General features: G+C 44.9%; 6 protein-coding genes across 15 annotated transcripts; all 6 read left to right on the top strand.

The window, feature by feature from the left end:
* Positions 1-18,354: 18,354 nt before the first annotated feature.
* LOC105945416 (NXPE family member 3) lies at positions 18,355-20,262 on the top strand. Its single transcript, XM_031898256.1, has 4 exons — positions 18,355-18,437; positions 18,588-18,658; positions 18,864-19,079; positions 19,724-20,262. The coding sequence occupies exons 1-4, from the start codon at positions 18,355-18,357 to the stop codon at positions 20,254-20,256; spliced, it is 903 nt and encodes a 300-aa protein (XP_031754116.1). The 3' UTR covers positions 20,257-20,262.
* Positions 20,263-39,768: 19,506 nt separating this feature from the next.
* gal3st4.6 (galactose-3-O-sulfotransferase 4, gene 6) lies at positions 39,769-56,049 on the top strand. Of its 2 annotated transcripts, none has more exon segments than NM_001126666.1 (4): positions 39,769-39,966; positions 53,100-53,210; positions 53,910-54,198; positions 54,752-56,049. In NM_001126666.1, coding segments are annotated over 3 exon segments (1,218 nt in total). In that variant the 5' UTR covers positions 39,769-39,966; positions 53,100-53,103; the 3' UTR covers positions 55,574-56,049.
* Positions 56,050-68,647: 12,598 nt separating this feature from the next.
* Positions 68,648-74,868, top strand: gal3st4.5 (galactose-3-O-sulfotransferase 4, gene 5). Its single transcript, XM_031899527.1, is given in 3 exon segments — positions 68,648-68,757; positions 71,712-71,997; positions 73,537-74,868. Coding segments are annotated over 3 exon segments (1,245 nt in total). The 3' UTR covers positions 74,386-74,868.
* Positions 74,869-84,022: 9,154 nt separating this feature from the next.
* Positions 84,023-93,446, top strand: gal3st4.4 (galactose-3-O-sulfotransferase 4, gene 4). The gene is made up of 6 exons (XM_012953401.2): positions 84,023-84,544; positions 84,634-84,849; positions 86,291-86,355; positions 89,580-89,684; positions 91,342-91,630; positions 92,591-93,446. Exons 1-6 carry the CDS (start codon positions 84,023-84,025, stop codon positions 93,368-93,370), a joined length of 1,977 nt encoding a protein of 658 aa, XP_012808855.2. The 3' UTR covers positions 93,371-93,446.
* On the top strand, positions 88,475-114,653 carry gal3st4.3 (galactose-3-O-sulfotransferase 4, gene 3). Of its 8 annotated transcripts, none has more exons than XM_031899523.1 (5): positions 99,959-100,124; positions 107,420-107,484; positions 108,833-108,943; positions 111,265-111,547; positions 112,770-114,653. In XM_031899523.1, exons 3-5 carry the CDS (start codon positions 108,837-108,839, stop codon positions 113,583-113,585), a joined length of 1,206 nt encoding a protein of 401 aa, XP_031755383.1. In that variant the 5' UTR covers positions 99,959-100,124; positions 107,420-107,484; positions 108,833-108,836; the 3' UTR covers positions 113,586-114,653. The 8 variants fall into 8 exon arrangements, with proteins under 8 accessions (XP_031755386.1, XP_031755383.1, XP_031755382.1 ...); XM_031899522.1 differs by having other exon boundaries at positions 107,394-107,484; XM_031899520.1 differs by lacking the exon at positions 107,420-107,484 and adding an exon at positions 104,322-104,374.
* A 560-nt stretch (positions 114,654-115,213) lies between these two features.
* gal3st4.2 (galactose-3-O-sulfotransferase 4, gene 2) lies at positions 115,214-122,492 on the top strand. Of its 2 annotated transcripts, XM_031899519.1 has the most exons (4): positions 115,214-116,849; positions 118,191-118,265; positions 119,584-119,902; positions 121,196-122,492. In XM_031899519.1, exons 1-4 carry the CDS (start codon positions 116,749-116,751, stop codon positions 121,973-121,975), a joined length of 1,275 nt encoding a protein of 424 aa, XP_031755379.1. In that variant the 5' UTR covers positions 115,214-116,748; the 3' UTR covers positions 121,976-122,492. The 2 variants fall into 2 exon arrangements, with proteins under 2 accessions (XP_031755379.1, XP_012808852.3); XM_012953398.3 differs by lacking the exon at positions 118,191-118,265.
* The last annotated feature ends 21,687 nt before the right edge of the window (positions 122,493-144,179 follow it).

Below are 144,179 nucleotides of genomic sequence, written 5' to 3'. Positions count from 1 at the left end.
TTTGATGCCCAATATGTATAGGTTTACCTAAGTATGTGGCATGTAGGGGCCCCAATGGGAACATACCCTCATATGATCAATCATTTCTGTCATTTCAGCTTCAGCAAAATCAACACATTTACATCATTATATGTGGGATAAAGCTAGTAAAAAGTATGCTCACCCCAAAAAGCCATATATTTTTGGAAAGTACACATTCCCCCAAATCTATAATGGGTACCCGTGTCTTTCTACTCCAAAGTACCAAGCCGCAAAGCTTTTCTAAAGTTAGCAATTTTGATGACATTTGCAAAAATCCCCTCAAAGCTTCCACTTTGCAGCATCTTATCTCCCACATAGCATTAGGTACCAAGATAAAACACCCTAAATATGAACCCCAGGGGTCCACTGAACAGTTTGATGCCCAATATGTATAGGTTTCCCTAAGTATGTGGCATGTAGGGGCCCCAATGGGAACATACCCCCATATGATCTGTCATTTCAGCTCCTGCAAAATCAACACATTTACATCATTATATGTGGGATAAAGCTAGTAAAAAGTACATTCACCCCAGAAAGCCATATATTTTTGGAAAGTACACATCCCCCCGAATCTATAATGGGTAAACATTTCTTTATACTCAAAAGTACAAAGCCGTAAAGTTTTCAGATTTTTATGACATTTCAGAAAATCGCATAAAAATGTTGCAATTTGCCGCATTTATCTCACACAATTTCTTGCATACAAAGGCAAGTAACCCCAAATAGGAACACCTAAGGCCTACTGAACAGTTTGATGCCCAATATGCATAGATATACTAAAGTCTGTGGTATGTACTGACCCCAAAATGTAAATAGTGCATAAGGATATCTCGCCTTATGCGCTGCTGCCTTATGCATCTGCTGCTTGTAGATCAGTCCTGCGACGATCGCGTTGCAGGACCGACATGACAGCCCCCCTGGTTCATTGCCCAAGGGGCTGTCATGTCGCCAAGGGGCACATGCCGCCTCTGCAGAGAGAATCCTTTATCTGCCAACGACGTACGAAACACGTCATTGGCAGATAAAGCCTTTTTCTGCCATAACGCATCCCATACGACGTTGGCAGTAAAAAGTTTAAACCTCTGGGGCAAGTTTCACTCTAAAGCACATGCTGTGTCTTGAAGCACCTGAGGACTAGATCTACCTAGATTAACATCAGTATACCCAGCTAGAAGCTGGCCGACAAGTTGCTGACACTTATCTGACAATAAGTGCTCCCCCTGTGATCCAGCTCTGTGACCCAATGCTCTACCACCACTACTACTAGGAAAAGCTCAATGCTAGTTTTTGTGCTAACACACCACTGACCATTAAAATGGGCCCGAAACCCATTTGTTCCAGCTGCGTTTGTGAACAGGTGTGATTTCTGGTTAGAGAGTGAGCTCTCTTGCCAAGTTCTAACCCCATCAATTGAGCTCAGAAAAAGGCTCCCATACTGAGATCCTCCTACACTGGGTAATTAAGGCTAATTCTATGGTGTAAAGCAATCCCCCCAGTTTCTCAAACCTGCGATAAAAAATCCCCTCTATCACATTGTAGGTTAAGATTAGCCTTTTTTTATTGCCTCCCATTAGCTTTACAGTTTTTCCCTCTGTTAACCTACACAGACCTAGTTTGAAACTCTATTCCTACATGTTAACACGGAAGTGGGTTGTACCGACACATCCATTGGCGAATTCTTTAGCGAAAGTTCTGTGAAAATATGGCACAGGAAAAAAAAGCTGTGGTTGCGCCAAAAAAAGACATGGGCAACAAAAAAGTCACGTGACAAATGCGTTTTGCTCGTCACTATTCTTTATCCTTAGGATATTACCCTTATTTGACTGGATCCCGAATGGCCGATGATGGTTCAGGGATTTACACTGACCTGCAACCTGTATCTAAACTGTGGTCCCTACAATAAGGCAACGGTGTCTGTAAAGGAAAACTAATGCTTTATCCTCCTGGATGGAGCCAGAAACTGCTCTTACTAAAAATGTTGTCTATTTTAGGTGTTTACACGTGCTATGGCACAACATAGTCTGTCCTTACTATTCCCTGCTTCCCAACTTCTCCAAGGGTGCTGGTCTTCCTGAGCAAGGCAGATGGTATAGATCAGGGCTGTCCAACTTCTGCGGTGCCAAGGGCCGGAATTTCTCGCGCATACATGGTGGAGGGCCGCTAATGAAAGCCACTCCCCCCTTTTAAACCACACCCACTTCAAACCACACCCATTTTATCAGTACATAATTACACACCTTAGGGACCATTTACTGGCTATTTCCAACTGCTAACAAACTCCCAGAACAAACCCCTGCCAGGTTCACCTCCCACAGGCAGCATAGGGTAGCACTCTGCCTGCCCTACGCTCCCTGTGTGTGCCATACTCTGACTGCCCCATGATGTCTGTGTCTGCCATATGCTGCCTGTGTGTGCCATACTCTGCCCTACCCTGCCTGTGTGTGCCATACTCTGCCTGCCCTACGCTCCCAGTGTGTGCCATACTCTGACTGCCCCATGATGTCTGTGTCTGCCATATGCTGCCTGTGTGTGCCATACTCTGCCCTACCCTGCCTGTGTGTGCCATACTCTGCCTGCCATATGCTGCCTGTGTGTGCCATACAATCCCTGCCCCATGCAGCCTGTGTGTGCCATACCCTCCCTGCCCCATGCTGCCTGTTTGTGCCATACCCTCCCTGCCCCATGCTGCCTATGTGCCATACTCTGCCTACCCTATGCTGCCTACACACAGGCCTGAGGTGTGAACAGGGGAACAATGTGGATGATTACAGTCTGAGCCTGAGGTGTGAACACTGCAGGGGGTGAACAATGCAGAGATTAAAAGGTGTGAACAGTACAGGGGATTATATGTTTAAACAATACAGAGGGATTACAGCCTGAATCTGAGGTGAGAACCATGCAGGGGGGCAGTTAATCTCAGTACTGATACCATTTAAAGCTTATACAAGGGTAAATACAAACCATCAAAGCAGCCAGACAGGTGGGGGGCCACACAGAGGGGGGTCAGTTGGACAGCACTGGTATAGATAATATAGTAGACCCACCAGAAATAGACTTGGAATGGAGCTATGACTGGGCAGGGAACTTTGGGGAGAAACCAGTGACCGGAGGTCTAAAAGCTATAGTCCCCCCCCCTGGTAGACCCCAGGGATTATTTTTCTCCATCCTCCCTGGGCACTAGCATGGACCTTAAAGATGAGGTACCCATCGTCCCAGACACTAATGTTCAGCCTGCTCAAATTTCTGCCCCAGTGAATAGATTGCCTTCAATGAGGAGTTTACCTGCCTCAGCACCCTCCGTAGCTGCAGAACTAAAGGAATGGCCCTGGGGCATTAGCTCCAGTGGGGATGAGCCAGCGCTTACCCTCGAGGACTGAAAGGCTATTGACAGAGGAGGGGCAGGTTGCACGCAATTGCCAAAAAGCCTTCCGCTCTTGTTAAGGTCAGCTCCTCTGAGTGGGCTACAGATGGGACCACCTCCACCTGGGCTGACCCAAAAGAGCCACCCTCGGTGCCAGAGTCACCACCAGCCGAAAATTCTTCTCTGCCAAATATACCACTCCATGGGGCAGTACCAGGGCTGGATCCCTCCTTCTGGGTTCTGCCAGGAATGGCTGACTCTTCAAAGAAAACAAATAATAAAGCCTCTACTCTACTAGACGCCTGACATGTTTCGTGCGCGAACGCACTTACTCATATGCCTATGAGTAAGTGCGTTCGCGCACGAAACATGTCAGGCGTCTAGTTTTTAGATGGAACAATAAAGACCTGGTTTTAGCAGCATGTCGTGTCCGGAGATGTTTGGAGCTCAACTGTATATGACTCTTCAAAGATGCAAACTGTATCCCGGGTACAACACCTAATTAATACCCGGGTGAGGGACCTCTGGGGTTTTTACATGCCATATGCCCCAGAGTGGATTTATCTTGAAGTGGAGAAGAGACTGGAGGAGTGGCTGTATGATGAATTGATCCATAGGACGGATGTGGCAGTGAAAGGCGTTTTCCACAGCAACCCAGAGAAGCATAAAATGGATGTGGAGTTTATGAGCAACACCATGGGAGGTATGCTATATGGAGAACCACCCTGAAGCTCTATGTAAAGAGTTGTGGCAAGTTTCAGGACAATAAGTTCTTCAGCTTGAATGCTAAGCTGCCCCACGGGGGGGAAGTAGGATCGACAAACCACATCCTTCTTATTATCTCTCATATGATGGATACTCTAAAAAAGTTTGGAGTTAACAAGTAATTTGTCCACAGTGGCTCCGGTAGGGCCCCGGGAGACCGCATCAATGAGCCGATGTGGTCCGCGATCCGACTAGATTTTCTAACCTGCCCGATCGAGATCTGGCTGACTTCAGGCCAGATATCGGTGGGGCAGGGCCGTTGGTAGTGCCCATACACGGGCCGATTAGCTGCCAAATCTGTCTAAGGGACACATATCGGCAGCTAGAATTGGCCTGTGTATGGGCACCTTAAGCAAACTAACTTGACCTCAAAGCTGGCCAGAGGACAGTTAGTAATATTTTAAAAACGGTATAAAATGCGTAATGCATTATAGTAAGGAACTTTAATACCTTGATTATTTATTAATTTTAAGAATTATTAATTTTGTGATAGTTCCCCTTTAAGGCAGTGCAGGGAGTGCAGTTCCGTAGAGGCAAATACAATCAGACAGACAGGGCTCAGAGGGCAGGGACAGAGCTGCTGGGAGTAGAGGAACTGAATATCCCACAGAGAGGCAGGCAGGGCTTCATTCCCATTGCACAGGTACCTGCCTTCTCTCAGTGCTGCTGTAAGTGCTCTCTGGCAATACACACGCGTGTAACATACAGCCAGGGACACGCTTGCACCATGAGATTTGCTGGGAAGAACTTCTTCCTTCTCCTGTGCTGCCTGGCATTCATGGCTGGGGTAAGTATAATGGGGATGGGGCATATAGTTATAAGGGATACTGAACACTGGGAGACTTTGTGGCTATAGAGCATCTTGTCCAAACCAATGAGTTATTATGTGACCCAGGGGGAGCGGGACGGCCATGGGCACATCATTTGCCCCCTTTCTTCTAAAACTTGTTCTAATACTCAGTAATTCCTTCTCCTGTGCTGCCTGGCATTCATGGCTGGGGTAAGTATAATGGGGATGGGGGGCATATAGTTATAAGGGATACTGAACACTGAGAGACTTCGTGGCTATAGAGATTCTTGTCCAAACCAATTATTATGTGACCCCGGGGGAGCGGGACGGCCATGGGCACATCATTTGCCCCCTTTCTTCTAAAACTTTTTCTAATACAGCACTGCTGTGATGCCCCACTGTTTATTGGGAGGCTCTGTTATGTTTTGTCTTCAACAATCCTATAGATGGAGATCAGATCTTAGGTTGGTGGGGTTTCTATTCAGCAAACCCTCTATTGGCTGCCATTGCCTTCAAGCCATTAGGCTGATATCTCCCGTTACCCCCTTTGTGCCTAAAGGATGGAAGCCATCCGTCACCTTTCAAAAATAAAAAAAACATAACATACAGTGGCTTGCAAAAGTATTCGGCCCCCTTGAACTTTTCCACATTTTGTCACATTACAGCCACAAACATGAATCCATTTTATTGGAATTCCACGTGAAAGACCAATACAAAGTGGGGTACACGTGAGAAGTGGAAGGAAAATCATACATGATTCCAAACATTTTTTACAAATAAATAACTGCAAAGTGGGGTGTGCGTAATTATTCAGCCCCCTGAGTCAATACTTTGTAGAACCCCCTTTTGCTGCAATTCCAGCTGCCAGGCTTTAGGGTATGTCTCTACCAGCTTTGCCCATCTACAGACTGAAATCCTTGCCCATTCTGCTTTGCAAAACAGCTCCAGCTCAGTCAGATTAGATGGACAGCGTTTGGGAACAGCAGTTTTCAGATCTTGCCACATATTCTCCATTGGATTTAGATCTGGGCTGTGACTGGGCCATTCTAACACATGGATATGTTTGGGTTTAAACCATTCCATTGTTGCCCTGGCTTTATGTTTAGGGTCGTTGTCCTGCTGGAAGGTGAACCTCCGCCCCAGTCTCAAGTCTTTTGCAGACTCCAAGAGGTTTCTTCCAAGATTTCCCTGTATTTGGCTCCATCCATCTTCCCATCAACTCTGAGCAGCTTCCCTGTCCCTGCTGAAGAGAACCCCCCCAGAGCATGATGCTGCCCCCCCATATGTGACAGTGGGGACGGTGTGTTCAGAGTGATGTGCAGTGTTAGTTTTCCACCACACATAATGTTTTGCATTTTGGCCAAAATGTTCCATTTTGTTCTCATCTGACCAGAGCACCTTCTTCCACATGTTTGCTGTGTCCCCCACATGGCTTGTGGCAAACTGCAAACTGGACTTCTTATGGTTTTCTGTTAACAATGGCTTTCTTCTTGCCACTCTTCCATAAAGGCCAACTTTGTGCAGTGCATGACTAATAGTTGTCGGACAGATTCCCCCACCTGAGCTGTAGATCTCTGCAGCTCCCCCAGAGTCACCATGGGCCTCTTGGCTGCATTTCTGATCAGCGCTCTCCTTGTTGGGCCTGTGAGTTTAGGGGGACGGCCTTGTCTTGGTAGGGTTACAGTTGTGCCATACTCCTTCCATTTCTGAATGATCGGTGGAACAGTGCTCCGTGGGATGTTCAAGGCTTTGGAAATCTTTTTGTAGCCTAAGCCTGCTTTAAATTTCTCAATAACTTTATCCCTGACCTGTCTGGTGTGTTCTTTGGACTTCATGGTGTTGTTGCTCCCAATATTCTCTTAGACAACCTCTGAGGCCATCACAGAGCAGCTGTATTTGTACTGACATTAGATTACACACAGGTGCACTCTATTTAGTCATTAGCACTCATCAGGCAATGTCTATGGGCAACTGACTGCACTCAGACCAAAGGGGGCTGAATAATTACGCACACCCCACTTTGCATTTATTTATTTGTAAAAAATGTTTGGAATCATGTCTGATTTTCCTTCCACTTCTCACGTGTACCCCACTTTGTATTGGGCTTTCACGTGGAATTCCAATAAAATTGATTCATGTTTGTGGCTGTAATGTGACAAAATGTGGAAAAGTTCAAGGGGCCGAATACTTTTGCAAGCCACTGTATGACAGAAGCATTAGGCCTATGGCAGTGGGCACCGTAGGAACTATTTGACTGGTTTGGCTTTGGGGCAGATAATGGATTTCTGAGTAAAGGATATGAGATATGAGCCGGGAGACCCTAATTCAGCAGAAGGTAAAGACCATGATAGTAAGAGTCTCAGATTCTATTTGGGATTTTAATCAGATTAAAAACTATTCTGAGGAGACATCCGCCTAGTTTATAGTGTGACTTTGAGCTCTGTATAAAGCACTGACATGATATGAGGAGAGTTTATTAGTTTCTGTACTATTCACACCCTAAGAATACAGAACACAACCAGGAAGGACATGTAGAAAATACCCTGCTTGGAACTGGACTCCGAGCCAACAATACATATATATACCAGTATATACCAGTTCTGGACAGAGCGGAGGTTCGGAATTCCCAACCACGGGGGATAAGAGATAAATCCTCCAGGATAACTTTTGTGACCCAGTATGGTACATGTAGCAAACAGATTGCGACGAGTTTACGTAAACATTGGCGTATTTTGCGGGGTGCATATCCGCAGGTTAAAGATTTGCGTTGCCCCCCATTGGTTTCATATAGAAGGGGTAGGACTGTTGGCTCTAAATTAGTTACCGCCTCTGTCTCCAAAGGGGGTCGTGAAGACAAATTTCTGACCATGCCCACTTTTGTGGTCATGCCCCAATTACCACACCCCATTTTTAAAAAAAAAAAAATACTCTTTTTATATAGTTGAAATGGTGGGATCAGACGCAAAATACCCTCATACTGTACTACCTAAGAAAAACAATATAGCAACTCCTACATATAAAATACAAATATAGAGAGAAGGCAGTCAGTTATAAGTGAGTTAGAACTATGTACCAGTTTTGCCCCCCCATACACAGTGCCCCCAATGGCCCAATAGACAGTACCCCCATACACAGTGCCCCCATAGACAGTAACCCCCATATAAAGTGCCCCCATACACTGTGCCCCCAATGGCCCAATAGACAGTACCCCCATACACAGTGCCCCCATAGACAGTAACCCCAATATAAAGACGAATGCCCTCCGGCGTGACTTTGTCCGATTCGGATGTGGCTGAAACCAAGCCAGCCGCCAGGGGGAGAGGTCGCAGCCATGGCTCTTCTAGGTCATCACTGGCCCCTGGTACATCATCCACAGGGAGCATGCCTCCTCCACTGAGCAGTCCACTCCAGAGTCTGTTCCAGGATGGTAGGAGCAGGATGACAACCCTATCACTGCTGATGAGTTACCCTCCAAGGTGGACCCTCCTGTTGAGATGCCCCTTGCAATAAGGTGGCTTCCTGATGTGGATGAGGAAACCTTTTGGGTTGAGCCAACCCAGAGATCTTCCGCACCGTATCCAGGGTGCAACGGATCATAAATTTCCGGGTGAGTGATCTATATGGGTTCTTCATGCCCTATGCCCCGGAATGGGTCTTTGACAAGGTGGATAAACATCTGGAGGAGTGGCTGCACGGAGAGTTGTGTCGCAGAGAGGACATCTGGCCGGCTGGCCTGTTCCATCCCAATGGCAATAAGAGGGAGAAGGATTTGACCTACTTCTGTGACACTATTGGCGAATGGTGGTTCGGCCGGACCATCTTAAAGCATTATGTCCGGAGTTGTGATGAATACCACGAGGAGAAGCATTTCAGCATAAGTGCTTTATCCCCCTGTGGTGGTCGCATAGACAAGCCGCGCCCAAGATACTATATCGTCTACGAGGATACTGTTTCAAGGTTTGGGGGACTGGTTTGAATCCCCACAGTGGCTCTAGGAGGGAATTGCTGTATTTTCTGTATTGGGAACTTATTCCCTTAAACTTGGTGATATGGACTCGCTCTCTAGTCTCTAGAGAGACTTGCCCCAATTTCTCATTTGTGCCCCAAAGTTGATGGGCTTATTCTTCATTCTTTAATGTCTCAACTTTGAGAGACTGAAAACTGACTTGTACATAGTTGGCTCTAAAAGACTATTGAGCCCCGGTGGGCCCTTCACCCCCAGTCCGACCTTGGGATTGAGAGTTACGAGTAAAGCAAAGGGAGGTATGGTGGATTAAGAGATTCAATTCCTTACATCCTAATGGGCTTAATAAGGATTATAATTTATATTTGTTTGTATAATGTTCAGTTGAGATTTTACGTAGACGATAGGGTCAATGAGCTGGTGTGCAATGAAATACCACTGTTTTGTAATGAATTATTGCTGTAGTGTATGTAATTATTGGGGACAGGGATGGAACCCTGCATCAAGCTTATATGATAAATGATGTTGTCATTTCCCCTCTATGGATTATAAATACCGTATATACTGGAGTATAAGACGATCCGAATTTAAGCCGAGGTACCTAATGTTACCTAAGAAAACTGGAAAAACTTATTGACTCGAGTATAAGCCTAGGGTGAGAAATGCAACCGCTACTGCTAAGTTTCATCAAAATAAATATCAATAAAATTACATTAAATGAGGCATCAGTGGGGTATATGTTTTTAAATATTTACTTCAAATAAAAACTGTAAGCTAGCTCTGTAAGTGGAGGGTCAACAAAAACAATTGTTTTATCAACAATGATACCTTAAGAGTACTCAGCAACCAAGCTTAAACACAAAGAGTTAAAATCCTTCAAAACTATATATAGTTTATATAGAATATAAAGTGAAATGTCTAGTGCAGAATGGGACAGGTGAGGATGATAAATGAAGATGAATTTGGGAGCGAGCCAGGGTACTGGAGGGTCTGGTTGCGGGGGGCCTAATTTGCACACAATGGCAGAGGGTGCTAGTCTGGAGGGACCCATGGCACCTGACTCGAGTATAAGCCGAGGACTTTTTGAGCACATTTTGGGTGTTGAAAAACTAGGCTTATACTCGAGCATAAACAGTAGTTTGGCCTGAACGATGCATATGGAGTCACGTGCCTTGAGGAAGAGCCCGGCCAGGCTCCAAACGTTGCTTTTTATGTTTACAGTAAGACTATGATGTGATTTTTTCATACAATACATGTTTGGCAGTTTAAATGTGTGTGTGCTGTCCATTTTTGAAAAATATTTTTATATGGGTGTCGGAACCTGCTGGGGACGTGCACCGCGTGTTGTTCTATAGCAGGGTGCTGTACTGCTGTATAACATTTATATATATACAGGTATAGAATCCTTTATCCGGACACCAGTTATCCAGAAAGCTCTGAATTACGGAAAGCCTGTCTCCCATAGACTCCATTTTAATCAAATAATTCAGAATTTTAAAACTGATTCCCTTTTTCTCTGTAATAATAAAACAGTACCTGTACTTGATCCCAACTAAGATATAATTACCCCTTATTGGGGCAGAACAGCCCTATTGGGTTTATTTAATGGTTAAATGATTCCCTTTTCTCTGTAATAATAAAACAGTACCTGTACTTGATCCCAACTAAGATATAATTACCCCTTATTGGGGCAGAACAGCCCTATTGGGTTTATTTAATGGTTAAATGATTCCCTTTTCTCTGTAATAATAAAACAGTACCTGTACTTGATCCCAACTAAGATATAATTACCCCTTATTGGGGCAGAACAGCCCTATTGGGTTTATTTCATGGTTAAATGATTCTCTTTTCTCTGTAATAATAAAACAGTACCTGTACTTGATCCCAACTAAGATATAATTACCCCTTATTGGGGCAGAACAGCCCTATTGGGTTTATTTAATGGTTAAATGATTCCCTTTTCTCTGTAATAATAAAACAGTACCTGTACTTGATCCCAACTAAGATATAATTACCCCTTATTGGGGGCAGAACAGTCCTATTGGGTTTATTTAATGGTTAAATGATTCCCTTTTCTCTGTAATAATAAAACAGTACCTGTACTTGATCCCAACTAAGATATAATGACCCCTTATTGGGGCAGAACAGTCCTATTGGGTTTATTTAATGGTTAAATGATTCCCTTTTCTCTGTAATAATAAAACAGTACCTGTACTTGATCCCAACTAAGATATAATTACCCCTTATTGGGGGCAGAACAGTCCTATTGGGTTTATTTCATGGTTAAATGATTCCCTTTTCTCTGTAATAATAAAACAGTACCTGTACTTGATCCCAACTAAGATATAATTACCCCTTATTGGGGGCAGAACAGCCCTATTGGGTTTATTTAATGGTTAAATGATTCCCTTTTCTCTGTAATAATAAAACAGTACCTGTACTTGATCCCAACTAAGATATAATTACCCCTTATTGGGGGCAGAACAGCCCTATTGGGTTTATTTCATGGTTAAATGATTCCCTTTTCTCTGTAATAATAAAACAGTACCTGTACTTGATCCCAACTAAGATATAATTACCCCTTATTGGGGGCAGAACAGCCCTATTGGGTTTATTTAATGGTTAAATGATTCCCTTTTCTCTGTAATAATAAAACAGTACCTGTACTTGATCCCAACTAAGATATAATTACCCCTTATTGGGGCAGAACAGTCCTATTGGGTTTATTTAATGGTTAAATGATTCCCTTTTCTCTGTAATAATAAAACAGTACCTGTACTTGATCCCAACTAAGATATAATTACCCCTTATTGGGGCAGAACAGCCCTATTGGGTTTATTTCATGGTTAAATGATTCCCTTTTCTCTGTAATAATAAAACAGTACCTGTACTTGATCCCAACTAAGATATAATTACCCCTTATTGGGGGCAGAACAGCCCTATTGGGTTTAATTAATGTTTTATTGATTCTTTAGTAGACTTAGGGGCTGATTTACTTACCCACGAACGGGTCGAATGGAGTCCGATTGCGTTTTTTTCGTAATGATCGGTACTTTGCGATTTTTTCGTATGTTTTGCGATTTTTCGGATTCTTTACGAATTTTTCGGATCCAATACGATTTTTGCGTAAAAACGCGAGTTTTCCTATCCATTACAAAAGTTGCGTAAAAAGTTGCGCATTTTGCGTAGCGTTAAAACTTACGCGAAAAGTTGCGCATTTTTCGCGTAAGTTTTAACGCTACGCAAAATGCGCAACTTTTTACGCAACTTTCGTAATGGATACGAAAAACTCGCGTTTTTACGCAAAAATCGTATTGGATCCGAAAAATTCGTACAGAATCCGAAAAAATCGCAAAACATACGAAAAAGTCGCAAAATATTCGTTTTCAAGTCGGAACTTTTCCAATTCGGGTCGGATTCGTGGGTTAGTAAATCAGCCCCTATAGGTATGGAGATCCAAATTACAGAAAGACCCCTTATCCGGAATACCCTTGGTCCCCAGCATTCTGGATAAAGGTCCTATACCTGTTTTTATATACCAAAATGATTTCATGACTGTTGAGGACGTGCACCACGTGTTGTTCTATAGCAGGCTGCTGTATAACATTTATATACATATATACATACCATATTGATTTCACGACTGACACACCCTATGTAAAAAATCACAACTTTATTGTCTGAGATTACTTCTGTGCAATGTGTTCACAATAAAGTTGTGATGTTTTACAAAGGGTGTGCCAGTCGTGAAATCATTTTGGTATGTATTTTATTTGGCTGTGCTCCCCACCATATAATTATTTTTGGCATCAGAGCAGACACTTCAAGGACTGATATATATATATATACATCCCCTTTTATCCTCCTGCGAGTTTTCCATTGAATCTCCGCAGAGCGAATGGATATTGTGGAATTTTGCAGTAACCCATAGCAACCAATCAGTAGGTAGAATTTACAAGTCACCTGTTTAAAAGTAAACACCCTGTTGGTCGCTCTGGGTAATTGCAGTTGGTCAAAATTAGTGCCTTTTATTACATATGTGGAATTATGCACTAATTAAGGATTAATTATTATCAGCTTGCAGGGAAAAGCTTCTGTGATCATTTAGGGATCATTTTGCAGCAGTATGATACAACAATTAAATAATTAAGCTGTATTCATTATTTTTCTGTTTGATATAGAAAAGACGTCTACCCCTTAAATACCCCTCCTCCCCTTAGACTACAACAGAAGAACTCACTAAGTTATAACTATGTAACAAAAGGGCAAATTATGAAATTTCATGGCTGGAAGAATGAATTTGTGTAAAAGGAGACATATTGGATAAATGGGAAAAACCCCTAACCCTGTAGGCAGTTATGAATAATATACGGTGCTGGTTTCCCTTTGGGCTAAACATTAATCCTATCTGTAACAATGGCCCCTTTATTGGAGCTCCCTATAGGCCAGGGGTCGGGAACCTTTTTGGCCGAGAGAGCCATAAACACCACATATATTAAAATGTAATTCCGTGAGAGCCATACAATATGTTTGGCCGCGGATGCTGCGGGGCAAGGTAGGGTGGGTCCCAAGGGTGCCGGATGCGGATGCAGAGGAGGGTGTGGCCTGCGCTCGGTGGATAGAAGATGTGTTATAAGGCTTAGAACATGACTTCTATCCACTGAGCGCAGGGGCAGGTAGGGTGGGTGCCAAGGATGCCGGATGCAGAGGAGGGTGTGGCCTGCTCTCGGCGGATAGAAGAAGTGTTATAAGGCTTAGAACACGTCTTCTATCTGCCGAGCGCAGGCCACGCCCCCGTTATTTTTTTATAGAAGCGAGCCAGATGCAGCCATCAAAAGAGCCACATCTGGATCCCGAGCCATAGGTTCCCTACCCCTGCTATAGGCCCTATCAGTTCTCTGTCTGTGTTTCGAATGAAGGGTGGGCATGTCCTAACAGTCCCTGCCAGAAGCACAGTAGGAGGGGGACAGCCAATCACAGCCCTGCACTCACACAAGCAAAAACAGGCTTCAGTTCCCTATCAGGTCAGCCTAGCTGCTGATTGGTTCCTATCCTACAGTGCCTGTACTGAGAGCCCCCGCCCCCCTGCACATGCAGAGAATTCAGCCAGCAGGAAGTGGAACAAATAGGCGGGACTACTGGGGTTTTGGGGGAATTTCTCAATAAATCAGTCCGTAACACAACTTTTTTTTAAGCGCAATCCTTCTATATTAAAAGGAGTATAATTCACTGGTACAGTCTTAATTTTTATATGATATGTCTCAATGGAACCAGTGCAATAAGGGGGACCACTATTGGATCGTATTTTCAATGTATACCCCCCCCATTGATTGTATAAATGAATAATACACACAGGATCAGAACAAGCATCATTTACCCTTTACCTGCAAAGCTCCATTTACAGCACTGCTGTACTGGAGAGACCTGTAGCTATGTATGTTTGAAGGAAAAATGAAAGTGCATAACGTGCAAACTCGTCCATAAAAATAGTTACTTAGGTACAAAACTGAATTCTGAACCTATAATTTGGCACAAAACAATAGAAATGTGTGTTTAATGACCCTAGTGCTTGCAACGACCAATAGTAAATGAGTCCTGGGCATCACGTTAATGATTGGGGATGTAGTCGTGATACAACTTTTCATAGTGCTATATTCCATCATTATGGACATTTCATATAGTTATGGGCAGGTGTTTTCAAAAGAAGGTAACAAAGGCAAAAACCACCATTTTATTACCCACAGTGCAGCATTTTTATAGAATTCTCACTAAATATGAACCAAGGCGGTGGCTACTTCCTTATTCATTGCACTTTCAGTGGGTTAGTAACTGATAAATATCTTTTACAGTTTCTCTACAGGACTCTGCCAACAGAATCTTTGGATCAGTTCCATCCTCCTCCTCCCAAAAAAGACTCCAACCTTAAATATGAAGACACAGAGTTTGTAGAACTTCTCCAACTGATAGACTGGCCTTCACCTCCATCTTCCATCACCAACTTCAATCTTTCCACCAACCCCAAGGAGTGCTGGTACGAGCTGCTCAGTCCACGTTCCATATACCGCGTGGGGGAAACATTAGTGGTTCTTATAACGGCCAAAGATCACTATGGATATGTCAAGTCCTATGGTGGGGACTTCTTCCAAGCCAAGCTGCATTCCCGAAAGATTAAAGCTGGGGTCACAGGACATGTAACGGATCTTAACAATGGCACCTATTTGGCAACGTTTCTTCTTCCATGGGAAGGGGAGGCCCAGGTGAACATCAGGCTCATTCACTCAAGTGAGGCTGTGTCTGTCCTTAAGGACAAAAGAGAGAGTCGTCCAGATAAGGTGAATGAGTGGTTGCATTTGCCAAAATTGTCATATGGTTTCCAGTATTGGTCTGGTTCGCTACCAAACCCAAAGACTGATAGGGGATCCCAAGCTTTTGTGGACCCTCAAGTCTACCTAGCCTGTTAAATTCCCCACCATGGGAAGGTCTTCTCCCTTAACCAAGGAATTTCAAAATGATCTTACTGTCATCTGGCCCCATGACTTAGTGGAGAATTCTGAATGTTGTTTTTAGAGCCTATGGAAAGATGGGACATGATGGAGCTATGCAGGCTGGAGAGATCACATGAGAGAAGTAGAGTAAAGGGTAGAGAATGGAATAAATTGAATAAGTGAAAGTCGAGAAGCATAAAGTCCAATAGAGAAGTTCAGTATACAGAGAAGGGGTTCTTACGCCCAAGGCAAAGTAAACTATGGTGCCCCCTTACCCATACACACACTGTACCTTCTCTTGTATATTGGTTTTTACCAGTGTCGGACTGGCCCACAGGGATACCAGGAAAACTCCCAGTGGGCCCATGTGTCAGAGGACCCTCTTGCTTCTAACCATTTAGCCTATTTCATGGTCATTCCCTATTTCTGTAAGGGAACAAGGAAGCTTGATGGATGGAACAATAGAGTATAGAATGTAGCCCAGTGATCCCCAACCAGTGACTCGGGGGCAACATGTTGCTCCCCAACCCCTTGGATGTTGCTCTCAGTGCCCCCAAACCAGGGAGTTATTTTTGAATTCCTGACTTGGGGGCAAATTTTGGTTGAATAAAAACAAGATTTCCTACCAAATAAAGCCCCTGTAAGCTGATAGGGTGCATAGAGGCTGCCTAATAGCCAATCACAGCCCTTATTTGGCTCCTCCATGAACTTTTATGGTGCTTGTGTTGCTCACGAGTAAGAAAGGTTGGGGACCCCTGATGTAGAGGAAAGAGACTAGGATAATAAAGAGTTTCTCAGTCCGACACTGGTTTCTACTACTTTTTTTGTATTCTTTCTTCTGCAATTCCATTTTTCTTCTATTTTTTAGTTTCTCTTTTAGACTTTCCAATTTTCTGTTCTTATCTCATTATTTTTCTGCTCTGCTTGGAAGTAACCACTCTCTTTCTTTCTTTTCCCTTCTTCCATTTTGTTTCTCTTTTCCACCCTGCTGCTCTTTTCTACCTTTCTCCATAACCACCATTATCTTTGACTTTCTGTGATTTTCTTTCCCCTTTCCCCACCTTAACTTCTGTACCCATCATGTGAAATTTACTTCTCCCCCTTGTTCCCTTCTTTCCCTTCCTCCTTCTTTTTCTCTCCAACATGGTAACCCTTTAACCCTCTTGACTCTATGGATGCTCCTTACTATCCCCCCCACCACATATGCCTATTCTTGGTTCTTGGGTCCCCTTCTCTCTCTGGTGGGCTGCTCTTGGGAAAAAGTGTGTTCCCTCTACTCCAGTGCTGTCCAACTGGTGGCCCACGGGCCGCATGCAGCCTGCGACCCCCCTCTGTGTGGCCCCCCACCTGTCTGGCTGCTTTGATGGCTTACCTTTGTGTAAGCTTTAAATGGTATCAGTACTGAGATTACCTGGCCCCCTGCATGGTTCTCACCTCAGATTCAGGCTGTATGGCACACACAGGCAGGGTAGGGCAGGCAGAGTATGGCACACACAGGCAGCATAGGGCAGACAGAGTATGGCACACACAGGCAGCATAGGGCAGGCAGAGTATGGCAGGGTAGGGCAGGCAGAGTATGGCACACAGACAGCATAGGGCAGGCAGAGTATGTCACACACAGACAGGGTAGGGCAGGCAGAGTATGGCACACACAGGCAGCATAGGGCAGGCAGAGTATGGCACACACAGGCAACATAGGGCAGGCAGAGTATGGCACACACAGGCAGTATAGGGCAGGCAGAGTATGGCACACACAGGCAGTATAGGGCAGGCAGAGTATGGCACACACAGACAGCATAGGACAGGCAGAGTGCTGCCTGTGTGTGCCATACTCTGCTTGCCACAGGCAGGGAAGGCAGGCAGAGTATGGCACACACAGACAGCATAGGGCAGGCAGAGTATGGCACACACAGGCAGCATAGGGCAGGCAGAGTATGGCACACACAGGCAGGGTAGGGCAGGCAGAGTATGGCACACACAGGCAGCATAGGGCAGGCAGAGTATGGCACACACAGGCAGGGTAGGGCAGGCAGAGTATGGCACACACAGAGAGCATAGGACAGGCAGAGTGCTGCCTCTGTGTGCCATACTCTGCCTGCCCTATGCTGCTTGTGGGAGTTGAACCTGCCAGGGGTTTGTTCTGGGAGTTTGTTAGCAGTTGGAAATAGCCATTAAATGGTCCCTAAGGTGTGTAATTATGTACTAGGGGTTGCTGTGCTACCTATAGGGGAGGAGGAGGCATATGGAATTTAAGGGTATATCTTAATATGACATCATATAATTCTTTAACATATGAATGACGGTTGATATCCCCACAGTAAGGACCAAGCATTTGGGATTTTGCTGTGCTACCACCATTGTGATAAAATAGGTGTTTGAAGTGAATAGTGAAGTGAATAGGTTTGAAGTGGGTGTGGTTTAAAAAAGGGGAGTGGTCAAAACTGGCTTCCATTAGTGGCCCTCCACCATGTATGCTACAGAAATTCCGGCCCTCAGCACCGCAGAAGTTGGACAGCACTGCTCTACTCAATAAAGGGGTGAGTTGAGACATGCCTCCTCAGGAAGGAGCAAGGGGGCAAATCCTGTTCTGCTATGTCCTTGTTTGTTCTGTGATGCTTTGCTTCCAATGTGGAGATCCCCAGTGCAGTATCCACAGGAGAACATATAAAACGCAGTGTCCAAGGGATAAAAGAACAATGGAAGTTTAGGAAAGACTGAAACTGCAGCTCTATCTCTAATGAAGCTAAAGGGGACAAGGGTGGGGGAAATTATACATTCTGCTATAGTGCTATAGTGTTCAGTGTATAAAGGTTGTTGTTTTGCCCCACAGGTGTATTTTAATGGGTATTTCCATTTCAATGGGAGCAGTGAGGTAACAGAATGTAACATTGTAGTCCAAGGAGGAGACGTGTGTAACTACAGTGATCCTGTGACTGGGGACACCTGGCAGTGCTTGACACCCCAGAAGATGCCTTGCCACTCATTGGTCTATCACTCCATGGGCAGGTACCGCAGAGTGACCAACTCATTGGAGGATGCTTTACTCAGAAAGTGAGTGGAACCCATTCCTACCTGATTATTTTATCCTCTCTAATGGCTGCCAAGGAACCAGGCTGTCCCAGAGTAGGCAAAACTGTTGAGACTGACTCCATGCTAAGCATGACAACCAGCCCTCACTAAACCATTAAATCTCTCACTCAGTTCTGTCACTGCTCAGAATATTAATGGAGCCTTTACTTCGATCAAGATAGACCCAGCCATCAACTCTACAGGTAAGAGACCAACCATACACAGAGCAACTATAAGCAGTAGAGCCTCTTGTATGTTCTTATGTCTTGGATCCTAAATCTTGTCATTGGGTTTCCTTCTCCTCTTCCCCCCACCTCCCTTACACTAACAGCACTTCCTGGCTTTCTCTGTCTCTCTGTCCTCCCCTACTTATATTATCCTCCCCCCAGTACCACCTATCTTTTGTAGGCCTCACATCCAGGCTTCAGGTCTGTTCTCCTGGTCAGGAACCCAGCCAGCCATCTGGCTTTTATTACAATGACATTTGGACATCGTTGGTCTGTCTGGGAAGACATTTTCCCAGCCCATCGGATGCTCGTGCCTGCCTTAATGGGAAGGACATACACATGTTTGGGGATTCTACTCTACGCCAGTGGTTTGAGTATCTGGAGAGATTCATACCAAGTAAGAAGACTAATGAGATAATAGAATAAAACTCTCTATATTAAATGTTAATGTATTATTTGCTCAGAAAATGGTAGGGCTCGTAAGGCAACATAGGTGCCAATCTGATCCAGTATAGCAACCAGACTTTTGCCCTTAACTTTCCCCCCGCCCGATCTCACATACCTTCCAGGTGACCTTGGTGGTGTCAATAATATACATTCTTGATATGGTCAATAAAATTTGTGCCCTGCAAAATAGGAAAACTGTGAGAAATATTCAATAGCAGAGTAATAGTTACCAGGTCAGATGAAAATTGACAATATATAGAAGGTCAGTGGAAAGTTGGCCATACATGGAATGACCTGCTTCTTTTAACTAAATCTGGTTCATCTGATTGTTCTGACCTTGGGTAGATATTGGCATTAGATAGAAAAGCCATAAAGAGCTGAATGTGGACCCCATCCATGGCCCATATGGTTCTCTGCTGATAAGAGACATAGGAGGTGGATGCTGATCATAGAAATGATGCTGTAGGGTTAGACTCCTGGAATGAACATAATGTGCCCAAAGTAGACTCACTGGCTAAGATTAATTGTCCTGGAGCAGAACATGAAAAGAAGAAGCAAAAAACTAAACAGAATTCTGTATGATCCTCTCTTTAGCCCTGAAAAGAATTGATCTGCATGTAACTTACAAGTCTGGCCCGTTGCTGGCGGTGGATCCAGATGCCGGCCTGGTAATGAGATGGCGGGCCCATGGACTTCCATTGCGCACCTCCAAGACTATGCTCTCTAACCTGCACTATGAGGCAGCCCACCTGTATGGGATTGGGGGGGGACCCCAAACCGTAGTGGTCTTTACCCTCTGGGCCCACTTCAGCACCCACTCAGTTAGCGTCTACATACAGAGGTTGTCAAGGTTACGGAGGGCGATTTCCTCTCTGCTCTTCCGGAGCCCTGAGACCACTGTGCTGATTAAGTCGGCTAACACCGGCTACAAATCCATTTATGGCAGTGACTGGCTCTCCGTTCAGCTGGACTTGTTACTCAGAGCGATGTTCAAGGGGATGGCAGTCACTATCCTGGATGTTTGGGACATGACCTCCTGCCATTACCTGCCTGATAATATCCACCCAGGAGCTCCAGTTATCCGGAATGAAGTGGACCTCATGTTGTCCTATATCTGCCCCAGATGAGCTCATGAAGAGATTAACATCTAGAGTCAAGACATTTAGTGGCCTCCCTATCTTTATAGTGAAATACAGCGAGGCCATCTTGCTCCTCTAACATAATCTCACTCACCCTACCATACCTGCTAACCAACCAGAGCCAGGAAAAGTAGGCAATACTACTTCATATGGCCCCTTACCAGCCTGTGCTAGCCCCCCAGCCGGACTTGTTTTCCTTGCAGTTTGCTCATCCCACCGCCATCCCACTTGGGGTGCAGTATCCTCTAATTAAATCTCTATATAAAGTGACATTTTTACAGCCTGCCTGTCTACCCCCACAGCTAAAACAAACTCATATGTAAAACCCTGCTTCATGTAAATAAACCATTTTCATAAAAATATACTTTTTTAGCAGTATGTGCCGTGGGTAATCCTAAATAGAAAACTGCCATTTTAAGTACTAAGGGCCGCCCCCTGGGATCATAGGATTCACAGTGCACACAAACAAGCCAAGGCACACATACATGCTAGGCCCCATCAGCCAATGAATGGGCAGAATTCTGCCTTTTGCTCACTACTTCCTGTTACAGTTAGAGCTGCATCACTTCCTGTCAGCTGATCTCTGAGGGAGCACACAGCCCATCACAAAATGGCGGCTCAAGGGAAAGGATGTAAAAGGGGAATCATTTAACCATTAAATAAACCCAATAGGGCTGTTCTGCCCCCAATAAGGGGTAATTATATCTTAGTTGGGATCAAGTACAGGTACTGTTTTATTATTACAGAGAAAAGGGAATCATTTAACCATGAAATAAACCCAATAGGGCTGTTCTGCCCCCAATAAGGGGTAATTATATCTTAGTTGGGATCAAGTACAGGTACTGTTTTATTATTACAGAGAAAAGGGAATCATTTAACCATTAAATAAACCCAATAGGGCTGTTCTGCCCCAATAAGGGGTAATTATATCTTAGTTGGGATCAAGTACAGGTACTGTTTTATTATTACAGAGAAAAGGGAATCATTTAACCATTAAATAAACCCAATAGGGCTGTTCTGCCCCCAATAAGGGGTAATTATATCTTAGTTGGGATCAAGTACAGGTACTGTTTTATTATTACAGAGAAAGGGGAATCATTTAACCATTAAATAAACCCAATAGGGCTGTTCTGCCCCCAATAAGGGGTAATTATATCTTAGTTGGGATCAAGTACAGGTACTGTTTTATTATTACAGAGAAAAGGGAATCATTTAACCATGAAATAAACCCAATAGGGCTGTTCTGCCCCCAATAAGGGGTAATTATATCTTAGTTGGGATCAAGTACAGGTACTGTTTTATTATTACAGAGAAAGGGGAATCATTTAACCATGAAATAAACCCAATAGGGCTGTTCTGCCCCCAATAAGGGGTAATTATATCTTAGTTGGGATCAAGTACAGGTACTGTTTTATTATTACAGAGAAAAGGGAATCAGTTTTAAAATTCTGAATTATTTGATTACAATAGAGTCTATGGGAGACAGGCTTTCCGTAATTCGGAGCTTTCTGGATAACGGGTTTCCGGATAAGGGATCCCATACCTGTACTATTTCTCATATTACTGGAGGATTCATCTCCTGATCTATCAGTGAGTGATATATCACTATGTGAATTATCTACATTGGTTTGAAATTTCCTTCCCCATTTGAAAACATTCCCCAATCTATAATCTGCCTCTAACTTATAGACACACGTTTTATCATTTTATAACACTGCAGGCAGAATGATGTATTGGACCTTTGCATGAGATTTGTGATCCACGTGTTTTCACTTTAGTTTTCAATCCTTCGCTCACCAGGGGGCGCTGTTTGAGTAGAAAGGATAAATCACGAGAATGTGCTGCACTTTACAGATAATAGGTAAAAATCTATTTGAAAAGTCATTCACCAGGATCAGTTACTTGTTTGGCTCTCCAAGCTGGGACTAATACATGGCAAAAAGCCTACTATAAGGGTTATATGAGAGGGGGTACATAGAAGGTTGGCCAGCTACTATTATATTTATAAATGTCTATACTGACAGTTGTATTGGGACAGTTTAGAAGCAGGACAGTGCTGCAAACAATCAGACTGCAGACATGCAAGTTAATACAGAAAATGGATAATGAGCATGTTAACCCCAGACAGGCCAGAATAATTACTATAGCAAATGGATAACAAGGTCATTAAACCCAGACATGCCAGTACAATTACTATAGAAAATGGATGATAAACATGGTAACCCCAGGCGTACCAGTATAATTACTACTGAAAATGGATAACTAGGGAATTAACCACAGACATGTCAGCATAATTACTACAGAAAATGGATAATGAACATGTTAACTCCAGGCGTGCCAGTATAATTACTACTGAAAATGGATAACAAGGGAATTAACCCCACACATGCCAGTATAATTACTACTGAAAATGGATGACAAGGGAATTAACCCCAGACATGCCAGTATAATTACTATACAAAATTTTTAACAAGCATGTTAACCCCAGGTGTGCCAGTATAATTACTACTGAAAATGGATAACAAAGGTATAAACCACAGATATGCCAGCATAATTATTGCAGAAAATGGATAACAAGGGCATTGATCCCAGACTTGCCAGTACAATTACTATAGAAAATGGATGATAAACATGGTAACCCCAGGCGTGCCAGTATAATTACTACTGAAAATGGATAACAAGTGCATTAACCCCAGACAGGCCAGTATAATTACTATAGAAAATGTATAACAAGCATGTTTACTGCAGGCATGCCAGTATAATTAGTACTGAAAATGGATAACAAGGGTATTAACATTACCACAGACATGTCAGCATACTTACTACAGAAAATGGATAATGAGCATGTTAACCCCAGGTGTGCCAGTATAATTACTACTGAAAATGGATAACAAGGGTATTAACCCACAGACATGTCAGCATACTTACTACAGAAAATGGATAATGAGCATGTTAACCCCAGGTATGCCAGTATAATTATTACAGAAAATGGAGAGTTTTCAAATGCTGATATTTTTCTACATTTTTCCCAACTTTAAAGAAGCAAATTATGGTAAGGATTAGTGTCAGTCTTGGATTCCTGGGGCCCACAAGAAAACCTTGCCTCACCATAGACATGACCGCCAATACAACCATCACAGGTTTCATTGCCCCCCAGGAATTCAAAAATACCTGAAACTAACATATCTACAAGGGGCCGCTACATTCACATGAATGGATATGTAGCCCTATAATATTAGGCGATGATATACCAGTGAACTAGGCATGCCCAGCGCCATTTTGTTTATCTTTGTCTCTCCATTTTTCTATTCCTTTTTTTACTTCTTTTTCTCTTCTGGATTCGAAAATCATTCAAAAAAAAAGTCAGGAATTCAAAAATAACTGAGAGCAACATCACCGATGTAGAGAGTAATATTCTGAGACAATTTCATTTTTTTGTTCAACAGCTCTCCAGGAGTTTCAGCAGCTATTTGGTTGCTAGGATCCAAATTACCTTAGCAACCAGGGTGTGGTTTGAATGAAAGACTGATAATATGAATAGGAGAGGGACTGAATAGAAAAAATAAGTAATATAAAGTAACAATAACAATAAAATTGGAGTTTTTTTTGGCTGCCGGGGTCAGTGACCCCCATTTGAAAGCTGCAAAGAGTTAGAAGAAAAAAGAAAATAATACAAAAACTATGAAAAACAAATGACTAATTGAAACGTTACATGTTTTTTCCGGAATACAAAATGGGAAACAGATCAAGATAACAAATCCCCACCCAACTGTTTGCACCATGGAGGCTCTGTACATAAATGATCTATATCCAAATAACAAGAAATACCACTAGGTGTCGCTGTGCTAATATTTTCCTCCAAAGGTTACAGCTTTAAATAGTAAAATGGTAATGATATAAATGATGCCCCTCTACACCCTATAACCAGGGACTCCAGTTTGGTGTTTCAGCAGCAAATTGGTTGCTAGGGTTAAAGTTATCTTAGCAACCAGGGAGTTGTTTGGATGAGAGACTGGTAAATGAATAGGGGAGGGGCTGAATAGAAAAGAAAGTTACAAAAAGGAACCATTATTCCACTCTGTGGTTCCTGCCACTAGGGGGAAGTCTTTCACTAATTGCTACCAGTTCATTAACATTGTCGGCTCAGCTAATCAAAGGTTAAATAAAGTTTCAGGATTTACAGCCCGTATTAAATCTCCTTGCTCCCTCTTGCAACCATTTATTCCAGCTCAGTAGCCAAACATCCCACAGGGAATATGCACTTATTGGATGTGTGCCCGGTGATCTGGTGAGCACGTGCCAGTCTGACTGGTTAATATCACAGCAGCAGCAGCAGCAGATGGGAACTGGCGTATGGAATGCAGCACGTCATATAAAGCACAGGTGCCAGGCACATTCTAACTTTTATATTATATTCCCAGTCTGCACTACAGCCTCACCCAGAAAGATTTATTAGGGTGCTGCTATGGATTACTATGGGTGGGAGCTGCAACTAGTATGGAATCTGTGGTATAGGCACCATCTCTCCCTACTATACCTGCTATCCCACAGCCCCAGTCCCTTCCCAGAGGCTATTATCCCCCCACTGCTACTATAGGCACCATCTCTCCCTACTATACCTGCTATCCCACAGCCCCCAGTCCCTTCCCAGAGGCTATTATCCCCCCACTGCTACTATAGGCACCATCTCCCCCTACTATACCTGCTATCCCACAGCCCCAGTCCTTCCAGAGGCTATTATCCACCCCACTGCTACTATAGGCACCATCTCTCCCTACTATACCTGCTATCCCACAGCCCCAGTCCCTTCCCAGAGGCTATTATCCCCCACTGCTACTATAGGCACCATCTCTCCCTACTATACCTGCTATCCCACAGCCCCAGTCCCTTCCCAGAGGCTATTATCCCCCACTGCTACTATAGGCACCATCTCTCCCTACTATACCTGCTATCCCACAGCCCCAGTCCCTTCCCAGAGGCTATTATCCCCCACTGCTACTATAGGCACCATCTCTCCCTACTATACCTGCTATCCCACAGCCCCAGTCCCTTCCCAGAGGCTATTATCCCACTGCTACTATAGGCACCATCTCTCCCTACTATACCTGCTATCCCACAGCCCCAGTCCCTTCCCAGAGGCTATTATCCCCCCACTGCTACTATAGGCACCATCTCTCCCTACTATACCTGCTATCCCACAGCCCCAGTCCCTTCCCAGAGGCTATTATCCCACTGCTACTATAGGCACCATCTCTCCCTACTATACCTGCTATCCCACAGCCCAGTCCCTTCCCAGAGGCTATTATCCCCCCACTGCTACTATAGGCACCATCTCTCCCTACTATACCTGCTATCCCACAGCCCCAGTCCCTTCCCAGAGGCTATTATCCCCCACTGCTACTATAGGCACATCTCTCCCTACTATACCTGCTATCCACAAGCTCCCAGTCCCTTCCCAGAGGCTATTATCCCCCCACTGCTACTATAGGCACCATCTCTCCCTACTATACCTGCTATCCCACAGCCCCAGTCCCTTCCAGAGGCTATTATCCCCCCACTGCTACTATAGGCACCATCTCTCCCTACTATACCTGCTATCCCACAGCCCCAGTCCTTCCCAGAGGCTATTATCCCCCCACTGCTACTATAGGCACCATCTCTCCCTACTATACCTGCTATCCACAGCCACCAGTCCCTTCCAGAGGCATTATCCCCCACTGGCTACTATAGGCACCATCTCTCCCTACTATACCTGCTATCCACAGCCCCAGTCCCTTCCCAGAGGGCTATTATCCCCCCACTGCTACTATAGGCCACCATCTCTCCTACTATACCTGCTATCCCACAGCCACAGTCCCTTCCCAGAGGCTATTATTCCCCCCACTGCTACTATAGGCACCATCTCTCCCTACTATACCTGCTATCCCACAGCCCAGTCCCTTCCCAGAGGCTATTATCTCCCCCACTGCTACTATAGGCACCATCTCTCCCTACTATACCTGCTATCCCCACAGCCCCAGTCCCTTCCCAGAGGCTATTATCCCCCACTGCTACTATAGGCACCATCTCTCCCTACTATACCTGCTATCCCACAGCCCCAGTCCCTTCCCAGAGGCTATTATCCCCCACTGCTACTATAGGCACCATCTCTCCCTACTATACCTGCTATCCCACAGCCCCAGTCCCTTCCCAGAGGCTATTATCCCACTGTTACTATAGGCACCATCTCTCCCTACTATACCTGCTATCCCACAGCCCCAGTCCCTTCCCAGAGGCTATTATCCCCCCACTGCTACTATAGGCACCATCTCTCCCTACTATACCTGCTATAATAATGATGTATAAGTTCTGCTAGATATCCTGCATTTACACTGTATGACTGGAGCTCGTCCCATCAGAAAGTAGGACATCGGGTAATAATAAACTTGTACTTTAATTAATGGCAGCTTTATCTTCTGTATGAGTAGGTTCCAGCCAAAATGAGTCTCTTTCATACTGAGAAGAAAGGGCTTGTTTTATCCTGGTGCTGGATCGGTATCGAAGCTGCAAGACACAGAACCTGATACCTACAGAACCCTGGGTAAGTGGATCCGTCCCTGGCTCACCACTAGCACCGTGGTTATTCGGCTCCAATGAACCAATCAAAGAGTTGAGAAAGTGCTGCCCCATATGTGCCCAGAGCGGAGAGAGTTGGGTAACAGCCGGCATGGGGCTATTAAGTTCCAGGGCTGGCATCCCGAGTGCATGGAGGGGTAATCTGTACCCCCCGCCAGAGAGACAAAGGCTGCAGGGATTTGCATGTCTCACTTTCCCTTTATTGCGCCAGCCAATGGGAGAAGGCTGGGGGAGAACGGTCGGATACTCAGCAGACTGGAATGCTGGTAAGTATTAAGTATTAAAACACATATGCACATTGTTTTTCTAGCAGCGAGTGGGGATAATAGCCAATTCTAAGCAACTTTGCAATTGGTCTTCTTTATTCATTTCTTATGGTTTTTGAATTATTTGCCTTCTTCTTCAAACTCTCAAATGGGGGTCACTGACCCCGGCAGCCAAAAAACTATTGCTCTGTGAAGCTCCAGTTCAATTGTTACTTTTTAAAACTTGTTTTTCTAGTCAGGTCCTCTCCTACTCCTGGTTGCTAAGGTAATTAGGACCCTAGCAACCAGAGAGCGAACAAAAATGGAATTGAAGCTACAAATAATAAAAAAAATGAAGACCAACTGCAAATCTGTCTCAGTATATTACTCTGTACATCATACTGAAAGTAAACTCAAATCGAATCAGTAAAAGCTTCAAAGACTTTGAATAATAATTCAAAAACTATAAGAAATAAATAGTGAAAAGTTGCCTAGAATTGGCCATTCTGTAAAATACTAAAAGTTTAATCAAAAGTGAACCCCTTTAGATTTCTTAGTCCCAGTACTTCCTGTTCCTGGGCTGCTCTCATTCCCATGGTAAGGTCCAAGCTCCACCCCCACCCCAGGGTGGGGGTGGAGATTGGACTCAAGGAAAGACCTGGAGTTATTTTTTCTCTCTTCATTGATCTCTATAAACCTGCTATATACTGCTGATAAGGATCAATGCAGAATACGTTCCCAGACCCCTCCCCTGATTAAACTTTGCCCCTCCCTTGTTAAGCATGGGAAAGAGAACAGCCCTTGGCATGTGGATAAGTAGTGGAGGGAAAACTGAGTCACAATAAGGATAGGCTTATGTTTTATCCCTGGTGAACTTTAAAGGGGAAGCTTACCTTAAGATTAACTTTTAGTGTGGATACGCCGCAGCTGTTTATGGACCCAGAAGTCCCAGCAGCCCCCTCTGCATGGGCTCTAGGCAGGGTCAGACTGGACTGCCGGGACACTGGGAAAATACCCGGTGGGCTCCGGCCTTGGTGGCCCAGACCCGACCCTATTGCTGCTTCCTCTGGCCTCCGATGTCCTCGCCTGACGCATTTCACATACACGTTCAGGGGAGGACGTCGGACTCCTGCGGGGGGGTTTAGGGGTGGGCGGCGGGGGCCCCTGTGGCTGGAGGAGGCACCTTGGGGGGGGTGCGGGGTCCCTGGGATGGAAGCCCCGGTGGGCCCTGCATGCCCCCCAGTCCGACCCTGGCTCTAGGGCATCAGCTCCAGCTTTTTTTCCCCTATCCCCCATGGTAGTTAAAAAGGAGTTAAACTCCATTTTCATGTTTTTATGTGCGCCTTCCACTTACAATTGCAGCTGTAACCTAAGAATAAGGATTATGTCTGTCTCTCGCCCCCCCCCCCTCCTTCCACGACTCCTCCTAAACTCATTGCTCCCACTCAGGTTCCAAATATTTTTTCCCTCTTAGAAACACGATCCTATTTCCATTACCGCACTCCCCTGACCAGGCACACTCTTCCTTCTTCCCTCACTGCATGTTACAGGCCCGCCGCTGCTTAGATATAGGGGGTGGGGGAAGTAAAAAATAAGGTAAATAAAATACCATATTGTCTTGCAACATAGTAGGAATAAATCCCATTTTGATATGATGAAATCTAGCTGCAAAACAGCTCAGCTCTTTCTGCATCATGTGAAATTCCTGGCAGGGGAGGAGGGACTAAAACACTGATGTTACGAATTGTAACCACTTCTCCACAGCTTACAGACAGCATGCAGGAACTACATAACCCACAATGCATTGCACTGGGATGTTCCTTTCCTTATTGACATCACGTGTGCAGCAGGGAAGGCAACAAGGGGAAGGACTTATTGCAGAGCAACTGTAATTAGTTCCCCTTTACAATTGTGCCCAGCTCACCAGAGTCCAGCAAGGCAGGCAGCCAATCAGCACCGGTCTGATCTGCAAGATCTGATTGGTTGCTAGGGTTCAATACACAACATGCACAACTGGATTGTATAGCCTGATTTTGTTGGACTATGGTGGAAAATCCAAGATCTCTAGCCGATTCTTAGATACTAATTATTCTCGTCTTTCTTTAAAGGGGAGGGTTCACCTTTACATTAACTTTCAGTATGTTATTCAATGGCGACTTTTCAATTGGTCTTCATTACTTATTTTTTATAGTTTTTAAATTATTTGCCTTCTAATAAATGGGGGGTCACTGACCCCGATAGCCACAAAATGATTGCTCTGTGAAGCTCTAGTTTGATTGTTATTATTACTTTGTAATGCTTATTTTTCTATTGAGGTTTTCTCTTATTGATAAACCAGCCTCTCATTCAAACCACATCCTGGTTACTAAGGTAATCAGAAAAAAAAAATTCTGGATAAAGATGAGTGTAGGCCACCTTTCTTCTGAGTTAATACTGGCCTTTGGGATAGGGGAAAGGCATTGATGTCACTTGGGGGCGGGGAAATGGGCAGGCTGGGTAAGGAAATGGGCGGGGCAGAGGGGAGTTATTGCCACAGAGGGGGTCAGGGTTGGATTTAGAGGTAGGGTTGCTGCCCTTTATTTATACAAATATATTGCCAGTAAATTTGTAATACTGGCACCGGCCCTAGCTGCCAATTTGCTGGCTTGGCCAGTCAAATGCCGGCTTGGTGGCAACCCTAGGTGAGGGATGGGGGTACCCAAAGCCTCTGTCAGTGTAGGCCCTGAGGAACCTGCTGTAGAGATGGGGTTGGGCAGAGGTCCGGGCACATTGGCCTATATTTGAAACCAAGTCACCTCACTTGCTCGAGACGTTGCTTTGAAGTCTATGGGAATCCCGTGGAAGAATGATTTTCCCAGGAAATTCAAGGAACAAGTTATAAATAGCTGTGGAAATGCCGTGAAGAAAAGTCGTAACGAGTTTTTGACGTTTGATAAATCTGTCCTAGAATGTTTTTGAATTGTAAACAAGGGGCGAAAGAAAGGAGTGAAGGAGGTGCAGGGCTGCTGTGTGTGGCCAATGGTACCGCAGTGCTACGCATCAACATAAACAAAGAGACTTGTTTTTCTGGCCTTTGGCTGCCTTTCCGCCAACATGTAGTTCCTTTCTCCCAGTCCCATTACCAGCCCTGCCAGATCCCTCCTTTCAGACTTAGCACATGTTATCCTTGCCTTTGGAATCTGCTGCCCTAATCATTCCAACGCTCCTACTATACAGACACACCCTACGGCATGGCCGGCTCCCCGGCAGGGGGAAATATTACTCTGCCCACTGATATCAGGTTACACCACGTGTTTCTGGCAGATGGTGATGCCTACAGTTTGCTATACACAATGTTGTCCCAAACAATAACATTATTATCATTGGGGCAGGAAGCATCTAAAATGTTCAAGCTGTTGTACTGATATAAATGTGTGTGTACCTTGCTCTACTGTCTCCATCTTCCTGCCCTACTGTCTATATCTTGCTCTAATGCCTTCATCTTGCCCTACTATCATCATCCTGCCCTACTGTCTTCTCATTACCCTACTGTCTCCATCTTGCTCTAATGTCTTCATCTTGCCCTACTATCATCATCCTGCCCTACTGTCTTCTCATTACCCTACTGTCTCCATCTTGCTCTAATGTCTTCATCTTGCCCTACTATTGCCACCTTGCCCTACTGTCTTCTTATTAACATACTGTCTCCATCTTTTTCTCTAATGTCTTCATCTTGCCCTACTATTACCATCTTGCCATACTGTCTTCTTATTACCATACTGTATCCATCTTGCTCTAATGTCTTCATCTTGCCCTACTATCACCATTTTGCTCTACTGTCTTTTTATTACCCTACTGTCTCCATCTTGCTCTAATGTCTTCATCTTGCCCTACTATTACCATCTTGTCCTACTGTCTTCTTATTACCTTACTGTCTCCATCTTGCTCTAACGTCTTCATCTTGCCCTACTATCACCATTTTGCTCTACTGTCTTTTTATTACCCTACTGTCTCCATCTTGCTCTAATGTCTTCATCTTGCCCTACTATTACCATCTTGTCCTACTGTCTTCTTATTACCCTACTGTCTCCATCATGTCCTACTATATCTTTTCATGCTGTTTCCATCTTGTCCTAAGGTCTCCATTTTGCCCAATTGTCTCCATCTTGCTCTACTGTCTCCATCTTGCAATACTGACTCTATCTTGTCCTACTGTTACCATCTTCTTAATGTTTCCATCTTAACCTATTGTGTCTAGTGTGTTCTTTTGTCAATATTGTGCCCTACTTTCTCCATCTTGTCCTACTTTCTCCATCTTGACTAACTTTCTCCATCTTGCGCTATTGTCTTTATATTGCCCTACTGTATCTGTCATGCTCTACTGTCTCCTTCTTGCCCTACTGTTCCCATCCTGCCCTACTGCCTCCATCTTACAGTTACCATATCACTTAAAAAATGAGGGAAGTGTCTAGAAAATCTCGCTAGATGGGCTTCACTGATGCAATATAATATGGATTTATTAGACATGTCCCTGTATATTCAAGTGATCTGGTATGCTTACTCTATCTTGCTTTACTGTCTCTATCTTGTCCTACTGTTGCCATTTTCTCTCTGCCCCAAGCTCTCTCCATGTTGCCCTGTCACCATTTTGTCCTACTGTCTCTACCTTGCCCTACTGCCTCCATTTTGTCCTTCCGTCATCACTCTTCCCTACTGTAATTTCTATCCCCCACACTTATATATAACTTTCTCTCTGCATGGCCCCATTATCTTCACCAATATGGCCAGTCACCCTTATTTGGATCCCCCCGAGCAGCTTTAATTTAGAATTTGTTGGCTTGGGCACTTGAAGGTAAATTTGGAAGCCACCAGCCTTTGTTATCGCGTCTAATGATGCGATGCCAACTGTGCTTGTTATTCTTTCATATAAAGATACAACAAACACAAAGTTCTCTCTTTAAGGCCAAGTAACACAAAAGATAATTTGCACTGACCCAGTCAAGCAGGAGCCCATGCAAACTTTGTATGTGTGCTGAGACACACCTAGAGACAGCTGTAATTGGTGCGTGGAATTATACTGTAGCACAAAGTACATATCTGTACAGGAACAGTTCAGTGTAGAAATGAAACTGGGTAAAATAGACAGACTGTCCTAAATAAAAAATATTTCTAATATAGTTAGTTGGGCAAAAATGTAATCTATAAAGGCTGGAGTGGGCAGATGTCTAACATAATAGCCAGAACACTACTTCCTGCTTTCAGCTCTCTAATCTCTTAGTTAGTCAGTGGAACATAACTGACATGGGACATAACTGTCAGTTAGTTTGTGAGCACTCAGGTCAGATTCAAAAGTAAACTAACTGAACAGTTATGTGCCATATGTCCCCCCCTCAATCACTGATTGGTTACTGACTGCTAACAGCTTAGAGAGCTGTAAAGCAGGAAGTAGTGTTCTGGCTGTTATGTTAGACACCTGCGCACCTGCCTTTTTAGATTACATTTTTGCCCAACGAACTATATTAGAAATAATTTTTATTATAGGCTAGTGCAAAAAGCACTTTGGGGTTATCCTAGATGAGCACTGAAGCAGCACTGGAGCGTCTTTGAAAGTGTGTTTTAATTGCAGGAGAGCCAGGGGGCCTTATTGGCCCGGCAGAAATAGTGAGGTAGCTGTCATACACTTATAGGCCCTGTTTGTTTGGGAGGCTGGCTAAAAAAGCAGATCATTGCCCGATTTGGCCACCCACCCAAATTAGACTGAGACATCAACAGGCCAATGCAGTCCTTATCTGATGGGATTTTCTATCCTGCCTGATAGATATTTGACTTATCTTTGATCAGATATCAGCTATGCTGGCTATCGAGAAAGCCTCATTGACACGCCAATAAGATGCCAATTTTGTTTTGGATGGGTGCCTTCTTGCTAGCTTCTATTGGCCTTTGTATGGCCTAATGCATTGTGGGTCATGAAAGTGTTATAAATACGCCTTTTCTATGCATCACTATGATGAGATGTTAATGAGGCTACATAACATTTGCCCCCAGGGGGTTGTTGTTTATCTGGGCTGTTTCTGATCCAGACAGGAAGGCACCAGCTCTGTTGGTTAAACTGATGCAGATGTGGCTAAGGCCCCAACTAAGCAAAAACCCATGTATATATATATATATAATATGAATTGAAGTGGAGTTACATGGGGCAACCAATTAAACATTTGCTTTGATTGTCAAGGACTGTTTATTGGTTGTCATGGGAAGTTGACTAATAGAATGATTTATAGGGAATAATAATAATAATCCTCATTTTGTAGAATAGAAGTGATTTTATACAGGTCATGTGGTGACTACTAACAATGATATTTTTCATAATATTTTACAAGAAGTACAATCATTTTTATAATTCACAATAACAAGTAACTTAAATTAGATGTTTTTCATATTTGGGGGGGGTCATCTCACAGATACATTTATACCATGTGACACATACACACAGAATGATGGGTAAGTGGGAGGGGCCTGTAACAAGTAGTTTATATGGGGTTTCACCTCCCAGATACACTTATACCATGTGACGGGCCCCCGGCGGCCCAGACCCGACCCATGCCGGCGCTCCCCCTGCCCGACCGTTCCTCCCCTGACCTGTTAAATTTACACAAGCTCAGGGGAGGATGTTGGGTGGGGGACCCTGTGGGGGGCCCCTGCAGGGGGGTAAGGGGACACGGCTGGCGGGGGCACCTGCAGGGCCCCTGGGGCGGGAGCCCCGATGGGCCCTGCACCCCCCAGTCCGACCCTGCATGTGACACATACAAACAAAATGATGGGTAAGTGGGAGGGGCCTGTAACAAGTAGTTTATATGAGGTGTGCCTCATCTAGGTGGGTTTTACCTCACAGATACACTTATACCATGTGACATAGACACACAAAATGGTGGGTAAGTGGGAGGGGCCTGTGACATGTAGTTTATATGAGGTGTGCCTCATCTAGGTAGGTTTTAACTTACTAATACACTTATACCATGTGACATAGACACACAAAATGGTGGGTAAGTCGGAAGGACCTAAAACAAGTAGTTTATATGAGGGGTTCCCCATATCTAGGTGGGTTTCACCTCACAGATACACTTATACCATGTGACACATACACACAGAATGATGGGTAAGTGGGAGGGGCCTGTAACAAGTAGTTTATATGAGGGGTTCCCCATATCTAGGTGGGTTTCACCTCACAGATACACTTATACCATGTGACACACACACACAGAATGATGGGTAAGTGGGAGGGGCCTGTAACAAGTAGTTTATATGAGGGGTTCCCCATATCTAGGTGGGTTTCACCTCACAGATACACTTATACCATGTGACACACACACACACAGAATGATGGGTAAGTGGGAGGGGTCAGTAACAAGTAGTTTATATGAGGGGTTCCCCATATTTAGGTGGGTTTCACCTCACAGATACACTTATACCATGTGACACACACACACAGAATGATGGGTAAGTGGGAGGGGCCTGTAACAAGTAATTTATATCTAGGTGGGTTTTACCTGGTTTTTCTTTTTTTTATCTCTAAAGCCACAACAGTGGCTTCAGAGATAAAAGTTTCCCAGTCATAAACTGAACTGAGACATGTTGTGTACAAAGCAGAGAATAATCCCACTTTATTAGGAACATATAAAATAATACTGAGCTGGCACCGAAAGGCTTTTCTGGACATGTATCAGTTACAAGCCAGAACGGCTGCTAAGGACAGGAATAACGTTCCTCGGATGTCTGAATTTTCCCATGGATTAACCACTGAGCATGGAAAATAAGAGATCAAGGTTCACTCTGATAGAGATTTTTTGAATAGCTGAGGTTATATATATATATTCACATGTGTGTGCAGGGGCATATTTGCTCTAGAACCAGAACCTGGAACTATCTGGGGGTTCATTTATGAACCAGGCAAATTTGAGATTCCGCAGCCACCTTACTCCCCATTACAGGTGGGCCTAGGGCGCCTAGCCAGCCACTTCAACCCCATACTCCCCCTCACAGGGTTGGACTGAGCCACCGGGACACCGGGAAAAATCCCGGTGGGCCCCGGCCCTAGTGGGCCCTGGCAGCCCAGACCCGACCCTTGCCGGCGCTCCCCCTTGCCCGACTGTTCCTCCCCTGACGTGTTAAATTAACGCAAGCTCAGGGGAGGACATTGGGTGGGGGACCCTGTGGGGGGTTAGGGGGGGCCCTGCAGGAGCCCCGGTGGGCCCGGCACCCCGCCCAGTCCGACCGTGCCCCCTCACTGTTGCTCCCTAGGTAGACGCCTCTTCTGCCTACCTACCCCTATTTCCAGCCCTGCCCCCTATGCTTACCTTTTTGAGCTTCAGCGCAGGTTGAGGGGCCTGCATCACTAGCAATTTCACTCTTTGCACTAAAAGAGTCAAAATTTACCAGAAAAAAAACTTACCAAATAAAGTAGACTATGTGACTGAAGGTGCACCCCATCGGGTCAATAAATACTAAGCAGCTGCAATATATATTTTGAAAAATGTCTTCTCCAACTTGGGATATGGCATTCTGCCCTGTCTCTGGTGAGATCACTTCCAGCTTTAGCGTCGGCCAAACATTCCGATACCCTAAAACATAAAAATAAATATCATAAATAATATTGGATTATCTTGTAAAAAAGTCCGTCTTTACCATGTTATGGGAGGGGGGTTGTAGCTGAACAACATAATGAGCCTTGCTTCACTATACACTCCCATAGTATTGGAAAAACCTATACATTGTCATATATGCCAGCTAACCCCATGTCATTAGGAAGATAGTGATCCAGGCCTGGATTATATTAAGCCTAATCCCACTTCATCTCTAAATGGGACCATGAAAGAAGGATGAAGTGGATGGTTATCTCCCTAATGACTCGGGGTTAGTTGGCATCTCTGATATTAAATAGCTACACAGGATATGGACTTAACCTGTGTCTGAAGCCGTACTGACTGTACTGAATCACATGAAGCGGATCCTGCTGCTTGTACTCAGGGTAGGACCTCTGCACAAAACCGTTCCGTTATCCAGCTCGGGATTTTTCAGGGACATATATATCACAGAGAGAACTCTATTTTCACCCTTTCATAAATATGCCCCATTTTGTCCTAAAAAAAACAGCAGCTGAGGGTAAAATAAGACACATGTCCATCAAGTTTTTGCCCAAGTGAAGCCTCTCTAGAGCTGGTTATCCATGGACATCACTATATGTATATATATAGTTTATGTATGTGAGTGTATAGATTGGTTAGTATAGGTTGTGTGCTGGGTTTACTCGGATGGGTTGAACTTGATGGACAATGGTCTTTTTTCAACCCTATGTAACTATGTAACTAGGCTGTTAACTTACTATGTTACTATGGACTATATTATAAGGTGAGGGGATGGGGCTTACTAAGCTCTACCGGGCAGGGACCTCCTTCCTACTGTGTCTCATACCACATGGCCTGTGCATTTATATATATATATATATATATATATATTTATTGTATTTATTATGTCAGGGGCAGGCACTGGTGCTAACATTTCCTAAGTGCTAATATTTCACAAGTGCTAGGAAGGAAAATGGTCAAGAGATCTCTAAAAATGCATTTATTTAGAGAAGCTTACCCTAATCTACACCACACCTCTCACAACTCTGGTCATGCCCATTCCCACACCTTGTGTCTCAACCCTTTCTCCTTATAGATTGTAAGCTCTTTTGGGCAGGGCTCTCTTCCCCTCCTGTATCGGTTACTGATTGCTTTATATGTTACTCTGTATATCCAATGTATGTAACCCACTTATTGTACAGCACTGCGGGGTATGTTGGCGCTTTATAAATAAATGTTAATAATAAAATAATAATAATAATAACACTTGTCCTCCCTGTGTGTAATGTTGTATTTTGTAAGATTGTACAGCGCTGCGTACCCTTGTGGCGCTTTATAAATAAAGTTATACATACATACATACTATGGGGAAGAAAGTTGGTTTTAGTGCATATGGATGCAATTTCTCTACTGAATCCAGCATTGCATTAAAGGAAAGCAATTCTTCCCTAAATAAGGGTTAAATTTCCCTGCCAATTTGCCATGTCTAGTAGCTCTGTAGTTTTGCCCAGATGGCCAGCTGAGAGATAAAGCTTTTAAATCTGATCTCTGGCAAAGACTCTTAATGCGGAGCAGATGGTTTCATGCTGATCTGGAGGGGTTAATGTTTCTAGATAGACTTGGTGGGGTAAATCAGACACAGCTCATTTTCAGGAGTGATGCTCATTTGAAGGGAAATTTATAATCTGACGTTGGTCTTTTTCCATTTAGGATTTTATTTGACTATTCTTTTTTTTCAAAACGCTCAGGTTTGCCATTTAGGATGCTATCTTGTTGCTAGGGCTCCACTTTCCCTAGCAACCAGGCAGCAGTAAGAATGACAACAGGAAGACTAAGAGAGGGCCTGAATAGAAATGATTATTAATGACCAATAATGGAGGGCCCAGAGCAATGACCAATACAGGGGGGCAGCAAAAGTTGTATTTACATTGCACATCAATATGGTCTGCAAGCTCTTGGCAATAGAGGGGGAGTTAGTGGAGGGTATTTGCCTGGTGATGAAAGAGCTATGGGTCAGTGTTGCCCAGGGAGGAGGGGTTAAGGGACAATTCTGTTTTGGTAATGATGAAGTTAAAGGGCAGTGCTGGTTTAGCTGACAGGTGAGATGCTAATAGTCATATGTAGCTTGGATGGAAAGGAGGAAAGTTCAATGATACCCTGGTAAATAAGAGATCGACAGTAAGTTTTGCCTTGGCTGGTGAAGGGTTAAATTCAGTATTATTGGCAGGAAATGGGTATTGATTTATTCATTTATACTGCTCTGGCAGTAGAAGAGTTAACTTAATATTAACCAAAGAGAGAAGAATTAATGGAGTTAAGGTGCTGCACTGACCTGCTAATGATGTTAATTTTTTCCTATACCTGGTAGCAGGGGGGGGGGGGGGGGGGGGGGGTAAGCCAGCATTGCTGTAGAGTTGACAGGAGGATTTCAGAAGGGAAGGGTTAATTATCAGACTGAAAGGTTTGCCCCACCAGGTCATGGGTTAAGACCAATTGCCCTAAACCTGGAAGAAGAAACTGCTATAGCCTGGCAGGCTGGAATGGGTTAACTAAGTGTTATGGGTAGCCGAGCAGGAAGGGGTTAATTGGTTAATTCACTCTTACCATAGTCTGGCCGGAAGGGATGACTGAGTGTTGCATTAGCCTGGCAGGAAGGCTTAATTTAGTGTTGCACTAACCTGGCAAGAAGGGTTAATTCAGTGATGCACTCGCCTGGCAGGAAGGGTTAATTCAGTGTTGCACTAGCCTGGCAGGAAGGGTTAATTCAGGGATGCACTCGCCTGGCAGGAAGGGTTAATTCAGTGTTGCACTTGCCTGGCAGGAAGGGTTAATTCAGTGTTGCACTAACCTGGCAGGAAGGGTTAATTCAGTGATGCACTTGCCTGGCAGGAAGGGTTAATTCAGTGTTGCACTAACCTGGCAGGAAGGGTTAATTCAGTGATGCACTAGGCTGGCAGGAAGGGTTAATTCAGTGTTGCACTTGCCTGGCAGGAAGGGTTAATTCAGTGTTGCACTAACCTGGCAGGAAGGGTTAATTCAGTGATGCACTTGCCTGGCAGGAAGGGTTAATTCAATGTTGCACTAGGCTGGCAGGAAGGGTTAATGTAGTGTTGCAGTAGCCTGGTAGGAAGGGTTAATGCAGTGTTGCACTAGCCTGGCAGGAAGAGTTAATGTAGTGCTGCACTAGCCTGGCAGGTATGCATGTATGTATATGTATGTATGTATGTATGGTGGGATTAATGTAGTGCTGCACTAGCTTGGCAGGTGGGGTTAATGCAGTGCTGCACTAGCCTGGCAGGTGGGGTTAATGCAGTGCTGCACTAGCCTGGCAGGAAGGGTTAATGTAGTGCTGCACTAGCCTGGCAGGTGGGGTTAATGTAGTGCTGCACTAGCCTGGCAGGAAGGGTTAATGTAGTGCTGCACTAGCCTGGCAGGAAGGGTTAATGTAGTGCTGCACTAGCCTGGCAGGAAGGGTTAATGTAGTGCTGCACTAGCCTGGCAGGAAGGGTTAATGTAGTGCTGCACTAGCCTGGCAGGAAGGGTTAATGTAGTGCTGCACTAGCCTGGCAGGAAGGGTTAATGCAGTGCTTCACTAGCCTGGCAGGTGGGGTTAATGCAGTGCTGCACTAGCCTGGCAGGAAGGGTTAATGCAGTGTTGCACTAGCCTGGCAGGAAGGGTTAATGTAGTGCTGCACTAGCCTGGCAGGAAGGGTTAATGTAGTGCTGCACTAGCCTGGCAGGAAGGGTTAATGTAGTGCTGCACTAGCCTGGCAAGAGTGATGTCTTGGCAAGGCAGGGGTTAAGTGACGGTGTGCCAGCCCCATTTCTCTGCCTCCCGGTTCTGTGTTGCTCTCTCTCCTGCCCGTAGCAATATCCCGGCTCTGCTGCCTCAGGTTGGACTGGGAAGTTTCCTATAAGTAGGGATGAGCCCCCCTTCCACAGGCAGCAGCTCCCCCTCCCTCTCTCCCCCTCTCCTCCTCTCTCCCCCTCTCTCCCCTGCTGATGAATAAGAGCAGGATCGCTAAATAGCACTTTTGTTAGGAAAGAATTCTGAGGACAGATGGGGAAGTAAGGAGAGAGAACAGGAGGGAGGGGAGAGACGGACAGACAGAGCGACTCACTAAGGTGTAGGGGGGCGAGAGTCCTGCCGGCTGGGGAGAGAGACAGGCAAGGAGCCGAATGAGACAGTAATGGCAAGAGAGATGCACAGAAGGATGCCACACAGTCACTGATGTACAGAGGTAAGGAGAGACTGGGGGAGAGGGGGGATAGAGGGAAGAATCTGGAAGAGGAGAAGAGAGGGGTGAGGCGGAGGGACACTGAGGGAGGGAGCTGGGCAATCAGATTCGGAACTTGGCCACTGACAGCCCTGGAACCAGAAAGTTCTGCTGCTGAGAGAGAGAAAGATGTGTGACATCTGGGGGGGGGGGGGGGGGAATAATAACTGAATGGAAAAGTCAGAGAAGAAAGAGTGTGTGTGGTGGCACCCTGTGACTCTATCAGCAGCGGGTATGTGGGGAGACAGAATCACAGGGACGGACAGACAGGGAGCAGATATGCCAGGGGACAGACAGAGTCCAGAGTGGACAGAGACCGGAGTGGACAGACAGAGTCCAGAATGGACAGAGACCAGAGTGGACAGAGACCAGAGTGGACAGACAGAGTCCAGAATGGACAGAGACCAGGGCGGACAGACAGAAACCAGAGTGGACAGAGACCAGAGTGGAAAGAGACCAGAGTGGACAGAGACCAGAGTGGAAAGAGACCAGAGTGGACAGAGACCAGAGTGGACAGACAGAGACCAGAGTGGACAGAGACCAGAGTGGAAAGAGACCAGAGTGGACAGAGACCAGAGTGGAAAGAGACCAGAGTGGACAGAGACCAGAGTGGACAGACAGAGACCAGAGTGGACAGACATACTGTAAATGTACAAGGTAACAATGTTGGGGGGGGGGGGGGCAGGGGTTAAATAGGTAGGGGCCCTGCCAGGCAGAGTGACAGAGAGAGTGACTAATGGGCAGATATAAAGCTAGATAAACAGTGCCATAGAGTTTAGTTGGCCAGAAAGAGACAGTCACAGTCAGTGTAACAGTGTTACTGATGAGAGTGTTAGACAGACATGGTGAGAGTGTTGGACAGACAGGATGACATTGTTGGAGTGACAGACAGATAAGGTGAGAGTGTTGGACAGACAGGGTGACGTTGGAGTGACAGACAAGGCAAGAGTGTTGGACAGACAGGGTAATGTTGGAGTGACAGACAGACAAAGTGAGAACATTGGACAGACAGAGTGACATTGTTGGAGTGACGGACAGACAAGCGAGACTGTTGGACAGACAAGGTGATGTTGGAGTGACAGATGGACAAGGTGAGAGTGTTGGAAAGACAGGGTGACATGGTTGAAGTGACAGACAGACAAGGTGAGAGTGTTAGACAGACAGGGTGGCATTGTTGGAGTGACGGACAAGGTGACAGAGTTGTTCAAATAGTGGACAGTTTGGCTGAGAGACACGTTGAAGTTCCTTGATTAGACAGACAGGGTGACATTCTGACTGACAGGCAGTCACATACTTGGGAGCTCTGAGTGTGATTCTTGATTGTGATCCCTTGTGCCTCAGGCACCAGACTTAGATAGTAAGCTCTGTGGGACAGGGACTGCTTCTGTCAGATAATACAGGTTACTGGTATCCGGTACCCCAAGGCTGGGGAATTAGGGTGCCAGCACTGGAGAGCCCAGAGGCCCATGGATTAGGTACATAAGAGATTAGGGTAGCTGGGAGGGCACGGACTGACGTGACAGTGTTAGACAGACAGCAGACACTAGAAGAGAGACAGATTAAGCCCTTCTTAAGAGACAGGACTGCACAGAGACAGGTGAGTGAGAAACAAGTTTGTACTTATATGTGTGAGTGTTATAATATATAGAATGCACAGTGATTCCCCACAGGTCCTATTGGACAGTTATCCAACATCACTGCAGTACCACCTATCACCTGTTGCTTCCTATAGACAGCAATAGAACAGCGCCTCCCTAGCATAGCTGCACTATTTCCAATACCACTATTAGTTTTAAGGTCCAGTTTCCAACTTGAAATTGTAATTGATTATTTGGCTAAAGGTCCAGTTTTGGTTAATAGATTTGAAATGGGCTAAATATAAAATAAAATCATAGGGGTGTGGGGGAAATAATAGGTGCCCGAGGGACACCCCCAGGAACTGACCAGTTTATGAAATGTGATTTGTCACATGACCTTTTTTAGCAATGGGGTTGTTCTAGTGTCGCTTGTTCGCTCTATACTGCAGCTCTTTGTTATGTTTTATGTGGGTCTGCAAATTATATTTAGTCATGCTGATAACTTGTGCAAATATGTTCCTTCTGCCATTTTGTTCTAGTGCTGACAACATTCTCTTCCATCACTAACTTGTTTACTGCCACCATTTTGACCTACTGTCAGCCATCTTGTTTTACTGCCACTAACTGAGTGTCCCCCATCTTAATCTAATGTTATCATCTTGTTCTACTGCAGCAATCTTGACCTTCTGCCACCATCTTGCCATACTGCTGCCCTCTTGTTCTACTGCCAATATGTTGGCCTGCTGTCACCATCTTGTTCTACTGTGAACATCTCTCCATGTCACTATCTTGACCTACTGTCACCATGTTGCTCTACTGCTGGATCTTGCCCTACTGTCACCATGTTGCTCTACTGCTGCAATCTTGTATTACCACAAACATCTTCCCCTACTCTCACCATCTTGTTCTACTGTCTCCATCTTTCCCTACGTCACCATCTTGTTCTACTGTCTCCATCTTTCCCTACTGTCACCATCTTGTGCTACTGTCTCTATCTTTTCCTATGTCACCACCTTGTTCTACCACAAACATCTTTCCCTACTGTCACCATATTGTTCTACTGTCTCCATCTTTCCCTACTGTCACCATCTTTTTCTACTGTCTCCATCTTTCCCTATGTCACCATCTTGTTCCTACTGTCTCCATCTTTCCCTATGTCACCATCTTGTTCTACCACAAACATCTTTCCCTACTGTCATCATCTTGTGCTACTGTCTCTATCTTTCCCTACGTCACCATCTTGTTCTACTGTCTCCATCTTTCCCTACTGTCACCATCTTGTTCTACCACAAACATCTTTCCCTACTGTCATCATCTTGTGCTACTGTCTCTATCTTTCCCTACGTCACCATCTTGTTCTACTGTCTCCATCTTTCCCTACTGTCACCATCTTGTTCTACCACAAACATCTTTCCCTACTGTCATCATCTTGTGCTACTGTCTCCATCTTTCCCTACGTCACCATCTTGTTCTACCACAAACATCTTTCCCTACTGTCATCATCTTGTGCTACTGTCTCTATCTTTCCCTACTATCAACATCTTTTTCTACCACAAACATCTTTCCCTACTGTCACCATCTTGTGCTACTGTCTCTATCTTTCCTTACTGTCAACATCTTGTTCTACCACATACATATTCCCATAAAGTAACTATCTTGACCTACTGTCACCATCTTGACCTACTGTCACCATCTTATTCATCATATTGCCCTACTGTAGAGTTGCCACACTGAAAGAAATACCAACCTTCTTGTACAACCACTGCCATACTGCTCTATTGTACCTGCTATCCCACAGCTACTGAGGCTTCTATTTCCCTTACCCAGGATCTGAAGTTCTACTGATACTGACTTATACTTGGGACTACAGACCCTGTTCTAACTTCTCACTAAGAAGCACTTTAAAGCTGGCCATACATGCGCCAATATAATTGTACAAACTGTAGTTTCAGACTTTGTGGGCTCTAAATTATTGTTGCTAATTTTCGTACCATGGCGGAATTGTGCCTTTCTACCTTTAAACTGATTTCACAGGGAAGTAGGAAGTGTATCAGCTCTCTGATACGTGTATAGTGTATAATCTCAGTACAGTAAGTAGCGTTTGTTATACAATAATGTATCAGTTTACTCTTTGGCTGCCTGTACTGTACTTAAGGTTTTACAGTCACTGGGCAGGGCATAAGCATTGGCACCCATTTAGTCTGATGGCACTGGGCAGGTAAGTTTAGGGTGGGCCTATACCCCTCTAGTTATATCACAATGTCTGCTATTCTCCCTATCTCATTTAGTACCAGTGTAATTTGTGGCCCCTCCCTGCCTCTGTCAGGTCCCCAGGGGCCATGCCTGACCTGGGTCAGCCAACACAGTGGGACCAGATGTGCAACATCTGGGAATGATCTAAGTGCTGGTTTGTAGTAGGAAACAAAAGAGACGGGGAGAGGAAGGAATAAAGAGAGAGATGTTGGGAGGGAACTGGACTGAGCTAGCAGTACCACAGGAATCATCACTGGTTTTAGTAGGGGTTGGAGGATCCATTATAGCAGGTCCGTATTTAATATATAGGCTAATGGTTTCTATATGACTGAATCCAAGTGGGAGGTTGAGGCTTACCCTCTCTTCACAGCCAGTGCATGTACAGACTGTCCTGGGTATGTTCTAATCAGGACCAGTGGCGACCAAATGAAGACCAATGGCATAATTACCATACAGCAGAACCCATGAAGCCATGCAAAATGAGAGAATGGGCTTTCACACATGTGTGGGTCAATTGTGTGAGGCTACAAGTTGGCCCCCTCAAAGTTTATTTTTGTAGGGTGTCTTGACTCTTCGTTAGGCTACAAAGTAGGGCAAGATGACAAAAGAAAGACGAAGTGGAGACTTTAGGGCAAGATGCCAACTGTAGGAAAAAATGGTGACAGTGGGGGAAGAAGGAAACAGTAGGTCAAGATGGCAACAAGATAGACGGAAGGGCAAGATGATAACCAAAGGGTATGAAAAATCTTTGTCAAGGTGGAACATGATAGTAAGGTAAGATGGAGACAGTAGGGCAAGATGGAGACAGTAGGACAAGATGGAGACAGTAGGACAAGATGGAGACAGTAGGGCAATATGGAGACAGTAGGACAAGATGGAGACAGTAGGACAAGATCGAGACAGTAGGGCAATATGGAGACAGTAGGACAAGATGGAGACAGTAGGACAAGATGGAGACAGTAGGGCAATATGGAGACAGTAGGACAAGATGGAGACAGTAGGACAAGATGGAGACAGTAGGACAAGATGGAGACAGTAGGACAAGATGGAGACAGTAGGGCAATATGGAGACAGTAGGACAAGATGGAGACAGTAGGACAAGATGGAGACAGTAGGACAAGATGGAGACAGTAGGACAAGATGTACACCCCGGATATGATAAACACAGTAAGGCAAGGCAGGGACAGTAGGGCAGAGCCATCACAGGGGGTACAGGGGTTACTGCAGTCCAGTGCCTTATGGCAGAGGGGGGCCCATTAGATGGAAAAGCATGATTTGTGGATTGTTACAAAGACAGAGCTGGGCAGGGTTTGGGTCGTAAATGGATGGAGTTTTGTCATTACTGGGGAGTGGCTATGCATGTGGGAACATTTTTGGAACTGGTCCCTCATTTTACTTGTTAGCAGGGCCCAGATGAACAGTGAGGTAATGACTTGTAGAATTGAGCCCCATGGTTACTGATGGTTGCCCTGCAGTAGGGTAAGATGGTAACAGTAGGGCAAGATGGTAACAGTAGGGCAAGTTATTACAATGTATGAATTTAAACAGTAGATCATGTATCATGTATATATATTATTTATGTAGAGCTGCTTGTATACACTGTGCTGTACAGTTTGACATATCTATCTATAGTACAGTAATGGCCACAGCTACAAAGATTGTGTGCCACATGGTAAGACATATGTGGAAGGAGGTCCCTGGCCTGCAGAGCTTGCAATCTAAATGATATATAATGGTGGTGCTAAGTCAGTGGTGGTGCTAAGTCAGCGAGTCAGTGAGGCAACGGATTGAGTAAAAGTGCTTTTTATTGGCCAGAAGGCAATGTGTATGCGTCATCTTGCGCGAATAACCTATAATTCTCCTTATTAATGACAGCAGGAGCTGGTCTACTTCTTAACCCTAGGGGGATACATTCATTAGTACATGGGAAGAACTATCCAAAATATATGAAGGCTTTCCTTCCAGCTTATTTAAATGGGGGTGCTGGGAGTTGTTGTTTCAGTAACTTCCCGAGCGCCTGATATGCTCAGCTTTGCAATATAAATGCTCATTAGAACATATTGCCTCTGTTTGTACTGCACATAAAGCTTTATTGCTTTGCAAATCTGTGTTTATTTATGTCAGTGGGGGGGCAGCCATTATTGTTCTGATGATGTAACCTTGCCCATTGACTCCAATGAAATAGTGACCTCTGCTGGGCAGGAATCATGGTTGAATGCCTGTTGTGTTTAATGAAGTAATAACTTTTTAGCTCCAGATATGGGAATATCAACTAAATATTTAGTATAATGTGCCCATAAACTTGCCTTTGTTTGCAGGGTATAGAAATAGCTGCCTTGTAAATTTCCCATGAGCCTCAGGCACAAGGTGGAATTTTGTGGTTAGGAGTTTGGGGCAGGGGGGGGGCGGCTGCGCAGGAACAGCAGAGAGAGGGGGTGAAAGCGCAGACAAGATATGGAAGGAAGGATGAGAAGTACTGAGAGAGATGAGAGATTTAGGAAGGCAGGAAAACCACAGAGGCACGGAAGGATGAGGGAGAGGGAATGCGGCAGCCAAAAACAGGAGAAAACGCTAAAGTCCCAGCCCCAGGCGCCATGTCAGATATGTATATTAACCCCTGTGAGGCCTGTCCCAACAGATCCCTGTCTGGCATAGTCTGAATACTTTCATTCATTCTACACATTCTCCCTAAGGGCTTACTCAGATAGTGTGTGCTATGCAGCCAAGGAACCCCTTGCCAACAGTTTAGATGAACGTCACAAATGAAAAGTAAAACTGCCCGAAACGTTGCCTGTCCAACTGACCTAAAGATAAAAAATCTGCCGTTTTACTTTTCATTTGTGACATTCTCACTAAAGGGGATATTATTATCGTATGGCAGCGGTTCTCAACCTGTGGGTGGGGCCCCCTTTGGGGGTCGAATGACCCTTTCTCAGGGGTCACCTAAGACCGTTGGAAAACATATATTTCTGATGATTTTATGGTTGGGGGTCACCACAACATGAGGAACTGTATTATAGGGTCGCGGCATTAGGGAGGTTGAGAACCACTGGTGTACGGGGATCAATGAGACGATATTGTCGTCTGGTCGATCGGACGGGTCGAAAGATTTTGCTCGGGCATCGTTGAAGGCACCCAAGCAAAATCTGCATTAAGGGCTGAATTGTCAGGGGGAGGAAAAGAACGTAATTGTAAGGTGTATGGCCATTGTGCCACACAGTGATAACATCTAAAATACTTGTTCAGGCCCCTCCCACTTACCCACCATTCTGTGTGTGTCACATGGTATAAGTGTATCTGTGAGGTGAAACCCACCTAGATATGGGGAACCCCTCATATAAACTACTTGTTACAGGCCCCTCCCACTTACCCATCATTCTGTGTGTGTGTGTCACATGGTATAAGTGTATCTGTGAGGTGAAACCCACCTAGATATGGGGAACCCCTCATATAAACTACTTGTTACAGGCCCCTCCCACTTACCCATCATTCTGTGTGTGTGTGTGTCACATGGTATAAGTGTATCTGTGAGGTAAAACCCACCTAGATATGGGGAACCCCTCATATAAACTACTTGTTACAGGCCCCTCCCACTTACCCATCATTCTGTGTGTGTGTGTCACATGGTATAAGTGTATCTGTGAGGTGAAACCCACCTAGATATGGGGAACCCCTCATATAAACTACTTGTTACAGGCCCCTCCCACTTACCCATCATTCTGTGTGTATGTGTCACATGGTATAAGTGTATCTGTGAGGTAAAACCCACCTAGATATGGGGAACCCCTCATATAAACTACTTGTTACAGGCCCCTCCCACTTACCCATCATTCTGTGTGTATGTGTCACATGGTATAAGTGTATCTGTGAGGTGAAACCCACCTAGATATGGGGAACCCCTCATATAAACTACTTGTTACAGGCCCCTCCCACTTACCCATCATTCTGTGTGTATGTGTCACATGGTATAAGTGTATCTGTGAGGGGAAACCCACCTAGATATGGGGAACCTCTCATATAAACTACTTGTTACAGGCCCCTCCCACTTACCCATCATTCTGTGTGTATGTGTCACATGGTATAAGTGTATCTGTGAGGTGAAACCCACCTAGATATGGGGAACCCCTCATATAAACTACTTGTTACTGACCCCTCCCACTTACCCATCATTCTGTGTGTATGTGTCACATGGTATAAGTGTATCTGTGAGGTGAAACCCACCTAGATATGGGGAACCTCTCATATAAACTACTTGTTACAGGCCCCTCCCACTTACCCATCATTCTGTGTGTATGTGTCACATGGTATAAGTGTATCTGTGAGGTGAAACCCACCTAGATATGGGGAACCTCTCATATAAACTACTTGTTACAGGCCCCTCCCACTTACCCATCATTCTGTGTGTATGTGTCACATGGTATAAGTGTATCTGTGAGGTGAAACCCACCTAGATATGGGGAACCCCTCATATAAACTACTTGTTACAGGCCCCTCCCACTTACCCATCATTCTGTGTGTATGTGTCACATGGTATAAGTGTATTTGTGAGGTGAAACCCACCTAGATATGGGGAACCCCTCATATAAACTACTTGTTACAGGCCCCTCCCACTTACCCATCATTCTGTGTGTATGTGTCACATGGTATAAGTGTATCTGTGAGGTGAAACCCACCTAGATATGGGGAACCCCTCATATAAACTACTTGTTACAGGCCCCTCCCACTTACCCATCATTCTGTGTGTGTGTGTCACATGGTATAAGTGTATCTGTGAGGTGAAACCCCATATAAACTACTTGTTACAGGCCCCTCCCACTTACCCATCATTCTGTGTGTATGTGTCACATGGTATAGGTGTATCTGTGAGGTGAAACCCACCTAGATATGGGGAACCCCTCATATAAACTACTTGTTACAGGCCCCTCCCACTTACCCATCATTCTGTGTGTGTGTGTCACATGGTATAAGTGTATCTGTGAGGTGAAACCCACCTAGATATGGGGAACCCCTCATATAAACTACTTGTTACAGACCCCTCCTCCCACTTACCCATCATTCTGTATGTGTCACATGGTATAAGTGTATCTGTGAGGTGAAACCCACCTAGATATGGGGAACCTATCATATAAACTACTTGTTACAGGCCCCTCCCACTTACCCATCATTCTATATGTGTCACATGGTATAGGTGTATCTGTGAGGTGAAACCCACCTAGATATGGGGAACCTATCATATAAACTACTTGTTACAGGCCCCTCCCACTTACCCATCATTCTGTGTGTATGTGTCACATGGTATAAGTGTATCTGTGAGGTGAAACCCACCTAGATATGGGGAACCCCTCATATAAACTACTTGTTACAGGCCCCTCCCACTTACCCATCATTCTGTGTGTGTGTGTCACATGGTATAAGTGTATCTGTGAGGTGAAACCCACCTAGATATGGGGAACCCCTCATATAAACTACTTGTTACAGGCCCCTCCCACTTACCCATCATTCTGTGTGTATGTGTCACATGGTATAAGTGTATCTGTGAGGTGAAACCCACCTAGATATGGGGAACCCCTCATATAAACTACTTGTTACAGACCCCTCCTCCCACATACCCAACATTCTACGTGTATGTGTCACATGGTGTAACCGAATACCGACAGTTAATCTTAGTTACAGAAGGCAACTCTACCAACGGCTTCAGTGCTGGCAGGCAGTTTTCTCTGTGGGAAGCCGCCTAATTTCCCTGGGCAAATGCCAGACCAGTGTTTATAGTGGGCAGATGAATTGCAAATACTTCTAAATAAAGATCCCGCCAAGTACTACAGCAAATAGGGAAATCTGGCCAGGCTGCTACATGTGGGAGCCAGAGGCATGGAGACACCAGTACTGAGAGAAAGATCTCTGCTGGTACTTAGGTATTTAACCCTGTTCTGCTATGGAACGTGATTGCCCTGGCACAGGGGGTATCAACTTAAGTCAGGGGTAGATGGAGGGGAATAATGGTGCTGCAGTGTGAGGGTGACACCACATCAGACACTGAAAAAAAGGGCATCACAGTGAGACAGACGGGGTAGGGGTACTCCTTGGGCCCCACTCATGGTGGGACCCTGCAACTTTGGGCAGAGGGAACATAAGAAATATTGTTAGCGTGCTAAGAAGCTAATATCTCAAAATCTTTAAGAATAGGGGTCATTTCTGTTCATTGGCGGTAGAAATTTTCCCTCAGTACTTGTGTTGCACTTGGTGGCGAGTTGTACCTACTGACGAAGGGGAATGGTGGAGCTACCGCCACCTTCGGACTAGGTGGTGCTTCAGGGTTCCTTCCGTATCCTGTATCAAAAGGCACAGCCCACTTGGGTCTAAAGCAGTGGTTCCCAACCTCCCTAATGCCGCAACCCTTTAATACAGTTCCTCGTGTTGTGGTGACCCCCAACCATAAAATTATTTTAGAGAACAGAGTAGCTGCTCTCTACACATGTGATTGGTCGGCATAAGTACATTATGGCGCCAACCCTGTCACATACACCTGTATTGGGTCCCACAGGAGAAAAGCGCTTTACAAATGTTTGTTGTTGTTGTATTTGTACGTGGTGTATGTAATGGGGTTGCCGCGCTGATGTCATCAGGCCGGGTGTGGGCGTATCTGTATGTGGGCGGACCCCCCTGGAGACGGATAGAGGAGCGGTGCCTCGGTTCCTAAGACCATCGGAAATATGTGTTTTCCGATGGTCTTAGGCGACCCCTGTGAAAGGGTTGTTCGACCCCCAAAGGGGCCCCGACCCACAGGTTGAGAACCGCTGTGCTAAACAATCAGTCGCACAAGTCACTCTCATGCTGAATGACAGAAATCACTCCAACCAGACTTGGAAAAATGTCAGTTGCAATTGCGTTAATTGTGACGCATCGGCCGCAGGTGCAACTTCCCCTGGAATTGTGGGGAAAATACATGACGATTGCACTTTGCACTTTGCTACTCCCCTTGCAGATATAAATGACCCCTTATATGTACGAAACTTTCTTGGGTGCATTTTAAAGGCCAAGGAAACCCTTAAACACATTCCCACAGTAACCAAAAGCAGTACTTTCCCTGGACTGGTGTGCCCTCGGTTAAGATCTGGTGAATAAGGAACCACAGAGCTGGTTCTATATCATTCTATAGGGCCTCATTGCCAAGAACATTGAATAATCTCTGGAATGTTTCCATACTGTAGGGGCAAGGTTCTTTCCTAATACGGCTGCAGAGGGGCAACTGTTATCCAGACTTTGCTGTTCATGAGATGAAGAGACTGAATTGTGTTTATTTCTTTCCAATCCTGGAGAATTCCAGGCAGTTAGATGTTCTTCAGCATGTACAGACAAGTCTCGTACCTGAAGCCTTCATAACACAGTCACTATTGAGAGGAATGTCCGTCGCTGAATAAAAGGAAGCTCCTCTCCGTGTAGGACGTCGGTTCTCAACCTGTGGTTCGGGACCCCTTTGGGGTTAAATGACCCTTTCACAGGGGTCGCCTAAGACCATCGGAAAACACATATTTCTTATTTTCTTAGGAATAATTTTATGGTTGGGGGGTCACCACAACATGAGGACCTGTATTAAAGGGTTGAGGCATTAGGAAGGTTGAGAACCACTGGTGTAGGACAACCCATGGCAAATGAGATACATGTTGAAAGAATATTTGTAGTCACTTCAAAATGATGCTTTCGCTACAGCATCTACTGGCATTCCTGAGCCTCCTATACAAGGTCCTTAGGGCACTTTGTTTTACTTCCCTCCATCAGTCACATCTCCTCTGTCTTTGTGCCTCCAAGCTACTGTTTAGCATTCTTTGGGTCTGTCTTATAGACACATCTGTTATTTCAGTCTTTGATATGGAAGGTAATTGTATGGTATGAATGCCCTTTCCCGTTTAGATTACTGCAATCTCCTACTAACCGGCCTCCCAGACTCCCACCTCTCTGCAATCAGTCTTAAACTCTGCTGCCAGGATCCTCCTGCTCTCTCCTAAGAGGGAACCTGCTCAGCCTCACGTAAGCTCTCTAGCATGGTTGCTTAAGCAAAGGATAGCTTACAGAATCCTTCTGCTAACATTCAAAGCCCTTCACTCCTCTGCTCCTCACTACATTCCCTCACTGGTCTCCCTGCATGTGCCTGGTCGTCTCCTCTGCTCCTCTCAGAGCCTCCGTCTCTTTACACCATCCACACCCCCTGCGCTCTCTCAGCTTAACCCTTTCTATCTCGCTGCCCGTTCCCTCTGGAACTCTATCCCTGAATTCCTCCATAGGGAACACTCACTAACTCTCTTTAAGATAAACCTTAGACTGTACCTTCTGGAACAAGGGCGGGCCAAGCCGACCGGGCGCCCTAGGCAACCTGGTCGGCCAACTCTGCCCACCCCCAAACGGTGCATGCGCGCCAAAGCACAGGAGGAGGTGCAGGGGGGTGGTGCGATTAGATCGGTCATTGCCTCCACCGCTAATGACAAGAGGCGGAGGAAATAACAAAGTAGCACTAGGGGTAGGCAGGAGAGGTACCTGCCTGGCGCCCCCCAATCGTTGCGCCCTAGGCAGCTGCCTCTTCTGCCTACCCCTAGTTCCGGCCCTGTTCTGGAGCACTAAAACATTATTTTGCCTAGTCCTGCGCTTAAGGGCAAATGCCCATACCTGGTGCACTCTTACCTTCCAATTTGTGCCTGTATGTTACCCAACCACTTAGACTGTTAAGTCTTCCTATGGTGTCTCATACCACATGGCTCTTACTCCCTGTGTAGTTATACTTATTTATTGTAGTTTTCATAACACTTGTCCTCTCTGTGTGTAACTGTGTATATTGTAAGATTGTACAGCGCTGTGTACCCTTATGGCGCTTTATAAAGTTATACATACATACATACATACATACATGAAAACTACCTATTAGGGATCATTTACTGTAAATGTGCCACCAAGGGTAAAAAAGTGCAATGCCAGTCAGGTGGAGATCTATGCAAACAGGCACAAATCAGCTTTCGGACATGACATTGATTCATAATAAAAAAGGGTTAATCGTGCAATGATGGTGTGCCTTTAAATGCCTCAGCCAATCACTTTTATCAGTGAGTCAGTATGACAGTTGCAGCCGCCTCAGTACTGACATTAATGCTGCCGTATTTGGGGAAATATGTGTAATTGGTGCCTTAGTACAGGGCATGTTAGAATGCCAGTGTATATGGGGCACATTATGTTTCTGGTGCTTTACATCCTAACATTGGCGCACTCTCATATCCTTCCCAGAACCATGAGGTTACTTCAGCTATGTCGACTGCCAATCCTTGGGATAGGACTATTGGTCCTTATGGCTATTGGTTTTACCATTCAGCTCCTGGGAACCCACTTCCAGAAAAGGTGAGTGATCTGGAATCTATGATAGCCTTACCCTTTCTGCCTTCATTTATGCCCTTGGGACCCTTATCCCTATCTACATTGGCACCAATGGACCTGTTCCTCTTATAAATGGCTGTTTTTTATGGACCTTGTCCTCCACAAGTTGCCAGGAAACCTTTAAGCAGGCCATCGCTGCTCTATACATCTCAACGGGTCTCTATTATAGCAGCAGTCTCCATAGCAAGTATTTAAACAGCTAAATATTCTTTTTGTGTGGGGGTAGCTAAGAAAATGGGGATTTTGAGTTTTTCTAAGTGACCATAGGGCTCTTGGCCAGAAATTGTGGAGATCAAATCAGAAGACCCATTCTAATGGTGTTAAACATTTTTATATATCCAATTGTTTTGTTACTTGTTATAATATTTATATATCTAGGGTGGTGATCCCCAAGCGGTGGCACGTGAGTAACATGTTGCTCCCCAACCCCTTGGATGTTGGTCCCAGTGGCCTCAGAGTTTTGGTTGCATAAAAACCAGTTGTACTGCCAAACCAGAGCCTCCTTTGCTCTGGCTGCCAGCCCACATAGGAGCTACCAAATAGCCAATCACAGCCCTTATTTGGAACCCCCATTAACATTTTCCATGCTTGTCTTGCTCCCCAACTCTTTTTTGGGGGATTTCTGATCTAGGGGATGGTATATGACATCTCTTTCTTTGCTAGGCTCCCTCAGACCTTCACTCTACTGCGCCCTCTCTCCTCACCCTCAACAAGAACTTGTCGGCCAAAATCTCACATAGTGTTCCTGAAGACCCACAAGACTGCTGGAAGCACCATACTGAATATGTTACACCGTTATGGGGACAGGAACTCACTAACGTTCGCTCTACCCCAGAAGTATCAGTTCAACTACCCTAACCTGTTCCATGTACGTAGGGTGAAAGGGTATAATGAAGTCAACAAGCCAACGTACGATATCCTGTGCCACCACATGCGCTTCAATCTCCCAGAGGTAAGGGAACAAAGATGTATTGGAGCAAGTTATGAATAAGGTCCTGTGGGTATCAGGAGTTCCTCTTGTCATTGAGTATAAATTGATGGTTTTGGGGTGCCTGATAGTGGATGTTTCCCTGCCACTAAAATGCCCCATATGCCATTACCCTAAATATGTAGAGTATAATATTAATAATAACTCAGTCACCAGATAACCATATTAGTCAGTGCAATTGCAATAGGGGAGGGGGGGGAATCAATCTACTAAGTTGTGCCAACCACCCTTAAACCCATTTGACATATAGTGCTCTAGTGGAAATAGTCATTCTTTGATATATCCCTCCCCCCCCCCCAAAAAAAGAAAGTATTGGCAAAGGGAATGTAGCACTTATCTTAAGGAATTGAGCTGGACTTTATTACTATGTAGAAGGTCTTAATGGGTATCAGTAGATATAGGTGTTATTGTGAGAATCACTTAGACCCTGCCTACTCCCTCTAAACCATGTTGCAGTTGTGTCTGGGGCCTTAGATGTCATCATATATATGTTACTTAATTTTATTTTTCTCTCCAGGTCAGGAAGCTGATGCCTGCAGACTCCTTCTACTTCACAATTCTACGGGATCCAGCCACCTTGGCAGAGTCTTCTTTCTCTTATTATCGCTTGGTTTCATCCGCCTTTAAGAAAGCCCCCAACTTTAAAGCATTTATTGCTCACCCTTCTCACTACTACAATCCAGGGGAGAGATCAAACCACTATGCACACAATCTTTTGTGGTTCGACCTAGGATTTAACCCTGACACCCCATTCAAAGAAACCGTGGCCAAAGCTGGAGCCAGGGCGGTAGAGGGAGCTTTTCAATTGGTTCTACTCTCTGAGTACTTTGATGAATCAATGGTCCTTCTCAAGGAAGAACTTTGCTGGGATCTTGATGACGTAGTGACTTTTAAACTCAACACCCGTGAGGCTTCTACGCCTTTGGAAAAAAGGGAGATAGACAGGTTACGGGCCTGGAATGCCCTAGACTGGTACCTTTATGTCTACTTTAACCGTACCTTCTGGGAGAGAGTAGAGCATTTTGGGAGAGAGAGGATGGACACTGAAGTTAGGAGGTTGAGAGAAAGAAGACAACAGCTAGCTGAGATATGTCTGGAAGGGATGAATCCCATAAGAGCGGATCAAATCAAAGAAGAGGGCATCAAGCCATTCCAGTTTGGGCAAGATAAGATCCTGGGGTGGGTAGTAAAAAGGGATCTTGAGCCCAACACCCGGGCACGGTGTGTCCAAATGGTAACTCCGGAACTGCAATACAAGGACATTTTGGACGCAAGGCAGTTTCCAGGAGGGACACGAAGTGGGCCATCAGGGACCTCAGTGAAGCTTCTAGCATCTTAGAAGATTCTTAAGTTAAAAACAGAACTGTAATTGAGGTGGGTTTTAGGAATAAAGTAATTAGCTTGGGTTTATTGGACCTCAGACCCACAAGAGTTTTACAAGGATGCTGTCATCAAGACTACTTTTCTCCAAGCTGCACTCCTTTCACATGAATGTGATCCAATCTTCAGTACGATGGGGACTCTGGGCAGGAATGGCTTGCTCCCCTCACCCCAAGAAATGGAGCTGCCCTCAAATGTGATTATCATTCACCTGTGGATCATACCAGCGCTGTTTGGAGGGGGGATCAGCCATTACTTAACAAGACTATCATAGGGTATTCAGTAAAAATCAGCCCTTACAGACTGAGATGCTTCTGAATGGCCTTGATCAAAAGTTATTTTTCTTTTTGTAGGAAATGTATTTTGTAATGTTGAGTTTGTATATTTATAGAGATTTTTATACTAGTGTGCAGTAAACACACTCTTTCACTTTTACTTGCCTCCATCTCCTCCTCAATGTTCAGTGTTGAATGGTGGGAGTCTTTCTTACGTCAGTGTTTTAGGAATGGAGGGAATCCACTATATAACGCAAATAATATACTGCCCAGGAATGATAAAGTGTCACTTTCCCTTGTCTATTGTCCTACATGTTAGGCAACATGGTGCCTACCTGGGCTCGTCCATCTGCTGACGCAGATTTCCGAGATACCAGTCTCTCAGTAGTCCTACCTGTATCATGGCCAGCCGAAACCTACCCACACTGACTTGTGTATTGTGTGCAACAATAGGCCCCGGGACGCAGTAATGTGATCTCCCTTTGAGATTGGGCGTAGCCACTGATGCTGTGCAGCCCTGTAATTATGGCTTCTATTTCTGCTTCTGCTTGTGGTTACAAGGGAAAGGGAATGCGCTACATCAGGATAAAGTCACACATGGCAGAATTTTGTCTCTGTGGCTTCTTGTCATGGTTAATGGAAATAGCCATATGTGCTCAATAGTGCCCAAAATTACCACCAATGGATACCAACTGCCCTGGGTTAGGCTTAGGGCTCATTAACTCATGGGTAGGTGCAAGTGCTGGAGTGCCAATGGTTCAAAGTTAGGCCTATCTACAGTGCAAGGGCAAAGCAATGAGGTATTAAGGCTCCTGATGAGCTTTGCATCTATAGCCCCTTCTACTGGTGCATCATTCACCAGAACTAGTGGTAGGCAGATGTGCCTTGGGCAAGGGGTACAATTGGAGGGGGAGCCAGCAGAGACTGGCAGCAGTGAGCAAGCAGCAGGTCTACGGACCAAGCATCAGGGGTCTGACGTGCAAACTGACCAAGCAGATGGGTGATTTTGGGCAGGACACTGGGATGAGTAGTATTGCCAAATGTACTTGGCCCAGCCCTGATTGGGAGTGAGAGGAAATGGAGGAAGGAAGGATACAGCCTAATTGCGTAGAGTGATGTACAGGTTGGTCCAAAACCCATGCACCTCTTGGGTAGATTGTGGGATGAACTTGCCTGTCTCTCCCCCTGGGGGCATCGTCGGACGTTTATAGTGATAAATATACCTTGTATCCAGATGTCTCTCACATCACCTGGGGGTGCACTTTGGGTGCGGGTTTGGGCAAACTTGGGAGGGAAAGGGTTGGGCCAGTTCAGGGTCAGGAATTCTGAACCAATACATCACTGATGGGGACCATAATGGAGCAAGATTGGGGTAGGAAAAGGAGCCAGTACTTGGTAAAGGACATCTGGTAAAGAAGCTTGGAGTTTTGGGAAGGACTGGGGCATGATGAAGAGGGTGCAGAGGTTGGGGAAGAAGTGGGGAGGGGAGGAGGTGGTGGAGAGGGCACAGAGCTGGTGAAAATGTGGGGGGGGGGGGAGCGTACAGAGGGGGTGGAAGTGGGGAGGTAGTGGAGATGGCACAGAGGGGTAGAAGTAGGGATGGGGTGGGGAGGGCACAGAGGGTGTAGAAGTGGGGTTAGAGGGGGTAGAAGTGGGGACCCAGTTTGTCACATATACTACAGGGGGCCACCATTTATTTCTGAAAAAAAAATTCCTCCTCTTTACTGGCCATGAAATTGGGCCAATGCATGCCAATCTGCACAGACACATAATTAAATACAAGGCTCCATTAGTATTACGTACACACACATTAGCTCTCTAACAGTGCTACAATAGTGATTACAGGGTTGTCACCAATTCTAGAGGAAAATTCTAGCTTTCTTTCCTATTAATAACATTGACATAAAGCACCATTTTTACCAGCCAGGAAGGCAGAATACTGGCCAGGTGGCAACCCTTATGACTTTGGGTCAGTATTCAGCTAATAATTTCACCCCTTATGGACTCTCTAACAAACTATTTCCAAATGCTGACAATCTCCAAGAACCGACCCCTACAATATTTACCTCCCACAAGCAGCATAGGGCAGGCAGAGTATGGCACACACAGGCAGCATAGGGCAGGCAGAGTATGGCAACACACAGGCAGCATAGGGCAGACAGGGTAGGGCAGGTAGAGTATGGCACACACAGACAGCTTAGGGCAGGCAGAGTATGGCACACACAGGCAGGGTATGGCACCACAGGCAGAGTATGGCAGACACAGGCAGGGTATGGCACCACAGGCAGCATAGGGCAGGCAGAGTATGGCACACACAGGCAGCATAGGGCAGGCAGAGTATGACACACAGGCAGGGTAGGGCAGGCAGAGTATGGCACACACAGGCACGGTATGGCGCCACAGGCAGAGTATGGCACACACAGGCAGGGTATGGCACACACAGGCAGGGTAGGGCAGGGAGAGTATGGCACACACAGGCAGCATAGAGCAGGCAGAGTATGGCACACACAGGCAGGGTAGGGCAGGCAGAGTATGGCACACACAGGCAGCATAGGGCAGGCAGAGCATGGCACACACAGGCAGCATAGGGCAGGCAGAGTATAACTCCCACAGGCAGCATAGGGCAGGCAGAGTATGGCTCCCACAGGCAGGGTAGGGCAGGGAGAGTATGGCACACACAGGCACCATAGGGCAGGCAGAGTATGGCACACACAGGCAGGGTAGGGCAAGCAGAGTATGGCACACACAGGCAGCATAGGGCAGGCAGAGTATGGCACACACAGGCAGCATAGGGCAGGCAGAGTATGGCTCCCACAGGCAGCATAGGGCAGGCAGAGTATGGCACACACAGGCAGCATAGGGCAGGCAGAGTATGGCACACACAGGCAGCATAGGGCAGGCAGAGTATGGCACACACAGGCAGCATAGGGCAGGCAGAGTATGACACACACAGGCAGCATAGGGCAGGCAGAGTATGGCACACACAGGCAGGGTAGGGCAGGCAGAGTATAGCACACACGGGGAGCATAGGGCAGGCAGTACATACAGTGACACAATGCTGGCACTGCTCCTACAGTCTGTCTAAGGTGTGAACAGGTAAACAATGCAGGGGATTACAGCCTGAATCTGAGGTGTGAACAATGCAGGGGCCAGTTAATCTCAGTACTGATACTATTTAAATCTTACACAGCAGGTAAGTAGTCACACCAGACAGATGGGGCCACAGAATGGGGGCCCCAGGCCGCCAATTGGACAGCACTGCACTGAAAGATCCAGTAGTTAAGTAAAGTTGCCCAATGTGCAGATTTATGTCCCTTTCAGCCCCCTCAAGGTGCTGGGCCAACTTAGCTTTAATTGATCGTATGGTCATTTTGCAAGAAGTACATATTGTACGCTGCAACAAGCTCATAAATCAGTGTGTTCTCCAATGTAATCTGTATGTTTAGAGTGTACGCCCTGCAGTGCTGCTTAATATGTCAGTGCTTTAAAAAAATAAAAAACAATAAAACACCGGTCTCCCAGACAAAATAAATCAAAGACACAACACTGCCATCCATTGACTGCAATCATATACTACAATTCAGTTAAAGAGGAACTATAGTAGAAATGAAAATGTAATATAACCTTCATCAAACTGAAATATTAAACTTTCTAAATACAATCAATTAAAAATTCTGTACGGTAAAAATGCACCAAATCCAGGATTCATTTTGGTATTCGTCAGAATCTTTCACAAAGGATTTGGGGTTCGGCCGAATCCCAAAACAGTGAATTCAGGGCATCCTTAGGGGCAGATTTACTAATCCATGAACGGTCCGAAGGTGTCCGAATGCGTTTTTTTCGTAATGATCTGTATTTTTGTGACTTTTTTTTTCCGTATGTTCCGCGACTTTTTCGGCCCCGTTGTGAAAAAATCGGATTGGTTTTTCCGCTGTTTACAATTGCTCAATACGAAAAATTTTCATCGGCGAAAAATACGATAAAGTCGCGGCGTCGACAAGAAAGTCGCGACAAATACGAACAAGCTGCGACGAGAAGACGCCAAAATTTTCGTTTCAAATCCAAATTTTTCCCTTTCGGGATTCGGATTCGTGGATTAGTAAATCTCCCCCCTATTGTACAGTGTCTGAAATAATGAAGTTCGTCTTCACTATCCCCCTCTCAGCATCTGTTTTTCTTCATGCAGGAGTTGGGTGTCAAAACCAGGCCTATATACTGCCTTGCAGAGTAACTTGATTATTTCCTGATAAGGTGAGAAAGGGAGTACCGTATATACTCGAGTATAAGCCGAGTTTTCCAGCACCAAAAATGGGCTGAAAAAGTCACCCTCGGCTTATACTTGAGTATAGCACCACCCAGTGGACGGACGCGCGGCCGGGTCCCGCCGGCGTACTTGCGCAGTGCTGGGGAAGTGCTGCTGTGTGTATATACGGTAGCGTGGTTGGACAGATGGGCGGGTCCGGCAGCCATGCGTGCGCGGTGCTAGGCAAGCGCTATCAAGTGCTCATACAGCGGCTGGCGGGTACGTGCTACCATATATACAATATCTTACATCTGATATCTGATCACAGGGTCCGGCAGTCGTGCTAGGCAAGCGCTGTCATGTGTATATACAGTTGCGGGCGTATATACGGTAGCACCCCCCCCCCGAAGGCCGGGCGGGTCTGTGCTACCGTATATACAATATGGTACATCCGATCACAGGGTCCGGCAGCCGTGTGTGCGCGGTGCTAGGCAAGCGCTGTCGTGTGTATACCGGACAGGTGGGCGAACGGGAGAGCTGTAAAGCATAACTATTATCCACCAATTAGCATTACTGCATGTGCACCCATGCCTTTCTGTGTTAGCTGATAGAACATTTTTTTGTATTTCAACAAGATTTTATTGAAGTTGTATAATAATTGTTACAATTACATTTATAATAATTCTTGCATACTAGGATAATTGCAAATATAGATCAAATTATAGTAGTACAAAAAAAAGAAGGTAAAAAGAGAAGAAGGGAAACTGAGAGCAAGAATCTTGTATAGCACAAGGAAGTGGTTGGAAGAGCCATGGACTACCTATGGAGGAAAAAGAAGGGAAGCCATGTGTGGGACAGACAGAGAGAGATGAAGAAAAGAAAGAAAAAGAGAAAGCTGAAAGAAAAAGGAAGCTGAGGCAGGAAGTGGTAGACATCTCATAGGGGTACAATTGTAATGTTAATATCAATTCACAATGCATTACGGGATTGTAGGTAAGATACCCAGGGTTGCCAGGTCATCACAAACTCCTGTTGTTTCTCTCGTAGCGAGGAGGTAATCTCCTGCATTATATATATGTCTTTTATAGCAGTGAGCCATTCTTCTATAGTAGGTGGGTTAATATCCCTCCAATGTCTCGGAATTAAAATCTTTGCTGCAAGCAGCATTGGTAATAACAGACTGCGTTTAAAAATGTATTCAGGCATATCAGTACGGTGTAGGAGTACTAGTTGAGGGGTAAGTGTTATCTGGCAACCCAGGATATCTTGGCATGTTATTTGTACAGTATTCCAAAAGTGGGATAAAACTGGGCAGGTAAACCAAATATGGGATATAGATCCCTGGTCGGTGTGGCATCTCCAACATTTATCATTTGGTAATAAACCCATTTGGTAGAGTTGGGATGGGGTCCTATACCATTTTGAGAGGATCTTGTATGCATTTTCCTGATATCTGTTACTAATGGAACATTTAGCTATAAGTCTGAAAATCTTTCTCCATTCTTCCTCCTGTTGGTCTAGTTGGAGCTCTTCGTTCCAGGCACGTGTGAAGTAAGGTAAGTTGGGATATTTTTTTGATAGTACCAATTTATAGAGCCGTGAAATCAAGTGATTGTTAGGTATTTTAGAGTCACACAATTTTTCAAAGTCCGTGGGGGTTCTGTTTGCTTGTTGTAGGTTAGGGTTGATAGAACATTTTTAATATGAGTGGGAGTACAAGCATTTCCTTATTATTTAGAAGTCACTGTGTCTCCTTGCACTTGAGAGTGTTACTAAATTGCTTACCTTTGCTTCCACAATGTCTCTCATCAGCATTTAAATTAAGGGAATGAATAAAAAGTCAGGATAGAATTTCCCCATTAGTCCTACTGTATATACTTTACTGGAATTGGCAAAGCAGTAACTAAAATCTGATCACACATGCAAAGAGAAAGTTATTTTTTACACAGTGTCTATTTGTGTATTTTATAGGTTCTTTGCCTGCCATACAACTCATCAGTGCCGGCTCCTAGAGCCCAGGGTGGTGCCATATTAGTGTAGTACATTGTGTGATATCATGGAAGCTGGGGAAGCACTTATTTGAGTTGCAACAGCATGGCTTGCTTCGTGCTTATGTGCAACATGGAGCAACAGCATGCCTTGCTATGGAACCGAATATGTGAGGAGCGCTCACAGCACGGCTTGCTATGGAAGTTTTGGAGCTCCTATGGACAGTTTTTACAGCAGGCTGAAGTACAATGTATGTATGTATGTATAACTTTATTTATAAAGCGCCACAAGGGTACGCAGCGCTGTACAGTCTTACAGAATACAACATTACACACAGGGATGACAAGTGATATAATAAATAAATACAATAAATACATATATGTATATATATATATAAGTGCCATGTGGTATGAGACACAGTAGGAAGGAGGTCCCAAGTACAAGGTATAAGTTAACGGTTACAGCCATGTTATATAGGTATAAGCAAAGCACAGTGTTTTATTAACAATGGTAGTGTTCAAAGTGTATAATAATGTATAATATCGGTGCAAATATGTGTTTTAGTAGTGTGACGCAAACTTACATAACATTATCACACAACACACCCTAGGCTTATACTCGAGTCAATAAGTTTTTCCGGTTTTCTTAGGTAAAATAAGGATGGGCTTATACTCGAGTATATACGGTAGTTCCCTTAAGGTGGCCATACACGGGCCGATTGTAGCTGCAGATATCGGTCCCTTTGACTGATTCAGCAGCTTATCGGCCATGTAGGGGCAGCAACGACGGCCATGCCCGACCGATATCTGGCCTGAAATTGACCAGATATCGATCGGGCAGGTTAAAAGATTTAGTCAGATCATGGGCCGCATCGGCTCATTGATGTGGTCCCCAAACCGACTGTGCCATTGCCGCCATTAGAATTCGATCGTTTGGCCCCAGCCTACATTTGTCCGATATCACCCAACCGTAGTTGGGGATATCGGGAGAAGATCTGCTCGCTTGGCAATATCGCCAAGTGAGCGGATCTTAACGTGTATGGGCATCTTTAGCCAACAATGTGTCAGGTTTTCCCAAAGTAATAAAGGGGGATGAACAGAAGAAAGGGGGGCTCCAGGGACACTGAAAATCCACAGGGCCACAAAAGAGAGGTAAAAATCTTCTTTATTAAAGTTAAATGCCGTGCTCAGGATCAGTGTGGTTAACCCTTCCTCAATGATCAGCAAGGGCCCACCTGAGAGGGAATAGTCCAGTAAAACACACACTTACTGGGTATTGCTGGGAGTTAGAGTTAAAAATATAAAAGTATAGGAAGGCCAGTATTTTTTTCCAAATTAGGAGGCAACTCTACTGAACACCAATTATAAACCCACTAAACCACAGTAAAATGCACAAAAGTATTTTTCCCATTTAAGTGTATGGAAGGCTAAAATTTGTTAGGAGGTGTCCCGTGCCTTCCTCTGGATCAACTAGCAGTTAGGCAGGTTCAGGGCCGGAACTAGGGGTAGGCAGAAGAGGCAGCTGCCTAGGGCTCAACGATTGGGGGGCGCCAGGCTGGAGCCTCTCCTGCCTACCCCTAGTCATCTTCCTCTCTCATTGCCCCCGCCACTTGTCACTAGCGGTGGAGGCAATGACGTTCTGATCGCGCCCCCCCTCGCACCTCTTCCCCCCCCCCTCGCTTGTGCTTTGGCGTGCATGCACCGTTCCGGGGGGGGAGTGGCCGACCGGGTTGCCTAGGGCGCCCAGTCAGCTTGGCCCACCCCTGGGCAGGTTATATATAGGCATTAAAGTTGAACATGATGGACGTATGTCTTTTTTCAACCTAACTAACTATGTTACTATGATGGTGAATCAACTGCTCGTCTCTCTACCCTAACACTAACTTTCACCATCTGCAGTGAGCTCTATCTATCCTTTTCCTATCACTATCTCTTCTAACTACTCCTATCAGTTTCTCCTCTGAGGTCACCTACCTAAGATTCCCTGCCGCCATGTATTATGCCCTTTTTCATTGGCCAACGAGAAAGTAGTAGTCTTATAAAACCTCTTAGGGTAATCTCCTCCAAGTGCCGCAGAGGAGAACCTGATCTAGAACCTCCACAGGGGAATATCCTACCAGTGCCATCTAGTTGCTGCAACTGATATTACATTGTTTACATTACATAAACTATTTACACTCCTCACATGTTTTTAGCGCCTCTCTGTCTGCTGAAATACGTCAATGAGAATGCCCCCACTGTCTATTGCCTATAGATGGAGCATTCATTATATTGCCCTATAGAAAGTCATAAAGAAGTGGAATGGAGTCCACGGCAGAAGGGGTGATGGATGAAGCTGAAATCCCTAAAAGACACCGTTTATTTTCTGTTACCTGTTCAGTTATCTGCATGCTTCTATAGGAACATATAACGTGTCTGAGCGTTCTCGTTCACTGAATATTTAACTTAGAAGGGAAAGGGAATATTTGTCTGTTGATGTTCACCCCTCTCTTTATTTAAAAGGCAGTTTGACAACATGGGTAGGAAGGGTAAACTACGTGTATTTCAAACCAGAGCAGGCAGTGCCACGCTTTATTGTAAGCAAACATACAGTAAAAACAATCCATCACGAATGGACAGGGGTGGGCTGGCTCACCAAAGCTTTGTACAAACAAACATCTCTTTATACCCATAGGTTTTTGCCTGTGTATATACAGGGATTATGAGCTACAGACTTTACAAAGTGTCCTAACCCATCAGAGCTGTACCTACACCTATACAGGTGAGAGCCTTTTCTCTAATACATAGTACGGGGCACATAAATGCCTTAAGGGTCTTTAGTGTATAGGTGTGTATCTATGGGGTGTATGTACAGTGTATGTATATAGGTTTGTATCTATGGTGTGTATGTACAGTGTATGTATATAGGTGTGTATCTATGGGGTGTATGTACAGTGTATGTATATAGGTGTCTATCTATGGGGTGTATGTACAGTGTATGTATATAGGTGTCTATCTATGGGGTGTATGTACAGTGTATGTATATAGGTGTGTATCTATGGGGTGTATGTACAGTGTATCTATATAGGTGTCTATCTATGGGGTGTATGTACAGTGTATGTATATAGGTGTCTATCTATGGGGTGTATGTACAGTGTATGTATATAGGTGTCTATCTATGGGGTGTATGTACAGTGTATGTATATAGGTGTCTATCTATGGGGTGTATGTACAGTGTATGTATATAGGTGTGTATCTATGGGGTGTATGTACAGTGTATGTATATAGGTGTGTATCTATGGGGTGTATGTACAGTGTATGTATATAGGTGTCTATCTATGGGGTGTATGTACAGTGTATGTATATAGTTGTGTATCTATGGGGTGTATGTACAGTGTATGTATATAGGTGTATATTATACTGTACAGAATAAGCCAGTGTGTACTTTCAATACTTACTTTTATAGCACAGTAATTCAATATACAGGTAACATGGCATATTACTATACTGGAAAAAACCCAGGGACCCTGATGGCCCAGACCTGACCCTTGCAGATCCTTCCTCCCGTGATGCGTTCAGGGGAGGACGTTGGGTGGGTTTGGTGTTAAGGAGGCTTACTGGGGGGGTGGGGGTCAGGGGGTTCAGTGGGGGCCCCTAGGGGGTGCTGGGGACATGTGGGGATGTATAAAACATACAAACCCCACACTTCTTTGTTGCCATTACATATTTAGTCAAAGTTTAACTGGTGGGTGGGTTGATTGCTTCTTTAAATACTGTTGTGTTTTTTGTGATTTATTACTTCCTATGATTAGGAACTGTCTGACTCTTTGCTGTAACTCCCTGCCAGCTCTATTAGCAGTCTATAACTTGTTCATAGTGGCATATGTAAAGTTTTGAATACATTTATAACACATTGGGATAAGGGAATCTACATGAAAGACAACAGGAGCATTCATTAGTTCTAACTATGGGAACTGGTGCATCAGGAAAAAAGTTCCTACCTCAGCTGCGCACAATGGTTCCCTCTGAGCAGGAAGTGTTCATGGAAAAATACAGTCTTACAGGAAGCTTATTATAAGTAACTACTGAATAACGGTGTATGAAAGTAATTACAATATTATGTACTGTTGCCGTGCACTGGTACAACTTGTGTTTTTACCTCAGAAACATTACTATAGTTTATATAAATACCCCGCTGTGTAGCCCCGGGGGCAGCCATTCCTGCACCGGTACAGCTGGGGTGTTTGCTACAGAAACCCTACTATAGTTTATATAAATACCCCGCTGTGTAGCCCCGGGGGCAGCCATTCCTGCACTGGTACAGCTGGGGTGTTTGCTACAGAAACCCTACTATAGTTTATATAAATACCCCGCTGTGTAGCCCCGGGGGCAGCCGTTCCTGCACTGGTGCAGCTGGGGTGTTTGCTACAGAAACCCTACTATAGTTTATATAAATACCCCGCTGTGTAGCCCCGGGGGGGCAGCCATTCCTGCACTGGTACAGCTGGGGTGTTTGCTACAGAAACCCTACTATAGTTTATATAAATACCCCGCTGTGTAGCCCCGGGGGCAGCCATTCCTGCACCGGTACAGCTGGGGTGTTTGCTACAGAAACCCTACTATAGTTTATATAAATACCCCGCTGTGTAGCCCCGGGGGCAGCCATTCCTGCACTGGTACAGCTGGGGTGTTTGCTACAGAAACCCTACTATAGTTTATATAAATACCCCGCTGTGTAGCCCCGGGGGCAGCCATTCCTGCACTGGTACAGCTGGGGTGTTTGCTACAGAAACCCTACTATAGTTTATATAAATACCCCGCTGTGTAGCCCCGGGGGCAGCCGTTCCTGCACCGGTACAGCTGGGGTGTTTGCTACAGAAACCCTACTATAGTTTATATAAATACCCCGCTGTGTAGCCCCGGGGGCAGCCGTTCCTGCACCGGTACAGCTGGGGTGTTTGCTACAGAAACCCTACTATAGTTTATATAAATACCCCGCTGTGTAGCCCCGGGGGCAGCCGTTCCTGCACCGGTACAGCTGGGGTGTTTGCTACAGAAACCCTACTATAGTTTATATAAATACCCCGCTGTGTAGCCCCGGGGGCAGCCGTTCCTGCACCGGTACAGCTGGGGTGTTTGCTACAGAAACCCTACTATAGTTTATATAAATACCCCCGCTGTGTAGCCCCGGGGGCAGCCATTCCTACACTGGTACAGCTGGGGTGTTTGCTACAGAAACCCTACTATAGTTTATATAAATACCCCGCTGTGTAGCCCCGGGGGCAGCCATTCCTGCACTGGTACAGCTGGGGTGTTTGCTACAGAAACCCTACTATAGTTTATATAAATACCCCGCTGTGTAGCCCCGGGGGCAGCCATTCCTGCACTGGTACAGCTGGGGTGTTTGCTACAGAAACCCTACTATAGTTTATATAAATACCCCGCTGTGTAGCCCCGGGGGCAGCCATTCCTGCACTGGTACAGCTGGGGTGTTTGCTACAGAAACCCTACTATAGTTTATATAAATACCCCGCTGTGTAGCCCCGGGGGCAGCCATTCCTGCACTGGTACAGCTGGGGTGTTTGCTACAGAAACCCTACTATAGTTTATATAAATACCCCGCTGTGTAGCCCCGGGGGCAGCCATTCCTGCGCCGGTACAGCTGGGGTGTTTGCTACAGAAACCCTACTATAGTTTATATAAATACCCCACTGTGTAGCCCCGGGGGCAGCCGTTCCTGCACTGGTACAGCTGGGGTGTTTGCTACAGAAACCCTACTATAGTTTATATAAATACCCCGCTGTGTAGCCCCGGGGGCAGCCATTCCTGCGCCGGTACAGCTGGGGTGTTTGCTACAGAAACCCTACTATAGTTTATATAAATACCCCACTGTGTAGCCCCGGGGGCAGCCGTTCCTGCACTGGTACAGCTGGGGTGTTTGCTACAGAAACCCTACTATAGTTTATATAAATACCCCGCTGTGTAGCCCCGGGAGCAGCCATTCTTGCACTGGTACAGCTGGGGTGTTTGCTACAGAAACCCTACTATAGTTTATATAAATACCCCGCTGTGTAGCCCCGGGGGCAGTCATTCCTGCACTGGTACAGCTGGAGTGTTTGCTTCAGAAACCCTACTATAGTTTATATAAATACCCCGCTGTGTAGCCCCGGGGGCAGCCATTCCTGCACTGGTACAGCTGGGGTGTTTGCTACAGAAACCCTACTATAGTTTATATTAATAACCCGCTGTGTAGCCCCGGGGGCAGCCATTCCTGCACTGGTACAGCTGGGGTGTTTGCTACAGAAACCCTACTATAGTTTATATAAATACCTCGCTGTGTAGCCCCAGGGGCAGCCATTAAACCCTACTATAGTTTATATAAATACCCTTCAGTGGGTTGTAACCACACAGTTTGGAAAACAATATTCCATTGTCAAAGAAAATACTATTTGTGTTTATATAATCATAATGTGGCATTACAATTAAAGGAATTATTTATGGTGCTTTACAAGCTCACATTGGCGCACTCTCATCTCCTTACTAGAAACATGAGGTTAATTCAGCTCTGCCGACTGCAAATCGTTTGCACAGGACTATTGGTCCTTATGACTATTGGTTTAACCATTCAGCTCCTGGAAACCCACTTCCAGAAAAGATGGAATCCACAAATCCATAAAATGACAGATGCCTTATCCTTCTGGCTTTCAGTTCTGCCCTTGGAACCCCCCAACAGTGCAAGCCTTAACCGCATCACTTTAGACAGGTAATGTATGTATAACTTTATTTATAAAGCGCCACAAGGGTACGCAGCGCTGTACAGTCTTACAATATACACAGTTACACACAGGGAGGACAAGTGTTATAATAAATACAATAAATAAGTATAAATACACAGGGAGTAAGTGCCATGTGGTATGAGACACAGTAGGAAGGAGGTCCCTGCCCTGTAGAGCTTACAATCTAAGTGGTTGGGTAACATACAGGCACAAACTGGAAGGTAAAAGTGCACCAGGTATGGGCATTTGCCCTTAAGCGCAGGAATGGGCAAAATAATGTCTTAGTGCCCCAGAAGGTACAGTCTGAGCTTTATCTTAAAGAGAGTTAGTGAGTGTTCCCTACGGAGGGATTCAGGGATAGAGTTCCAGAGGTAAGGAGCAGCGAGATAGAAAGGGTTTAAGTCGAGAGAGCGCAGTGGGTGTGGGTGGTGTAAAGAGATGGAGGCTCTGAGAGGAGCGGAGGAGACGACCAGGAATGTGCAGGGAGACCAGTGAGGGAATGTAGTGAGGAGCAGGGAGACCAGTGAGGGAATGTAGTGAGGAGCAGAGAGACCAGTGAGGGAATGTAGTGAGGAGCAGAGAGACCAGTGAGGGAATGTAGTGAGGAGCAGAGAGACCAGTGAGGGAATGTAGTGAGGAGCAGAGAGACCAGTGAGGGAATGTAGTGAGGAGCAGAGAGACCAGTGAGGGAATGTAGTGAGGAGCAGAGAGACCAGTGAGGGAATGTAGTGAGGATCAGAGAGACCAGTGAGGGAATGTAGTGAGGAGAAGAGAGACCAGTGAGGGAATGTAGTGAGGATCAGAGAGACCAGTGAGGGAATGTAGTGAGGAGCAGAGAGACCAGTGAGGGAATGTAGTGAGGAGCAGAGAGACCAGTGAGGGAATGTAGTGAGGAGCAGAGAGACCAGTGAGGGAATGTAGTGAGGATCAGAGAGACCAGTGAGGGAATGTAGTGAGGAGCAGGGAGACCAGTGAGGGAATGTAGTGAGGAGCAGAGACCAGTGAGGGAATGTAGTGAGGAGCAGGGAGACCAGTGAGGGAATGTAGTGAGGAGCAGAGAGACCAGTGAGGGAATGTAGTGAGGAGCAGAGAGACCAGTGAGGGAATGTAGTGAGAAGCAGAGAGACCAGTGAGGGAATGTAGTGAGAAGCAGGGAGACCAGTGAGGGAATGTAGTGAGGAGCAGGGAGACCAGTGAGGGAATGTAGTGAGGAGCAGGGAGACCAGTGAGGGAATGTAGTGAGGAGCAGAAAGACCAGTGAGGGAATGTAGTGAGGAGCAGGGAGACCAGTGAGGGAATGTAGTGAGGAGCAGGGAGACCAGTGAGGGAATGTAGTGAGGAGCAGAGAGACCAGTGAGGGAATGTAGTGAGGAGCAGGGAGACCAGTGAGGGAATGTAGTGAGGAGCAGGGAGACCAGTGAGGGAATGTAGTGAGGAGCAGAAAGACCAGTGAGGGAATGTAGTGAGGAGCAGAGGAGGGAAGGGATAGGAATGTTAGCAGAAGGATTCTGTAAGCTCCTTTGCTTAACAGGCAGCCATGCTAGAGAGCTTAAGTGAAGCTGAGCAGGTTCCCTCTTAGGAGAGAGCAGGAGGATCCTGGCAGCAGAGTTTAAGACTGATTGCAGGGGAGAGAGGTGGGAGTCTGGGAGGCCGGTTAGTAGGAGATTGCAGTAATCTAAGGAAAGGATAAGGGCATGGATTAGTGTTTTAGCTGTTGCTTGTGAAAGAAAGGGGCGTATCTTGGCAATATCGCGGAGGAAAAAGTGTCAGGTTTTGGCAGTGTTATTAATATGGTTAGAAAAGGAGAGGGACTGGTCAAAGATAACCCCAAGGCAGCGTGCTGAATTACCAGGGTTAATGGTCATGCCATCAATAGTGATGGTGAAAGGAGGAGGAGGGCCAGGTTAGGGGGGAAGACCATGATCTCAGGTTTAGCTAGGGTAAGTTTGAGGTGGCGTTAGTTCATCCAGGAGGAGATAGCCAGGAGGCAGTTAGCAATCTGGGTTTGAACATCAGAGGTTAGTGCAGGGGTGTCTAAATATATCTGGGTGTCATTCTGGACAGATGCAACTGGCCCACCTCTTCTTCTTATTAATGACTTTCATCTGCAGGATAAGCGCAGCATGCAACCATCCAACGTTTTTGTTATAGTCTTTGTCTACATGCCAATAAGCCTTCAAGCAGGTCATCATTGCTCTATTCTCCATATGTAATCAAAGACAAAAAGTTTGCCCAGGCACAATAACCCATAGCAACCAATAAGATGTTTGCCTTTTAGCAGATGACCAGTAAATTCTAGCTTCTTCGTGGTTGCTATGAGTTACTGCTCCTGGGCAAACTGAGTGCCTTTTATTACATAACCTTATTGATGTCTAAAGAGGTCTCTAAAATAATTTATCATATAGGCCTTAAAAGACTTTTTGCATATACATAAAACGTTATATGGCTCTAAGGCTCTTATAGTATATGCTGAGATAAAAAGCTGCCACCCTATGACTCTTAAGAGACCAACTGCCAAATGGTCTAGATCTAGGTTGCAAGGGTGGGGAGATATATGGTCTTACTGACATTATAGAATTATAGAAGGATTGACGGCAGCTATTTAAACAACTGAAGAACCCCTTGTTGTGGGGAAATGAAAGTAGAGGAGGATCTAGGGCCTTTTGATGCCCACAGGACCCTTGGCCACAAAAACTTTATCCAATATCAGAAGATCCAGTCAGAAGATCTATCTTAATGGTGTTAGACATTTTCACATATCCAGTTGTGTTATTCCTCATTATGTGTCTGTATATATCTAGGGGATGGTACATGACATTTCTTTGTTTACTAGCCCCCCTAGGACCTTTGCTGTACTGCCCCCATTCTCCTCAACGTCAGCGCCAAGTTGTCGGCCAAAATCTCACATAGTGTTCCTGAAGACCCACAAGACTGCCGGAAGCACCGTACTGAATATGTTACACCGTTATGGGGACAGGAACTCGTTAACGTTCGCTCTACCCCAGAAGTATCAGTTCAACTACCCTCACCAGTTCAATGTTAGCAGGGTGAAAGGGTATAATGAAGTTAACAAGACAACGTACGATATCCTGTGCTACCACATGCGCTTCAATCTCCCAGAGGTAAGGGAACCAAAGATGGATTGGACCAAGTTACCCGAGGATGAGGCCCTGTGGGTATTGTGAGTTCCTCTCATCATTGTGTATAAATAGCCAGTTTTGGGGTGCATCATAGTGACTATAAGTCTATCACTAAAATAAACCATTTTAGCTTAAACTATTATAATAACTCAGATAACCATATAATCCAGTGCAATTGGGATGTGGAGATCTAGTAATTCCGTCCACCCTAAAACCCTCTTGACACAAAGGTGTTTTGGGGAACAAGTCATGCTTTTATATATCCCCCATAATACTGCCAAATTAACTCATCCTTAAGAGCGGATTTGATCTTGGACTTGGAAAGTCATACAGAAGGTATGGTCTATATGTGGGTGTTTGTGTGACAACTGCATTTTGGCCAACGCTCAATCACTTAGACCAGGGATTCCCAACTTTTTTTTCTTTTGATCTACACATATATGAAAAGTGTTGGTGAGCCACACAAGCATGCAAAAAAGTTCCCAAATAAGAGCTGTGATTGGCCATTTGGTAGCCCCCATGTGGAGGCTCTGCTCAGAGTAAAACTTGTCTACAAGCCAGAAATTTTAAAATGGGCACCTACTTTGAGGCCACTTGGAGCACTTGAGCTACATGTTGCTTGCAAGGCACTTGTTGGGGATCACTGACGTAGACCATACCTTCAAACCCTAAGCCATATTCTTAATCTTTTAGATTAAGTATGGACGTAGGATCTCAGATTGCCTTTAGGAAAAATGGAACAGGAGTGCCTACATGTACAGAAAAATAGACGGGTAGAACATTATATTGTAATGAACCCTCCCCGTTGCTATAACCAAATTAGAGGTCACCGAAGAGCTCCATGTTCATATGAAAGTAAAACACCATAGGTACGGGGATATACAGTATAGGGTATGATTTGTGATAGATAGATAGATGATAGATAGTTAGATAGATAGATAGATAGATAGATTGATAGGTAGATAGATAGATAGATAGATAGATAGATAGATAGATAGATAGATAGATAGATAGATGGATAGATAGATTGATAGGTAGATGGATAGATAGATAGATTAGATAGATAGATAGATAGATAGATAGATAGATAGATAGATGGATAGATAGATAGATAGATAGATAGATAGATAGATAGATAGATAGATAGATGATAGATAGATAGATATATAGATAGATAGGTAGATGGATAGATAGGTAGATGGATAGATAGATAGATAGATAGATGATAGATAGATAGATAGATAGATAGATAGATAGATGGATAGATAGATTGATAGGTAGATGGATAGATAGATAGATAGATAGATAGGTAGATGGATAGATAGATGGATAGATAGTTGGATAGATGAATAGGTAGATGGATAGATAGATAGATAGATATATAGATAGACAGATAGATAGATAGATAGATAGATAGATAGATAGATAGATAGATGCACTTCCATTGAGGCATTTGTAAATGTGCCCTACTATGGTCATTGTGTTGGAAAATATGTTACTTCAAATGCATTTTCTCTCCAGGTCAGGAAGCTGATGCCCGCAGACTCCTTCTACTTCACAATCCTACGGGATCCAGCCACCTTGGCAGAGTCTTCTTTCTCCTATTATCACTCCGTGTCATCTGCTTTCAAGAAAGCCCCCAACTTTACAGAGTTTATAGCCCACCCTTTTCACTACTACAAACTAGGCGAGAGAGGAAACCAATATGCACGCAACTTTCAGTGGTTTGACTTGGGATTGAACCCCGACGCCATATTCTTAGAACCTCTGGCCAGAGCAGGAGTCAGGGAAGTAGAGGGAGCTTTCCACCTGGTCCTACTCTCCGAGTACTTTGATGAATCAATGGTCCTTCTGAAGGAAGAACTGTGCTGGGATCTTGATGATGTGGTGACCTTTAAACTCAACACACGTGAGGCTTCCACACCACTGGATAAAAGAGAGGTGGAGAGTTCAAGGGCCTGGAATGCCCTAGACTGGTATCTTTATGTCCACTTCAACCGTACCTTCTGGGAGAAAGTAGAGAGATTTGGGAGAGAGAGGATGGACACTGAAGTTAGGAGGTTGAGAGAAAGAAGACAACAGCTAGCTGAGATATGTCTGGAAGGGTTGAACCCTGTAAGAGCAGATAAAATCGAAGAAGAGGGCATCAAGCCATTGCAGTTTGGGCAGGAGAGGATCCTGGGGTGGGTGGTAAAAAGGGATCTTGAGCCCAACACCCGGGCACGGTGTGTCCAAATGGTAACTCCAGAGCTGCGATACATGGCCATTTTGAATGAGAGGCAGTTTCCCGGAGATGTATGAACAGGGCCAGTAGAGACCTCGCTGAAGCTTCTAGGTGTCTTAGAAGTTTCAAAATGGAACTGCAACTGAGGTGGGTTTTAGGAATGAAGGAAATGTATTGTTTGTTTTTTATATCAGACGCACAAGAACTTTATAAATATACTATCTTTCTAGACTACTTTCCTCCAAGCTGCACTCCTTTCACATGATTGTGACCCATCTTTAGTACAGTGGGGACTGTGCCAGAGAAAAGCTCGCTCCCCTTACCCCAAGGAATGGAACTGCCTTCAGATGTGATTATTAGTGCCCAGTTGGCCACGCTATGTGCAAGTGGAAAGCAAGGAAGATATCAAGACTACTGAGCCACCTTTAAGACCACTGTCCCATTAGAACTGCACAGCAAGATGGCAGAGTCTCATCCTCTTCTGGTTCCATTATTTTCTTTTTGACAGGAAGCGCCTTCATTGGTCTATTGACTATGATCTCACTCAGAGCTTTCTATATTGCATGTATCGGTTATTTTTTGCAATCTGTATGTTTGACGCATATGCTTTTCTAGTGTACAGAATATGTTTGGTGCTTTATAAATAATAATAATACAGGAGTCAAAGTCAAAATCTGTGTTCCCTAAACCCTTCTCCTACCTGGACCATTAACCTTACCTTACGGGAGTAGGGCCACCTTCAGAAAACTTTATATATTGGATGCCATTACTTGGGCCCTCAGACAAAGGCCAATAAGCTGCTGACTTGGTTAGGGGTGGCTGAGCCAATGTTGGGACGTGTATGGCAGACCTCCTGCACCCCAACCTTGGCCAGACGTTGGAAGATCTGCTCATTTGGCATGGTCACCAAACGAGCAGATCTTTTCCTGATATGCCCACCTTGAGGTGCGTGCCAAACGATTGGGATGGGGACTGCATCAACGAGCCAACGCACTCCTTGTCCCAACAGGATTTTTAAACTTGGCTGATTGATATGTGGCTGATTTATGAACAGATATTGGTCAGGTAGGTCCATCTGAGGGCCCCATAGACAGGCTAATAAACTGCTAACCCATGTATGGCCACCTTAACAGATGTGCACATCTCAACCTCACAGAAGATTCAGGTTGGGAATACACTGGAATACACAGGAATACTTGGGAATACACTGGAATACTTGGGAATACAAAGGAATGCATAGGAATACATGAGAATACATAGGAATATATGGGATATTCCCAACTATTCCTGTGTATTCTTAAGTATCCCTGTGTATTCCCCTGTATTCCCAAGTATTCCTGTGTATTCCAGTGTATTTCCATTTATTCCTTCTCTGGAATACTTGGGAATACACAAGAAATACATGGAAATACTTAGGAATACATGGGAATACTTAGGAATACATGGGAATACTTGGGAATACACAGGAATAAGTGGGGATAATCAGAAGTACATGAAAATACATGGGAATAGTTGGGAGTATATAGGAATAAACTGAAATAAATGGGAGTTCAAAAGAATACATGGGAGTACTTGAGAATACTTAGGAAGACACAGGAGTGTTTGAGAATACACTGGAATACTCGAGAACCCACAGAAATAAATGAAAATGCATATTTGGGAATTCATGGGAATCCACAGGAATACATGAGAAGAAACAGGGAGACCCAGGAATACACGAGAATACTTGGTAATACATGGGAATACACAGGAATACAAGGGAATACATATGAATACATGAGAATATATGGGATATTCCCAACTATTCCTAAAAATTACCAAGTATTCCCTGAGTATTCCAGTATATTTCCATGTGTTCCTTCGCTGGAATACTTGGGAATACACAAGAAATACAAGGAAATATTTGGGAATACGTGGGAATAATCAGAAATACATGGGAATACTTGGGAGTATATAGGAATAAACTGAAATAAATGGGACACAGGAGTATTTGAGAATACACTAGAATACTCGAGAACACACAGAAATACATGAAAATGAATATGTGGGAATTCATGGGAATCCACAGGAATATGTGGGAAGACACAGGAATACACGAGAATACTTTGTAATACATGGAAATACACAGGAATACAAAGAATACATAGGAATACACAGGAATACTTGGGAATACAAGGGAATACATATGAATACATGAGAATACATGAGAATACATGGGATATTCCCAACTATTCCTAAAAATTCCCAAGTATTCCTGTGTATTCCAGTGTATTTACATGTGTTCCTTCTCTGGAATACTTGGGAATACACAAGAAATACAAGGAAATATTTGGGAATACGTGGGAATAATCAGAAATACATGGGAATACTTTGGGAGTATATAGGAATAAACTGAAATAAATGGGACTTAGGGAATACTTGGGAAGATACAGAAGTATTTGAGAATACACTGGAATACTTGAGAACCCACAGAAATACATAAAAATGCATATTTGGGAATTCATGGGAATCCACAGGAATACATGGGAAGACATGGGGAGACCCAGGAATACACAAGAATACTTGGTAATACACGGAAATACACAGAAATACAAGGGAATACATGGGAATACACAGGAATACCAGGGAATACATGGGAATACACAGGAATACCAGGGAATACATGGGAATACACAGGAATACCAGGGAATACATGGGAATACACAGGAATACCAGGGAATACATGGGAATACACAGAAATACAAGGGAATACATGGGAATACACAGGAATACCAGGGAATACACAGGAATACACAGGAATACCAGGGAATACATGGGAATACACAGGAATACCAGGGAATACATGGGAATACACAGAAATACAAGGGAATACATGGGAATACACAGGAATACCAGGGAATACACAGGAATACACAGGAATACCAGGGAATACATGGGAATACACAGGAATACCAGGGAATACATGGGAATACACAGGAATACCAGGGAATACATGGGAATACACAGGAATACCAGGGAATACATGGGAATACACAGGAATACCAGGAAATACATGGGAATACACAGGAATACCAGGGAATACATGGGAATACACAGGAATACCAGGAAATACATGGGAATACACAGGAATACCAGGGAATACATGGGAATACACAGGTATAGTTGGGAATACATGGGAAAACTTGAGAATACATAGGAATACACGGGAGTATTTGAGAATTCACAGGAATACACAGAAATACTTGGGAATACACAGGTATACATGGGAATACACAAGAATACTTGGTAAAACACAGCAATACATGGGAATACACAGGAATACATGGGAATACACAAGAATACTTGGTAAAACACAGCAATACATGGGAATACACAGGAATACATGGGAATACACAGGAATACTTGGTAAAACACAGCAATACATGGGAATACACAGGAATACATGGGAATACACAGGAATACTTGGGAATACACAGGTATACATGGGAAGACACTGGAATACACAAGAATACACAAGAATACTTGGTAAAACACAGCAATACATGGGAATACACAGGAATACATGGGAATACACAGGAATACTTGGGAATACACAGGTATACATGGGAAGACACTGGAATACACAAGAATACACAAGAATACTTGGTAAAACACAGCAATACATGGGAATACACAGGAATACTTGGGAATACACCAGGATATATTGGAAAACATGGGAATATAGAGGCATATTTGGGAATACTTTGGAATTCACAAGAATACACAGGAAAAATGGGGAATACATGGGAAGACACTGGAATACAAGAATATTTGGTAAAACACAGCAAAACATGGGAATAGACAGGAATACTCACAAGTTTTCCCTTATATTTCCAAAAATTCCTGTGTAAATTAATGGAAATACACAGAGTTAGCAATTGAATATGAGTGTTATAATGATACATACATGTTCCATGGTGTGTGACGCTGTGAGGCAATTAATGGATGGGCCAATAAAACACTCAAAACACTCATTTCTCTATACCTGGTGCATGGCGGAGCCCCCGAAATGTTGCGCACTGTGTGGCATACAGTATAGTTATGGGGGTGAACTCTTTCTGCCCTACCGAATAGTGCCGCTGTTTGTAGGATCCTGCCTACTGTATAAATACTGTGCCAACTTCATGTAATGCCCCCAGAACTCACAGCTCCATAAATACTGTGCCAACTTCATGTAATGCCCCCAGAACTCACATCTCCATAAATACTGTGCCAACTTCATGTAATGCCCCCAGAACTCACATCTCCATAAATACTGTGCCAACTTCATGTAATGCCCCCAGAACTCACAGCTCCATAAATACTGTGCCAACTTCATGTAATGCCCCCAGAACTCACATCTCCATAAATACTGTGCCAACTTCATGTAATGCCCCCAGAACTCACAGCTCCATAAATACTGTGCCAACTTCATGTAATGCCCCCAGAACTCACAGCTCCATAAATACTGTGCCAACTTCATGTAATGCCTCCAGAACTCACAGCTCCATAAATACTGTGCCAACTTCATGTAATGCCTCCAGAACTCACAGCCCCATAAATACTGTGCCAACTTCATGTAATGCCCCCAGAACTCACAGCCCCATAAATACTGTGCCAACTTCATGTAATGCCTCCAGAACTCACAGCCCCATAAATACTGTGCCAACTTCATGTAATGCCTCCAGAACTCACAGCTCCATAAATACTGTGCCAACTTCATGTAATGCCCCCAGAACTCACAGCTCCATAAATACTGTGCCAACTTCATGTAATGCCCCCAGAACTCACAGCTCCATAAATACTGTGCCAACTTCATGTAATGCCCCCAGAACTCACAGCTCCATAAATACTGTGCCAACTTCATGTAATGCCCCCAGAACTCACAGCTCCATAAATACTGTGCCAACTTCATGTAATGCCCCCAGAACTCACATCTCCATAAATACTGTGCCAACTTCATGTAATGCCCCCAGAACTCACAGCTCCATAAATACTGTGCCAACTTCATGTAATGCCCCCAGAACTCACAGCTCCATAAATACTGTGCCAACTTCATGTAATGCCTCCAGAACTCACAGCTCCATAAATACTGTGCCAACTTCATGTAATGCCCCCAGAACTCACAGCTCCATAAATACTGTGCCAACTTCATGTAATGCCTCCAGAACTCACAGCTCCATAAATACTGTGCCAACTTCATGTAATGCCCCCAGAACTCACAGCTCCATAAATACTGTGCCAACTTCATGTCTGGGAAACAGTTTGGCAACCTCAACAGAGGAAAAATACATTTGTTCTTTTTACACAATAAATAATACCCACAGCTCCCTTTTCTATTCACTCTACTAGCCAAAGCCAGGGTCAGACTGGGCCAACGGGACACAGTGAAAAAGGTTGGTGGGCCCTGCCACCCCAGGCCAGGAACTTTTGGCATTTTACCCCCACCCCAGCAAAGAGGTTAATGTGCGATACACAGTGTGTGTTGGGGGGATCTGCAGTTAGAGAATGCACAACTGTGTTGAGGGGGTCCCCAAGGAGGCAGCCCTAGACACCCCAGTTTAACAATGGCCACCGCAGTGGGGGGGCGGGATTAAAATTCTATGGCCCCAATGAAAGAAGCAGTCAGGAACACAGTCATGCTGGGAACTTTTCTCACTGGTCAACATCCAGCATCTAAAGGGGACACTTGGTTTATCTGCTTTACTGTCTCCCATAGCTTGGATGATTAGCCTTTCAAGGTTCTTGGCCTTACAAGAACCACCCCTGATCCATTGACTAACGATCTCTCCACCCTGCTCAGGCAGGGGTGCCAGAGCAGGGAGGAGGGGAGGGCAGCAGGTAAGGGGTCCCAAGGCAGGGAGGGGGTGGGTATCAGTCAGGGTTCCCAGAGTAAGGAAGAGGAGGAGGTGAGGCCTTCAGGCAGTGGGACCCAGGGACAGAGGAGGAAGGTCCCAGTTCACCAAGACAGCAGACAGCAGAGGGAGGAGTTAGAGGAGTAGGGGGGTAGACAGAGGAGGATGAAGAGGGCCCCAGTGAAAAAATGGCGCCTGGTTTTCCAGTGGGGAGAATTCAATGGTTGATGGAGTAGTCAGACAGTGAGACGTGATGTTTGGGGCTCAGTTCCATAGGGTCACTGCTGCCAGGCGCAAACAAGTTTGGGAACAGGTGGCAGAATGTCCATAATTGATATGCATTACGGACACGGGGCATACCTTAGGAGGAGAGTCGGAGGTCCTCTCCCACCTTCTGGACACCATGGGTGAAGGGGTGCGCCGAGAGTTCAAAGGTGAATTCTTGGGCACAGAATTGAGACGGAGGTTTTTTTTCTTAGAACTCTTATTTTTCCTTAGGTAAATCTGTCTCCGCTTGTTTGCTATGCTGAAATGTTGTCTGGACTTGTACCATTAATCAGGAACAGCCGTCAGAAATATCATCAGCTTCTTTGGCCTGAAAAAAAAAAGTATTTTCTCTCTCACCAACTGTTTGAAATGGATCAGCGATGAAAGAACATTTTCCTAACACCGAGCTTAGAAAATAACTCCCAGTCTGCTCACAGATTCATCATCATCTCAGGCTTTAATGGGAAGCATTTAACTACTTCAGCATTTCAGTTCTTGCCCATGTCTCACATCAACCAATGGCTGCAACAAGGAGGCCAATAAAGCAAGATAATGGAGGGCATTGCAGTTGGAAAATGAATTCAAAGGTCTTGGACTTGGATTTTAAATTCTAATGACCTATGGGTCACTCAAGAGGAAATTCAAGAGACTAGAACATGTAGAACTAGTCAAGAGACTAGAACATGCAAAGGCAAACAAAGGTCTTGGACTTGGATTTTAAGTTCTAATGACCTAACAATTAATGTATGGGTCACTCAAGAGGAAATACAAGAGACTAGAACATGTAGAACTAGTCAAGAGACTAGAACATGTAAAGGCACACAAAGGTCTTGGACTTGGATTTTAAGTTCTAATGACCTAACTATTAATGTATGGGTCACTCAAGAGGAAATTCAAGAGACTAGAACATGTAGAACTAGTCAACAGACTAGAACATGTAGAACTAGTCATGAGATTAGAACATGTAAAGGCAAACAAAGTTCTTGGACTTGGATTTTAAGTTCTAATGACATAACTATTAATGTATGGGTCACTCAAGAGGAAATACAAGAGACTAGAACATGTAGAACTAGTCAAGAGACTAGAACATGTAAAGGCACACAAAGGTCTTGGACTTGGATTTTAAGTTCTAATGACCTAACTATTAATGTATGGGTCACTCAAGAGGAAATTCAAGAGACTAGAACATGTAGAACTAGTCAACAGACTAGAACATGTAGAACTAGTCATGAGATTAGAACATGTAAAGGCAAACAAAGTTCTTGGACTTGGATTTTAAGTTCTAATGACATAACTATTAATGTATGGGTCACTCAAGAGGAAATACAAGAGACTAGAACATGTAGAACTAGTCAAGAGACTAGAACATGTAAAGGCCACACAAAGGTCTTGGACTTGGATCTCAAGTTCTAATGACCTAACTATTAATGTATGGGCCACTGAAGAGGAAATTCAAGAGACTAGAACATGTAAAGGCAAACAAAGGTCTTGGAGTTTAAGTTACTGTATAATGACCTAACTATTAATGTATGGGTCACTGAAGAGGAAATTCAAGAGACTGGAACATGTAAAGGCAAACAAAGGTCTTCGAGTTTAAGTTCTAATGACCTAACTATTAATGTATGGGTCACTGAAGAGGAAATTCAAGAGACTAGAACATGTAAAGGCCAACAAAGGTCTTGGATTTTAAGTTCTAATGACCTAACTATTAATGTATGGGTCACTGAAGAGGAAATTCAAGAGACTAGAGCTTGTAAAGGCCAACAAAGGTCTTGGACTTGGATTTTAAGTTCTAATGACCTAACTATTTATATAGTTTTATATGACCCATATAACTATATGGGTCACTCAAGAGGAAATTCAAGAGACTAGAACATGTAAAGGCCAACAAAGGTCTTGTACTTGGATTGTAAAGACACCCAAATGAGCCAATTATGATTAAAAGCTGGAATGTCAGAGACAAATGACCTCTGAGCAGGTCTGTATCCCAGAAAGTGGGTCACATCCAAGTCACAAAATGGAGGACTTGGTTCCTCTATCCAAGGTTGGTTAGAGCTCTAACTACCTTCCCAAGCAGCATTGGATATCCATGTTCTACGCAGTAGAACACCAGACACCTGCAATTATGTTCAATTTTTATAAAAACTGCTGTTAGTAAGTAATTATTGTATCCGCTTACATCTCAAGATGTTTCCAGGCAGGTGTCCTCTGCTAGGTACACCCCAACCATCAGCAGCCTCTTTATATGTGAGCAAATAACATTGTGACTTCAGAAAATATCCGTGATGGGCGGACAAGATGTTAAAAAGACATATCATTCTGGTCATCTTAAGCAAAGTAATGGAGAAGGAACTTAAACTAGGATCTGGTGAAACATCTGTTAGAGACACATAAGCCAGGTGAACTCCTTGCATATCAAGGGCACTTTGCCAAGTCAGTGTTTGTTTTATTATAGTTCCAGGATATGAAACATACACTGGGAAAGAATTTCTTGAAATGTAATTTATTTTATCTGGGTAAAATGCTTTAGAGTGCAAATAACACACATTATTCCATGGTATGATGCTTTAAAGGGCAACTTAAAAACAATGAAATCTTAAGGTTTATGTAACTGCCATTTTCCTTTTCATTCATGTTCCTTTAAAGTAGCTTCCGAGTGACCGTTGCATTAAACTTACAAATAAAGTGTCAATCAAACAAACACCCGTTTCCCCTGTGGTTGTCAGGCAAGGTCACATAATGGTTCGCGGGTGCGCGCGTTTGTCCTGGTGTGAGTCAGTGCCGGCATACTGAATGCGGCGGTGCGGGCATGCGGGTGGTTGGATGCCACGCACGTGCGCGCGTCAAAACAGACGCCGTGCATGCCCAGAGAGATGCCACGCGCGACCAGACAGACGGCATTCGCGACCAGACGCTGCGCGCGACCAGACAGATGCCTCACGTGACCAGACAGACGCCGCGTGTGCCCAGACAGACGCCGCGCACGACCAGACAGACACCGTGCACGACCAGACAGATGCCGCGCGCAACCAGACAGCCGCCGCGCACAACCAGACAGACGCCGCGTATGACCAGAAAGATGCCACGCGCGACCAGACAGACGCCGCGCACGACCAGACAGATGCCGCGTATGACCAGACAGATGCCACGCACGCCCAGACAGATGCCGCGCACGACCAGACAGAGGCTGCGCGCAACCAGACAACCGCCGCGCATGACCAGACAGACGCCGCGCACGTCGGGACTAACGCTGCACGCATGTGCATTACAGATAAATGGATGCTGAGGCCTAGTCACTTTGCGAAGTGATCGCTGTTGCCTGCAACTGACACTGAGCGTTTGAATCTTTGACTGATCTTGTGTTCCCAACCTCTGCCCGGTTTTGATCCGTTACTCCTGTCTTGACCGACCTTCTGCCTGCCCGACTATGCTTTTATTTGCTGATTCCATTCGGACGCCCGGTTCTTTTGCGGCATTCCTGCCACTCCTCCACAGGTACCAGTCCTGTTCCTATCCCCAGTGACTGTTCTACCCTGTGGGAGGTGTAGGTGAAGCTAAATTATCTCCAGCTCCTTCCGGAGAAGCAAGCCCATCCTTAAAGGTATGGTGATGTTTGTGATAGTATCACTTCGCCAAGGAAAATATGGAGGAATCTGGGGGTGAATCTTCCATTGAACAGCTGACCCAACAACTGGCTGCTCTGACCCAAACTGTTCAAGACCTACAGGGGGGGTATCATCAAGTACAGAATCAGCTGCAGGCTCTCACCGCTGCAGGGGGCCCTCCTGCTTCAGCTGCCACTCCTCCTGACCCTTCCTTGAACCCCGTACTTACTCCACTGAGCGCGCCAAAGTGGGGGTTGCGATTTCCCTTCTTTTTGGAGAACCCCAGTCCTGGGCTCACTGTCTCCTGGAGCAACGTAGTCCTCTCCTCTGTGACTTTTCAGGTTGCTATGACAAGTTTGTACGACGATCCTAAGAGGGCTGAAACCGCTGAGGCCACCTTAAGAACTCTACAGCGGGGCAAGAGACCTGTAGAGGAATATGTTTCTGACTTTCGAAGGTATGCTTCCGACACTGAGCGGAATGAAGCCGCTCTTAAGCATCAATTTCGCCTTGGCCTTTCCAATTCTTTAAAAGATGAGCTGGCTCATGTGGGCACTTACGTAAAATAGCTGCTGTTCTGGACTGGCCTTCCCCTAATAATCGCAAAGCTGTTCAACGATTTATTGGATTTGCAAACTTCTACCGCAAGTTTTCCAAGATTATCTCCCCCATCACGGACCTCACCAGCTCCCTTAAAAGTTTCCATTGGTCTTCTGAAGCACAACTTGCCTTTGACGAGTTAAAAAGAAGGTTTACCACCGCACCCATTCTTAGACATCCAGATCCATCGCTCACTTTTCCCGTGGAAGTAGATGCTTCCAAATCCGCCATCGGTGCTGTGCTGTCTCAAAGACCAGTTGATGGGGTACTTCTTCACCGACTGCCTTCTTTTCTAGAAAATTTTCTCCATCAGAACAGAACTAGGACGTAGGAGACCGCGAACTACTCGCTATCAAGTCTGCTTTTGAAGAGTGGCGCCATCTATTAGAAGGGGCTAGCCATCCTATTTTGTTTTTTTTCTGATCACAAGAACCTAGAATATTTACGCACAGCCAAGAGACAAGTTAAAAAGAAGGTTTACCACCGCACCCATTCTTAGACATCCAGATCCATCACTCGCTTTTACCCTGGAAGAAGATGCTTCCAAATCCGCCATCGGTGCTGTGCTGTCTCAAAGACCAGTTGATGGGGTACTTCTTCACCCGACTGCCTTCTTTTCTAGAAAACTTTTTCCATCAGAATGGAACTACAATGTAGGAGACCGCGAACTACTCGCTATCAAGTCTGCTTTTGAAGAGTGGCGCCATCTATTAGAAGCGGGTAGCCATCCTATTTTGTTTTTTTTCTGATCACGAGAACCTACAATATTTACGCACAGCCAAGAGGTTGCGATCTAGACAGGTGAGATGGGCACTTTTTTTCCCCCGGTTTAGCTTCCATGTTACTTTCAGACCTAAGGTCTAAGGTTTCAGATCTAAGGTTTCTAGATCCGAAGCCGATAATCTCCCCTCTTCTGGGGATTTTTTGTATCATGAGGGCAAGGTTTTTGTTCCCAAAGAACTACGGCTTGAGGTATTGAAGTTCTGTTCTGTCATGACCACCCTCTGTCTGGACATTTTGGTTTTCACAAGACTTTGGAGCGATATTTTTTTTGGCCTGGGTTGATAAAGATTGTCAACGTTTTGTTCTCTCGTGTGACCCCTGTGCTCGTTTTAAGGGTTCTCATTCTTGTCCCTTGGGTCTACCTCAGCCTCTTCCTGTTCCTAAAGGACTGGGCAGAGTATTTCTATGGACTTTATCGTGGATCTTCCTTGTTCAGGGGGACACAATACTATTTTTGTGATAGTTGACAGATTTTCTAAGATGGCACACTTTATTCCCCTAAAAGGATTACCCTCCTCCTCCTGCTGTTACAGCAGGTATTTATCAAGGAGATTTTTTGTCTTCATGGCTTTCCCAGGGATATTGTCTCAGATCGAGGTCCTCAGTTCACATCTCGGTTCTGGAGGGCACTTTGCCATGGTCTGCAGATTCGTCCAAACCAATAGCCAGACGGAACGTACAAACCAGACTCTTGAACGTTACATCCGTTGTTTTTCGTCCTATATACAAGATGATTGGACCACCTTACTCCCAATGTCGGAGTTTCTCTATAATAATTCTTTGCATTCCTCAACCAAGCAAACACCATTCTTTGATAATTATGGTTTTCATCCAGTCTCCTTACCCGATTTGTTGAGGTATCTGTTCCGGCTGTTCAAGATAGACTTGTATTTTTAAGTGAAAATTTCAAGAATCTTCAACAGATGGTTCATCGTGCCCAGGGGAGTTTTAAGACCTTTGCTGACAGGAAGCTCTGTGGGGGGTGTAGGTGAGGCTAAATTATCTCCAGCTCCTTCCGGAGAAGCAAGCCCATCCTTAAAGGTGACATTTGTGATAGTCACATTTACAATCCCAGCACTTGGCAATGCGCCACTCGATCTCAGGTTCAAGATCACTATCAATGTTGGCAGATAATCCTTGTTAAATTGCCAGTTTGTGCAACATGGCACACTCAATGACAATGTCTGAAACCTTCCTGGGGGAGTAAAGTAGAGCTCCCACAGTGACTAGGGTTGACACCCAGCCATTATTTTATTGGCCTAGCCAGCAAATTGCCAGCCTTTAAAGGCAGAAAGGCAAAAGGTGGCTTTCCCTTTTAAAGCCTAGAGAACCCTAATCCCTCTGGCCAGTTACTGGACTCTTCCTGGTCTCCTTCTTGGAGCCTCTGACTGCTTTACTAACTACCCTGATCCTACCTCTCACTCCTACAGGCTTTGTCAAACTCACTTTACCTACTGAGGCCTACCTCCATCCCAGGATCATCAGTAAACCACCTCATCCAAAATGTGGGGACCAGAGAGACAGAAGATATGGTGGCTTTCCCTTTTAAAGTCTAGAGAACCCAAACCCCTCTGGCCAGTTACTGGACTCTTCCTGGTCTCCTTGTTGGAGCCTCTGACTGCTTTGCTAACTACCCTGATCCTACCTCTCACTCCTAGAGACTTTGTCAAACTCACTTTACCTACTGAGGCCTACTTCTATCCCAGAATCATCAGTACACCGCCTTCTCTAACAACTGGGGACCAAAGAGACAGAAGATGTGGTGGCTTTTCCTTCTAAAGAATAGAGAACCCTAACCCCTCTGGCCAGTAACTGGACTCTTCCTGGTCTCCTTGTTGGAGCCTCTGACTGCTTTACTAACTACCCTGATCCTACCTCTCACTCCTAGAGACTTTGTCAAACTCACTTTACCTACTGAGGCCTACTTCTATCCCAGAATCATCAGTACACCACCTTCTCTAACAAGTGGGGACCATAGAGACAGAAGATATGGTGGCTTTCCCTTTTAAAGTCTAGAGAACCCTAACCCCTCTAGCCAGTTACTGAACTCTTCCTGGTCTCCTTGTTGGAGCCTCTGACTGCTCTACTAACTACCCTGATCCTATCTCTCACTCCTAGAGACTTTGTAGAACTCACTTTACCTACTGAGGCCTACTTCTATCCCAGAATCATCAGTACACCACCTTCTCTAACAAGTGGGGACCATAGAGACAGAAGATATGGTGGCTTTCCCTTTTAAAGTCTAGAGAACCCTAACCCCTCTAGCCAGTTACTAAACTCTTCCTGGTCTCCTCGTTGGAGCCTCTGACTGCTCTACTAACTACCCTGATCCTATCTCTCACTCCTAGAGACTTTGTAGAACTTACTTTACCTACTTAGGCCTACCTCCATCCCAGGATCGTCAGTACACCACCTTCTCTAACAAGTGGGGACCATAGAGACAGAAGGCGGCTTTTCCTTTTAAAGACTAGAAAACCCTGATCCCCTTTGGCCAGTTACTGAACTGCCAGGGAAATACTTTAATCCAGGAATGGAAAACATCTCCCCCTCACCACTGTAGATACTGTAGCTCCAAGCTGTCCAAAACCCTCCTGGGGAACTACCTGAAATAAAGGCTAGCAAAACTCTTACTCTCCTACACTAGAGCAAAAGGTGGAGGAAGATAGACTTTGCTTCTTTTTCTCACATGCTTAGGTCTACTTTGGTAAACATAATGTTGCAGAATGTTCTAGAATTGTTTGCCCCTCAACAAATTCGCTCCCTAAATATGGATAATATGAATGCAATCTTTCTCTGAATATTAAACTTGGAAGGGATGTTTGTCTGCTGATATCACACCTTACCCGTCCACCACCCCCGCCATTAAGGGCAGTTTTCTCAACAGGGGTAGAATAGATGTATTGTGTGTACAAAGCAGGCAGAACCATACTTTATTGTAAGCCTATATACACTAAAAACAATCCATCAGGACTGGGCAGGGGTGGGTTGGCTCACCAAAGCTTTTGTACAAACACCCTCCCTCAAGCATCTCTTTATACCCATAGGTACAGGCGTTCCTGTGTATATACAGGGATTATGTGCCACATATATTGCAAAGGGTCCTAAGCCATCAGAGCTGTACCTGCGCGTATACAGGTGAGAGCCTTTTCTCTAATACATAGTACGGGGCACAAAATGCCTTAAGGGTCTTTAGTGCATTGGTAAGGGTAGGGGTGCAGGGGTTTGTTTGTAATATGTGCCCCCCCCCATTGTATTTCTACTTAATATATTATATGATTTAGTATTGAGCATTTGGTTCTAACTATTAATATATATAGGTGTATTCCTATTGTGTATATGTACAGTGAATGTATAAAGGTGTACAAGATAAGCTGGTATTTGGTCTAGAGGGTCCATCCCCTCCCAATATGATAGAAATACAAGTACAAATGAGATGTGGGTGCTTTGGTTTGCTTCTACATTGTAAGCTGATATTGGAAGCAACGTATCTATGGCTGCTGAAGACGTAAAATGATGTTGGAGAATCAAATCCACCTAGGGGGTATCATCGTTACAGGGGGATCTTGTCAGTCCGGGGGTCCAAATGGCTGATATTTGTATGGATAAATGTAAGATTGGGATCTACAAACAAGTCGGCTACTCATAATCTTACTAAGGACCAAGGCACATCATTAATGGATACAGCCTTGGGGGGACTTTAATGCAATAAAAAGCTCAGCAGGGGCACTCAATGCCAGTCAGCAGCGGGAAAGGATAACACTTTAGGGGGCTTCTCCTTCTGGAATCCGGGTTATGCTCAACAAAACAGAAGGATTACGTTGATCTAATGACTTTTCTACGTTCTGCAACCCAATCCCCCCTCTCTATTCCTCTCTACACTCTTTCCCTATCAGGTCTCAATAAATGTATAAATCATTACTGCTCTGTCATAGGCGTAATTGTTTCTATATCATATCCACAAACAATGTACCTACCCCAGAGACCCATAACTTATAACCCATAACATCCCACACCGAGTATTTGTGCCTTAGGTGCATAAAATGCCCAACTGGGATATTCTCCAGTAGCTTCATAGACCTGTTACCAGCTTTAACAAGGAAATATGCGTTATACTTGGAATAATACTGGAAAGTTTGTTGGAATGCCAGCGTACATAGGGGCACATTATGTTTCTGGTGCTTTAACATCGGTGCACTCTCATCTCCTTTCCAGAACCATGAGGTTACTACAGCTCCTTCCCATCCTTTGGAAAGGATTATTTGTCCTTTTGGTCCTCGGTTTTGTTGTTCAGTTCCTGGGAAAGCGTTTACAGGAAAGGTGAGTGTTCTGGAGTCCACGATTCTATTTGACAGATGCCCATGGGTCTCACCAATAGCATGTTCCTTTGGCCTATCAACTTGCTATAGGTAGTTGTAGTAGGACTGATGCAACAGACCCACCTCTTCTTACTAATGGCTGTCCAGCTGGAGGCTTAGCGTAACATGTGACCATCCTAGGCTTTTCATAGGACAGACATAATTTAGGCTTCATCAGTCAAGAGTCAGACTGGAACATTCAGTTACCAAATGGCACAAATAAGTTGTTTGATGAAAGACAAAGAATGATAGGACAGGAGATAGTGTTTATGTAGGGAGAGGAGGCAGAACAATGGACCAGGTTGAGGGTTGACTGTAGAAGACTTTGGCCCCAAGGTCCAGGAGATATATGGTCTGCTAGTTCTTAATATTATACAAGAATTGGCAGCTAAAATAGCTAAATAGCATCTTATTGTGGGGAAAGTAAAGAAGAGGGGGATCTAGGGTCTCCCTATGTGACCGAAGGGCTCTCGGACACAGAAATTGTGTCTAACAATCAAAAGATCTATTCTAATGCTGTTAGCCTATCAACTTGCTATAGGTAGTGGGCTGTCCAGCTGGAAGCTTAGGAGAAGGTTCAGGAGATATATGGTCTGGCAGTTCTTGATATTATACAAGAATTGAAGCTTAGCGTAACATGTGACCATCCAAGGCTTTTCATAGGACAGACACAATTTAGGCTTCATCAATCAAGAGTCAGACTGGAACATTCAGCTACCAAATGGCACAAATAAATTGTTTGATGAAAGACAAAGAAAAATGGACCAGGTTTAGGGTTGACTGTAGAAGACTTTGGCCCCAAGGTCCAGGAGATTTATGGTCTGGCAGTTCTTGATATTATACAAGAATTGGCAGCAGCTAAAACACTAAAAAAAAAAAGCTAAATAGCATCTTTTTGTGGGGTAGAATAAAGAAGAGGGGGATTTAGGGTCTCCGCAGGGCTCTTGGCCACAGAAACTGTCTAACAATCAGAGGCCCCTTTCTAATGCTGTTAGCCTATCAACTTGCTATAGGTAGTTGTAGTAGGACTGATGCAACTCACCCACCTCTACTTATTAATGGCTGTCCAGCTGGAGGCTTAGCGTAACATGTGACCATCCAAGGCTTTTTATAGGCTTTTTTTATGTACTTAAGACTCTTAAGAGCCAGGCACAATTTAGGGGCTTGCCTCCATTTTAGGCTTCATCAGTCAAGAGTCAGATTGAAACATTCAGCTACCAAATGGCACAAATAAGTTGTCTGATGAAAGACAAAGAGTGATAGGACAGGAGATATTGTTTATGTAGGGAGAGGAGGCAGAACAATGGACCAGGTTTAGGGTTGACTGTAGAAGACTTTGGCCCCAAGGTCCAGGAGATATATGGTCTGGCAGTTCTTGATATTATACAAGAATTAGCAGCTTTAAAACAGCTAAATAGCCTCTTTTTGTGGGGAAAGTAAAGAAGAGGGGGATCTAGGGTCTCCCTAAGTGACCGAAGGGCTCTCGGCCAGAGAAATTGTGTCTAACAATCCTATTCTAATGCCGTTAAACATTTTCGTCTATCCAGTTGTGTTGTTACTCATTCTATTATATCTTTATATATATATCTGGAGGATGATACATGACATTTCCTTTCTAGCCCCCCTCAGACATTCACTCTACTGCCCCCATTCTCCACACCCTCAACACCAACGTGTCAACCAAGCTCTCACATAGTGTTCCTGAAGACCCACAAGACTGCTGGCAGCACCGTACTGAATGTGCTTCACCGTTATGGGGACAGGAACTCACTTACGTTTGCTCTACCCCAGAAGTATCAGTTCAACTACCCCAGCTTCTTCAAGGTTGACATGGTAAAAGGATATGATGAAGTTAACAAGACAACGTATGATCTCCTGTGCCACCATATGCGCTTCAATCTCCCAGAGGTAAGGGAACCAAGATGGATTGGAACAGGTTCCTTGAGGATGAGGTTCTTTGGGTATCGTTCCTATGGACATTGTGTATAAATAGCTGGTTATGGGATGCCCGATAGTGGCCATTTCTCTACCACTAAAATGACCCACGTGGCATTACCCTAAAAAATACCCTGAACTTTCTGGCTTTCTCCTTGGTCTTGATCTCAACTCCAGTGAGGGCCATCAGGCCCCGACAGTCATGAGGGTATATTATATACAATATTAATTAGGTAATATTGTATATAACATACCCTCATGACTGTCGGGGCCTGATGGCCCTCACTGGAGTTGAGATCAAGACCAAGGAGAAAGCCAGAAAGTTCAGGACCAAGAAGCAAGTTCCGAAAGTCCAGTGCATGGTATCAAGTCTCTTACTTCAATTCAGGCAGAGGGTCATGGCAATCAGCATAGGCAGGAATGAAGTAGGGGGTTAGAAACTGGTAGATGAAGACAAGATAGTAATTTAGGCACACCCAGGAACTTTCAGAAAAAAGGCCTATATTCAGAAAATGAACTTGGGTCTTGGGCGTCTCTTTATTTTGAATCTTCGTGCCGAAACGTGACATGATGACATAAGCGTTGCAGCCATGGGTGCCGCCATTTTGAAAATGAAGCAGAGTGCTCCTTACAATCCCTGACTATCACGGAATTAGAAGTCACTGAGGAGCTCCATGGTCAAATAAATGCCCAAGATTTTGGTTGGAGATGGTACATTATTTCATAAAATAACTGATCATATTGATCACCCGTTAACCACTGGACATCGCTAAACATTTGCTAAGGATGATGTATTATAGATAGATAGATGATGATGATAGATAGATAGATAGATAGATAGATGGCATTGAGGGGTATCAAATGAGCTCTACAATGGTCAGTGTGTGAGACTATATGTTACTGAACTGTATATAAATGTATTTTTCTCTCCAGGTCAGGAAGCTGATGCCCGCAGACTCCTTCTACTTCACAATCCTACGGGATCCAGCCACCTTGGCAGAGTCTTCTTTCTCTTATTATCATTCGGTTTCATCTGCCTTTAAGAAAGCCCCCAACTTAACAGAGTTCATAGCCCACCCTACTCACTACTACAAACCAGGGGAAAATGGAAACCAATTTGCCCACAACTTTCAGTGGTTCGACCTGGGACTGGACCCTGACACCCCATTCAATGAATCTCTGGTCAGAGCAGAAGTCAGGAAGATAGAGAGGACTTTCCAACTAGTCCTACTCTCTGAGTACTTTGATGAATCAATGGTCCTTCTGAAGGAAGAACTGTGCTGGGATCTTGATGATGTGGTGACCTTTAAACTCAATGCTCGTGAGGCTTCCACACCACTGGAAGAAAGAGAGACAGAGATGTTGAGGGCCTGGAATGCCCTAGACTGGTATCTTTATGTCTACTTCAACCGTACCTTCTGGGAGAAAGTAGAGAGATTTGGGAGGGAGAGGATGGACACAGAAGTTAGGAAGTTGAAAGAAAGAAGACAAGAGCTAGTTGAGATATGTCTTGAAGGGTCGAACCCTGTAAGAGCGAATGAAATCAAAGAAAAGAGCATTAAACCATTCCAGTTTGGCCAGGAGAAGATCATGGGGTGGGTGGTGAAAATGGATCTTGAGCCAAGCACCCGGGCCTGGTGTGTTCAAATGGTAACTCCAGAGCTGAGGTACAAGGACATTCTGGGTGCAAGGCAGTTTCCAGGAGCTGTATGAAAGGGGCCTAAGGCAGCAGGACCTCAGTGAAGCTTCTATGGTCCTAAAGTCTCTAGTAGAATTAAGTCTAAAGCAACTGGAGTTTTCTTGATAAGATTTCACCACTCGTCCGAGTGGCTTCTTCAGTTCAGTTGTAGGGAACCATTCGAACCATTGTGATTGGATGCCTGTGACTGTATTACCCTCAAGGGTTTACATGCCAGGGAATTCCCTACCACTCACTTGAACTGAAGAAGCCACTCGGATGAGCAGTGAAACGTTTTGAGAAAACTCAGAAAAGTCCAGTTGCTTTAGACTTAATTCTACCATATACTGTATATCATGACCTGGATGGATGAGAACCTTCATAGACACATTGTAGGGTCCTAGAAGTGTTTTAGGTTAAAAAATGGAGCTGTTATTGAGGTGGGTTTTAGCAATAAAGGTAACTATTGTTGGGTTTATTTGACATCAGACCCATAAGACATCTACACTGCTTTTACATGAATGTGATTCATCTAGTAAGGTGGGGACTGTTGGTGAGAAAGACTTGCCCCCCTCACCCCAAGGAATGGAACTGCCCTCAGATGTGACTGTCAGTGCCCAGATGGCCACCCAAGGTGCAAGTGGAAGATGTTGAGCACAATGATGCACCTTACATCTGCAGCCGCTCCAACCGGCACATCATTCATGGTTGGGCATGGCCATGGGTTGCCTACATGGTTGCCCTATGTCAGCAGGGGTCACTAGGTGCTTTCTGGCCAACTACATACAGACAAGCATCGCTTAGGGGCAGATTTTTTTTTATTTTCAAATTTCACTTAACTCATTTTCCCGAATGTCTAATATTTACTAATAGTGACGAGCGAATCTGTCCCGTTTTGCTTCACCATAAAATTCGCAAAACAGCAAGAAAATTTGCGAAACGCATTTGTCACGTGAGTTTTTTTGTCACTCGCGTCTATTTTTTGTCTCCCTCACTTTTTTGCTGCGACTGCGCCCAATTTTGACATTGTTGCGCCCTTTTTTGACGCGACCGTGCCCTTTTTTGACTTGACCATGCCCAATTTTGACATGAATGCGCCCTTTTTTACTTGACCGTGCCCTTTTTTGACATGACCATGTCCTTTTTTGATGTAACCGCGCCCAATTTGAAACAACATTCCGTGAAAATTTGCAGCGGAAAAATTAGTTGTCTGGAATTTTGTCTCTCACGTCTATTTTTTGTTGCTCGCATCTATTTTTTGTCGCCCGCACTTTTTTGACTCAACCACACCTTTTTTTTTCACGACCGTGCCATTTTTTTGACGCAACTACGCCCAATTTGACTTGAAATTTCCGTGAAAATTTGCAGCGGAAAAAATCGTTGCTTGGAATTTTTTTGTCGCTCGTGTCTATTTTTTGTCTCCTGCACAAAAAAATTCCAGACAACGAATTATCCGCGGCGAATTTTCACGGATGTTTCGAGAAACTATTCGCCAATGGCGAAATGCGGAAATTTGCTGCAAATCCATGCCTGGTGAAAAAATTCGCACATCCCTATTTACTAATAAAAGTCACTAAGAAAAGTCGCTGCGAGAAAAGTCGGAAAAAACTCAACATTTTCTCAAATTGTTGCCCTGGAAATCCAGACTTTATCAAACTGCCTCAGCGACAATTAGAAAAAGTCGAGTTTTCGGACGAAACCCAGCGAAAATCTGCCATTGATTTCTACATGAACTCGGCAATAGCGATGAGCGAACCTGTCCCGTTTCGCTTCAGTGAAAAATTCGCAAAATTTTTGGAACGTGGCCTTTTTTGACGCACGCGGCATTCTTTGACACGCCCGTGACTTTTTTTACTTGACCACGCCTATTTTGACGTGACCGTGAATTTTTGAGGCGGAGTTTCGCTGAAGTTTCGCAAAACAATTAGCCAATGGTGAACTGCAGAATTTCGCTGCGAATCCACGGCTGCCAAAACAATCCGCCCATCACTATTCGCCAAATTTAACCTGGTGAATTGTTGAATTCGGATTTTTAGCCATTTAGACACATAGTAAATTTCGAAAATGTTACATCATTTTTTCTCTGCGACTAGTGATGAGCAGAAATTCGCCGCTATAAATTTGATCTAAATTCACCGCTGAAAAATTTGTTGTCTGGATTTTTTTTTTGCCGCTCACGTCTATTTTTATGTCGCCTGCCCTTTTTTGACGAGACCGCGCCCAGTTTAATGTGAAACTTCCGCGAGAATTCGCCGCGGAATTTTTTTTGTCTCTCGCCTTTTTTGTTGTGAAAATATATATACACTGTATATGTATAAACACAAGTACAAATAAAATAAATGTTCGCTGCCCAATAATCTGTATCTTCACACTGTACAATCTATGGCAAATCCCAATAGTAATAGTAGCTGGGCCTCATTCTCTCACTCACTTATATGGAGAAATGTTAAGCAAGATGGCAGCGTCTCCTCCTCTTCTGGTTCCATCATTTCCTTTTTGACAGGAAGCTCCTCCCCTGATCCACTAACGATCTCCTTTTGGATTGTAAGCTCTAACGCACAGGGCCATCTATCCCTTATGTATCCGCCATGTCTATATGATCTCTATATGTTTAACATATACATCCTTCTGTTGTACAGTGCTGAAAAATATATTTTGCTTTACAAATATAGGGACCCATAGGGTTAATATGCCCCTATGGCTTTACTTCCCTACCTCTTCACACCTTTACTGTCATTTGGCAGAGCCCTCTATACTCAGGTTACAGTTCTAACACTATCCCTTATAGGTTAGTCAGGTTGACCACGCCCCCTGCAGACTGATATAGTGCCTAGCAGGAGGCGTGGCTTTCTCTTTTGGCTGCATGCTGTGTCCCAAGCAGAACTCCATCTGAGCCTGGAGGCAGATTAGGCCCCAGAAGCCATTTGTACCCTAGGGGACCATTTACCCTAGTGAAAGTCGGGGACAGGGCCCCGTGAATGAGGATAAGTAAGCACAGCAGCACATTTCATAGCACTCTCTAGGAGAAGTGAGCACAGTCAGCTTTATCTAGAAAGGGCAGCCATTAGCCCCACCATAGGAGATACTAAGGGTTTAGCCTACCCCAGGCTCTGTATGCCTTGCTGTAGGGAACACAGTTAAGACAAAGGATTAGGCAGTATTTACCCCTGAACCACTGTTGGCTGTAGGGATCCGTTCCAGTAAAGGGCATCCATCTTGGGACTCCCGGCTACTACCTCTGCATATCTCCAGTGTGGGCTACACTGTCTCTAAAGGTCACAACTGCTAATTACCACTTCAACTGCTTGTGAGTATATGATTACCCTGCTTAATACCTGTGTAACAATAAATCTGTATTATAGTTCACCATAAGAATCCTCTGGCGTCCATTTCTATCTATTGCACCACACAACCTCAGCTAGTTGTAGTTCAACAACACCCTCACTCCATAGTAAATCTCCCACTTAGCGGAGGCCCATGCCTAAGTATTAAGGAGTCGCATGTAACACATGCTCTACACTACGCTACTAGCCTGGATTTGCCTTATCTAAGTCAAAATAGTGTTACATTTGGCGCCCAACGTGCTTTTTGAACCGTTATATTCATTCCGGAGCCATTGCCTTGAGGGGACTGAGTAGCTGTGTGTGTCGCACACGGTTGGCAAAAGGTGCCGCAGGCCTGATCGTAAATACTGATAAGTAATTGGCCGTGGGTTCGGGCTTGAGGATTCTACCCGAGTATCCCCATTGGCTGTTGAAACTGTTCATCATTTTGCTGCATTTTGGCGCTCTTTTCTCTAAAATCTCGCGTGACACGAGCCTGTTTGCGAGATTTCTCGGGGTGGGGTCCGAGACATACGTCACGGCGGCCATCTTGTGACTCTCATCTGAAGTGTGTTAAGCGGCTGCCTGCACACAAATGACACCTATTTGGCCACCTCCCCCGGTCATTCAACCTCTACTAGCGGCTGCAGAGAGGACAAGCCGGGCCCAGGACCAGCGGCTGCGGCCTGGGATCACGGAACGGGAGAGGGGCCTACTAAATTGTGAATACCCCACGGCTGTGGGAGCCCACTACTACTCACACCGCCTTGCCGGAAAAGCAACATTAATCCGGATAACTCAGCGGCTGAGGCCCTTACAATTGGCAAAAACCTAGTCTGACCTGCCAGAGTATTGCTACACCGGATAAACCGGCAGCTAATAATTGACCCTCAGGGCCGCCATAGCGCTCTGGGACCAGCTAGTAAGGGACACCCCTTCTGTATTCTAAAATGGCCGACACTGCAGATAAGCAACACGCTAAACTGGAGGCCACAGACAGCGCAATTTCTGTCCAATGCCCTACACCCCCAGCATAGATATGTGTGGCTGGGAACATTTGGCCAAAAGAGTGGGGAAGAAGGGGAGACCTGGTTGGTACCATATAGCGGCTGCTGCAATGTAGAAATAGAGCCTTGGGAGATGTGCAGGTCAGATGCCCTGGCTGCACCAACATGTGTTGGATTGGGCCTGTTGTGAGGGTACCCATCAAAACAAAAGGGGGATACCTCAACTACCACCAGCCCACCACGACCTGCTACACCAGCCCCCAGAACAGACCTGGGGAGGTCTGAATCCCCATCCCTTACGGAGTCTTCCGGAAATTTTCTCTTGTCTCCTTACAACAGTTCTGAGGATCTGGATCTGTGTGCATCCTCGCCATCCACAGGGAGTGGCATATTTTTGAACGCGCAAGTACCAAGAAGGCGGTTTAACCCTAATTGGGCCGCCATGGACTTTGGCTCACTCCCCAAAAGCTCCCTTCCAGAGGGGCATAGACCTTTTGAGCCATCAAGTGGAATCGTCTAATGATCCACCAGGTTGGCCTGCAACTCCACCACCTCCCCATGTGGTCAGCAAGGACACGTCCTGCTGGGTTGCCCAGGGAAGGGCCCTGAGAAACACAAAACAGTATCCAGGGTGCAGCGGCTCATTAATAAAAAAGTGTACCGGCTATGGGGCTTCTACATGCCTTATGCCCCGGAATGGGTTTATGATGAGGTGGAGAGACATTTAGATGAATGGCTCTATGGAGAGTTGAAGGCCTGATTCCAGGAGGCCTCCTACACCAACACACCACCAGGAGGAACCAGGATGCTGAATACCTGGCTAACATCGCCCGTGAGTAGTGGGTCGGCTGAACCATACTCAAGCATCGTGTCAGGTCCTGTGGCAAGTACCAGGAGCACCAGGATTCCTCGGTGTGGATGGATCTTCCTGGAAGAGATCTGCATTGACTAAAAACCCCATGCCGGATCCCTTTGTCCCTTGGATGAGGTTTTTCCCCGGGTGGGAGGTGGGTTGGGCCTTAAAATTAAGGGTATCACCCACCAGAATTTGGGCACTTCCGTCGTTGATGAGACAGTTAGGGGGTGACCCCCTTCAGTTTAACCCACAGTGATGGGTCTGTTCAAGTTAATTGTTTGGGACTCTCAATCCTGAGAGACTGTAAAGAATTTGTATATAGTTGGGTGCTACCAAAAAGACTGCTGCGCCCCCACCCCAACTTCTACCTCAACCTGCCTTTAGGTGGGAACCATGGCCTTATCTACACCCTACGGAGTGCGTGCAGGGTCGTCATGAACACTGGGTTAGGGTGGGAAGGCATGGACCTAATAAAGTTGTGGGTGGGAATATATTATATATAATATATGTACCCTCTAACTTCTTTACAGCCAAGCCTGGGACCCCTGAGAGCAGCAGGATGATCCCATGTGTAAGTGTGTGCCTGAGCACCCCTGTTTATGGGTCCGGGAGCTGACTCATTGGTTTCTCTAAGTATTGTGCCTGTTATACCCCTGTTACAAGGTCCAGGGGGTATTTCAACGATCTTTTTAAGTAAAAGTGCCTGAGTGATCCACCGTGACGCTCATGTCTGTAAATGGTTAAAGTAACAGTAAGTAGAAACGTAAAAGTTCCACTGTTCTGCGCCTTACCTTTTACTTTACAGCTATCCATTGTACCGGTATAACTCAGGAGAGAATACCAGAAATGGATGGTTTTTTTTTTTTGCACTAATCATGCACTACTGGATATGCTTGAAATGTGTCTTTATTTTATTTACCATTGCCGGGACGGAATGGAATTTTCCCCCGGGTGAATGTAGGGACCCATAGGGTTAATATGCCCCTATGGCTTTACTTCCCTACCCCTTCATAGCTTTATTATTATTGGGCAGAAGCCTTTATACTCAGGTTACAGTTCTAACACTATCCCTTATAGGTTTAGTCAGGTTGACCACGCCCCCTGCAGACTGATATAGTGCCTAGCAGGAGGCGTGGCTTTCTCTTTTGGCTGCATGCTGTGTCCCAAGCAGAGCTCCACTGAGCCTGGAGGCAGATTAGGCCCCAGAAGCCATTTGTACCCTAGGGGACATTATACCCTAGTGAAAGTCGGGGACAGGGCCCCGTGAATGAGGATAAGTAAGCACAGTAGAATATTTCATAGCACTCTCTAGGAGAAGTGAGCACAGCCAGCTTTAGCTAGAAAGGGCAGCCATTAGCCCCACCATAGGAGATACTAAGGGTTTAGCCTACCCCAGGCTCTGTATGCCTTGCTGTAGGGACCACAGTTAAGACAAAGGATCAGGCTAGTATTAACCCCTGAACCACCGTTGGCTGTAGGGATCCGTTCCAGTAAAGGGCATCCATCTTGGGACTTCCGGCTACTACCTCTGCATACCTCCAGTGTGGGCTACACTGTCTCTAAAGGTCACAACTGCCAATTACCACTTCTATACCAACTGCTTGTGAGTATATGATTACCCTGCTTAATACCTGTGTAACAATAAATCTGTATTATAGTTTACCATAAGAATCCTCTGGCGTCCATTTATACTATCCGCACCGCACAACCTCAGCTAGTTGTAGTTCAACTACACCCTCGCTCCATAGTAAATCTCCCACTTAGCGGAGGCCCATGCCTAAGTATTAAGGGTCGCATGTAACACATGCTCTACACTACGCTACTAGCCTGGATTTGCCTTATCTGAGTCAAAATAGTGTTACACAAATAAAAAAATAAATAATAATAATTAGTGATAAACTAAATATTTTGCCAGCATGGGAAATCCCACATCGGCAATTTCTTTTTGGTGAAACTGCTGCAAAAGTTGTGCAAATTTTGCAAATTTTTTGGGACAAATTTGCTAATCGCTATTAATGATACAACGAAGACTACAGGAGTCAGAGATTCAAACTAAAATAAAGAAACAACACTGCCATCTAGTGGCTACAAACATAATGTACAATAAAGACACAAATGTAGCCATTAAACCTGCGTTCCATGAACCCTTCTCTTCAGGAACCACCTTCAGAAACCTTCAGCTATTGGGCACGGGTGCCATCATTGGGGCATCGGGCAAAGGCCAGTACTTGGGTAGAAAGGTGCATGTTGGGAGGTGCATGTTGGGAGGTGCATGGTGGCCGAGCTACACAGAAGTGAACATGAATACAGAGCAGCATCAATGAAAAGCCATGTTTAACCCTTTTTCTCACTTCTTTGGGCTGTATACTTGCTTAAACAAACAGGAGATTTGGTCCCCTTTGCAAATGTGAAAGATACTGGGAACTGGGGTTTTAGTGCAGTGCCGCCACCTAGTGGACAGTGAGGGGCACACCGCAAGGGGATTTCCATTAGGAAAAAATTATCAGCATACACTTTGCAGCAAGGATAACTTTATATACAGTAACTGTTGAAATAATATAAACACCCGTGCAGTCTATCCACTCCTGGCACAGTCTCTGTAGGTGCCCAGTTCCAACTTGGATCCGGATAGACCCCAAGAGCTCTTTAGTCCCCCCAGGTAGCGCTACCTGCCCCAGAGTACCTGCCCCAAGAGCTCTTTAGTCCCCCCAGGTAGCGCTACCTGCCCCAGAGTACCTGCCCCAAGAGCTCTTTAGTCCCCCCAGGTAGCGCTACCTGCCCCAGAGTACCTGCCCCAAGAGCTCTTTAGTCCCCCCAGGTAGCGCTACCTGCCCCAGAGTACCTGCCCCAAGAGCTCTTTAGTCCCCCCAGGTAGCGCTACCTGCCCCAGAGTACCTGCCCCAAGAGCTCTTTAGTCCCCCCCAGGTAGCACTACTTGCCCCAGAGTACCTGCCCCAAGAGCTCTTTAGTCCCCCCAGGTAGCGCTACCTGCCCCAGAGTACCTGCCCCAAGAGCTCTTTACTCCCCCCAGGTAGCGCTACCTGCCCCAGAGTACCTGCCCCAAGAGCTCTTTAGTCCCCCCAGGTAGCGCTACCTGCCCCAGAGTACCTGCCCCAAGAGCTCTTTAGTCCCCCCAGGTAGCGCTACCTGCCCCAGGGTACCTGCCCCAAGAGCTCTTTACTCCCCCCAGGTAGCGCTACCTGCCCCAGAGTACCTGCCCCAAGAGCTCTTTAGTCCCCCCAGGTAGCGCTACCTGCCCCAGAGTACCTGCCCCAAGAGCTCTTTAGTCCCCCCAGGTAGCGCTACCTGCCCCAGGGTACCTGCCCCAAGAGCTCTTTACTCCCCCCAGGTAGCGCTACCTGCCCCAGAGTACCTGCCCCAAGAGCTCTTTAGTCCCCCCAGGTAGCGCTACCTGCCCCAGAGTACCTGCCCCAAGAGCTCTTTAGTCCCCCCAGGTAGCGCTACCTGCCCCAGGGTACCTGCCCCAAGAGCTCTTTACTCCCCCCAGGTAGCGCTACCTGCCCCAGAGTACCTGCCCCAAGAGCTCTTTAGTCCCCCCAGGTAGCGCTACCTGCCCCAGAGTACCTGCCCCAAGAGCTCTTTAGTCCCCCCAGGTAGCGCTACCTGCCCCAGAGTACCTGCCCCAAGAGCTCTTTAGTCCCCCCAGGTAGCGCTACCTGCCCCAAGAGCTCTTTACTCCCCCCAGGTAGCGCTACCTGCCCCAGAGTACCTGCCCCAAGAGCTCTTTAGTCCCCCCAGGTAGCGCTACCTGCCCCAGAGTACCTGCCCCAAGAGCTCTTTAGTCCCCCCAGGTAGCGCTACCTGCCCCAGAGTACCTGCCCCAAGAGCTCTTTAGTCCCCCCAGGTAGCGCTACCTGCCCCAGAGTACCTGCCCCAAGAGCTCTTTAGTCCCCCCAGGTAGCGCTACCTGCCCCAGAGTACCTTCCCCTTTGGAAAGATGGCTGCTCCCACGTAGCAGGCAAGTGAGCAATACCTAGGCACACCTTCTCTCTCCCAACAGTGCACTGGGGCATCCAGCCAATCGGGTTTCACCCCCGTCTGTAACCGGGCAGGATGATGTCACCGACGGAAAAACAGGGGAAGGAGTTCTCTGATCCCCGACACCTCATTGACTAATGATTGGTTTTTAATTTTAAACTGAATTCAATTTTTTTTCTCGGAAAAGTCGCAGAGAAAAAAAAAAACCACTGCGACTTTTCTGTCATTTACTATGTGTTTAAACAGCTAAAAATCCAAACTCGCAAGATTAATTCTAGGGTCCCATTTACTAACCATACATTTTTTTTTTAAACTCAAATTGAATTTTTAGCCCAAAAAGTTGCAGAGTGAAAATCGCTGCAACTTTTCTGAGATTTACTATGCGTTTAAATGACTAAAAAAATCATTTATCAACACTGTGGGCAGTAACCCATAGCAACCAATCAGAGATTGGCCAGCTGCAGGGAGAACAATGAATGCAACTGTCTGATTTGTTGCCATGGGTTACTGCCCACAGGCAATGTTGCCCATTGTTGATAAATGACCCCCATTTGTAAATGAGTTGGAGGAAAGAGCCGCAATCGCGGAAATAAATTGTGACAACGACAGGGCCGCCATCAGGGGGGCACAGGGGGGACAGTTGTCCCGGGCCCGGACGATCGGCGCTTTAGAGGGGGCCCGGCCGTGATACAGTTTTTTAGCTCGGGCCCCCTTTAAAGAACTCCGGGCCCCATTGGTTCATTGGTGGCCAGCGGGAAATTTTATTGGTTGCGCCCCGTGCGTGCGTCCCTACGCACGGGCGCAACCTTTTAAAAAGTTAAGATGCAGCGAGGAGGATGCAGAAGAAGAAAGTTGCCGGTGGGAGAGCTGGAGGATGCCAGAGGAAGCTGCAGGGGAGCAGGAGTAAGTAGCTGGGGTGGAGGGCGGTAGTAAGTAGCTGGGGTGGAGGGCGGTAGTAAGTAGCTGGGGCGGGGAGCCAGAGGGAGTCACTGGGGGTTGAGCTGGGGGAAGCCACAGGCGGACTCTGGGGGGGGGGGGGTGCTGTGCAAATGCAGCAGGGAGCCTGGTGGGAGCTGGGGGGAAGCTGGAGGATGCTTGGGGGGTTTGGGAGCTGGACGATGCTGGGAAGGACTCTGGGGGGGAGCTGGAGGACCGGGGAGGGGGGTAACTGGAGGATGCTGGGGGGCCCTGGCTACCAATGTTTTAGGGGGGCTCTGGCTACCAATGTTTTAGGGGGGCCCTGGCTACCAATGTTTTAGGGGGGCCCTGGCTACCGATGTTTTAGGAGGCCCTGGCTACCAATGTCTGTGTGGAGGGGCCATTGGGGGGCAGGGCGTGGGAGGAGGGGGCCCAGAAAATTGTGTTGTGAGGGGCCCCGTGATTTCTGATGGCGGCCCTGGACAACGAAGGTGATTTATTTATTTACTCGCAGGTCCCGGCCAAGTTGAAGCCAAATCTCAAACAGAATAATCATGATTTGTGGTGGAAAAAAGATCTGCCAATGTAAATTGCATCGCTCCATTTGTTTTCAATGAAGCTATAAAATCTCCACCGTTCCAGGAAACGCAAATATATATAAATACCGAATATACCTGCCGGAGATCACACTAAATTCTACAAAAACTCACCAGCTTTTTGTTTTTCTCTTTTGAATTTTTTTAAATAAATTTGCCTCAAAAGGCACATTTACTAAAACATTTTCTTATTTTTTTTTCAATTTTAGGGGCAGATTTACTAAAACTCCATCATTTCTAATCTTTTTTTTTTTTTGTTTTCAAATTCGACTGAACTCGTTTTCCAGAATGTCAAATATTTACTGAAAATGGTTGTACGGAAAATTCGCCGCGAGAAAAGGTATAAAAAAATTCTACTTGTCGCCACGAAACCCCCCGATTTTATTAAATTGTCGCTGCGACAATTTAAAAAAAAAGTTGTGATTTTAGGACAAAATCCAGGAAATCTCAAAATTGTTGAGACAAAAGAGGAAAAGGGGAGGGACCTCTGCCATTGACTTCTACATGAACTCGGCGGGTTTAATCTGGCAAATTAGCGAATTTGGATTTTTAGGTGTTTGGGCGCATAGTAAATCTCTAAAAAGTTGCTTCATTTTTTTTATGCACTAAAAATTCAATTAAAGTTGAAAAAAAAAAAAAAATGACAGTTAGTAAATGGGGCTTCTTATTGCATATGTTTCATTGTGATGGACTCCTCAGCCCTTCTCTCCCTAACTGTAATGTATATCATTATTAATAAAGTGCTACTTATGTACTCAGCGCTGTACAGTACTGGTTTCTTTGCTTTGCTGCTCACCACGTGCTACCCCCTTAGATGTCATATTGCTATATTTAGGTTGTTAGGTAAGTTGGTATGTATGGGTCTGAATTATTAGGTTGTATCTAGATCCATAGTTGGTCACAGGAACATTCAGGAATAATTTGCATGTTAATACCCATAATTCATTATGTGAAGGTTAATAACTCTCATTTTTGGTTTTAAGGCAGTGCTGTGTGTGTAGCATGAGGCAGGTCAGTACCTTCTGTCCAAGAAGCCTTTACATTCCATGTCTTGCATTGCGATGGACTCCTTAGCCTTTCTCTCCCTAACTGTAATGGTTTCTTTGCTTTGCTGCTCTCCAAGTACTACCCCTTTAGAAGCCATGTAGGAATATTTAGGTTGTTAGTAAGTTGGTCTGTATGGGTCTACGTATTTATATTATATATATGCTATTAAAGTAGTGTTTCTGTATTTATAGTTGGCCACAGGGATGTTCAAAACTAATTTGCGTATTTATACCTATAATTCATTATATGAAGGTTAGTAACTCTCGTTTATGGTTTTAAGGCAGTGCTCTGTGTGTAGCATGAGGCAGGTCAGTACCTTCTGTCTCAGAAGCCTTTATATTTCATGTCTTGCATTGTGATGGACTCCTTAGCCTTTCTCTCCCTAACTGTGATGGTTTCTTTGCTTTGCTGCTCTCCAAGTACTACCCCTTTATAGAAGCCATGTTGGTATATTTAGGTTGTTAGCAAGTTGGTCTGTATGGGGCTAAATATTTAGTTTATATATCTGCTATTAAAGTAGTGTTTCTGCATTTATAGTTGGCCACAGGGATGTTCAAAACTAATTTGCATATTTATGCCTATAATTCATTATATGAAGGTTAGTAACTCTCATTTATGGTTTTAAGGCAGTGCTATGTGTGTAGCATGAGGCAGGTCAGTACCTTCTGTCTAAGAAGCCTTTATATTCCATGTCTTGCATTGTGATGGACTCTTTAGCCTTTCTCTCCCTAACTGTAAGGGTTTCATTGCTGCTCTCCAAGTACTACCCCTTTATAGAAGCCATGTTGGAATGTTTAGGTTGTTAGCAAGTTGGTCTGTATTGGTCTGAATAATTAGGTTGTATATAGGCTATTAAAGGAGTGTTTCTGTAATCATAGTTGGCCACAGGGGTGTTCATGATTAATTTGCATATTTATACTTATAGTTTATTATATGAAGGTTAATAACTCTCGATTATGGTTTTAAGGCAGTGCTGTGTGTGTAGCATGAGGCAGGTCAGTACCTTCTGCCTAAGAAGCCTTTATATTCCATATCTTGCATTGTGATGGACTCCTTAGCCTTTCTCTCCCTAATATATATATATATATATATATATATATATATATATATATATATATATATATATATATATATATATATATATATATATATATATATATATATATATATATATATATATATATATATATATATATATATATATATATATATATATATATATATATATATATATATATATATATATATATATATTTTGTTGGGCTGTTTGAGAAGACTGTTTCTGCGTTCATAGTTGGCCACAGGGATGTTCATGATTCATTTGCATATTTATACCCATAATTCACTATGTGAAGGTTAATAGCTCCCATTTTTGGTTTTAAGGCAGTGCTATGTGTGTAGCATGAGGCTTTATATTCCATGTCTTGCATTGTGATGGACTCCTTAGCCTTTCTCTCCTTAACTGTAATGGTGCTGCTTTCCACGTGCTACCCCCTTAGAAGCTTTGTTTCAATATATAGGTTATTGGTGATCATGTGTGTGAATGATTAGATTGAATACATGCTATGAAGTTGTTAATAGATCCATAGTTGGCCAAAGGGACATTCAGGAATAATTTGCATGTTTATACCCATAATTCAGTACGTGAAGGTTAATAACTATCATTTTTGGTTTTAAGGCAGTGCTATGTGTGTAGCATGAGGCAGGTCAGTACCTTCTGTCTAAGAAGCCTTTACATTGCATATTCTGCATTGTGATGGATGATTTAGCATTTCTCTCCCTAACTGTAATGGTTTTTTTGCTTTGCTGCTCTCCACGTGCTAGCTGTGTTGCAATATCAATGTTATTGTTTTTTCTGGTTCTTTTCTTCCTGGTTTTCTTTCTTTTGCTCTCTTTCTTAAATTTTTTATTCTCTTTTTTTTTTTCCCCTCCCCCCCCCCTTGTTCCTCCTTCTTTTAGTCTGTACCATAAAGAGTAAGGGGTAGCCCGCCCAATCATCCTGGGTCAGTCCTATATCAGAGACCCAGAAATAACTGAAGGGTCAGCGTTTGGATTGTGCTTGGCATCTAACATCACCAAGCTGGATGCCATGCCATACCCACCCACCCATATAAAGGGCAGTTTCACAATGTGGGTGGGAAGAATATACTACCTGTAATACAATAAAGCAGGTAGGGCCATGCATTATTGGAAGTAAATATAAACACTAAAGACAATCCATCAGGACTGGGGAACTGACATTACTGGGAGGGAGGGGGGGGCTCAGTAAAGCTTTGTACAAACACCCTCCCTCAGGCACCTTTTACCCATAGGATTTTGTGTTCCTGTGTATATACAGGGATTATGTGCCACATACATTGCAAGGTGTCCTAACCCATCAGAACTGTACCTGCACGTATACAGGTGAGAGCCTTTTCTCTAATACATAGTACGGGGAGTACGGGGGGGGTATCTGTCTGTCTGTAATATGTGCCCCCCCCACTGTATTTCTACTGATATATTATATCAAATTTATACTATTAGTAGTATTTTAGTATTGAACATTTGCCTCTTACTAATGTATACTTAATAGTATATGTAAGGGTGAAGACACACAGAACTACTAGTAGCAGTTACTTGTCACAGCTACTAAAACAGACAATGCTGATCATTTACTGATAATTGTCTCTATGTGTGTTTTAGCAGTGGTAATTCTCAGTCTTGTCTATGGCAGGGGATTTTCTGGCGTTTAGTAGCCTTGAAAAAGTAGCTGCTACTAGTAGCCGACCCCTCGGACCAAGTACTGGTTTATTCCTGGGAGGTGTGGGTGGGCTGGGGGTTTCTCCTACATTGTAAGCTGGTATTGTGGGGGAGGATTTTGTCAATCAGATGTCATTTGTATGGATAACTTGTAAACATTTCCACAACTGCCTTCTAATTAGACAAATCTTTAAAACTCCCTTCTTGATTGCTCTTCGCTGGTTTCCTATCAGGTCTCTATATTTATTTGTTTCCATATTATTTCTATAGTGTATCCATGATCAATTAACTTATGCCAGTGACCTATACAGGGCTGGTCTTATAAACTGTGGGGTGCAATTGGGACTATTTTGTCAGGGCCCCCTACAAAAGGTGTTGGCACAGAGTTCCAGGGCTTGGTGGGCAAATAGTCCCTGACTGATAGTGTAACCCTGCCTTTTCACCTCTCTTTCTCTTGTTCCATTGGCCCCCATCATTTCATGGCACAATGTGTCCATCATCTCACAAATAAGTAAGTTTAACATCATCGAACTGGGGGGGAGGGTATGTGGTCCCATTTTGCTCATATATTTAGTCCCTGTGTCGCCACAGTCTTGGCTAGTTGGGTCTAGGTACAATGGCCATATTGGATTATAGAAAATGTTATCATTCAGCTGGAGGTGTTTTACCCATGGGTTCCACATTTCCCAGTATTTCTGGCTCTTGTAGTGGAGTATTGCTGTAATTTCCTCCATTTTTCTAGTCTCTTCCATAAGCAGTACCCAATCATAGAGCGTAGGAGGTTCGGTTCTCTTCCACCACCTAGGAATAAGGGCCTTCGCTGCCTGTAGCATATGACTTAGTAACTTTGTTTTGGGATCCCCGAACACATATTAAGATAAATATACAATATTTTATATCTCCTATTGGTGCCTTAGTACAGGCCATGGTTTTGTTAATATGCCAGTGTACACGGGGCACATTTTATTGTTGGTGCTTTACAACCTAACAATGGCGCACATCTCTTTTCTAGAACCATGAGGTTTCTTCAGCCCTGCCGACTACTAATCCTTGGGATATGGCTATTAGTCCTTATGGTTCTTGGTTTTACCATTCAACTCATGGGAACCCACTGCCAGAAAAGGTGAGTGATCCAGGAACTATAGATTTATAAAATGACAGCTAGACCAGGGATCCCCAAGCTTTTCTACTTGTGAGCCACTCTCAGATGTAAAAAGTGTTGGGGAGCCACACAAGCATGAAAAAGCTAATTGGGGGTGCCAAATAAGGGCTGTGATTGGCTATTTGGTAGCCCCATGGGGACTGCTGGCCTGCAGGAGGCTCAGCTTGGAGTAAAACTGCAACATGTTGCCCACAAGCCACTGGTTGGGGATCACTGAACTAGAGGCTTAGAGTAGCCAAGACTTTATTTATGGACCTAGATGCCCTCAAGATACCAATAAACCTCTAAGCAGGTCATCTTTGCTTTATTTGCCTGAACAGGTCCCCATTTGGTAGCCCCATGGGGACTGCTGGCCTGCAGGAGGCTCTGCTTGAAGTAAAACTGTGACTTCCAAAACTTGTCTCCAAGACAGAAAGGTAAAAATAGCACCTACTTTGAGGCCACTGGGAGCAACATCACAGTGTGGGGAGCGTTGCCTACAAGCCACTGGTTGGGGATCCCTGAGCTAGAGGCTCAGGGAACAGTCCAAGACTTTATTTATGGACCTTAATGCCCTCAAGATACCAATAAACCTCTAAGCAGGTCATCTTTGCTTTATTTGCCTGAACAGGTCCCCATTTGGTAGCCCCATGGGGACTGCTGGCCTGCAGGAGGTTCTGCTTGGGGTAAAACTGTGTCCCTGGGCTTCCAAACCTTGTCTCCAAGCCAGAAATGTAAAAATGGCTCCTACTTTGAGACCACAGGGAGCAACATCAGAGTGTGGGGAGCATTGCCACGAGCCACTGGTTGGGGATCCCTGAGCTAGAGGCTTAGAGTAGCATGCAACAGTCCAAGACTTTATTTATGGACCTTGATGCCCTCAAGATACCAATAAACCTCTAAGCAGGTCATCTTTGCTTTATTTGCCTGAACAGGTCCCCATGATAATCTATCACATAACCAGCTCCTTTTGAAGGCCCTTTTCCATACACATAGAACCTTATTATGATAAATAAAGAATCTAATATTATGTGCCATTGGATTGTGCCAAAACGAAACATAACTTAAGTACTTAGTGTGCCTCCCTTTGAATTTGAAGAGTGCAACTGAGTTGTTTGCTGAGGGACCTAGAAGTGAATGGATGGGAGGCAGTAAGCCATTGTTTATGTAGTGGGAGGAGGAAGCAAAACAGACCAGGTCAGGGTTTATTAAGGAGGACACAGGGTGCGGCCATATTTAGTCTGGCATTTGTTGACGTTACAGAATTTAAGCCGCTAAATAGCCTCTTCTGTGGGGAAGGTAAAGAAGATGTGGATCTAGGGTCTATGTAAGCAACCACTGATATATATATATATACAGTATGTACCAGTCAAACTACAGCTAGTGTAGGTTTAGAGCATGGGGTACACGCGACTCAATCCTTCTGGATGGGCCTTCGCTATGTGAAAGTGACCAACGGAGATAAGGTGTAGTGCAACTACAACTCACTGTAGCTGTGCGCAGTGCAGCGTAACAAATTGGCTCCAGAAGGTTCTTGCAGTTGAACAAGAGAACTGGTTTATTGTCAGAGACAATCAATGTGCAGGGTTATAGCAATACTCACATACAGAGGAGATATCAGGTAATTGCACAGAAGGTAGAAAAATATGGTGTCCACCTGTATAGCCCACCTCAGCCGAGGGTGGAGAGGGTAAGGACCACAAACCAGCATGGCCTCTGTGTATCTGTATCCTCAGGGTGTCCCTTAGCAGCCAAGGATCCCTCACACCTGACTATGGATCAGGGATAGGAACTGATACCTGCGTCTTAACCGTGTCCTGCTCTAAGGCAACAGTGCCTGTAGGGAAGATACTTCCAGCTAATCTCTCCTGGTTGGAGCCAAAACTGCTCTTTCTAACTAATCTCCCTTTCCTACAAATTGCTCTTATAAATTATCCTGACACTTACTATTCCTCATTCACGGGGTCCCTGTTCCCTGACTTCTCTAGAGTACATGCAGACTCTGTTGATCCCAGGCTCAGTGGAACTCCCACCTGGGTCAGCAGCCAAAGAGGAAGTCCCACCCCCCTGCACTATATCAGAGTGCCAAGGGAGTGGTCTCCCTGTTAACCAATAAGGCACATGTGCAAAACTATAAACTGATACATGGGTCTTTGCCCAGTAACAGTATAGACTAGGTGTAGGGTTTAAAGCCATAGGGGCATGTTAACCCTATGGGTCCCTACATATATATATCCATTTGTTTGTGTTGTTATGTCTTTATATATCTTCAGGGTGAAACATAACATTTCTCTCTTTACTAGCCCCCCGCAGATCCTCATTGCCCTGCGCCCTCTCCCCTCACCCTCAGAGCAAACTTGTCGGCCAAAATCTCACATAGTGTTCCTGAAGACCCACAAGACTGCCGGCAGCACCGTACTGAATATGTTACACCGTTATGGGGACAGGAACTCACTAACGTTCGCTCTACCCCAGAAGTACCAGTTCTACTACCCCAATTTGTTTAAGCACCAATACGTCAAAGGATATTATATGAAGCCAACGTACGATATCCTGTGCCACCACATGCGCTTCAATCTCCCAGAGGTAAGGGAACCGAAGACACTAAGGGGCCCATTAACTAAGGTTTCCTGAGAGTAAACAATTTTTCACTTTTTCTCGAAAAATTTGAGATAATTCGGGTATAATTTTGAGTATTTTAGAATTTGAGAAAACTTTATGTGACTTTTTTAGACTGATAAAAAGTACGCCAAGTTTATACAGAAGGTAAGGTCTATATGGGTATGGGTATCAGTATCAGTGAAAATTACACTTTGGCCAAAGCCCAATCACTAGTGATCCCCAACCAGTGGCTCGAGGGCAACATGTTGCTCCCCAACCCCTTGGATGTTGCTCTCAGTGCCCCCAAACCAGAGTTATTTTTGAATTCCTGACTTGGGGGCAAGTTTTGGTTGAATAAAAACAAGATTTCCTACCAAATAAAGCCCCTGTAAGCTGATAGGGTGCATAGAGGCTGCCTAATAGCCAATCACAGCCCTTATTTGGTTCCTCCATGAACTTTTATGGTGCTTGTGTTGCTCCCCAAGTCTTTTTACATTTGACTGTGGCTCACGAGTAAGAAAGGTTGGCCAACTTAGACCATGCCTTAACCCAGGGGGTTCCCAAACTTTCTTACTTATGAGCCACATTCAACTGTAAGAAGAGTTGAGGAGCAACACAAGCATGAAAAAGTTCATGGGGTTCCAAATAAGGGCTGGGATTGGCTTTTTGGTTGCTTCTCTGTAGACTGGAAGCCAATGGGAGGCTCTGCTTGGCAGTGTACATGGTTTTTATGCACCAAAACTTGCCTCCAATCCAGAAATTCAAAAATAAGCACCTGCTTTGGGGGCACTGAGAGCAACATCCAAGGGGTTGGGGAGCAATATGTTTCCACTGGTTGGGGATCACAGATTTAATCCATATCCCCGAATGTTTGGACTAGGTCATGTTTCTTTATGGATGTTGGATTTGAGAAAAGTAGAACAGAGGTGCATATGGGCACAGATATATATAATATACCCCCTGTTGCAAACTATAAGGATATTAGATGTAAGCAAGGAGCTCCATAATTTACAGTTTGGTCCCATAGGGAAATGACCACACATAAATACCTGCTGGTTATAAGGTTACATTTTATCGGTTGTGAATTTTAGATCGATATGTATAAATGGATAGATGTATAGATAGTTGCAGTTGCACCTGGAGCATTAGTAAGTGAGCCCTACTATAGTCATAAATATAGTTACCAAAAATGAATTTTTCTCTCCAGGTCAGGAAGCTGATGCCCGCAGACTCCTTCTACTTCACAATCCTACGGGATCCAGCCACCTTGGCAGAGTCTTCTTTCTCCTATTATCGTTCCGTGTCATCTGCCTTTAAGAAAGCCCCCAACTTTACAGAGTTTATAGCCCACCCTTCTCACTACTACAAACCAGGGGAGAAAGGAAACCAACATGCACGCAACTTTCAGTGGTTCGACTTGGGATTGAACCCCGACACCCCATTCAATGAATCTGTGGCCAAAGCAGGAGTCGGGGGGATAGAGAGGACTTTCCACCTGGTTCTACTCTCCGAGTACTTTGATGAATCAATGGTCCTTCTGAAGGAAGAACTGTGCTGGGATCTTGATGACGTAGTGACTTTTAAACTCAACACACGTGAGGCTTCCACACCACTGGAAAAAAGAGAGGTGGAGAGGTTAAGGGCCTGGAATGCCCTAGACTGGTACCTTTATGTCCACTTTAATCGTACCTTCTGGGAGAAAGTAGAGAGATTTGGGAGAGAGAGGATGGACACTGAAGTTAGGAGGTTGAGAGAAAGAAGACAAGAGCTAGCTGAGATATGTCTGGAAGGGTCGAACCCTGTAAGAGCAGATCAAATTAGAGAAGAGGGCATCAGGCCATATCAGTTTGGGAAGCTGAAGATCCTGGGGTGGGTGGTGAAAAGGGATCTTGAGCCCGACACCCGGGCACGGTGTGTCCAAATGGTAACTCCAGAGCTGAGGTACAAGGACATTTTAGATGAGAAGCAGTTTCCAGGAGCTGACATAGCTGGGTCTGACCTGAGTCAGCAGGGATCTCAGTGAAGCTTCTCGGGTCTTAAGTTAAAAACAGAACTTAAGGTGGGACTTAAAAATAAAGGCGTTGGGTTCGTTTGACCTCAGACCTATCAGACTACGAGGATGCTACAGTATATTTCAAGACTACTTTCCCCAAGCTCGAGTACGAGCCATCTTCAGTAGAGTGAAGGCTGTGGGAGATAAAGGCTTGCTCCCCTTACCCGACTGAATGGAACTGCCCTCAGATGTGATCATCATTGCCCAGCTGGCAACCCTAGGTTGGAGTGGGAGGCAGAACGACTACTGTTGCCCCTTGCATCTGCAGCCACCCCTAGTGGCACTTTATTCACGAGGGAGGGAATGCCCATGGGGTGCCAACATGATTGCCTCATACCCGCAGGTCTCCCAAGGTGCATTGTGGCCAACAACATACAGAGAAAGAATGTCCTCCAGTGGAGGAGGCTCGTGAGAGAACATTGCTGAAGACCAAGAGAGAGTATCTCTCACCATTAATGGAACCCTTTTCTTCAATGGCATTGTTTATGGGAAGCAATATGGCCATACATATATGTACTGGTAACTCCTCCCCCTATAACCCCAAATATGAATAGAAGGAACATCTTTGCCCACAACAAGGAATGTTCTATGCACAGACTATCCTCTATTGTTATTGGTACTGTTTAGGGGAAAACATAGGGCAGTTCCCATTTAAAGGGTACATTAAAGAGAGAATAGAGATATAGAGAGGCCAGCAATGTATTTGCTGCAGAAATTTGAATTTCCAGTGCTCCAACATGGTGGTTTTTAATAGAAATCCAAACATTATGCACCCAATAAATTATTTTTGTCAAAAGAAAAGACTGATAGAAAAAGAATTTCTTTCTACTTTCAAGTCAGAAACAAGGAGGGAACATACTGAAACCTCATTCTCATCACCTCAACCCCAGTGCATGTATCCCCTCTGTTCACCAGCACCATCACATTCATCAGTTTTCACCTGGCAGCCATTTTCCCTTTGTCATCATGCATGCAGTGACGAATGCAGGCTTACACAGGCAGATCTTACACAGGCAGATCTTACTTTGATAAAATCTCTTGCTTGGATTGAGCACTGTAATGATTAAGCTGAGCTCAGGACAGAAGGTTAGGAAAAAAAATAGGAGCAGACAGGTAGAGCAGAGTTTCTATGGGAACCAGCAATTCATTGGATGCTGGACTGGAGGGAGTGTTTGGTCACCTGAGTTGAGAAGAACTGAGCATGCCCAGTAGCCAACAGCCAAAGTCAACTCCTAAAGGAGGGGGGAGTGGGTTAGGGGAGGGAAAGGAATCCCAAGTGATTAAGGGGGGTGTTGCAGTCTTACTATTAACCTTTGAACAACCAGAGGGGCAGGTATTTAAGGCTGTTCACTGATTTTGTTTGTGGGTGGGGTTGTTACATGTCCTTTAATGTCCCTCTGCCTGCTGAAATACCCCTATTGTTTTGTAGCCTATAGACCAGTGATCCCCAACCAGTGACTCGGGGGTAACATGTTGCTCCCCAACCCCTTGGGTGTTGCTCTCAGTGCCCCCAAACCAGGGAGTTATTTTTGAATTCCTGACTTGGGGGCAAGTTTTGTTTGAATAAAAACAAGATAGAGGCCCCTAATAGCCAATCACAGCCCTTATTTGGCTCCTCCATGTACTTTTATGATGCTTGTGTTGCTCCCCAAGTGTTTTCTGTCACTGAATATTTAACTTGGAAGGGGAAGAGGATGTTTGTTTGTTGATGTTCACCCCTCCCTCCATTTCAGGGCAGTTACACACCATGGGTAGGAAGAATACATACACTAAATACACTAAGGAACTTACATCACTGCTCAGGTTGGGGCTGGCCTACCAAGCTTTGAACAAGCATCTCCTTATACCCATAGGCGTTCCTGTGTATATACAGGGATTATATGCCATATACGTTGCTACATACCCTAAGCCATCAGAGCTGTACCTACACGTATACAGGTGAGAGCCTTTTCTCTAATACAGGGGATTAAAATGCCTTAAGCGTCTTGAGTGTATTGGTAAGGGTAGGGGTAAAGGGTATCTGTCTGTTTGTTTATAATATTTGCCCCCATTGTATTTCTACTTGATATATTATCCAAATATATAAGTATTGACCATTTTCCTTACTATAAATGTATATAGGTGTCTATCTATGGTGTCTATGTACAGTGTATATTGTATTGGTCTATAGTAGACTTGTCCAACTGGAGGCCCATGGGCTGGATGTCGCCCTCCAAAGGGTTTTTGTGACCCCAGTCTGCTCAGGGGCTCCATAGAATTCATTGTATGACATTTTAATATAATCCAGCCCTTGACAAATGATTGGCCCACTCTATGTATTAGGTTGGAGAGCGCTGGTCTAGAGGGTCCATCCCCTCCCAATAGATATAAAAATACTAAAAAGGTGTGGGGGCACTGGTGATTTCTCCTACATTGAAAGCTGGCATTGGAAGCAACGTAGCTATGGCTGCTGAAGAGGCAAAATAATGTAGGACTATTGAATCCAGTGGTTTGTAGACCATCCTTGAAGGGAGATCTTGTCAGTCTGGGGGTACAGTTGGTTGATATTTATATGGATAAAGGTGCATTTGGGATCTACAAACATGGCGGCTACTTATAATCTTAATAGGACCAAGGCACATCATTAATGGATAAGCCTTGGGGGAACTTGAATGCAATAAAAAGCTCAGCAGGAGCACTCAATGCCAGTCAGCAGCGGGAAAGGATAACACTTTAGGGGGCTTCTCCTGCTGGAATCTGCTCAACAACACAGTGGAATACGTGGATCTAATGACTTTTCCACCCTGCCTCTTTTTATGCCTGATCGCCACGGACTCCGGTTTGCCAGGTGTATGCGGAAAATGTGGGAGGGTTTACAGGCATTCTTACTAAATCTCAACCTTATTGGTCTGTAGGTCCTGCCCTCACCAGCCATAGGTCTAGGCCCCACTGGGGGTCTCCACTATTCTAATGTTAGATAATTGCAGTACTGACATTAGTGCCAATACATTCAGGGATATATTGAATACTTGTATATATAATAATATAATATAAATAATGGCTTTGTTAGAATGCCAACATAGAAATGCCACCGTTTTATTGGTGCGTTACAATCTAACACTGGCACAGCCACTCTTATCTTCTTTCCAGAACCATGAGGTTTCATCTGCGAGTACCAATGATTGGGATTGTACTACTATTCCTTATGGGTCTTAGTTTTATGCTTCAACTCATGGGAACCCACTTCCAGAAAAAGTAAGTGACCCAGAAACCACACATCTCCAAAATGGCCGATGCCTTACCCTTTCTACTTTCAGTTATGGCTTTGGCACTTGACCTTGAACCTTGTGCTCCTCAAGATGCCAATAATTTAAGCGTCATTGTTGCTCTATACCAGCGGCTCTCAGCCTGTGGGTGGGGAACCCATTTGGGGGTCGAATTACCCTTTCACAGGAGTCGCCTAAGACCATGGGAAAACACGTATTTCTGATGGTCTTAGGAATAATTTTATGGTTGGGGGTCACCACAACATGAGGAACTGTATTAAAGGGTCGCGGCATTAAGGAGGTTGAGAACCACTGGTCTAAACCTTCTATACCTTTGAACAGAATCATTTATTACATAGGCCAAACTAAGGCCCATGGGCCGGATCTGGCCCCACAAGGTAATTTACCCGGCCCTCGCTGCATCCTCACCAATGCTACCAAGTGTTTGCCTCAGCGTGGTCCTTGGCCACAGCACATCACTGCGTCCCACTGGGCAACACTCAGTGTCATTAGTGTCGGCCTGGTGTGGGACGCGGTGATGCACTGATGGTGAGAACCACTCTGAGGCAGACAGGTAGTAGCCAGGGGTGAGGACGTGGGCTGTAGTTTGAGAACTAACTAACTAACTGGTCCCCTGTTTACAAAGTTTGAGGACCTCTGACATAGAGCATGGATTGTCCCAAAATGAAAAGCAGCCATTTTAAGTCCCTCCCTTTGACTCATAAGAGCACCGATCCTCAAGCTTTTTCACTTGTGAGCCACACTCAGATGTAAAAAGTGTTGGAGAGCCACACAAGCATAAAAAAAGTTCTTTGGGGAGGCCAAATAAGGGTTGTGATTGGCTATTTGGTAGCGCAATGGGGACTGCTGGCCTGAAGGAGGCTCTGCTTGGGATAAAACTTTGTCTCTGTGCTTCCAAAACTTGTCTCCATGCCAGAAAGGTAAAAATGGGCACCTAAACGGGCATCAAAGGGGTTGATGAGTAACATGTTGCCCCCGAGCCACTGGTTGGGGATTAACCCTTAAGAGCCAGACACAAGTGAAGGGCATGCCTCCATTCCAGGCTACATCAGTCAAGTCAGTGACCTGGAATGCCCAACTGCCCCCAAATGAGCTGTTTGCTGAAAGCCCAAGAATGATGTCTATGAAGAGTTTCATGCATCCAGATCATGATATATAATATCTAGTAGAACTGGGACCAAATTAGTCGGACTTTCTGACTTTTCTTGAAAACGTTGCACCACTTATCTGAGCGGCTTCTTCCATTCAACTGAGTGGCCCATTGTAATACTGTTAAACATTGTCATTTTGTGTTGTTACTCGTTGTCAGGAACACGCCACTCCCAGACGCACGTGGCACCGGGACGGGGCAACAAGGGGTTCCACTCAGTCACCTTTTGCACAGGTTAGACTAACGTCAGGCACCCCCAAACGCACCAACGTTCCAAATAACTATTCGCTGCCACCATCTATCATTAACAGGCGATACCTGAACCTAATGTATCACACCCTGTAGTTAGGGTTAGCTTCCACTAATTCCACTAGCACTCTAGCAGCCAAAGGGTTAAATTACAGTCAAACACGCTCTCCTGCTAGCAGTCAACTAGTTAACTAGCATTTACACAGACACCTTGCCCTCTACTCACACAGCCAAGCAGTTAATACGTTCTAGGCCCAAACATTTATACAAGGTACGTGGGATCTTTATACCTGAGCCCACACCCCAACAGAATTGGGACCCCAAGTATGAGCTGTCAGTAATTGGGTCTGTTGCCCTTTATTCCCCTACTGGGACCCATCCTCATTACCGTATTCATGAGGGGGGAGTGTCCGGGAACTTGTCACATGACCCTCTGTAGAGAGCTGCACTTCTCAGGCCAATTGCTGTCATATAATAATGGTACTTGCCAGTACCCAATATTATCATGAAAATATGAGCTTGCTTTAACCCATATGTGGGTGATCAGAATGATACCAAACATGAGGGGTGTCTCCTGTCCCAGCCCCCCAGAAACTATCCCCCCTAACTGGTGGGTATAGGCAGTCCCTGTTTGGTATCATTGGGAAGCATGGGGCCAGTGTTGGACTGGGATCCCAGGGGCCCACCAGAAATCCTTAGACCACAGGCCCCCTTTCCAAACTATTTTTCCTCCTTTCCACCCAAACTCTTTATTCTCCTAGTCTCTTTTATTTACATGCTAGCATCTATTCTTCCATCTATTTCTCCTCTTTCTTCCCATTCAGAAATAGGGAATGGCCAAGAAACAGGCCAAATGGTCAGGAGCAGGAGGGCCCACTGACACCTGGGCCCACCGGGAGTTTTCCTGGTATCCTGGTGGGCCAGTCCGACACTGCATGGGGCCTCCTTATAACCAATATATGATTTATGAGGATGTGAACCCTAAAGCAAAGGAGATATGGACCCCTTTCTATAATATTTTCTCCTAGCTGGGCCCCTGCTGTTCTTAGGTCCACAATTGCCTTTCTTTGATCAACAGATCAAGGAAACCAATTGCCCCCCAGCTTCCTGCCCCCAAATGGCCTGGCTCCGAATTGTCTGATGCCCCAGATAGGTTTGTCACCTTCCACAGTCCCTTGTTGTATATTTAATTAATAAATTAAGGGTCTCTTGTGGACCCAAAGCCAAATGCTACCAAGTTTAACTCTGGACATACCAGGGAAATACTACACGACACTCATTATATGTCTTTATATATCTACAGGGCGCCACATGACAATTCTTTCATTACTAAACCCTCTAAGCGCTTCAAAGTACCTCGTCCGGCCCCCTCACCCTCAACAAGAACTTGTCAGTCAAAATCTCACATAGTGTTCCTGAAGACCCACCGGACTGCTGGAAGCACTGTACTGAATATGTTACACCGTTATGGGGACAGGAACTCGCTAACCTTCGCTCTACCCCACAACTATGAGTTCAACTACCCCAACCCGTTCAATGTTCACAGGGTAAAAGGATATGATGGAGATAACAAGCCAACGTATGATCTCCTGTGCCACCACATGCGCTTCAATCTCCCAGAGGTAAGGAACCAAAGATGGATTGGAACCGTTGAGGCCCTGAGGGTATCGTTCCAGTGGTCATTGTGTATAATATTATGTATAAAGAGTTGGTTATGGGATGCATGATAGTAGCCATTACTCTACCACTAAATGACTTCTGAATGGTGTAAAAACCTCTTGACACAAAGATGTTCTTTGGGAACCAGTCATTACTTTATATAACCCACCCATGCTATTCTCTAAGCCAGTGGTTCTCAACCTTCCTAATGCCGGGACCCTTTAATACAGTTCCTCGTGTTGTGGTGACCCCCAACCATAAAATGATTCCTAAGACCATCAGAAATATGTGTTTTCCAATGGTCTTAGGTGACCCCAAAGGGGTCCCGACCCACAGGTTGAGAACTGCTGCTCTAAGCCATATCCCTGGTCTTTCAGAGTAGGTCACACTCCATTAAGGAAAAGGGGTGCCTGTGTGTACGGAAAAACGGATTGCTAGGGAATATTGTATATACTGTACCCCAATGATAAACTGTAATGATTTTAGAAGTCACTGAGGAGCTCCAACAACATAGTTTCAGGGTTCTTATGTAGGTCCTGAGGTCCAAGGTGACTTCTAATAGCCTCAGAGTTTAATGGAGGTGGTACGTAGCCAGCAGATCTTCTCCCTATATCCCCACCTACGGGCGGGCGATATCAGGCAAATGTAGACTAAGTCAATCGGTGGGCCCGGGGGCTAAAAGATCAACTTATAATGGCGGCAATGGGGCAGTTGGTTCGGGGACTGCATCAACGAGCCGATGTGGTCCCCGATCTGACTAAATCTTTTCACCTGTCCGATCAATATCAGTCGGGCATGCCCCTCATTCCTGCCCTTACATGGGCCGATAAGCTGCCGAATTGGTCCTAAGGGACTGATATCGGCAGCTACAATGGGCCCGTGTATGGGGACCTTTAGATCAGTTGGTCATGATTGATCATGTAGTTGATCACTGGTTAATCATGGACATCGCTAATTGCGATAGAGAGATATTTAGATAGATAGATAGATAGATAGATATTTAGATAGATAGATAGATATTTAGATAGATAGATAGATAGATAGATAGATAGATGATAGATAGATAGATAGATATTTAGATTGATAGATATTTAGATAGATAGATAGATAGATAGATATTTAGATAGATAGATAGATAGATATTTAGATAGATAGATAGATAGATAGATAGATAGATATTTAGATAGATAGATGAGCCCTACTATGGCCAGTGTGTCAGACTATATGTTACATAAATGTATATATTTTCTCTCCAGGTCAGGAAGCTGATGCCCGCAGACTCCTTCTACTTCACAATTCTACGGGATCCAGCCACCTTGGCAGAGTCTTCTTTCTCTTATTATCGTTCGATGTCGTCAGCCTTCAAGAAAGCCCCCAACTTTAAAGACTTTATTGCCCACCTTTCCCAGTACTACAAACCAGGGGAGAGAGGAAACCAATACGCACGGAACTTTCAGTGGTTCGACCTGGGATTGAACGCCGACGCTTCATTCACAGAATCTATGGCCAGATCAGGAGTCAGGGAGATAGAGAGGACTTTCCACCTGGTCCTACTCTCTGAGTACTTTGATGAATCAATGGTCCTTCTGAAGGAAGAACTGTGCTGGGATCTTGATGATGTGGTGACCTTTAAACTCAATGCTCGTGAGGCTTCCACACCACTGAATAAAAAAGAGGCAGAGATGTTAAGGGCCTGGAATACCCTAGACTTGTATCTTTATGTCTACTTCAACCGTACCTTCTGGGAGAAAGTAGAGAAATTTGGTAGAAAGAGGATGGACACTGAAGTTAGGAGGTTGAGAGAAAGAAGACAAGAGCTAGCTGAGATATGTCTGGAAGGGTCGAACCCTGTAAGAGCAGATGAGATTAGAGAAGAGGGCATCAGGCCATTGCAGTTTGGGCAGGAGAAGATCATGGGCTGGGTGGTGAAACTGGATCTTGAGCCTGACACTAGGGCACAGTGTATTCAAATGGTAACTCCTGAGCTGCAATACATGGCCATTTTGGATGAGAAGCAGTTTCCGGGAGGTGTATGAAATGGGTCTAAGTCAGCAGTAAAGCTTCTAGGGTCCCACAAAATGAGAATTGCAGTTGAGGTGGGTTTTAGGAATAAAGGTAATTATTGTTGGGTCTATCATCAGACCCATAAGATTGATTAAAGAATGCTATGGTTCTCCAAGCTGCACTCCTTTCACCTGAATGTCATACCTATTTAGTAAAGTGGAGAAAAAGAGAGAAAGAGAAAGGCTTGCTCCCCTTACCCCAAGGAATGGAACTGCCCTCAGATCAATTATCAGTGCCCCTATGGGCAAGTGGAAGGCGAAAAAGATGCTGCTGTACCTTGCATCCGATTGGGTGTGCCAGGCGCTGCCCACATTGTTGCCTTATGTCAGCTGGTGTCACTGAGTGCAACTACATACAGAGGAGCAATGCTCTGCAGTGGTGGATGTTGATGAACATTGCTCAAAACTGAGATGGTTACGCCCACATCTGTAATGTCTAGGAAACCTGCCTTATAATAAACTTCATTATCACTTATAACTTCCATATATATATATATATATATATATATATATATATATATATATATATATATATATATATATATATATATATATATATATATATATATATATATATATATATATAAACATAAATATAAATATAAGGAATGTTCTCTTTATGCAGTAATCAGTATCCTCCCATGCTATTGGCAATTCCCACTGTAATGTCTATAATATGCATTCATTAAAGGAATACTGTCAAGGGAAAACATGTTTTTTTTTAAACCCATCAGTTAATAGAGCTTCTCCAATCCTGTGATTGGAGTGATATCCCCCCCCCCTCACCACCAGCAGCCAATCAGCAGAACAATGGGAAGGGAGCAAGATAGCAGCTCCCAGTAGGTATCAGAATAGCACTCAATAGTAAGAAATCCAAGTCCGGCTTGGGACTCCTCCAGTTACATGGGAGTAGGAGAAACAATAGGTTAGCTGAAAGCAGTTCTAATGTGTAGCGCTGGCTCCTTCTGAAAGCTCAGACTCAGGCACACTTTACTGCTGCGCTGCAAGTTGGAGTGATATCCCCCCCCCCCTCACCCCCAGCAGCCGATCAGCAGAACAATGGGAAGGGAGCAAGGTAGCAGCTCCCAGTAGGTATCAGAATAGCATTCAATAGTAAGAAATCCAAGTCCGGCTTGGGACTCCTCCAGTTACATGGGAGTAGGAGAAACAATAGGTTAGCTGAAAGCAGTTCTAATGAGTAGCGCTGGCTGAAAGCTCAGACTCAGGCACAAGGCACTGAGATGGCGCCTACACACCAATATTACAGCTACAAATACATTTGTTGGTTGAAGAATAAAAGGTTAAATGGCAGAGGGAATTATTTGCTGTGTAACAGTGTCATTTAGAAATAAAAAGTACACAATAGAACATCTAGCCTCTGATAAGAAACACTTGGATTATCTACTTTGCAATCCACGCAGCTTGGACTCTTTGCCTGGAGATGGTGTAATATTGGTGTGTAGGCGCCATCTTAGTGCATTGTGAGACAACTGCAAAGCGAGATGGTCAAGTCTCCTCCTCTTCTGGTTCCATTGTCCATTGACTATTGATCTCATTTAAGACTGTAAGATCTAACCAACAGGGCCCTGTTGTCTACTTCTGGATAGACTTTCAGGACTCAATGGGTATGTTAAGGAGAGAGGAGCAAAGAAAGAGGCACAAATGAGAAAAAAAAGGAGGAAAAAAAGAAAAAATGTAGTTATGTGTAACGGGGAGTATATTTTTATATCACTAAAGGGTAGGAGGCTTCCAGACTGAAGGCTGAAGGACTCGAGTTCTAAATTTGTTTTGCCTTTATTTATTTTTTACTACTCTGTACGTTATCTTTCCACCTACTGCCCTTTATACTCAATATAGTAAATTAAAGTATCAGTCCCTTGCTGTTACAGAACCCCAGCTATATCCTTCTGGCTCTACTCTTGTATCTCATGGGAGCCTTTCCCTCACCCACAATGCAATGGTAGAGCTGGAGAAGTTGGCCTCCTTTCCAATCCTTTCATATAAGTCTCATATTTTGCAGTACATATAGTACATATTTTTCCTCCTTCATACTCCAGGTGGCCATAATCTATTGCCTTCTCCCTTACTCATCCTCTTCTTTCCTTTCTGACTTTGAAACCTGGCTTGAATTATTTCTTTCCTTGGACTGCCCCATTCCCCTATTAGATGATTTCAGCTGCCACCTTGATGACCCCAAACTATTCTGGACCTCTCCTCTCTGTAACTACTTTCCATAGCCTTCTCCAGTGGACCTCTGGCAACAAAATGGAAGATGGCCAATGCCTTGAGGTAGTTAGCATCCCCCTTCCCATCACCAAATACATTACTCTCGACATTCCCACTACCTGACGCCAGTTTATTTTCCTTCTTACTCTCTTACAACATGACTTGATCTCCTACTACTACAATAGTATTGTGAAGTAATTGGCACCCCACCATACTGCCATTATTGGCACCCACTCTCTCTCTCCTCTCCCAGTTCCCCCTCCGATCCCATCTTGCCTACAACTACAAAAACTGTTTGGACTGCCTCCCTAGATCTTCATGCCTCTCTCCCTGCCAATGAGCCTCCAATCCCAGCCCTGGTTAGACACCACTACCCACTTACTTTGCTCTTGTACTTACTCATTACATTGACTTTGCAGGAAACTCCATGCACTTCATGACTCTCTTCACTACAAGTTCTTTCAGGCTATACTGTCCTACTTCTCTCAATTCCTTCACATACACAGATCTAACCCATAGCAACTCACTGCTTGAAGCCCAGAAAGTATCACCATCATGTCTTGTTCCCCAGTAATTCACAAACCACTTCAAACCCAAAGTTGACCTGATATGCATCACCTCTGCCTCCTGCCTCCTGTCATTTTGCCCATTAAAAGTTAAGCCACTAGATCAGTGTTTTACCATTCAGTGACCCAAATGGCCCAATCCTGAACCAGTTTATTTATATGAGCCAAAATATTACTTTTGAGATATGCCATTGTCAGTAGCCGACAGCTCATTGGTGGCTCAGTGGAATAGAGGATATGAACTGCTATTGGCTGAGCTTTGCTACACAATCCAAAAGGAGAAGGGGGGCACAAGAACAATAATGTAGAAGGTAACTCTGCTGGGTGCTCATCTTTTTCTATCATTACCAAGATTTTGTCAAGTCTTGCTGCTATATTAGTAGAACTTACACAATGAGAGCTCGGTGGAGAAGGAAATGCCACACAGCTACCAATCTCAGTCACATTGAGGTGCCTCGCAACTTGCCATTTCCCCTCCTCTCCTGGCCCCCAACCCAACACCTGCCTTTTCTCCCTGCTGTCCAGAACCCACTGAGCATGTGCAGTGCCGCTGACACACAAAAGATGGCCTTAAACCTGAGCAAGCTATAACTTATAATAACCATTAAGAATGTGATGCAACAATCTGATGGCTCTACCTACGTTTCCCCAGCAGAGGGCGCTAAATTGCTTGTATGCTGTTATTCGGCTCCCTTGGTAGGACATGTATAAGGGCTCATTTCCAAGCGACGCTGAGTACGAATACAGTGTGATGGTTTCCCCTGTATTCCCAGTGTAATTGTGGTGATGCTGATACAGGTGCGACTGGTGTATTCACCCTATTCTGTAGCTGTGTGTTTGCAAGGCTGCTGGTAGCCAGTACTCCCCTCCTGATTACATCTCCCACGCTAAGGAACACAAAGGGTGCAGGGAGTTGCAACACACAACGGATTTTATTCCAACTTTGTACACACATCCAAGTTGGGCAGATCACATTCTTCACTCATGAAGCAGCATTTGTATCCACAGTTGTTAAGTCCCAACATACAGGGTAATGCACCTCCGAAACACAACCCCAACACTCTTCCCTCTATTTGTTCAGCCCTTTCCACCTCCGGTACCTTCCCTCAGTGGGACTCACACACCCCCCATCACAGGGCTCAGCCCAATGGTACCAGCCTTGCCAGGTGCTTCTTGGGTCCCTCCGAAAACACACAAGGGTCCCCACTATACCCTGAACTACACACTTGGGCCCTAACTTGCGGGGTACCCGCTGAGGCGCTAATCTCTTCTTCCTCCTTGGTGGGGCACGTGCTGCACTTACTACCTACACTCTTTCTATCTTACATCCCTAGAATGACCCCTAAAAACCCAGGAACGGGATGGTGGCCCAGTGGGCATGATCAGAGGTAGGGTTCTATAGGATATTATAGGGCACACATTGCATGTAAGTGCCACGGGGCAAACTCACACTCCTGTGCATATCAGTGAGGGACGGGGATTAGTATTGATACAAACATATAATTTATACTAAATCCAACGTGAGTCTGAGCTGCCTGACAGCTCCCCGTACAACTGATGCTCTATAGCAACCGTAACCAAGCCACAGATGAACCGACGCCACAGAAATGCCTGTCCATGAGATGAAAGGCCGGACACACAATGTTGCACTTCAATGGTCTCACACGTCCCCTACTCAGCACATAACTCCCTATTACTATTTGTGTGAATAACTTCATTGTTGGGTTTCTGTTGTTGTCAGTTCATTAATGGGTTGGTTACTGTTGCTGCAGGTTAAACTGTATCTGTCACTGGGGGAGCAGACTGGCAGCTCAGACTGGATTGGCCCATTGTACCAAGCAAATATATAAACCAGTTGGATCTAATTGGGCCGAACGGCTGTCAGATCTGCCTCTTGGGCGGTTTTTCCAGAATTACAGGCCTCTTACCCAGGCCACCTAGTAAAATCCACTGGATATGCAGTAGAGCAGAATCTATGATCGAAAGCTCTTGCTATCTCGCAGTCTCTGTGTAACCCCTTTTTGGCTGTAATACAGACAAAGACCAGCTAGAGAAGGGAGAAGACTAAGCCTGATACCCCTCAGTACTGCGGTCCCTACACTAAGGCAGCAGAGCCTGTAAAGGAGAATACTCCCTGCTGTCTCTCCTGGTTGGAGCCAGAAACTGCTGTTTCTATCAAAAGCTGACTGTCTCACTTTCCTAGTGCTATTACACAAAATATCCTGCACTTACTAGATCCTCGTTCATGGGGTCCCTGGTCCCCAGCTTCTTTATAGTTTCAAGTTTCAAGTTTATTGTCATATACAAATAACAATGAACCATCATTACTGTAATGAAATTTTTTTGACCCGTGTTCCTCCCAACTTTACATAGACAAACAAAACAAAAAACAAAACAAAAAAAAAAATACAAATATTAAATATAATAAAACTGTGCAATAAAGGTACGAGTATTTACAATAATAAAATGCAATGCAATATTTGAAATTGTGCAGTGAGGATTTAAAGTGGCTTTGCTTAAAGTGACACTGGGAAGAGTCCAGTAGTTATGGGGAGTGTGTGTTGGGCAGAATGTCAGCAGTTCAGAAGCCTGATGGCTTGTGGGTAGAAACTGTCTCTGTATCTGCTGGTGGGGGTCTGGATGCTCCTGTACCGCCTGACTGATGGTAGGAGCGTGAAAAGTCTGTGGCTGGGGTGGCCGGGATCAGAGAGGATCCGCTGCATCTTCCTCCTACAGCGCTGTCTGTACAGGTCCTGCATGGCCGGCAGTTCAGTCCTGGGGATGCGCTCTGCTGATCTCACCACCCTCTGCAGAGCTTTGCGGTCCAAGGCATTACAGCTGCCATACCAGGTGGTGATACAGCCGGACAGAATACTCTCAATGGTGCATCGATAGAAGTTTGTGAGTATTCTGGAGTCCATGTCGAACCTCCTCAGGCGCCGCAGAAAGAAGAGCCGCTGTCTTGCAGCTTTAGTGATCACACCAACATGGTGAGACCAACTCAGATCCTCACTGATATTGATGCGAAGGAATCTGAAGCAGCTGACTCTCTCCACCTCTGCTCCCTCAATGTGAATGGGGGTATGGCCTCCTCCCTGCAGTCTCCTGTAATCCACAATGAGCTCCTTAGTTTTGCTGACGTTGAGCAGCAGGCACCATGATGTCAGGGCTCTCACCTCTGCCCTGTAAGCCGACTCATCTCCATCAGAAATGCAGCCGATGATGGTGGTGTCGTCTGCAAATTTGATGATAGTATTGGAGCTGTGTGTTGCTGTACAGTCGTGGGTGAACAGGGGGTACAGCAGGGGGCTGAGCACACATCCCTGGGGGGCACCGGTGCTAAGTGTCAGTGTGGATGAGGTGATGTTGCCGATCCCAACCACCTGAGGTCTGTTTGTCAGGAAGTCCAGGATCCAGCTGCACAGGGAGGAACCGATGTTCAGGTCACGGAGTTTCATGACAAGTCTGGATGGTACAATGGTGTTGTCCCTCTGGGGTAAGATGGCTTTACTGGGGCCTTGTTGATCCCAGAGTCAGTGGAACATCCAACTGGTACCACAGATGCAGCCAAAGAGGAATATCCACCCCCCTGCTAAACTCTACATTACAGTGGGGCAGGAAGTGGTCATAATGTAATAAGGTACAATAGGAAAATAGATAAATGGGCATCTGCCTAGTAACAGTGAAATAAGGAAGGCAGGGTTTAAAGCTATAGGGATTGTTAACCCGCCCAACCAACAGATAGTTTATATTATGTTAAGTGACCTATTAAAGAATCTCCCCAAACTGGAATATATATATCAGTAAATATTGCCCTTTTACATCCTTTCCCTTGAGCCGCCATTTTGTGATGGGCTGTGTGATCACCTGACAGAAAGTGATGCAGCTGTAACTAACTAGGAAGTAGTGTGGGAGCAAAAGGCAGAACTCTGCCCATTCATTGGCTGATGGGGCCTAGCATGTATGTGTGCCTTGGCTTGTTTGTGTGCACTGTGAATCCTATGATCCCAGGGGGCGGCCCTTAGTACTTAAAATGGCAGTTTCCTATTTAGGATTACCCAATGGCACATACTGCTAAATAAGTATATTTATATGAAAATGCAATATATTTATATAGAGACCTACATTGTTTGGGAGGTATAGTTTCCCTTTACAGAGAACCGTAACATATAACCCTGACATGTTTACACATTCCTGTTGCTATACGGAACAGAACTATTGAACATGAGTAGAAAAGGACTAGAACGTTTAGCTGAAACAACACAACAGGACAAGGCAGCCTTACGTGTCCGTAGGTGACGGAAACTGTTAGCGGGGAGGTGATATGGAAAGTGCCACGTGCCGTGGGTGTGTAACCATCATCTGTGTAACTTTAAATAGCATAGACTCTATTGGTGTCTTTAAAGGGGAACTTCACCTAAACACAAGTTCCCTAAGCCCCGCCCCCTGTTTCCCTGCTGATCTGGCTGGCTACTTTGTGACTCAAATAAAATGTAACAGTAGCGCCTGTCCTCAGCCTGCCTTCATCCTGCCTCCTCCCAATCCCACAATCCCCTGCTGCACACGTGATGTCAATAAGGAAAGGCACATCCCAGTGCAATGCATTGTGGGTTATGTAGTTCCTGCATGCTGTCTGTAAGCTGTGGGGAAGTTGTTACAATGTGTAACATCAGTGTTTTAGTCCCTCCTCCCCTGCCAGGATTTCAAATGATGCAGAAAGAGTAGAACAGTTTTGCGGCTGGATTTCAGCATATAAACATGGTATTTATTCCTACTGTTTGAAGGAACAGATTACAGGGATAGGGATATTAGGGGTTTCTGTGTTGTATGGAGTCTTTAACAAATTTTGGTTTGGAAGCCGGAGTTCCCCTTTAATTTTCCACTTCCAATAATCACTCACAGAGTACATGAGTGCCCGTTCTTATCACAGTTATTTACTTGGCACAAACTCTGAAGCAGGAGTTGATTCACAGACATTATTACCCCATGTCACGATCACGCCACTCTCAGACGTGACACCGGGACGGGGCAACAAGGGGTTACACTAGGGGGCTGATTTACTAACCCACGAATTCGAATCCGAATTGGAAAAATTCCGATTGGAAAACGAACATTTTGCGACTTTTTCGTATTTTTGCGATTTTTTTCGGCGCCTTTACGACTTTTCGGAAATTATCGCGACGATTTGCGCGAAAAAACGCGAGTTTTTCGTAGCCATTCCGAAAGTTGCGATTTTTTCGTAGCGTTAAAACTTGCGCGAAAAGTTGCGCTTTTTTCGTAGCGTTAAAACTTAAAAGGCGCGACGTTTTGCGCAAGTTTTAACACTACGAAAAAAATCGCAACTTTTTGCGCAAGTTTTAACGCTATGAAAAAATCGCAACTTTCGGAATGGCTACGAAAAACTCGCGTTTTTCCGCAAAAATCGTATTGGTAACGAAAAAGTCGCGATAATTTCCGAAAAGTCGTAAAGGCGCCGAAAAAATCGCAAAAATACGAAAAAGTCGCAAAATGTTCGTTTTCCAATCGGAATTTTTCCAATTCGGATTCGAATTCGTGGGTTAGTAGATTTCCGCAAAAATCGTATTGGTAACGAAAAAGTCGCGATAATTTTCCGAAAAAATCGCAAAATACCGATCATTACGAAAAAAACGCAATCGGACGCATTCGGCCCGTTCATGAGTAAGTAAATGGGCCCCTAGGAGTGTATTAGGAGATGGTCCCTGTTGTAGAGAGCAGGGGGAGTTTGGGGGTGCCACAGGTTAGACTAACATCAGGCACCCCAAACACACCCTGCTCTCTACAACAGGGGGATTGATGAATGCACATTCCCTGGCCCCCTGTTTCATGAGTAACTTATCTACGCTAGTGCATGTATTGACAAAAACAGGGGTTTTTAGTTACAAAATTACGATCATAAGGTTGGTAAGCCCCCATACCACGTCAAGGTAAACCCCATATGGTGGTCCTATCTATTTACCTCTGGTCATATTTTCCAAAGGCCGGCACTCCCGGGCACTGTTGCCATTCTTGACCTGGGGGCTGGTTTGAGTCAGAGGGCTTAGTTACTCCCATGCCTTCAGCTTTTATAGAGAGAGATTGCCAGGACCACAGCCTGGTTCTACAGGCTTAATCCTCCCCCACTTGTGGCTTGTAAAGGAGAAGACTGCCCATTAAACCAACACCCATTTTATTAAAGGCATAAGACCACCATTAAAGGGACGGGTGTGGGGGTGCTACAGCCACATGGAAGTTTGGCCATTCTTCCTGCAGAATAACTCTACTAAAATACATAGATACACAGAAGGGGGTTGTGGGAGCACTCCAAGGCTAAATAGAGTATACAAATACAATGGAAGTGCAACTGATCTGGCCAAATTAGCTACAAGCATACAAAAAGAGAGGGGGATTGATCAATGCACATTCCCTGGTCCCCTGTTTCATAAGTAAATTGTCTATGCTAGTGCATGTATTGACAAAAAACAGTGTGCCTGAGCCTGAGCTTTTCATTAGAACTGCTTTCAGCTAACCTATTGTTTCTCCTACTCCCATGTAACTGGAGGAGTCCCAAGCCGGACTTGGATTTCTTACTATTGAGTGCTATTCTGATACCTACTGGGAGCTGCTATCTTGCTCCCTTCCCATTGTTCTGCTGATCGACTGCTGGGGGTGAGGGGGGGATATCATTCCAACTTGCAGCGCAGCAGTAAAGTGTGCCTGAGTCTGAGCTTTCAGTCAGCGCTACACATTAGAACTGCTTTCAGCTAACCTATTGTTTCTCCTACTCCCATGTAACTGGAGGAGTCCCAAGCCGGACTTGGATTTCTTACTATTGAGTGCTATTCTGATACCTACTGGGAGCTGCTATCTTGCTCCCTTCCCATTGTTCTGCTGATCGGCTGCTGGGGATGGGGGGGGGGGATATTAATCACTCACTCCCTCACACTGCTTGGCACAAAGGAGTGAGAGATTCTCATAATCCTGTCTCAGTTACAGTTTGGAAGCTCCTGTGTACACAGTGAGTTTTGCAAAACCGACTAAATTGACCCCCTGTTCCTACAGAGGGACTAACTCATTCTGTTCCTATGGGCTCAGGGAGGCCATGGATGAAAGCATGGTTCTGTTTAGCAGATTGTACTGGGTCGGCTAAACCTGACATCGTCCCTGTTTCTAGGAATCTGTTGTAATGGGAAAGTAAAGTTCCATCGACTTTTGTTCCTCTCAAGTGTTTTCTCCATGATGCACTGGGGAAAATCCCATGTATTTGTTTTGGTCTCCAGTGCTCATACGGGACATGATTGAGTTAGAGAGGGGCCAGAGAAGGGCAACTAAGCTGGTAAAGGGTATGGGAAGTCTCAGTTATGGGGAAAGACTGGCCCAGTTGGGTTTGTTTACACTGGAGAAGAGGCGCTTAAGGGGTGACATGATAACTATGTATAAATATATAAAGGGATCATATAATAACCTTTCTAATGTTTTATTTACCAGTAGGTCCTTCCAACGGGCACGAGGGCACCCACTCCGTTTAGAAGAAGGGAGGTTCCATTTAAATATTGGGAAAGGATTTTTTACAGTGAGAGCTGTGAGGTTGTGGAATTCCCTCCCCGAATCAGTCGTGCTGGCTGATACATTATATAGCTTTATATAGGGGCTGGATGGCTTCTTAGCAAGTGAGGGAATACAGCTACAGTACAAGTTGCCCAAGGGACTGGTCCGATTGCCATCTTGGAGTCAGGAAGGAATTTTTTCCCCTCTGGGGCAAATTAGAGAGGCTTCAGATGGGGTTTTCGCCTTCCTCTGGATCAACTAGCAGTTAGGCAGGTTATATATAGGCATTATGGTTGAACGTGATGGACGTGTGTCTTTTTTCAACCTAACTTACTATGTTATGTTACTATGTATTGCAGGGGTCCTCATACTTTTTAAACAGGGGGCCAGTTCATGGTCCCTCAGGTTATAGTTAGTCCTCAATCTACGCCCCCAGCCCCGCTGCATCCTCTCCCCTGGCTACTACCTGTCTGCCTCAGTGTGGCCCTCAGCCCCAGCGTGCGGGCCAGTGACATGACGTGCTGGGACCACGCTAAGGCAGACAGGGGCGAGGGACGCAGCTGGGGCAGGGGCCGGGTAAATGACCTTGGGTGGCCGTATCCAGCACACAGGCCATAGTTTGAGGAGCCCTGATGTATTGTGTCTATGAGTGCAGCTATTCTTGTAGCCACAGTAGCCCAATCAGCAGGGTAGTTTAACCACCACATATGATGCATGATAACTTGATACTTATTGGGATAATATACTGACTATAATAGGGGGTGCATATAGGGTTGGACTGGGACCCTGCTGCCCCCCCTCAATGTGTATTCCTCATACTATATACCTAGGGAAAGGGAGGTCCAGGGTGGAGCACCAATGCTTCCTGGGATTGATTGTGGATTGGGGGGTCCAGGAGGGCTGGAGCCCTGTGTTGGACTGGGATGTGCAGGAGATGCCACCCTAGGGGCCCCTACCTCCATAGGGGCCCACACTGCCCACCCAACCCCCCTGGGTGCATACATATTACTGGAGCGCTGGTAGGGATCAGGTCTGGGTCAGTGAAACCCACCAGGTTTTTTCCCATTGCTCTGCTGGCCTAGTCCGACCCTTCCCAGACCCACCGAGTTTTTATCTATGGGGGATTGGATAACCCATTGAACATTCTGAAACCCCGCAGCACTCCAATAGAATTTACTGAATGATATATCTCAGACCCCTGGGCTACTCTGCTCTGACTATGGGCAAACTATGGTGTGAACCCCCTCTGGTATTCAGCATTATTTACTCACCTTTATAATACAAACAAGTTGGTTATGTCAAACAAAGGCCACACAATAAGATGGGATCAGTCTGTCATTACCCTCTGGTGTCACTGTCGCAATTCGCACAAAGGTTCTCACCACCTCTTGTCTCTTAAAGAAAATCCAAATCTTTATCAGCAGGTCATTGAGGCAGCTAAGTGTCACCAGTAAGGGTAAAGACACACAGAACTACTTAGTAGCAGCTACTTTTTCACGGCTACTAAACTCCAGAAAATCCCCTGCCATAGAGAATACTGAAAACTGCCTTTGCTAAAACACACATAGAGACAATTATCAGTAAATGATCAGCATTGTCTGTTTCTGTAGCTGTGACAAGTAGCTGCTACTAGTAGCTCCATGTGTCTTTACCCTTAGGATGAAGACACACTGAGCTACTAGTAGCAGCTACTTTTTTATGGCTACTAAACCCCAGAAAATACCCACAATGGAAACATAAGGATGAAGACACACTGAGCTAATAGTAGCAGCTACTTTTTCATGGCTAAGGGCTCTGGCACACGGGGGAGATTAGTCGCCCGCGACAAAACTCCCTGTTCGCGGGCGACTAATCTCCCCGAGTTGCCTACCCCTGCCATCCCACCGGCGAACATGTAAGTCGCCGGCTGGATGGCAGACGCGGCGGCGCGATTTCGCTCAAATCGCCGAAAAAGACTCGCGAGCCTTACATGTTTACCGACGGGATGGCGGGTCATGGCAACTCGGGGAGATTAGTCGCCCGCGAACAGGGAGTTTTGTCGCGGGCGACTAATCTCCCCCATGTGTCAGAGCCCTAATAAACACCAGAAAATACCCCCAATGGAAACATAAGGGTGAAGACACACTGAGCTACTAGTAGCAGCTACTTTTTCACGGCTACTAAACACCACAAAATACCCTCTATGGAAACATAAGGGTGAAGACACACTGAGCTACTAGTAGCAGCTACTTGTGATGGCTACAGAAACAGACAATGCTGATCATTTGTCTCTACGTGTGTTTAGCAGAGGCAATTCTCAGTATTCTCTATGGCAGGGGATTTTCTGGCGTTTAGTAGCTGTGACAAGTAGCTGCTACTAGTAGCTCCATGTGTCTTTACCCTTAGGATGAAGACACACTGAGCTACTAGTAGCAGCTACTTTTTCATGGCTACTAAACACCAGAAAATACCCACGATGGAAACATAAGGGTAAAGACACACAGAGCTACTAGTAGCAGCTACGTGTCGTGACTGCAGAAACAGACAATGCTGATCTTTTACTGATAATTGTCTCTACGTGTGTTGTAGCAGGGGCAATTCTCATGATTGTCTATGGCAGGGGATTTTCTGGCGTTTAGTAGCTGCTACTAGTAGCTCTGTGTGTCTTCACCCTAAAAGGAAAACCTTGTTTTATATTTTATACAGAGGTGGGTAATTTACCAACTGACTGGAGGAGTTTGACTAAATGAATCTCTCTTTAAACTTGCCTAAGTGCTCTTTTTGTCAAAGGGGTGGTTTCCCTTCAGTGTGTTTAGTATGTTACAGAAAGTTCCTAGCAACTTTGTAATTGGTCTTCATTATTTATTTGTCATAGTTTTTAATTCAATTGCCTTTCTCTTCTACATCTTTCCAGCTTTCAAATGAAGGGGTCACTGACCCCGGCAGTCAGAAAACCTTTGCTCTGTGAGCTTAGAATTTTATTGTTATTGTTCCTCTTTATTCCTTTATCTTTATAGTCAGTCCCTCTGTGATTCATATTCCTGGCTCTCATTCAGATCTTCTGGTTGCTAAGGGTAGGGTAAACAAAACCCTAGCAACCGGATAGCTGCCAAAATTCCAAACTGGAGAACCCCTGTCCCAAGGGGACCCAAACCTGGCCTCCACACCCCCCCTGCCCCCCCCCCAACCAAGAACACTTGCTTTAGTCTTACCTTGGGCGCCACTGGGGAGGGAGATCTTCAGGCGGGGGAGCACCACAGGGATGGGGATGACCATTAGGGGCCCACTGGGTGCCCCGCCGGCCCAGTCCGGCCCTCTACATCATACTAAAAGTTAACTCAAAGGTGAACAACCCCTTTAATGATTCCATTTTATCCCCTGCCCATTTGTATAAGGGGCTTGTATCATGGTCATGTGACCAGCTGCTGCAGGCTAAACTGCAGTTTAAGCCAGACTGTCAGTACAGTATATATACAGATATACAGGTATACAGGTATGGGATCTGTTATCTGGAAACCCATTATCCAGAAAGGTCTGAATTATGGAAATGCCATAGACTCCATTATAAGAAAATAATTCTAATTTTTAAAAATAATTCCCTTTTCTCTGTAATAATAAAACAGTACCTGTACTTGATCCCAACTAAGATATAATTACCCCTTATTGGGGCAGAACAGCCCTATTGGGTTTATTCAATGGTTAAATGATTCCCTTTTCTCTGTAATAATAAAACAGTACCTGTACTTGATCCCAACTAAGATATAATTACCCCTTATTGGGGGCAGAACAGCCCTATTGGGTTTATTTAATGGTTAAATGATTCCCTTTTCTCTGTAATAATAAAACAGTACCTGTACTTGATCCCAACTAAGATATAATTACCCCTTATTGGGGCAGAACAGCCCTATTGGGTTTATTTAATGGTTAAATGATTCCCTTTTCTCTGTAATAATAAAACAGTACCTGTACTTGATCCCAACTAAGATATAATTACCCCTTATTGGGGGCAGAACAGCCCTATTGGGTTTATTTAATGGTTAAATGATTCCCTTTTCTCTGTAATAATAAAACAGTGCCTGTACTTGATCCCAACTAAGATATAATTACCCCTTATTGGGGCAGAACAGCCCTATTGGGTTTATTTCATGGTTAAATGATTCCCTTTTCTCTGTAATAATAAAACAGTACCTGTACTGAGATATAATGAACCCTTATTGGAGGCAAAACAATCCCATTGAGTTTTAATGATGTTTAAATGATTTTTTTAGTAGACTTAAGGTATGGAGATCTGGAAAGCCCTGGGTCCCGAGCATTCTGGATAAAAGGTCCCATACCTGTATATATATATATATATCTATATATATATGTATATATATCTATATATATATATATATCTATAGATATATATATATGGGGGCAGCTCTGGCCCCTGAGAAGCCTGAGGTGGCTCCTCCAATGATGCCCCCCCTTCGCGCTTACCTTTATAGTGCCAGAGGGGGGCCCAGGGGGGCAATTGCACTTTCTGCACAAGCAGAGCCAAACCTCCATTTTCAAAACCTGAAATTCGGCTATTCAAGTTAACAGGAGCGGCTTTTTGAGTTTCTCAACTCGTGGCAGCAGCGCCCCTGTATATATATATATATATAAATAAACTGGGGATCATATGAATAAACTTGATGGACGTTTTTCAACCCAAATGAACCGTGTAGCTATGTTGATATGTAGTTATGTGGGTACGTGTGACACACAGATAATAGGCACAAACACAGAAAGGCCACCATCTGTGTAACAAAATTCTTTAACCTTTAGGTAGGAATGTACCATTATTGTACTGACACTATGGATTCCCCTTTTCACCCGTGACAAGCAGCACGTGAGCAACACGGAGCGCTGCATAGTAACAACATAGCAACTTAGGTTGAAAAAAAGATGTCCATCGAGTTTAAAGGAAAACTGGAATATATATATAGGTATAGGACCTGTTATCCAGAATGCTTGGGACCAAGGGTATTCCGTAATTTGGATCTCCATACCTTAAGTCTACTAAAAAAATCAATAAAACATTAATTAAACCCAATAGGTTTGTTTTGCTTCCAATAAGGGGTAATTATATCTTAGTTGGGATCAAGTACAGGTACTGTTTTATTATTACAGAGAAAAGGGAATCATTTAACCATTAAATAAACCCAATAGGGCTGTTCTGCCCCCAATAAGGGGTAATTATATCTTAGTTGGGATCAAGTACAGGTACTGTTTTATTATTACAGAGAAAAGGGAATCATTTAACCATGAAATAAACCCAATAGGACTGTTCTGCCCCAATAAGGGGTAATTATATCTTATTTGGGATCAAGTACAGGTACTGTTTTATTATTACAGAGAAAAGGGAATCATTTAACCATGAAATAAACCCAATAGGACTGTTCTGCCCCAATAAGGGGTAATTATATCTTAGTTGGGATCAAGTACAGGTACTGTTTTATTATTACAGAGAAAAGGGAATCATTTAACCATGAAATAAACCCAATAGGGCTGTTCTGCCCCCAATAAGGGGTAATTATATCTTAGTTGGGATCAAGTACAGGTACTGTTTTATTATTACAGAGAAAAGGGAATCATTTAACCATGAAATAAACCCAATAGGACTGTTCTGCCCCAATAAGGGGTAATTATATCTTAGTTGGGATCAAGTACAGGTACTGTTTTATTATTACAGAGAAAAGGGAATCATTTAACCATTAAATAAACCCAATAGGGCTGTTCTGCCCCAATAAGGGGTAATTATATCTTAGTTGGGATCAAGTACAGGTACTGTTTTATTATTACAGAGAAAAGGGAATCATTTAACCATTAAATAAACCCAATAGGGCTGTTCTGCCCCAATAAGGGGTAATTATATCTTAGTTGGGATCAAGTACAGGTACTGTTTTATTATCACAGAGAAAAGGGAATCATTTAACCATGAAATAAACCCAATAGGGCTGTTCTTCCCCAATAAGGGGTAATTATATCTTAGTTGGGATCAAGTACAGGTACTGTTTTATTATTACAGAGAAAAGGGAATCATTTAACCATTAAATAAATCCAATAGGGAAATATTCAAAAAACCCCGATGCTTCGAATTTGTTTGAAACTATGTAACCTATAGCCCTCCATTTTGGGGCCGTGAATTCCTGGGAAAGAGGCTTTGTGGAAGCTTGGCACAGCTGGGGAATAATATGAACCTCTCTAGGGATGCGGCTCCTACTTGGCAGGATGGTTTTTCCCAGAGGTAAAAAAAATAGCGGGAGTTTGGGGGAGCCCCCCGCTACGGGGATGAGAGGTGCTGTATGGATAGGTCCCATGTGGCTCATATTATACAGTATGTACCATTGTGCTGACACTATGGATTCCCCTTTTCACCCGTGACAAGCAGCACATTAGCAACACGGAGCGCTGCATAGTAGCAACATAGCAACTTAGGTTGAAAAAAGATATGCCCATAAAGGAGAACTGAAACATATATATCACTAAATATTGCCCTTTCCCTTGAGCCGCCATTTTGTGATGGGCTGTGTGTTCCCTCGGAGATCAGCTGACAGGAAGTGAGGCAGCTGTAACTGTAACTTGTTTATGCAATATATATCCTGAAGCCTCTCTGGTTTGCCTCAGAGGGGGACTCCAAGATGGCAACTGGCCCAGTCCCTTGATCAAAGGAACCCCGACATGGAAAGGGTTTAAGAGAGAATAGCCCTAGGTTGGAACATTCCATATACTGTACCGAAACTTACGTTGTATGTGTCATATGGGGCAAAGGAAATATTCCCCCCCCCCCCCCCCCCGATGTAAAATGCAGAATATGTTTCAAACTATGTAACCTATAACCTTCCATTTTGGGGCGGAGGCCGTGAATTTTTGTGAAAAAGGCTACTAAGTGTTTGTGAAAGTTGCTGCTTGGCACAGCTGGGGAATAATATAACCTTCTCTAGGGATGCGGCTCCTACTTGGCAGGATGGTTTTTCCCAGAGGTAAAAAAAGTAGCGGGAGTTTGGGGGAGCCCCCCTACAGGGATGAGAGGTGCTGTATGGATAGGTCCCATGTGGCTCATATTATACATTTATACATTACTTTATACACCCTTTCCATTGGTATTGCCCGGCTCAGAGTGTTTAAGGTAAACATAACCCCCATATGATGTGCATTTTAAAGGCAAAGTTAAGTTCCCTTACACAAAGTCCCTTGCTACTACCTGCCCTAAGCTATGTTTCCTTGGGCAAATTCTAAGCATCTTTTCAATTAGTCTTCATTATTAGTCTGTCATCAGTTTTTCTTCTTCTAACTCATAACAGCTTTCAAATGGGGGGTCACTGACCCCGGCAGCCAAAAAACTATTGCTCTGTGAGGCTACAGTTGTTACTTTATATTACTTATTTTTCTATTCAGTCCCTCTTTCATTCAAACCCCACCCTGGTTGCTAAGGTAATTTTGTTCCTAGCAACCAAATAGCTGCTGAAACTCCAAGTTGGAAAGCTGCAGAACAAAAAGTGAAATCATTTAAAAAAAAATACATAAAATAAAAACTGAAGACCAATTGCAAATTGTCTCAGGATACTAAAAGCAGGTACAGTAGGCGTATTTCGGCGCAAGGGCCAGGTAGTTCCAGGAAGGCATGCTATTAATACCATTTCCCTATATTCCTTCCCAGAATAATATCATGTTTATGGCTATTTCTATCTCTAAATGACTTTATTGCTATTGCCTGGGCAGATGGGAGGTGTAACCAGTGTTGGGTGCTAACCTGTCAGTCAGTGGCCTCCTCGTTCCCCTGGGTGCCACTACACCTACATCATTGCTTTTATCTTGACACTTTCATATCAACAGCTATTACTTAGGAGCCCCACCCAGCACCCATACATGACTTATAATTATCTTGCTGATAACACTGGCTTCTTTAATCTTATCCTCCCTTCACATGGTGTGAATCATTTCTAAACCCTTATCTGTTGCTCCTGTCTCTATTTTCTCTTCTTGTGATCTTCTCTGTTGCTTTAAATTCATCAATCAATAGTGCTAAAACTGTGGCTCTTTCACTGGAAACATTCCCCTTCCTCCAAGATAAAGAAGGACAAAGAGTGGTTCTGTCTAGTTGTATTGCAGGCTAATTAGGATAGAAGTAATCAGTAATAATAATTCTGTACTATTGAGCTCCAGAGATAGCACCCACAGGCACTGGTCATTATCTTTTAGAGATAGCACCCTCAGGCACAGGTCATTGAGCTCCAGAGATAGCACCCACAGGAACTGGTCATTGAGCTCCAGAGATAGCACCCACAGGCACTGGTCATTGAGCTCCAGAGATAGCACCCACAGGCACTGGTCATTGTCTTTTAGAGATAGCACCCACAGGCACTGGTCATTGAGCTCCAGAGATAGCACCCTCAGGCACTGGTCATTGAGCTCCAGAGATAGCGCCCACAGGCACTGGTCATTGAGCTCCAGAGATAGCACCCACAGGCACAGGTCATTGAGCTCCAGAGATAGCACCCACAAGCACTGGTCATTGAGTTCCAGAGATAGCGCCCACAGGCACTGGTCATTGAGCTCCAGAGATAGCACCCACAGGCACTGGTCATTGAGCTCCAGAGATAGCACCCACAGGCACTGGTCATTGTCTTTCAGAGATAGCACCCACAGGCACTGGTCATTGTCTTTCAGAGATAGCACCCACAGGCACTGGTCATTGAGCTCCAGAGATAGCACCCACAGGCACTGGTCATTGAGCTCCAGAGATAGCACCCACAGGCACAGGTCATTGGGCTTCAGAGATAGCACCCTCAGGCACTCCTCAGGCACTGGTCACTGTGCTTCAGAGATAGCACCCTCAGGCACTGGTCATTGAGCTCCAGAGATAGCACCTACAGGCACAGGTCATTGTGCTTCAGAGATAGCACCCTCAGGCACTCCTCAGGCACTGGTCACTGTGCTTCAGAGATAGCACCCTCAGGCACTGGTCATTGAGCTCCAGAGATAGCACCTACAGGCACAGGTCATTGTGCTTCAGAGATAGCACCCTCAGGCACTCCTCAGGCACTGGTCACTGTGCTTCAGAGATAGCACCCTCAGGCACTGGTCATTGAGCTCCAGAGATAGCACCTACAGGCACTGGTTATTGAGCTCCAGAGATAGCACCCACAGGCACTGGTCATCGAGATCCAGAGATAGCACCCACAGGCACTGGTCATTGAGCTCCAGAGATAGCACCCACAAGCACTGGTCATTGAGCTCCTGAGATAGCACCCACAGGCACTCGCTCCCCTTGGTGTCCCTACCCACCTACATCAGTGCTTTTATGTTGACACTTTCATATCAACAGTTATGACTGTGGCTCTTTCACTGGAAACATTCCCCTTCCTCCGAGATAAAGAAGAACAAAGAGTGGTTCTGTCCAGTTGTATTGCAGGCTAATTAGGATAGAAGTAATCAGTACTAATAATTACGTACTATTGTGCTTCAGAGATAGCACCCAAAGGCACTGGTCATTGAGCTCCAGAGATAGCACCCACACTGGTCATTGTGCTCCAGAGATAGCACCCACAGGCACTGGTCATTGTGCTCCAGAGATAGCACCCACAGGCACTGGTCATTGTGCTCCAGAGATAGCACCCACAGGCACTGGTCATTGTGCTCCAGAGATAGCACCCACAGGCACTGGTCATTATGCTCCAGAGATAGCACCCACAGGCACTGGTCATTATGCTCCAGAGATAGCACCCACAGGCACTGGTCATTATGCTCCAGAGATAGCACCCACAGGCACTGGTCATTATGCTCCAGAGATAGCACCCACAGGCACTGGTCATTGAGCTCCAGAGATAGCACCCACAGGCACTGGTCATTGTCTTTTAGAGATAGCACCCTCAGGCACAGGTCATTGTGCTCTAGAGATAGCACCCACAGGCACTGGTCATTGAGCTCCAGAGATAGCACCCACAGGCACTGGTCATTGTCTTTTAGAGATAGCACCCACAGGCACTGGTCATTGTGCTTCAGAGATAGCACCCACAGGCACTGGTCATTGTGCTTCAGAGATAGCACCCACAGGCACTGGTCATTGTGCTTCAGAGATAGCACCCACAGGCACTGGTCATTGTGCTTCAGAGATAGCACCCTCAGGCACTGGTCATTGTGCTCCAGAACACATTACAAGAACCTGTGCTTGCCATGAATGCAGCAAGATTCCGGGCACCAGTGCTTCTTGTCCACTTGTGCCCAGACAGTCCATGTGTACCATGCCAGTCTGAGAAAGTCAGAAATAGTGACCTGGCTACAACTGAATTAAGCTCTCCAGGTACTGATGGGTAATGGATACTGATGGATAATGGGTACTGATTGTTGATGGGTACTGACGGGTGATGGGTAATGTGTACTGAAGGTTGATGGGTACTGATGGGTGATGGTTGATGGGTACTGATGGGTAATGGGTACTGATGATTGGTGGGTATTCATGGGTGATGGGTACTGATGGTTGGTTGGTACGGATGGTTGATGGGTAATGTGTACTGATGGTTGATGGGTACTGATGGGTGATGGTTGATGGGTACTGATGATTGGTGGGTGTTGATGGGTGATGGATACTGATGGTTGGTGGGTACTGATGATTGGTGGGTACTAATGGGTAATGGGTACTGATGTTTGGTGGGTACTGATGGTTCATGGGTACTGATGGGTGATGGGTAATGTGTACTGATGGTTGATGGGTACTGATGGGTGATGGTTGATGGGTACTGATGATTGGTGGGTATTGATGGGTGATGGATACTGATGGTTGGTGGGTACTGATGATTGGTGGGTACTGATGATTGGTGGGTACTAATGGGTAATGGGTACTGATGTTTGGTGGGTACTGATGGTTCATGGGTACTGATGATTGGTGGGTACTGATGGTTGTTGGGTACTAATGGGTGATGGGTACTGATGGTTGGTGGGTACTGATGATTGTTGGGTACTAATGGGTGATGGGTACTGATGGTTGGTGGGTACTGATGGATGATGGGTATTGATGAGTGATGGGTACTGATGGTTGGTGGGTACTGATGGTTGGTGGGTACTGATGGATGATGGGTACTGATGAGTGGTGGGTACTGATGGTTGGTGGGTACTGATGGATGATGGGTACTGATGGGTGATGGGTACTGATGGGTGATGGGTACTGATGGGTATTAATGGGGGATGGGTACTGATGGGTGATGGGTAGTGATGAGTGATGGGTACTGATGGTTGGTGGGTACTGATGGATGATGGGTACTGATGGGGGATGGGTACTGATGGGTACTGATGGGTGATGGGTACTGATGGGGGATGGGTACTGATGGGGGATGGGTACTGATGGGTACTGATGGGTGATGGGTACTGATGGGGGATGGGTACTGATAGTTGAAATCCACCAGGCCCCGGGGGTTGCATTTACAATTCCCATGCCCAAAGTCACTGACCTTGTGTTTGGGCTAAAGAACCAGTTCTGTTGATTGAGTTGCTCTTTCCCTGTAGCAGTAACACAATCCCTTGTACAAACAGGCACAGATCTGTCAGCGCGGCACAACAATCCTCAAGCTTAAGGCTGCTCTGCAGACTGAACTGGTTTATGTGCTGCCATGCACCCCCCTTATGTGGAAAACCTCAGGGGCCAATGACTGCAGGTAATGTATAGCAGCACCACAATGTAAGTCTATCAGCACTGGTCCCTGTGTATAGGGAGGAAAATACACCATTAAGCACATTTGCTTTTCCAGGGCCGCCCATCAATATCATGTTTCCACTTCTTTTATCTCCGTGTTAATGAAAAACATGAAGCGGAAAAACCCAACGTTAAAGGGGTAGTTCAC

Source organism: Xenopus tropicalis, chromosome 3 (genome assembly GCF_000004195.4).
Source record: "Xenopus tropicalis strain Nigerian chromosome 3, UCB_Xtro_10.0, whole genome shotgun sequence".
In the NCBI taxonomy this organism is placed as follows: domain Eukaryota; kingdom Metazoa; phylum Chordata; class Amphibia; order Anura; family Pipidae; genus Xenopus; species Xenopus tropicalis.
The sequence above is the reverse complement of the archived record's forward strand: the minus strand, read 5'-3'. Positions and strand labels throughout refer to the sequence as shown.

Coding starts and splice junctions, on each gene's coding strand:
- gal3st4.6 (XM_012953354.2), top strand. CDS start 53,104: ATGAGGTTACTTCAGCTATGTCGACTGCCAATCCTTGGGATAGGACTA. Junction 53,211..53,909: donor GGAACCCACTTCCAGAAAAG/GTGAGTGATCTG, acceptor TTTCTTTGCTAG/GCTCCCTCAGACCTTCACTC. Junction 54,199..54,751: donor TGCGCTTCAATCTCCCAGAG/GTAAGGGAACAA, acceptor TTTTCTCTCCAG/GTCAGGAAGCTGATGCCTGC.
- gal3st4.4 (XM_012953401.2), top strand. CDS start 84,023: ATGGAGGAATCTGGGGGTGAATCTTCCATTGAACAGCTGACCCAACAA. Junction 86,356..89,579: donor AAGCTCTGTGGGGGGTGTAG/GTGAGGCTAAAT, acceptor TCTCCTTTCCAG/AACCATGAGGTTACTACAGC. Junction 91,631..92,590: donor TGCGCTTCAATCTCCCAGAG/GTAAGGGAACCA, acceptor TTTTCTCTCCAG/GTCAGGAAGCTGATGCCCGC.
- gal3st4.2 (XM_031899519.1), top strand. CDS start 116,749: ATGAGGTTTCATCTGCGAGTACCAATGATTGGGATTGTACTACTATTC. Junction 116,850..118,190: donor GGAACCCACTTCCAGAAAAA/GTAAGTGACCCA, acceptor ACTCGTTGTCAG/GAACACGCCACTCCCAGACG. Junction 118,266..119,583: donor CTCAGTCACCTTTTGCACAG/GTTAGACTAACG, acceptor ATATATCTACAG/GGCGCCACATGACAATTCTT.
- LOC105945416 (XM_031898256.1), top strand. CDS start 18,355: ATGCCTTGCCACTCATTGGTCTATCACTCCATGGGCAGGTACCGCAGA. Junction 18,659..18,863: donor CCCAGCCATCAACTCTACAG/GTAAGAGACCAA, acceptor TATCTTTTGTAG/GCCTCACATCCAGGCTTCAG. Junction 19,080..19,723: donor TCTGGAGAGATTCATACCAA/GTAAGAAGACTA, acceptor TCCTCTCTTTAG/CCCTGAAAAGAATTGATCTG.
- gal3st4.3 (XM_031899520.1), top strand. CDS start 104,343: ATGGTTGTACGGAAAATTCGCCGCGAGAAAAG. Junction 104,375..108,832: donor AAAATTCGCCGCGAGAAAAG/GTATAAAAAAAT, acceptor TCTCTTTTCTAG/AACCATGAGGTTTCTTCAGC. Junction 108,944..111,264: donor GGAACCCACTGCCAGAAAAG/GTGAGTGATCCA, acceptor TCTCTTTACTAG/CCCCCCGCAGATCCTCATTG.